At 39.8% G+C, this 116,738-nt stretch overlaps 11 protein-coding genes and 1 pseudogene across 11 annotated transcripts; all 12 read left to right on the top strand.

Annotated features, from left to right (window-relative positions):
• Nucleotides 1-3,466: 3,466 nt before the first annotated feature.
• On the top strand, nt 3,467-5,124 carry LOC136668961 (odorant receptor 131-2-like). Its single transcript, XM_066646732.1, has 2 exons — nt 3,467-4,420; nt 5,107-5,124. Exons 1-2 carry the CDS (start codon nt 3,467-3,469, stop codon nt 5,122-5,124), a joined length of 972 nt encoding a protein of 323 aa, XP_066502829.1.
• Nucleotides 5,125-6,812: 1,688 nt separating this feature from the next.
• Nucleotides 6,813-7,784, top strand: LOC136668033 (odorant receptor 131-2-like). The gene has a single exon (XM_066645279.1). It carries the CDS (start codon nt 6,813-6,815, stop codon nt 7,782-7,784), a length of 972 nt encoding a protein of 323 aa, XP_066501376.1.
• Nucleotides 7,785-27,339: 19,555 nt separating this feature from the next.
• LOC136668032 (odorant receptor 131-2-like) lies at nt 27,340-28,308 on the top strand. The gene has a single exon (XM_066645278.1). The coding sequence runs from the start codon at nt 27,340-27,342 to the stop codon at nt 28,306-28,308; it is 969 nt and encodes a 322-aa protein (XP_066501375.1).
• An 8,616-nt stretch (nt 28,309-36,924) lies between these two features.
• On the top strand, nt 36,925-43,991 carry LOC136668031 (uncharacterized). Its single transcript, XM_066645277.1, has 2 exons — nt 36,925-38,025; nt 43,045-43,991. The coding sequence occupies exons 1-2, from the start codon at nt 37,029-37,031 to the stop codon at nt 43,989-43,991; spliced, it is 1,944 nt and encodes a 647-aa protein (XP_066501374.1). The 5' UTR covers nt 36,925-37,028.
• Nucleotides 43,992-58,742: 14,751 nt separating this feature from the next.
• On the top strand, nt 58,743-59,714 carry LOC136668030 (odorant receptor 131-2-like; annotated as a pseudogene).
• A 4,034-nt stretch (nt 59,715-63,748) lies between these two features.
• On the top strand, nt 63,749-64,717 carry LOC136668029 (odorant receptor 131-2-like). Its single transcript, XM_066645276.1, has one exon. The coding sequence runs from the start codon at nt 63,749-63,751 to the stop codon at nt 64,715-64,717; it is 969 nt and encodes a 322-aa protein (XP_066501373.1).
• A 5,994-nt stretch (nt 64,718-70,711) lies between these two features.
• LOC136667911 (odorant receptor 131-2-like) lies at nt 70,712-71,686 on the top strand. The gene has a single exon (XM_066645074.1). It carries the CDS (start codon nt 70,721-70,723, stop codon nt 71,684-71,686), a length of 966 nt encoding a protein of 321 aa, XP_066501171.1. The 5' UTR covers nt 70,712-70,720.
• Nucleotides 71,687-76,328: 4,642 nt separating this feature from the next.
• On the top strand, nt 76,329-77,291 carry LOC136668976 (odorant receptor 131-2-like). Its single transcript, XM_066646756.1, has one exon. It carries the CDS (start codon nt 76,329-76,331, stop codon nt 77,289-77,291), a length of 963 nt encoding a protein of 320 aa, XP_066502853.1.
• Nucleotides 77,292-88,887: 11,596 nt separating this feature from the next.
• LOC136668028 (odorant receptor 131-2-like) lies at nt 88,888-89,853 on the top strand. Its single transcript, XM_066645275.1, has one exon. It carries the CDS (start codon nt 88,888-88,890, stop codon nt 89,851-89,853), a length of 966 nt encoding a protein of 321 aa, XP_066501372.1.
• Nucleotides 89,854-94,106: 4,253 nt separating this feature from the next.
• On the top strand, nt 94,107-95,069 carry LOC136668027 (odorant receptor 131-2-like). Its single transcript, XM_066645273.1, has one exon. It carries the CDS (start codon nt 94,107-94,109, stop codon nt 95,067-95,069), a length of 963 nt encoding a protein of 320 aa, XP_066501370.1.
• A 3,247-nt stretch (nt 95,070-98,316) lies between these two features.
• Nucleotides 98,317-99,279, top strand: LOC136668026 (odorant receptor 131-2-like). Its single transcript, XM_066645272.1, has one exon. It carries the CDS (start codon nt 98,317-98,319, stop codon nt 99,277-99,279), a length of 963 nt encoding a protein of 320 aa, XP_066501369.1.
• An 8,745-nt stretch (nt 99,280-108,024) lies between these two features.
• LOC136668025 (odorant receptor 131-2-like) lies at nt 108,025-108,987 on the top strand. The gene has a single exon (XM_066645271.1). The coding sequence runs from the start codon at nt 108,025-108,027 to the stop codon at nt 108,985-108,987; it is 963 nt and encodes a 320-aa protein (XP_066501368.1).
• Nucleotides 108,988-116,738: the final 7,751 nt, after the last annotated feature.

Raw genomic sequence — 116,738 nt, 5'->3', positions numbered from 1 at the left:
AATAACTGTAACTTTTCTGTTTTTGTTACTCAATCTCCTTTAAAGGCATCCCAACCACCTACGTTCACACACTCACACACACACATACAGACACAGAGAAAAAGAAAGGGCAAAGAGAAAGAAAGGGCCCAGGGTCATACATCTTACTCAACTCCACTCCTCTTTGAAACATTAAACTTCCAGTTTTTCAAAATGACAAAGTAGTGGTCAGAAGTGTCAGTCAAAAGTTAATTTAATACTTGTGTGTTAAAAGTTATGTAGAGACAGTTGTTTTGGTAGAACAGGCTTAGTGAATGACACAGGGGACCATTTAAAAACACACTAAAGCATCACCATCGAGTCATTAATTATTCAAAGCTTGTCTTGTGAATTTTCATGACACGTGTCATTATGAAGGAGATAAACAAGTGTACTCTGTGGAAATGAGGATGACGGTGCAAAGGGCTTTGGTGCCATGGAGCGCTTTTAAAAGTAAATAAAACTTTAATTGGTAGCATTAATTAGCTGACTACACCATTACTCAGTGTTGTATGAGATTTCTTGTAAACACCAGTAATCCCATTTCTAGTTGATTTAAGTATTGCATCCAGTTTTATGTATTCTGCTTGTGTCAGTGTTTTATAATGTTTCTGCAAATAAACTCTAAGTTTGTGCTCAGATATTCCCAAGTTCATGTCCACAGAGTCTGAAAACATTGTTAATATCCCAAAAGAGATGTTGTTTTCACATCTGTGACAGCATTAAACACATGATAGACAGAGTACACATAAATGATTCATAAATGCAGTAATGAAGGCACCAGGGAGCAGGCTGGGAGAGACTGTTGAAGCACCTGTGCCCCTGAGCTTTTTCTGTTTATCTGAACTTTGTTGTTTCATGACTGACTGTAAGGATTCTGTCTGAGGCCTACTGCATGAGCTGAAAGTAACAAGAAACATGCAGTTCCCTGTCAACAAAAAACAAATCACAATTCATGATCAGTATTTTCTGAGCTAACTCTAAACAATGACACCAGTAAAATTAAAAATAAATGGAGCATTTTATTAGAGCATTTCAGTAGACATGAAAGAAAAAATATCATCTAAATGAATTTCAAGTGTTTATTTCTTTTAATTTGATGATTATAACGGACAACTAATGAAAACCCCAAATTCAGTATCTCAGAAAATTAGAATATTGTGAAAAGGTTCAATATTGAAGACACCTGGTGCCACACTAATCAGCTCATAATTAACTCAAAAAACCTGCAAAGGCCTTTAAATGTTCTCTCAGTCTAGTTCTGTAGGCTACACAATTATGGAGAAGACTGCTGACTTGACAGTTGTCCAAAAGATGACCATTGACACCTTACACAAGCAGGGCAAGACACAAAGGTCATTGCTAAAGAGGCTGGCTGTTCACAGAGCTCTGTGTCCAAGCACATTAATAGAGAGGCAAAGGGAAGGAAAAGATGTGGTAGAAAAAAGTGTACAAGCAATAGGGATAACCGCACCCTGGAGATTGTGATTGTGAAACAAAACCCATTCAAAAATGTGGGGCAGTTTCACAAAGACTGGACTGCAGCCAGAGTCAGTGCTTCAAGAACCACCACGCACAGATGTATGCAAGACATGGGTTTCAGCTGTCGCATTGCTTGTGTCAAGCCACTCTTGAACAGGAGACAGCATCAGAAGCGTCTCACCTGGACTAAAGACAAAAAGGACTGGACTGCTGCTGAGTGGTCCAAAGTTATGTTCTCTGATGAATGTAAATTTTGCATTTTCTTTGGAAATCAAGGTCCCAGTTTCTGGGAGGAGAGAAACAGAGTCCACATTGCTTTAGGTGAAAAGTAAAGTTTCCACAGTCAGTTATGGTTTGGGGTGCCATGTCATCTGCTGGTGTTAGTCCACTGTGTTTTCTGAGGTGCAAGGTCTATGCAGCCGTCTACCAGGAAGTTTTAGAGCATCTCATGCTTCCTGCTGCTGACCAACTTTTTGGAGATGCAGCTTTCATTTTCCAACAGGACTTGGCACCTGCACACAGTGCCAAAGCCACCAGCACCTGGTTTAAGGACCATGGTATCCCTGTTCTTAATTGGCCAGCAAACACGCCTGACCTTAACCCCATAGAAAATCTATGGGGTATTGTGAAGAGGAAGATGCAATACGCCAGACCCAACAATGCAAAAGAGCTGAAGGCCACTATCAAAGCAACCTGGGCTCTCATATAACACCTGAGCAGTGCTACAGACTGATCAACTCCATGCCACTCCTCATTGATGTAGTAATTCGGGCAAAAGGAGCCCCAACCAAGTACTGAGTGCTGTACATCCTCATACTTTTCATGTTCATACTTTTCAGTTGGCCAACATTTCTAATTTTTTTTTTTTTATTGGTCTTAAGTAATATTCTAATTTTCTGAGATACTGAATTTGGGGTTTTCATTAGTTGTCAGTTATCATCAAATTAAAAGAAATAAACACGTGAAACACAAACACAGCATAAACAGATGTGTCAAAGGCCTTTGATATATCAATAAAATGGGCTAGAAAATTGTTTGTTTTCTGGTTGTTTACAACTAGAGAAAACAGGCACAGCAGACAACTTTACTAAGAGGATTTGGAGATTATGATGATCTAGGCGGTAATATATTTATTAAAAATATTGTAAAAACTACCACTGTTATGCAGGGGAAACACGGGAGCAGTCCTCCCAGAATCTACTATGCCATTAAAATCAAATCATAGGTTTATAAGAAAATTGCTACCAAGAGTTATTTGCATTTATATCTATTAGGCTGTGGGCACTGTTTAAAACAATTAAAATGCATATTGGAATTACTGGCACAGGTACATTTTAAAGTCCAGTTGTGTTCTCTAAAGGTACGTTACATTCTCTCCTCAAGGCAGAGAGGTGAGTATGTGTAATCTTTCATTACAGAACTGTGAAAAACATTAGAACATAATCAAAGCCCTAAAGATGAAACTGGGCATATGAAATCAACAAAATATTTAAATCTACAATGATAACAGAATAAAGTACAGTTATGTTCACTAATTTAAGGTACTGAATATGTATCCACTACAGTGACAGCAAAAGGTACAACCAAATTGTACATGCACTTGTCTTACACGTGTCATTCCCAAAAGAGGAAATACATGACCCACCCTATTGAGGCTACATAAGTCCAGAAGTTGTACCACTTCTTTTGGTATGGTGGAGGACCAGAGGCTCAGCACATGGAAGCTTAAAAGTCTATGGAATCAATTCAACCTAAAGCACAGGTTTGTGCCTTTATTCTTTCAGCCTCTCTGTCCATTTCTGGCCATTGGAATGCAGTTCTATTTTGTTACCATTTGAGCATTTACAGAAAACCTTGTATATGGAAAATGTACAGAAAAAAAATAAAATGTAATTTTTTTCAATGAATACTTGCTTTAAGGATTAGGAAAGTGATACAATAATTTGTTTGTTTTTGTCTGCAGCACATGGCAGGGGTCAACGCCACGGATGGCACACAGCAGTTCTCTTATGAGCAAGTTTACAAAGTGGACTTTGATGCTGCCACTGGGTCTAAGATTGCAGTAGTCGTGGCACTGAGTCTTTTCTTTGTCTATATAAACTCCATCATGCTTTTTGCTCTGAGGAGCAAGTCCATATTCCAAGAGACACCTCGATACATTCTGTTTGCTCATATGCTGTTTAATGACTCTGTTCTGCTGCTATTCACTACAGTGTTGTATGCCATGTCACTTGCTCTTCTTAATGTAGCTAAGGCCATCTGTTCATTGTTAGTGCTAATTTCCACCTGTACTTTCCAGAATGCTCCACTCACTCTGGCTGTGATGTCGCTAGAGCGCTACGTGGCCATTTGCTTCCCTCTGAGGCACACCACCATTGTCACCCAGAAAAACACAGCCATTGCCATAGGAATAATTTGGACCCTCAGCTGCCTGAACTTTGTGATAGACAGAATTTATGAGATTATCATTGATCCCAACCACCTAGTCAAGATCATATTTTGCACAAGGCAGAAGCTCTTTGTGGCCAAGTGGCAAGCCGACAAGGATCAAGGGTTTGAGATTCTTTTATTTGTGTCTGTGACTGTGATCATCATCTTCACCTACATCAGAATTACAATCGCAGCCAAGTCTGTGTCCTCCAATAAAGAATCAGCTAATAAAGCCCACAGGACTGTGCTGCTGCACCTCATTCAGCTGGGACTTTGTCTCACCTCTTTTCTATATGGCACCATAGAAAGGATGCTTTATGTGATGACTGGTACTGATAGCACCCTCTTTATCCACCTGAGGTATCTGAACTTCCTTATTCTTGTGATATTGCCTCGCTGTCTGAGCCCTCTCATCTATGGGCTGAGGGACGATGCTATACGGCATTTATTTAAATATTATTTCTGCTATGCAATAAGCAAAGTCAAACCTGTTAACAGTGTACCTTGATCAATGGGGTAAAAGCAAAATTAATACCCAAAGAAACAGATGCAAGCTGGTGGCTTAAAGCACTGATGTTTATTCAAATGTGTAGCAAAAGGAGGTACATATGACAACAGTACCATTACAGGATATAAAAAAAAGAAAATTAAATATTAATTCAGATGTGCCTGTATTGGCAATACATGCCATTATAAAATATAAATTATGATGGAACACCGTTATTTCAAATGATTCCATTGTGGCGGAGAGTGCAATGTACCATATTGGCCCAGAATCAGCTACAGATGTTGAGAAAACTTGAGTGCTATGGTGGTACTATCATGCTGAAAGAGACCATTCCTAGGTTAGGTTTATCACCATATGATAACGCTGATCTGTCAAAACATTCCTCAAAGCATAAGAAAGCCACTGAACACACTGTAGGAGTCATTTCATTCAGTCCTGTACTTTTTCCTTTTGTACATGTCACATAGACACTCATACAGCTGAGGGGAAAATAGTGAAGCATGACTCATATGAACATATCAGTTATTTTTCACTGAATGCTCAAATGCCTGTTCTTCCTAGTAATGAGGGGGTTTATTCACTGTTTCTGTGTAGAATTGGACCAGTGATGTCCTGCACTTACATTAGTCACTGTTCCTCTGGGATTTTTTTTCTCACAAACATCACAGTCACTAAATGTTAATTAATTAAGTAATTAATTAATTCATTAATATTATATTATTTTTTAAACCAATGATTCTCCTTCCCATGGATACAAAAATACACATCACTTTACTCATTGTTCCCATGTAGATCCAAACTTTTAGCTGTGAGTTTAACTGAGCCAGCTTGCCATTTTATATATTAAATGGGAGCATTTGCACTGTATCTCCACTCATTCATTCTTGTTTTTTTTTCATTTGTATAAACATATGCTTAAGTAGATTGTATAGATTGTATTATCAGAACTAAATACATAAAAAGTGCACTGTATTATAGTCCCAAAACTAGAACACACTGCAAATAGATTTTTTAACTGAAGATAAAATAAAACACCATAATACTGTCACTGTAATGTCTCACATATGGCAAATTTGAAAATAAGTTTTAGACCATCAGTTTCTTTACTGTCCAGTTGAAAGTCCATTTCTGGAAAATGTAAAACATTTTATAAAATATAATAAAAAAGAAACTGTGATGTGTTTATTCTATTGCAATTTTATTTAACAGACAAAATAAATATTTAAATATATATTTTTAAATATAAACAAATCTGGAATTTGATTCCTGCAACACTCCCCAGAAAAATGATTAGACTGGGGAAAAGAAGAGTAAAAAAGTGTTCAGTTTACACTGTTTTCAAACAATATGTTAAAAACATATTGAAAAATACGTTTTATTCTGGGGCATACTTAACACGGCAGTGACACAAAAGTGGGAGTGACATGTTAGTGAATTTTGCAGCAATGTATCCTGAGTTTTTGTACACTTCTCTGTGTGATTATAATAGACCACCACACACAAAAAAATGTTCATGTAACGTCTATTAAACTAAGCACCATTTTCACGAATGAGCTGACGTCCTCACACTAATCTTTACCTCTGACAGGGTCAATGTCCTGTCCCACTCAACTGTTAATTTTAATACTAGACCTAGCAAGAATTTGATGCTGTTATTCTACTGTATAGTCTACTTTGTAATTTACTGTATAATCTCAGACAAATTAAAGCATGACTATTAGAATTCCATTAATATTCACAGGCCTGGAGTCCAAGAGCTACAAGAGGTCTCACTCTCTGGGTTGGTAGGATGGCACCCCCTTCTTCTACCCTATGACATAAGCAAAATTCTAGCCAGCACATGATGCTTGATGTTTCAGATATGAGCTATTGATATTTCCCTTGAGCATACCTTGTGTTGTTTTTATAGTTTTTACTAAAAAAAAGAAAATATTCTTTGGTGAAAAACTTTTTTTTATATATATATATAATTATAATAAATATTATTATTTTTAAATATTTTTCTGTAACAACTTTGATGCTACGGACATTTTAAAACTTCTAAATTTACAGAACATATAACAATTTTGTTATATCCATATGGTCACCTTGAAATTCATCAACTCCCATTTGAGTACTGCCTAATTAGTGTGATGTCAAGGACTGTTATATAATCCAGTGGATAAGGATTCTACTGCTTCACTCTGAACCAGTAAGCAACAGGGTCATTGTTTTATAAATGCTCATTGATAAAGTTTATATTCTTGGATTTTACCTTTTTTTGCTGTCCTGGTGTACTGGTTATTACTGCCTCAAACTGGAAATTTGTACTGCATTTATTTATATATACTTATACCAATCTGTCACTGTGTACATTATAATTTTTATGCTGCATATGGCACTTTTGAATGGAAGCACTCTTGGTATTTTGACAATACAGCAACAACTCAGTGATTCAGTGTTGAATGAGTTGCAGAAACTGAAGCTTGTTGTGCCAATTTTAATGTCTCTGTTCTTTGTGTATGTAAATAGTGTCATGTTTTGTGTTCTCAGGAGTAAGAGGATTTTTAAAGAAACTCCACGCTACATTCTCTTTGGCCACATGCTTTTCAATGACTCAGTTCAACTTATTGTCTCTTCTATGTTATATACTTTTGCCTTGGCTTTTCTCAAGGTTGTCACAGCTGCCTGTGCTTTTATCATTTTTGTTTCAAGTGCAACATTCCGTAACACTCCTTTAAACTTGGCTGTAATGTCACTAGAGCGTTATGTGGCCATATGTTTCCCGCTAAGACACACAGAAATAGCCACTCAGAAAAGGACTTATCTTGCAATTGTATTAATGTGGTGTATTAGTTCCATTAACCCCATGATTGACTTGTTCTTTGCAGCAATAATGGATCCTAACTTTTTAACCATGAATGGTTTTTGCTCCAGGGACAAGTTATTCATTAAATCATGGCAACTCGATATGTTTAATGCATTGAATGTGCTTTACTTTGTGTCAGTGACAGTGATCATCATCTTCACTTACATCAGCATTATGATCACCGCCAGGTCAGTGTCCTCCAGTAAAGACTCAGCTAGGAAAGCCTACAGGACTGTGCTGCTGCATTTATTTCAACTGGGACTGTCTCTCACCTCTTTTTTATATGTGAATATAGAAAGAGCACTTTATATCTTTAGTGGTAGTGACAGCTCTCTGTACACCAACCTGCGATATCTGAACTTTGTCTTTGTCCTTATTCTGCCTCGCAGCCTGAGCCCTCTCATCTATGGGCTGAGAGATGATGCTGTTAGGCCCTTGTACAAATTTTATTTTTTCTGTGGTAGTAGCAAAATAATGCCTGTTGTCAATGTGCCTTGACATTATGGCAGGAGTTTAGCCGCTGCATACGTGTATATGTAAATAAATAATTTTAATAAATTCACACAAAACTATGGCTTGTTAATTATCCAGTTAATTATGCAACACTTCATTTTTGGCAATGACTGAGGTGTATAAATTTTTCTGGACTTTTCTAATTTCAGGATATTTTTGTAATTTTTGTTTAAATTGTAGATTCCCAATTTTTTTTTTTGGAACATAATATTGCATTCCAATAAACAAAGAACGCAGTGGATTGTAAATTATTTTTCACCTATAAAGAAAACATACAATAGTCCATTATTTGATTTTTTGAAGTTTGGGACAAAAAGTTTTTTTAACACTTTGTAATTTTCCCATTATTACAAAAGCTACACCATGGACATTTAAGCACAGAAGACACCAAGTGTCTTCAAGCTATTCAAGAGTCATTTGTGTCATTTTCTCTCATTCTTCCTGCAAAAAATCTTGAGGTTTGCAACAGTACAGGATCTTTGTTGTGGCAATTTTTGCACCAAATATTGTCTGTTGGGGATAGGCAAGGACAACAGATTATCACCAAATGGTGCATTGGTGCATTCAACATGTGTGATCTGCTTATGTGTAAAGACATAATTAATTTCAAAACATGAACTGGGACTTTATAAAAGGTATGCTACCAACAATGTCTTTTTTTCCTAGGAACTCATGGTTATTTGTGAATAACGGCCTGCTCTCTAGATCTGTCTGCTATTGAAAATGCTTGGAGCATCATTAAGAAAATCTATTAGGACAAGATAAGAGAGCTTTATTTATATAGCACATTTAAAAGGCAGCAAGTGTAACCCAACATGCTTCACAATAAAAAGTGAATCATTCACTCATTCATTCATTCTTTGTCACCGCTTATCCAGTTCAGGGTCGCAGTGGGTTCCAGAGCAGTGGCGGATGCTGGTCTTTCAAGGAGGGGAAGCTCAATTTCGGCCTACATCCTAAAATGTGTCGGTGTATTTATACGTAAATTATACCCTCCGTGCTTTTCAAGAAAATGATCTGTGACCCTGTCGTACCAACAAGGCGTCTTTTCCAGGGACTTGACTAGTGTCCTCTCAATGGCCAGCAGAGCTAGGCTGCTTAAACGGCCTTGGCACATGTGAAGTGTGTCCGCCTGTGGGTGCTTTGTGATGGTGGAGGGGCTCAGCAGCACACGTTGGACAGAAACTGCGAAGTTTGATTGACTTGTTCTTTGCAGCAATAATGGACCCTAACTTTTTAACCATAAATGTTTTTTGCTCCAGGGACAGGCTTTTCATGAAATCATGGCAACTCGGTTTGTTTAATGCATTGAATATGTTTTACTTTGTGTCAGTGACACTGATCATCATCTTCACTTATATCAGCATTATGATCACCGCTAGGTCTGTGTCCTCCAGTAAAGACTCAGCCAGGAAAGCCTACAGGACTGTGCTGCTGCATTTATTTCAACTGGGACTGTCTTTCACCTCTTTTTTATTTTTGAACATAGAAAGAGAACTTTATATATTGACTTGTAGTTATAGCTCTCTGTATAATAACCTGCGATATCTGAACTTTCTTTTTGCCTGATCCTGCCTCGGTGCCTGAGCCCTCTCATTTATGGGCTGAGAGATGATGCTGTTAGACTCTTATTCAAACTTCATTTTTTCTGTGGTAGTTGCAAAATAAAGCCTTTGGTCAATGAGTCTTGACATGCAGGACTAAACTACAACCATAATATGTCTATATGAAATCATGCTTTAAATTTGATTGCATACATTGTAATTTATGCTCAAAGACATTAAAATGACATTGTATAATAATCACAGATTAAGAAATTTACCATACAGACAATTGTACACACGACAAAAACAGAAGTGTGTTAACATCAAACTGTAATGTGTATTTCTGCTGAATTTTAAATCACCATTTAAAAACAAAAATTGGAATTGGCCTTGCATAGAAATAAGAAAATAAATAAAAGCAGCAATAAAAATAAGAGGAACGTCACAGATGTTTTAAATATATACAATAGCTATGAAGGAGGTTGTAAATTTAGCTGAAATGCAGACTTCTGAAACAGTGATGTGTAAAGACACTGGGCTTATGGCATATTTAATATTTAATTTTTGAGGGTGCAAATTGGGGATGGTTTGAAATCTAATATTTCCAGAACAAAGCTCATAATTGCATTGCTTTTATCATAAAAATTTAAGTTCATATGTTAAAAAAAATTCACACAACGCACAATTATGTTAAGGGTAAAGGTTAATTTCAAAATTTCAATAGCATTTAACAGCCTGACTAAGGCTCATTAAGCTTTTCACAGTTTTGCCATTGCAATCTCACTTCTGCCTCAGTTCCTAACTGCTCTGGCTGCACTCTGTCATCTGCCTGAATAATATAAAAAAGAATTCAAATTCATTTGCATTTCATAATGTCAAGACAACAATCTGATATATTTGTATTACAATATTAAGATATTTTTACATATATTTACATTTTAAAGCTGAAAAAACATTGTAATATCTTGCTCAGACTATACAGGAGCACTTTGTATTCATAGCCAGTAGTCCACCTGCTTCTCTGCATACGTTCTTATCACTTTCTTATTTCACCCTGTTCTTCAAATGGTCAGGACCATCACAGAGCAGGTATGATTTGGGTGGTGGTACAAGTGAATCAACCGCAGTTGCTGTTGTGTTCACTCACTGTCCACCCTGTTAGACACACATATATTTTTTGTCCATTTTGGAAATGTAAATTTAAAGAGAGCAGCTCATCTTTTGCCGTACAGTTTTGGTCATCCTCAAGTCCATCAGTGAACACAGGATGCCACCGACAGGATGCTGTTGGTTGGACATTTTGAATTGGTGAACTACTCAGTCCAGCACTGACACTGATGACTGCTGTGTCATGGTAGAACAACAGAGATATTACCTTGCAAGAGCAAATAGGGTTGAAAATATAAAAGAAGATCAAAAGACTTCTTTTGGAGAGAAATACCAAATTTCCAGCAAGGTCTGGCTTCTAGAAACTCAAAACTCTGCACTGAAGACACAGACTGAAGGCTTAATAAAGGGTAAGCCCCAGCTGTTTTCAATTGGGCTGATTAACATGGTTCCTGAGATGTGGTCACCCCCTGTTGGTAGGAGGCCCACGGCCCGGGCGGCCCCTTACAGGACCCCCCCCTCAGAGGGATGGCTCCGGAAGTACCCAGACCAGCTGCCCAATTGCACTGAAAGATCTGAATGAGATCTGGATCCAGAATACGATTCGCAGGGACCCAAGAACGTTCCTTGGGACCATATCCTTCCCATTCAACCAGGTATTGGACTCGACCATGTACTCTGCAGGAGTCCAATATCTTGTTGACCGTATAGGCCAGGGAGCCATTCACCATGCGTGGAGGAGGTGGCACGGTACATGAAGGTCCCGTGATGTAGAGATAGGGTTTTAAGTGGGAGACATGGAAGGTAGGGTTGATTCTAAGAGAAGACAGCAATTGCAACATATAAGAGACCAGATTAATACACCGAACCACTTTGAATGGTCCGATGTATCAAGGTGCCAGTTTCTTGTTAGGAACCCTGAGCGGTAAATCTTTGATTGCCAACAGCACACGCGGACCCGGAAGAAAGTAAGGTCCCAGTCTCCGTCTATGATCCGCCACAATCTTACGTGCCCTACATTGCTTAAGCAAAGTGGCATGGGCCCGTCGCCAGGCTGTCCTGCAGTGATGTACCATCTGGGTGGCTGACGGGGCTGTGGTGTTGAGGACTTGATTGGGAAATAAGGGAGGTGGATAAGCAAACTGGCACTCGAATGGGGACATACCCAGAGATGAGTTTCAGAGAGTGTTGTGGGCATATTCTGCCCACAATAAGTGATCTGCCCAAGAGGCAGGGTTAGTGGACGTTAAACACCGCAGGGTTCATTCCAGGTCCTGTTTAACCCTTTCAGTTTCACCATTAGATTGAGGATGATACCCAGATGACAAGCTAACAGAAGCCCCCAGAGAAGAGCAGAAGGCTTTCCAGAACTGACAGGAAAATTGGGGACCCCTATCTGACACTAGGTCCTCAGGTACCCCATGGTAACGTACTGTAGTGGAGTATGGACCGAATAAAGAGATGAAAAATCAAATGAAGAAATAAAGAAATGAAAAGTTTTGAATTAAAAACTTTTCCACCCTAACAAAGAATTTTGTCTGTGACAGAATCCACATTCCACAGACCGCGGGGGTGCAAAGACCCTGCAGTCCCCCCCACACACACGCACACACATAAGGTCTACATCAAAAGACGGACCAGGACACCTGGCCCCCGGCCCCCTTCCTCTCTTCTGAAATTTAGAGATAACAAACTTTTACGATGCTTCTAAGAAACAGGAACCTCAAACAAAGGGGGAAGTTATAATCCCGTTTTATGACGAAGTGGCACCTCAATGTCTCTCGTTATCTCCCACGGGAATCAGCAGATGGTTAGAAGGGGACCAACAGCAACCCCAGGTGGACGTTTGCGAAATCACGTCTCGCCTAAGGCCGTCTAAATACATAATGGACATTATGAAATTTTAATAAGTATGTTTATGCAATATGTATGAATGTCACTCTCTGTGTCCTACGATGAACGTCCACCTTCTAATGAAATGATGTGTATTACTGTTTCAATCATGAAAGGAAGTTTCTGTCTCTGATTAGAAAAACGAATTAATATCTTCTAACTTAATATTGTAAATGGGACGTAAACACGATGTACCCAAGATAAAATCTTCTATAAATGTTTGATATTAATAATACAGGACACTCATTGTGATATGTTACTAACATGTATAAGGAATTTCGATACGCGAAATTTCTACCTTTTCTGTTTGAATCTCTGGTCCAAACCTTCCCCCTCTTTTCTCTTTCGGGAGGCGAGTCACGTGAGCCTCGGACTCGCATCCAATCAAAAGAAGGACACCTCCCAATAGGGCGTGGCTGCGCGGCCTTTGAAAAGACAATGTCGTCTCAGCTCGACACGTTTTTTTTCTTCTTGAAACTCGCTCTCTTCCTCTAAAGCTCAGCTCTTTCTTTCTGAAACCCTCGCTCTTAACTTCCGCTCTTACGTTCATTTTCTCTAAGCTCTCTCTCTGACTCTTAACTTCGTTTCCGCTCTGAATGCCTGCACGCGTTCTCTTTGTTTTATCTCTTCAAGCTCCAACCTCTCCAAGCGAGAAGTTTTCTCCTCCTCACGACGACGAACAAAAGACTTTTGAAGAAATCTCACTAAAGCTCCCAGGAGACGTCTTGAGTTAGCTAGTGTGAGAAAGTCTACGAGTAGGTCAAATGATTTGAATACCTTCTTTTCTTTTAATTGTGTTTTTGTTTTATCGCCCATCGAAGTTTGATCTCACGAGTGATCAAAGCAGGTGAAACTTATTCGTGGCCAGAATAAGATATCACCCTTTTAGATTAGTTGATAGTGGATATATTAGCGTTATAAGCTGACTTCTAAGGGCACTTCTTCTGGAGAATCGAGCGACGAGCTAACACTCTGAAGAAGCCACTCCACTCCGGGGAGAAACCAGCCACGCCTGCAATTCTCCGAAAAGGGGAACTCTCGATCGATGCCGCCCCACCTGAGGCCGAGAGTGCCTGACTCAACTGGGAGGGAATCTCCTTCACAAGCGGGCCTGTCTTTCACGACGCGGGAAAGATGAAAAACAACCCCTAGAGCACGGAGGTTAAAACAGCAGGACGCGACGGCTCGGTAAGCCAGCTAAATTATCACATTCTCCAGAAGCTGATGCCTAATTAAGTCCCTTTATAAATTTATACGTAATCAAGCCTCAATTAGCAACATTTTAGTCACAAGTCATAGTTCCTAGCTTATCTTTAAAGTCGAATCGGTTTCCCCTGGGTTGATGCCGTGAGATTACAAGATTATGCTATGTTAATTAAATATCCTCTTTCCTTTTGTTAATAAAACTTTCATTATTTGAAATCACAGTGTATACAGTCTGTTCATTAAATTTCTGAAAATCCTGAAGATCTCACTTAGCTTGACTATTAATTATTCTCAAACTAATTATTAATGTTTTAGTTGCTTAAGCCAATTATAAACTTTAATTTCTATCATTAGTTAAATATTAGTAACTATAAGAGTTTGAATAAGGTCAACGCTATAAGACAATATATAAATATATATTTCAAATATATATTTACATATTTATCACGGTGTATGATCAAAAAAAAAAACATACACTACAGTACCACATGTTGAAGAATCAGCTGGGCCATTTCACGGGCTGAGGGGAGTTTAAGCAGAGGGATAAATTGGGCTGCTTTGGAAAAATTGATCCATGACAACTAATATAACGGTGTACCCCCTAGAATAACGTAGACCCTTTATGAGGTCCAGGGATTAGTGGGACCAGGGACGATGTGGGATAGGAAGAGGATGGAGCAATCCTGATGGTTTGACCCTGGGTTCCTTATTGCGAGCACGTGTCGCATTCTGCTACAAACTGCCAGATGCCTCTTGCCATGTTGGGTCACCAAAATTGTCTTTGCAGGAATTCTAAGGTGCGTGTGCTTCCCGGATGTCCTGAGACAGGGCTGGTATGTCCCCAAAGCATAACTTGACCTAAGACTGCAGAGGGTACATATAGTTTGCTTGCAGGACCTCCACCTAGATCAGGTTCATTTTGTAGGGTTTTTTTTTTCAATCACTCCAATCTCCCAACATAGTGGCACAAATGATGCATTCAGGAGGGAGAATAGGAGTGTGAGGCAAAACAGAGGGTTCTTCCCACTGTCTTGAGAGAGCATCTGGTTTGACATTCTTAGAACCTGTACGGTAGGACAGGGTGAAGTCAAAACGATTAAAAAACTAAGCCCACCGAGCTTGCCTGGGATTCAGATGTTTGGCCCCTTGGAGATATGAAAGGTTATGGTCAGTCCAGACTAGAAACGGATGTTTGGCCCCCCCCAGCCAGTGTCTCCACTCTTCAAGTGCCATTTTGACAGCCAAAACTTGTCTCCTATATCATAATTTTTTTGTGGGGCTTAGAAAGTGAGAAAAGAAGGCGCAGGGGTGGAGTTTGTTGTATGAACCCGAGCGTTGTGACAAGATAGCACACACCTGTGTCAGAGGCATCAACTTCCAGTACAAAGGGTAGCTTATGATCCGGAAGACGCAAGACTGGGGCAGTTATTAGTCTGTGCTTAATCTCCTCAAATGCTTTCTGGGCTTCATCAGTCCATCTAAAAGGGACCTGTTCTCTTACGAGTCAAAGCCGTAAGAGCAGTGGCCACTGAACCAATGTTCCTGACGAACCAACGGTAGAAGTTAGCGAATCCCAGAAAGCGTTGGACTAAATGGAGAGTAGTAGGGCGAGGCCACTCAGCCACTGCTTTCAATTTGGCTGGATCCATAGCTAAACTACCTTTGGATACTATAAAACCCAAGAAGTGAAGAGTTTTACAAAAAGTTGGTTCTCCAAGAGTAGTTGCAGAATATGGCAGACATGAATAACATGCTCCTTCAAGGTCTTTCTGAAAATGAGTATGTCATCCATGTAAACAAAAGCATATAGGCCAATGGTCTCGTGCAGGACCTCATGAATGAGACATTGGAAAACTGCAGAAGCATTCATCAAGCCAAATGACATCACTAGATACTCATAGTGGCCAGTAGGAGTGATGAAAGCTGTCTTCCACTCATCCCCCTGCCAAATCCGCACTAAATTATAAGCGCTCCTGAGGTCCAATTTAGTGAACACTGCAGCCTGCTGTAGGGTTTCAAAGGCAGTGTTCATCAATGGCAAGGGGTAGGTGGTCCTTGACAGTGATTTTATTGAGTCCCCTATATTCTATGCACGGGTGCATGCCCCCATCATTCTTCCCTATGAAAAAGAATCCTGTACCAGCAGGAGATGTGGAAGGACGAATGAAGCCTTGTGCCAGAGACTCCTGAATATATATTTTTTATAGCCTCTTTCTCTGCGCCAGACAAGGACAAGAGACATCCTCTTGGAGGGGTAGCACCAGGTACTAATTCAATGGTGCAGTCGAAATTCCGATGGTAAGACCTCTGTTTTTTGTTTACTGAAGACCTCAGAGGTCATGATAGACAGACAGTAGGCACCTTATTTAAGCCAATCAGAACATCTATGGAAGTACTGATTTTCTAGGGTACCTGGGCGTAGACAGGATGACTGACAGTGGAGTCCCCAGTGTCGCATGGATTTGGAGAGCCAGTCAATTTGGGGATTGTGTCTCTGCAGCCAAGAGAACCCTAAAATGGTGGGCAACTCAGGAGATATCAAGATATTCTCTCTGTGTGGCCCACTTTGAGTATAACCGGTTTAGTTCACTGGGTTACGGCTCCTGAGCGGAGAGGGAGGCTGTCTACGGCTGAGACCGGTAGAGGCGTGGTAAGAGACTCAATAGGGAGGGCTAATTTTTGAGCCATAGTTGTGTCTGTTATGGAATTTTTTTTCTAATCTACGTGTAACCAGGAAGGAAGATTGATAGATCAATTGCTCAAAGAATTCTTTGGGGAGAAGAGAGGAATAAGACACACAGTCAAAGATTCTCTCTTATCTCATAAGTTTATTGAACATCAATGTTTCTCATACCTTTAACCCAAACATTCCCTTATTGGTTCCTCATTATCTCCAACTCTATAATTGCCAGGGAGAAATGGTGAGAATGTCCTTCAGTTTCTTTTAATCTGCTCAGGCCTTTTTCCCCACAGGTCACCGTAACAACACAATGCAATAAGTCCCTTCACAATTCAAGCACTAAGGCCTACATAATTTAGTAAGAATCAACCAAGATTAATCAAACCCCATATATTATGTTACTCACTAGTGTTAATCTGCATTTTTCCATTACATTCCTCCCTTTTATGATTTAAAATCTTTAATCATAATATTGCTAAAAGAAAATGCAAAAGATAAAGCTTAGCTAGTCTATGGTTGATGTTAAGTCTAGGCATCATAACTCATGCATTAAAAAAACATTAAATGATTACATGTCAAATGATTATATCAACTTACAAAATCATAAAATCAAATTGAAATCAGCATTAATAAATGAAAAGTGAATAAATAAAAAATGAATAAAATGAATCAATGAATTAATTAATTAATGAAAATAAATGAAATGAAAAAAAAAATTACTCCTCATCAGATGAGGCATGGAGTGGCTGGGGCATTTCAAGAGGCATCTCATACAGTGGATTTTTCTATGCTGCAGGGTCAAGCTCCATGTACACATCTGCACTCACCATACTGAACTGCATACCAACAGCTCGTTCAATAATTTTGATGATTAGGCTTCTGGCACAGGGAATAATACAACATCAAATTAGTGCAAATACTAATAGAGAAATAATTGCCGTGACAGCCAGTTTCAGCCCCAATGCACCCCATTTGCCAAAATAGGAATCAAACCATGCCATCCAGTCATTATTTATACCTGAAAATTCATACAACGTCTCAGTAAAAGTTGTTAACTCCTTCATTGCCTCAGTGAATGACCCGTTTGCTGCTGTGTGATTAGGAATGAAAGTGCAGCAGCGATCACCAAACATATGACATACACCTCCCTTTTCAGCTAAAATCATATCTAGGGCAATTCGGTTCTGATATGTCATTTGTGAAGTGTAATGCAACTGTTCCCCCAGAATTTTCAGTGTGTCACAAGTCATATTAGCCAGACGCTGTTGATTATACCATATGAAATTTATCCAATCCACATTTTTGTTCATCGTTACCCATATGAAATTAGACTCAAACCTTGCTGCTATAGGGTTCCATGCTTTAAATTAATCGGGGACCCCACATGGAATGCCTATTGCATCTAAGTAGATCAACCACCCCCCAAGAAATCTCTCTTCGCCCTGTGAATCCCCTTTTTAGGCGGAAGGTCAGACAATTTGGATCCAGGAAAAATAAGTGTTGACTGCCAACATGATCAGAGTACATGTACCTGTCCAGTTTGAAGGAAGGGTCGATCTAAGACGACCTTCGTTAACACAACACCAAAACATGTCAGCCCTTGGTCTCCGTTGGGTCACCAGGAGCGTGGGGGATAGAGAGTATACATGTTCTGAAATGTAGTTATGTCCTAAATAAGACACTTGTTGTTGGACAAATTGAAGTTTTTTCTGACTGACTTTGTGTCCCCTCTCAGGTAACAACTTTAAGAAGGAGTTAAGCCATGTGGGACATTCATAATGTATAAATGAATAGTTGAACGTTTCGGAGCCAGCTGCTAGAGCACAATCTCTTGGACACAAAGCCTTCCAGTGCTTATGCCTGTTATCCCTTATCACCACCCAATCTCCTGGTTTCAGAGAGTGTAGCTTCCCCTCCAATGGTTTAGGCGAAGCTGCTGCTGCCTGTGAGTGAACAGAACGCAAAATTGTTAGTCATTTCTTACAATAAGACAACATGTGATCTTCCAAAAGTCCCATGTCATCCACGTGACCTGGTGGATCCAAACCCCATCTCGGTGGCCTGCCAAACAAAATTTCAAAAGGTGTTAAACCAGTTTGGTTCTGACTCGCATCCGCATATACATCAAAACCAGTGGTAATGCCTGCACCCAATTGAGCCCTGTTTCTACACAACATTTCTAAAGCTTGTTTTTGATTGTTGCATTTTCTCTCTTGACTGCTCCTGCACTCTGTGGATGATATGCACAGTGTAATTTCACATCAATGCCCAATTTCTCTTCTAGCTGAGTGAGTGCTGTGCTGATAAAAGCTGGTCCATTGTCACTCCCAATGCATCTAGGAATACCCCAACAAGGAATAATGTGCTGAATCAAAACTTTGGCCATTGCCTGAGCGTCTTGTTTGCTGGTAGGGAAGCATTCAACCCATTTAGAAAACACATCCACTACCACCAGACAATACCTTTTCCCGTCGCACTGGTTGAGTTCAATGAAATCCATCTGCAAATGTTCAAATGGCTCTTTGGGTGGAGGATGTGCCCCTGGTGTTATTTTAATACCTTGAGCTTAATTGTAATGGGCGCCTGAGACATTTTTCAAAAAATCTTTGCAAAATTAGTGAACCCTTTTGTGTACCAGATTCGCTGTACTGCAGATACCATAGCCCCTTTGGATGCATGATCTCTCCCATGAGACAATTTTGCAAAATAGGGAAAATAAGCAGAGGGTAGGCAAGGCCGCCCATTTAAAGCTTGCCACATTCTGTCCTTGAAAACACAGCCTGCTTTGCGCCAAGCAGAATGCTCTGCCTCTGAGGCCTGCGAGGTTAGTTCTGTGTGTGAGAGTGTGAGAGGGAGGGGCTCTGGAACACAGGATTCCTGGAAAAGTTGAAAACATTAGGTCATTACCAGCTGCTTTTTTTGCTGCTTCATCTGCAAAAGCATTTCCTCGTGCCACTTCTGAAGAGTCTGGCATTTAATCACAGCAACAGCTTTTGGTAACAGGAGTGCTTTTAATAATGCTGCCACCAATGTGTGATGTGCAATGTGTTTCCCTGTGGATGTCAGAAAATTTCTGTAGGACCATATCATTCCAAAATCAAACACACAGGAATATGCATATTTGGAGTCAGTCAAAATATTTACAGTCTTACCATCAGCCAGTTTGCATGCTTCTGTGAGAGCCACCAATTCTGCTGATAGAGAACTTGAAAGGATCGCGAGACGCAGATCCGTCCACATACAAATTGAGATCAGCGTTATGAATTGGAACATTTACATTTATGCATTTGGCAGACACTTTTATCCAAAGCGACTTACAAAAGAGGATCTAACATTCGAACTACAGCACAAATTATACAACATACCTTACATTAAGTGCAATATGCCAGGAAGTAATAAGTGCATTAAAGAAAGACATTCAGTGCAAAATATACTCTCGGAAGAGCTGGGTTTTCAATGATTTCTTGAATGCAGAGAGGGTTTCTGTTGCTCTGATAGTGCTTGGAAGCTCGTTCCACCAGCGTGCTACCAGAGATGAGAATAGCCTCAACTGACCTGTATGGGGGGTTGGTCGTGTTAGTTGGTGCTCCTTTGAGGAACGGAGAGGGCGGGAGCTAACGTATGGTTTTAAGAGTCTATTGAGGTAGATGGGAGCAGAATCAGTGAATACTCTGAAGGCCATCATTAGTGATTTAAATTTGATGCAAGCAGCTAAGGGTAGCCAATGCAGCTCAACTAATAGGGGCGTGACATGTGCTCTTTTTTGGTTGGTTGAAGACCAGGCGTGCTGCAGCATTCTGGATCATCTGTAGCGGTCTCACAGCACAGGCCGGAAGACCTGTCAGGAGGGCGTTGCAATAGTCTAGACAGGAGATTACTAACGTCTGAACGAGGAGCTGTGTTGTATGTTGAGTTAGGTATGGCCTAATCTTCCTTATGTTGAATAGGGAAAAGCGGCACGATCGAGCTATAGCGGTAACATGATCTGCGAAGGTCAGCTGGTATGATTGGGCCTAGAGAGGTGGTGTACAAGGCAAAGAGGAGGGGTCCCAGCACTGAGCCTTGGGGCACACCTGTGGTGAGGTGGTGTCGCGCTGATGTTTGTCCAAGCCATGACACACTGAAGGATCATCCAGTGAGATAAGACTCAAACCAGGAGAGTGCATTGTTCTTGAAGCCCATGTCAGTGAGTTTGTTTAGTAAGATGTGGTGGTTGACCGTATCAAATGCTGAGCAGAATGAGAACTGAGGACTGACCTGTTGCTTTGGCATCTTTAAGAGCTTCCATTACTGACAGAAGTGCAGTTTCCATCGAGTGGGCTCTCTTGAAGCCGGATTGGTTCGAGTCAAGAAGGTTATGTTGGGAGAGGAATTTTGTTGCCTGCTTAAAGACAGCTCTTTCAATGATTTTAGACAGAAAGGGGAGGAGAGAGACTGGTCGGTAGTTCTCTACTATAGAAGGAGCAAGAGAAGGTTTTTTGAGTAGAGGTCTTACTTGAGCTTGCTTGAAGGTGTTTGGAAATGTTCCAGAGGTTAGTGAAGAATTGATTACATGAGTGGCTGCGGACACAATGGACGGGGCTATGGTTTGCAGTAGGGTGGTAGGAATGGGATCCAGTGGACAGGATGTGGGACGGCCACCTCTAAGAAGATCTGATACCTCGTCTTCTGTGAGAGGAGTGAAAGAAGGGAAGGAAGCAGTAGGTTTAGGAGGATTCGAAGGGGGAGTCGGAGGCTGTGTGCTGATTGCAGCTACTTTGCTGGTGAAGAAGTCAGCAAATACATCAGCGGTGAGGTTGGTTGTAGGGAGTGGCGGTGGAGGGTTCAGCAGAGACTTGAAGGTTGAAAACAGCTTCTGGGTGTCAGTAGCGTTGTTGATTTTGTCTTAGTAGAATTTCTTTTTTGCAATGGTGACATTTGTTGAGAAGGCTGAGAGCAGGGATTGTAGTTGTGTCAGGTGTGATGGGTCTTTAGTTTTTCACCATCTCCTCTCAGCAGCTCTGAGGTTAGTGCGCATTGATCGAAGGGCGTCAGTAGGCCACGGGTGGGGCTGCATGGGTCTTGCGGGTCTGGTAGTCAGAGGGCACAGGCAATCTAAGCAGGAGCTCAGTGTTGTGCAGAGTGACTCTGTGGCGTCATTGACCTCAAGAGATGAGAAGGTGCTGGGGGGTGGGAAAGCAGAAGTCACAAGGGCAGAGAAGTGGGTGGGAGAAAGGTTGCGGAGATTGCGCCGGAAGGGGACAGAGGGAGCGGACGCAGTGGGTTGCTGAGGGAGACAAGCATTGAGCTGAATAAAGTAATTGTCAGAGAGATGTAGAGGAGTAACATTTACAGAGTTAATTAGGCAGTGTTTGGTGAGAATGAGATCAAGTGCATTACCTGCTTTGTGAGTTGAGGGGGTGCATACCTGCTGTAGCTCAAAGGAGTGGGTCAGAGAGAAGAAGTCAGCAGCAGCTGGAGTGTCAAGGTGGATGTTCATGTCACCGAGAATGAGCATGGGACAGTCATGTTCAGGGATGGATGAAAACAGGGTGTCTAGTTCTTCTAGGAAATCACCCAGTTGCCCTGGGGGACGGTATACAACGACCACATACATTTTTACTGGTGCAGTCATCAGGATGGAGGAGCTGTATGAGACTGATGATTCGAATTGGGTATATTTCCATGTGTTGGAAATCAACAGCCCCGTACCACCACCTCGTTTACCAGGCCGTGGGGTGTGTGAGAATCTGTAGTTGATGGAGAGAGCAGTTGGGGTAGCGCTGTTTTCCGGTTTGATCCAAGTCTCAGTGAGGGCTAGGATGTCTAGTGAAAGATGGTTTGCATAGGCGGAGATGAAGTCTGCTTTGTTTACTGCAGACTGACAGTTCCATAGACCTATTGAGAAGGAATTGGTTATGGGTGTGGATGTGTGATATAGAGAGCGAAGGTTATCAAGGTTTCGTTTCCGTCTGTGGAAGTAGAAGCGCCTGCGAGTTCCAGAGAGAGGAGAGATGGGGTAGGGACACATTGTGGAAAGAGGAAGATTAGGCTTAGTTTGTTTGTTTGGTGGCCTCGTTTGGGGGACACGATTGGGAGACACATTATGTCTTTACCCCAGAATGTCTTCACACCAGAAAGGCTGACGCTTCAAAGGGATCATTCTTTTTTGTAATGGAGATCTCACACAGCTGTCCTGTGTTGGTGATTGATTGTCCCAGCTGAGACCACCCACTGACAGTTTGGTAGACAACAAAAGGCCTGAGGGAGTGGTCACAGCTGAAACTCCCTCGAGCTGATTGTTTCCCTAATTGAATCAGTAGTGGTACTTAACAGAATGGGTTTCGGTTGATACTTGCAGTCAGGTGACTGAAGCCACAGCACAGGAAGTCCACCAAGAGTTGGTAAATAAATACAGAATGCAAAAGCATGCACTTACTGAGGTTCTTCTGTGTCTGCAGTTCCTCTGCAGACATCAGTTAAATCAGGCCTGGGAGAACACACCTGTGAAATGGCTGCTAAACAGTCATGAGGTTTTCCATCATCTGATGTAGGGAGTAAAGTCGCTGGATTTAAAGTTGTATAACGCTGAATAGTGACATTGGGTGAATCGAGCAGCATAACATGATACCGCAACCATCTCACTGCCGACATATGAGATGTTTTCTGCTCCAACAAAATCATTGAAACTGCATGTGGAACCAACAACGTCAGAGGGTTGTAACACAAGATCTCGGGAAGCTAAAACTGCTCTCTCTGCTGCTGCTACTGCACGCATACACTTAGGCAACCCTTGTGCTACAGCATCAAGTTTGCTAGAGAAATATGCCACTGGGCGCTTAAGACCTCCATGCTATTGCAGCAACACAGAAGTCATGAAACCATTTTTCTCGTCCACTGTTTGAAAGAAAGGTTTGTTAGGATCTGGTAAAACCAAAGTAGGTGTTTGTGTTAAAGCAGTTTTCAAATCTGTGAAAGCAAAATCAGCTTCAGGAGTCTATTCAAATTTGTCATGAGTGGATAATCCTTTCCCATGATTTAGAGCAGATAATGGTGCCTCTCGCTCTGCATAATTTAGATAACACTGTGTACAGTAGGATGTCATACCCAGAAACCTCATCAGCTGCCTTTTAGTCACAGGTTTTGGAATTTGGCAAACTGCCTGCACACGTGAGGAGGACAGTGATTTTCCCCCTGCAGATATGTCATGTCCTAAATAAGACACTTGTTGTTGGACAAATTAAAGTTTTTTTCTGACTGACTTTGTGTCCCCTCTCAGCTAAGACACACAACAGTGCTATTGTGTCTTCTTTGCATGTTTTTGCACTAGGGGAAGAAACCAACAAATCATCAACATATTGTACAAGTGCATTTCCCCCCGGGAAAACAAAATCTTCCAAATCAGCCTTAAGGGCTGCATTAATAATGGTTGGAGACTCCGCGTAGGGCGGCACGGTGGCGCAGCAGGTAGTGTCGCAGTCACACAGCTCTAGGGGCCTGGAGGTTGTGGGTTCGATTCCCGCTCCGGGTGACTGTCTGTGAGGAGTTGGTGTGTTCTCCCCGTGTCCGCGTGGGTTTTCTCCGGGTGCTCCGGTTTCCTCCCACAGTCCAAAAACACACGTTGCAGGTGGATTGGCGACTCAAAAAGTGTCCATAGGTGTGAGTGAATGTGTGTGAGTCTGTGTTGCCCTGTGAAGGACTGGCGTCCCCTCCAGGGTGTATTCCCGCCTTGCGCCCAATGATTCCAGGTAGGCTCTGGACCCCCCGCGACCCTAAATTGGATAAGCGGTTACAGATAATGGAGATGGAGATGGAGACTCCGCGTACCCCTGGGGCAGGTGTGTCCATGTCCACAATTTACCCTTAAATGAAAAAGCAAACCAGTACTGGCTTTCCGGATGAACCGGAATGCTAAAAAAAGCATTTGCTAGATCAATTACAGAAAAATGAGTACTATTTGCAGATACCTGTGATAGGATTGTGTGTGGATTTGGAACCTCTGGCGCGAGTCAAACACCGGGGTGATACCCTCTACAGTGTCGTGTTTTAGAGGATACTGACATTTTTTTTGGTCAGTAATTGCCTTTTGGAGTGACCACGACTGGTTGGGCAGACTTTATTAATCCGACGTCATATTTATTTTTTGCCCATAGACACTCAGGAATCATTGTCAACTCCCCAGTAGGAACTGAAACCCCTACACAGCTCTGGCCTGTGTGCGTCTGCGGATCGACGAGCTGAACAGTGTGAAAAAGAGAGACCATAGCTCTGTATGGGATTCGGAAAACCCCTGTTCCCCTACTTCTCTGTACCCCACCATCAGTATTTTCCCAATTTCCCAAAAGGGTACATCTATACAACCATGGACCCAAATCCACCCACTCATCCTCACAGGGCTTTGTCAGTGAAACATGGGCTATAGTGCACTCAATTCAGCACTTTTTTCAATTACTGAATCAAACAAATGCCTCTGTGAGTGTGAGAGAAAGACCTGTGCCGCAGAACGTCCATTTTCCCAGTAAATTTAATTCAAAGTCAGTTTCTCATTTAAAACCCACATGTCCCATTTTGATTCAAACTCACTATCAGGGCCTTCATGCACATAAGCTGTAGAGCGAAGGTCCTCTGCTAACATCACATCGATGTTTGTTAGGCAGTCAGTGGATATTGGAAATTTAGCTTGTACAGTGGATAGTAAATCATGAGCTAATATTAAATTAGCTAGTTTCCACTCAATTATACAAAGGCTGGCCACATGCCTGCTTTACCACTGCATAATCCACTGAGTCCTCCGCACAAACCTCGATGCCATTAGAGGATGTCTTTAAAGAAATTTTCAATTTACACATTAAATCCCTTCCCAAGAGATTAATTGGACACACTTCTGAAAACAAAAATGCATTTGAGAAAGACAGTCTGTGTTTGGACTGTGGGAGGAAACCGGAGAACCCGGAGAAAACCATGCGGACACGGGGAGTAAAGCGAATCAAAGAAATCTTAAAAAAAAAACAAGGTATCTAGTGGTATCTATTATGAATTTGAATAGAATAAAATAGGATAACATTAATTAAAATGAGGTAATAAGAATGATTAGAAGGATAAACATTATGAAAGAATTAAACTAAATTAGATCAGAGCAACCAAATGGTCAGTTATTTGAAATGACAAAAGGCAGTTGGGTATAGACAATAGCAGAAATATCATTTGGTAAATAGAAAACTTTACCGACACCAGACAAAACAAAGCAATTAATACAATTAATACTCTAAAAAATGTTAAAAGCCTGGGCAAATGAAAAAGGTTTTAACGTTTGTCTAAAAAATTTCTAATGTAGCAGAATATTCTATGTAAAAAGGAAGGTTGTTCCAAAGCAGGGCTTTCACTAGAGATGAATGATTAGAGGGACTAAGCTTTAACCAGGGGGGCTTGGGGTAATTGTCACACTGCAGCAAATATTTTTGACGAGGTAGAGATTACACAAAGCAAGGAGCTCCTGCCTTTACATAGAACATTTAATACCCATCTACAGGGAGAAAACCAAAACTGTGTTATGAACAACTAATAAATCGTTATATACAGGTATCTTAAAAATATACAGTCTTAATGTCAGGAAAGAACCATAACATCAACTCAGTCTGCCCTAAATACTGCAGTGTTTAATGAATGAACATTTTTACTGGCTTTTTCAGCAGGCTTCCTTTACATTCATGAATAATCAAGTTTCCTCTGCTAGCATAATGCTATCTCAACTAGTGCATCAGTGGCTTTTCAATTAGGTTAAATTAAGGATTGTAACAGACATTCAGTTAACCTTTTTTACTTTATTTTTGTCTTGAAATGACACTCGATGTCAAGATACTCACTATACCCCCTACACTACCCATACACCATATGCGTAGGATGGCCAACTTTCTGAAACCAAAATGCAGATGCCGGGGGACCAGTTTGCACTTGTAAATCCTTTTTTGATTGTAGTAAATCAGATAAAACATTTTTGTTGTCAGACATTTATTAAGCCAACTGCCATCTGGATGGTCAGTGCCTGTCAGTAGCCTTTTTTAAAAATGGCAAAGCAGAAATCTGTTCATGTATTTTGCAAATACTGTATTACCAGTTTAAAATAACTATTATTTTTAAATCATTCATTAATTACAATAAAGGGTGGCACGGTGGCGAAGCAGGTAGTGTTGCTGTCACACAGCTCCAGGAACCAGGGGTTGGGGGTTTGAATCCCACTCCGGATGACTGTTTGTGATGAGTTTGGGGTGTCCTCCCTGTGTCCCCATGGATTAGCTACACAAAAAAGTGTCCATAGGTGTGAGGGTGTCAGTGAATGTTCCATGTTCCAGAGTTTAAGTGCTGCAACTTAAAATGCTCTAGCTGGTTGCCATCCCATGTAGAGCCTTATAAACCAACAATAAAATCAATCCAGAACTTCACTGGCAACTAATGCAGAGAAGACAGTACAGGTGTAATGTTATCCCTCTTCTTCATAACAAGGGTAGAAACCAAGGTTTTTGAGTAGATGGAGTCTTGTATCAAGGAAGAATGTGTAAAATTATATAATCGTTTGCATAAAAGGTGTTTGTAACTTAAATAACTGCAGTGGAACATTTTACAACATCCAAAACTAATCAGCAAAATGAAGAGGGTGAAAAAAAATGTAAATCAATCATTAAACTGAAACTGAAAAATGTAGATAATATTGGCTATGGCAATGAAATAGTTTTACAACAGGTCCAGAGTCCCTGGGTTGGGGATTTGAGCCGTCTTTGCTCTTTTAATGTTTTGGTGGGTTCTGTATCCCACTGGTGTGTGATCACCTTCATATTCATCATCTCTCATTCTGGTACTGGCTTAGTTTGATGTCATGGACTGTTATAAAATCCAGTGCATCAGGGTTCTTCTGGTTCACTCTGAACTGAGAGAGAACAGTGCCATTATTTTGTACAAACTAATATTTAGAAATACACGTGATCTGTAATAAGATTTTCAGTTCTTTTTTTGTATTGTTGTGTAACAACTGTTGGTAACTTTAGGTGCCTCAGTCTGTACTGATACATATACATGTATTGAAATATCAGCATAGACATTATCATAATTCATACTAATATAAATATTTATGCAGCTTATGGCACTTTTTAATGGAAGCGCAGTTGAAGTTTGGATAATACAGCAACAACTAGATGACTTGCGGAATGAGGGGCCAATACTCAAGCTTGCTGTAGCAATGTTTATGACTCTGTTCTTTTTGTATGTAAATGGGGTCATGTTTTATGTTCTCAGGAGTAAGAGGACTTTTAAAGAGACTTCACGCTACATTCTCTTTGGCCACATGCTTCTTAATGACTCAGTTCAACTTCTTGTTTCTCCTTTGTTGTATTATTTTGCCTTCGCTTTTCTCAAGGTTGTCACAGCTGCCTGTGCTTTTATAATTTTTGTTTCAAGTGCAACATTCCGTAACACTCCTTTAAACTTGGCTGTAATGTCACTAGAGCGTTATGTGGCCATATGTTTCCCGCTAAGACACACAGAAATAGCCACTCAGAAAAGGACTTATCTTGCAATTGTATTAATGTGGTGTATTAGTTCTATTAACCCCATGATTGACTTGTTCTTTGCAGCAATAATGGACCCTAACTTTTTAACCATAAATGTATTTTGCTCCAGGGACAGGCTTTTCATGAAATCATGGCAACTCGGTTTGTTTAATGCACTGAATATGTTTTACTTTGTGTCAGTGACACTGATCATCATCTACACTTACATCAACATTATGATCACTTCTAGGTCTGTGTCCTCCAGTAAAGATTCAGCTAGGAAAGCCTACAGGACTGTGCTGCTGCATTTATTTCAACTGGGACTGTCTCTCACCTCTTTTTTATTTACGAACATAGAAAGAGAACTTTATATATTGACTGGTAGTTTTAGCTCTCTGTATATTAACCTGCTATATCTGAACTTTCTTTTTGTCCTGATCCTGCCTCGCTGCCTGAGCCCTCTCATCTATGGGCTGAGAGATGATGCTGTTAGACCCTTGTTCAAATTGTATTTTTTCGGTGGTAGTAGCAAAATAAAGCCTTTGGTCAATGAGTCTTGACATGCAGGACTAAACTACAACCATAATATGTATATAAAATCATGCTTTTAATTTGATTGCATACATTGTAATTTATGCTCAAAGACATTAAAATGATATTGCATAATAATCACAAATTAAGAAATATGTTTTTACCATACAGGCATTTGTACATATAACAAAAACAGAAGTGTGTTAACATCAAACAAAAGCAAACTGTAATATGTATTTCTGCTGAATTTTAAATCACCATTAAAAAACACAAAACACCATTGGAATTGGCCTTGCATACAAATAAGAAAATAAATAAAACCAGCAATAAAAATAAGAGGAACGTCACAGATGTTTTAAATATATACAATAGTTATGAAGGAGGTTGTAAATTTAGCTGAAATGCAGACATCTGAAAGAGTGGTGTGTAAAGACACTGGGCTTATGGCATATTTAATATTTAATTTTTGAGGGGGCAAATTGGGGATGGTTTGAAATCTAATATTTGACCTGTTTCCAGAACAAAGCTGATAATCACATTGCTTTTATCATAAAAATTAAAGTTCATATGTTAAAAAAATTCACACAACACACAATTATGTTAAGGGTAAAGATTAATTTCAAAATTTCAATAGCATATTTAACAGTCTAACTAAGGCTCATTAAGCTTTTCACAGTTTTGCCATTGCAATCTCACTTCTGCCTCAGTTCCTAACTGCTTTGGCTGCACCCTCTCATCTGCCTGAATAAAATAAAAAATAATTCAAATTTATTTTCATTTCATAATGTCAAGACAACAATCTGATATATTTGTATTACAATATTAAGATATTTTTACATATATTTACATTTTAAAGCTGAAAAAACATTCTAATATCTTGCTCAGACCATACAGGAGCACTTTGTATTTATAGCCAGTAGTCCACCTGTTTCTCTGCATACGTTCTTATCACTTTCTTATTTCACCCAGTTCTTCAAATGGTCAGGACCATCACAGAGCAGGTATGATTTGGGTGGTGGTACAGCAAATCAAAAACAGCAGTTGCTGTTGTGTTCACTCACTGTCCACCCTGTTAGACACATACATTTTTTTGTCCATTTTGGAAATGTAAATTTAAAGAGAGCAACTCATCTTTTGCAGTACAGTTTGTTTTGGTCATCCTCAAGTCCATCAGTGAACACAGGATGCCACCCACAGAATGCTGCTGGTTGGACATTTTGAATTGGTGGACTACTCAGTCCAGCACTGACACCGATGACTTTAAAAACACTAACAGTTCTGCTGTGTCTGAGTAACTCATGGTAGAACAACAGAGATATTACCTTGCGAGAGCAAATACCTGATGCTGCAGTAAATGATGGAACTTTCAGGTCGTTCTTGTTGGCAAGTCACGAACAAATTGCATTCATGTGATCTTAACACTTTACAATATCGTTTGGAAGTTAATAGGTAACTATGCAGGGACTAAGCAAGAAGTAATGATTGGTGCTGCATTAATATTTAAAATCACTCCTATTAACAACCAAGGAGTACTGATTAATTACTCAGTAGATAGTGAACTCGATATGTTTAATGCTTTGAATGTGCTTTGTGTCAGTGACACTGATCATCATCTTCATTTAAATCAGCATTATGATCACCGCTAGGTCTTCAAGCTATTCAAGAGTAATTTTTGTGTCATTTTGTCCCATTCTTCCTTTCTACCTTTGTTGGGGCAATTTCTGCACCAAATATTGTCTGTTAGGGATAGGCAAGGACAGCAGATTATCACCAAATGGTGCATTGGTGCATTCAGCATGTGTGATCTGCTTGTGTAAAGACATCATTAATTTCAAAACATGAACTGGGACTTTATACAGATATGCCCTACCAACAATGTCTTTTTTTCCTAGGAACTCATGGTTATTTGTTAATAACGGCCTGCTAAATAAGATCGGTGCAACCAAATGGTCAGTTATTTGAGTGGCAAAAGGCAGTTGGGTGTAGACACTAGCAGATATAAGATCATTTGGTTAAATGGAAAACTTTAAGGAGACCAGACGAAACAGAGCAATTAATACAACTAATATGTAAAGGGACAGCTATCCAGATACAGAGTGGTTGACTGATTGTGAAGAATTCAAAAGCATATCGATTAACTTAAATATGTATTGGGGCTTGTGACTACCAGGGAACCAAAAGGAGGATAACAGATGAAAAAGAAAAGGAGAGAAAAATAGTTTGTTTGTTTTTTTTAGAAAAAAGTACAGGAGAAAGCAAATCAGCGAGACAAAAGTCCCAACAGGAAAATGCTCTCCAGACTCCTGGAGGATAGAAAGAAAAAGGGCTTGTGAGTAGAATTAAATCCAAGGGTTGAAAATACAAAAGAAGATCAAAAGACTCCTTTTGGAGAGAAATACCAAATTGCCGGCAAGGTCTGGCTACAAACTCAAAAGTCTGCAATGAAGAGAGACTGAAGGCTTAATAAAGGGTTGCACCCGATTGCACCGAAAGGTCCGAATGAGATCTGGATCCAGAATATGATTCGCAGGGACCCAAGAACGTTTTTCGGGACCATATCCTTCCCAGTCAACTAGGTATTGGACTCGACCATGTACTCTGCGGGAGTCCAATATCTTGTTGACCGTATAGGCCAGAGAGCCATTCACCATGCGTGGAGGAGGTGGCACAGTACATGAAGGTCCTGTGATGCAGAGATAGGGTTTTAAGTGGGAGACATTGAATGTAGGGTTGATTCTAAGGGAAGACAGCAATTACAACATACCAGACTAATACACCGAACCACTTTGATTGGTCCGATGTATCGAGGTGCCAGTTTCTTGTTAGGAACCCTGAGCGGTAAATCTTTGGTTGCCAACAGCACACGCTGACCCAGATAAAAGGAAGGTCCCAGTCTCCATCTATGATCCGCCACAATCTTACGTGCCCTACATTGCTTAAACAAAGTGGCATGAGCCCATCGCCAGGCTGTCCTGCAGCGATGTACCATCTGGGTGGCTGACAGGGCTGTGGTTGAGGACTGGATCGGGAAATAAGGGAGGTGGATAACTAAACTGGCACTCGAATGGGGAAATATCCAGAGATGAGTTCCAGAAAGTGTTGTGGGCATATTCTGCCCACAATAAGTGATCTGCCCAAGATGCAGGGTTAGTGGATCTTAAACACCGCAGGGTTCGTTCCAGGTCCTCGTTAACCCTTTCAGTTTGACCGTTAGATTGAGGATGATACCTAGGTGACAAGCTAACAGAAGCCCCCAGAGAAGAGCAGGAGGCTTTCCAGAACTGACATCAATCCTGATGATTTGACCCTGGGTTCCTTATTGCGAGCATGTGTCGCATTCTGCTACAAACTGCCGGATGCCTCTTGCCATGTTGGGTCACCAAAATCATCTTTGTAGGAATTCCAAGGTGCGTGTGCTTCCTGGATATCCTGAGACAGGGCTGGTATGTCCCCAAAGCATAACTTGACCTCAGATTGCAGAGGGTACTTATAGTTTGCTTGCAGGACCTCCACCTGGATCAGGTTCATTTTGTAGGGCAGTTTCTATCACTCCTTCAATCTCGCAACGTAGTAGCACAAATGATGTGTTCAGGAGGGAGAATAGGAGTGTGAGGCAAAACAAAGGATTCTTCCCACTGTCTTGAGAGGGCATCTGGTTTGACTTTCTTAGAACCTGGACGGTAGGACAAGGTGAAGTCAAAACAGGGCTTAGACAGTGAGAAAAGGCGATGCAGGGGTGAAGTTTGTTTGAACCCGAGCGTTGTGACAAGACAGCACCCACCCCTGTGTCAGAGGCATCAACTTCCACTACAAAGGGGAGGTTAGGATCCGGAAGACGCAAGACTGGGGCAGTTATTAGTCTGTGCTTAATCTCCTCAAGTTTTTCTGGGCTTCATCAGTCCATCTAAAAGGGACCTGTTCTCTTACGAGTCAAAGCCGTAAGAGCAGTGGCCACTGAACCAATGTTTCTGACGAACCAACGGTAGAAGTTAGCGAATCCCAGAAAGCGTTGGACCAAATGGAGAGTAGTAGGGTGAGGCTACTCAGCCACTGCTTTCAATTTGGCTGGATCCATAGCTAAACTACCCTTGGACACTATAAAACCCAAGAAGTGTACCACCGGTACTTGAAATTCAGTTTTACAAAAAGATGGTTTGCCAAGAGTAATTGCAGAATATGGTGGACATGAATAACATGCTCCTTTAAGGTCTTTCTGAAAAGGAGTATGTCATCCAGGTAAACAAAAGCATATAGGCCAATGGTCTCGTGCAGGACCTCATGAATGAGACATTGGAAAACTGCGGGAGCATTCATCAAGCCAAATGGCATCACTAGATACTCAGTGGCCAGGAGGAGTGATGAAAGCCGTCATCCAGTCATCCCCCTGCCGAATCCGCACTAAATTATAAGCGCTCCTGAGGTCCAATTTAGTGAACACTGCAGCCTGCTGTAGGGTTTCAAAGGCAGTGTTCATCAATGGCAAGGGATAGTGGTACTTGACAGTGATTTTATTGAGTCCTCTATAGTCTATGCACGGTGGCAGGCCCCCATCCTTCTTCCCTATGAAAATGAATCCTGTACCAGCAGGAGATGTGGAAGGAAGGATGAAGCCTTGTGCCAGAGACTCCTGAATATATTTTTTCATAGCCTCTTTCTCTGCGCCAGACAAGGAAAAGAGACGTCTTCTTGGAGGGGTAGTACCAGGTTCTACTTCAATGGTGCAGTCGAAATTCCGATGGTGGTAAGACCTCTGTTTTTTGTTTACTGAAGACCTCAGAGGTCATGATAGACAGTAGGCACCTTACTTAAGCCAGTCGGAACATCTATGGAAGTACTGATTTTCTAGGGTACCTGGGCATAGACAGGATGACTGACAGTGGGGTCTCCAATGTCAGGTGGATTTGGAGAGCCAGTCAATTTGGGGATTGTGTCTCTGCAGCCAAGAGAACCCTAAAATGATGGGCAACTCAAGAGCTCTTGTCAAAATATTCTCTGTGTGGTGGCCCACTTTGAGTATAACTGGTTTAGTTCGCTGGGTTACGGCTCCTGAGCGGAGAGGGAGGCTGTCTATGGCTGAGACCGGTAGAGGCATGCTAAGAGACTCAATAGAGAGACCTAAGTTTTGAGCCATAGTTGTGTCCATGAAGTTACTTGCCGCACCTGAGTCAACAAATGCTGTAACACGTTGTTCAGTGAAGGATTTTCCCCATAATATGGACACAGTCAGAATAAGCCACTTGAATAAGGGCCAAGAATTGAACCTACCCTAGAGCCCCCTGCCTGGTGTAGGTCTGATCTTTTAATGGCCTGACTGAACACTTATTCAATTTATGGTCATTACCCCCACAATACATACAAAGACCCAGACAACGTCAGGTCGTGGCTTCCTGGGGTGTAAGGTGGGTATGACCCAGTTGCATGGGTTCACTCTCCTCCACTCTGGGAGGGGATTTGGTACGAGATGGGTAATCTGGAGGCACAAGTTGACTCCTTTTACTTGCTCGACGACGATCCTGCAGGTGATTGTCAAGTCTCAGATCGAGTTGATAAAATTCCTCCAATGAGGCAGGAGGTTCATGGACTGCCATACGGTCCTTAAGCTCTTCACAAAGGCTTTATTGTTATACTGCCATGAGAGCCTTTGAATCCCACCCACTCTCTGTGGCAAGAGCATGAAAGGTGATATTAAAATCTGCTATTGAGCGGTTAACCTTGACATACACTAAAGAGAGCAGTGGCAGCCTCACTGGACAATACAGGACTATCAGAAGTATGTCCCATAGCTTTAGAAAAATTTCCTGACGTGGCACAGTCGGGTGAATTAGCCTCCCAAAGGGCTGTAGCCCAGGATAAAGCACGGTCAGAGAGCAGGGAGATCATGTAGGCCACCCTGGCAGCTTCTGAAGAAAACTGGTTGGGAGCTTGCTGAAAGGCCAGAGAGCATTGGAGCAAAAAACCCCGACATCCTCTCAGATCACCTGCATATCTATTAGGGGCTGGGAGTGTAACCTCAAAGGTGGAAGCAGGAAGAGGCTGCACTGGTGTAGCAGAAGATGCAGTATGAACCTGAGGTAGGGAAGTGAGTTGTTGCACAGCGACAGTTCCTGCATGCATTTTTCCAGCTCCCCTAAAGCTTCTTCATGTTTGCCCAGGCATGCCCCTTGAGCTGAAATAGCCTGCTGCAGAACAGCTCTATCTGCTGGGTTCATTGTGGCAGAGTCTTGCTGTAAAGGTACAGCTATCCGGTACAGATATTTGACTGATTGTGAAGAACCCAAAAGCAAATAGATTAACTTAAATATGTATTGGGGCTTGCGACTACCAGTGAAGCAAAAGAGAAGGATAGCAGATGTAAAAGAAAAGGAGACAAGAGAGAAAAATTATTTATTTATTTATTTATTTTATTATTTTATTTTTTTGAAAAAGTACAGGAGAAAGCAAATCAGCAAGACAAAAAGTCCCAACAAAAAAATGCTATCCAGACTCCTGGAGGATAGAAAGAAAGGGCTTGTGAGTAGAATTAACTCCAATGGTTGAAAATACAAAAATATCAAAAGGCTTCTTTTGGAGAGAAATACCAAATTACCAGAAAGGTCTGGTTTCTACAAACTCATAACTCTGCACTGAAAACACAGACTGAAGGCTTAATAAAGAGTAAGCCCCAGCTGTTGTCAATCGGGCTGATTAACACAGTTCCTGTGATGTGGTCGCCCCCTGTTGGTGGGAGGCCCATGGCACGGGCAGCCCCTTACATAATACTCTATGAAATGTTAAAAGCCTGGGCAAATGAAAAAGATTTTAACGTTTGTCTAAAAAATTTCTAATGTGGCAGAAAATTCTATGTAAAAAGGAAGGTTGTTCCAAAGCAGGGCTTTCACTAGAGATGAATGATTAGAGGGACTAAGCTTTAACCAAGGGGGCTTGGGGTAATTGCCACACAGCAGCATATATTTTTGACGAGGTACAGATTAAACAAAGCAAGGAGCACCTGCCTTTATATAGAACATTTAATACCCATCTACAGGGTGAAAACCAAAGCTGAGTTATGAACAACTACTAACTTGTTATATACAGGTATCTTAAAAATGTACAGTCATAACATCAGGAAAGAACCTAAACATCAATTCAGTCTGCCCTAAATACTGCAGTGTTTAATGAATGAACATTTTTACTGGCTTTTTCAGCAGGCTTCCTTTACTTTCATCAATAATCAGGTTTGCTCTGCTAGCATAATGCTATTTCAACTAGTGCATTAGTGGCTTTTCAATTAGGTTAAATTAAAGATTGTAACAGGCATTCAGTTAACCTTATTTTCTTTATTTTTGTCTTGAAATGACACTCGATGTCAAGATACTCACTACACCCCCTACACTACCCATACACCGTGTGCGTATGTAACAGAGTTAAAATATATGTTTTACAACCTAAAAAATTACACAAAGCTATTATTATTAAAGTGATCTTTTTTGGTATAAGGCAGCTGTATTTTGACGTCTCTTCTCCTTCATAAAACTCCTCCCCCTTCCCTGCCTCTCCCCTTTTTACTCATGTGTAATATGGAGAGGTAGGTTTCAGGTTTACTCCATAATTTATCTTTTGTAATCCTATGTTTCTAGATTATTTTAAATCACCAAATTATTTTATATACTTCATGTGTCCATTATTAATCATTATGTTGAGATATTTTCTGATGATGGTGTGTCTTATAACAAATATGCCCATTTTCATATTGCTATTGTCACACCGTATGCTCTATGCTAAGAGTCTAATTCTGATCTCTTACGGTTTTTTTTATATTCATGTAAAATCACAGAGGAGATACGAGGAGAGAAGAGATACACACTGCCTGTCTAATACTAAAAGGCTGTTTATTTCTGTTGTCCGGTATGGGGAATTTAATATGAACTCTGATAGACTCTTATGTATTCACTTTAGCAAATATATATGCTCATGCTATTATAGTGAAGTTCAGTAGAGTGACGTCATGACTGTACCCACCCTATCCAGAAATCTTAGCAATTGTTAAGTTAATACGTTTTAAGTTAATCATGTATTGCATTATCGTTAATCGGTAATTGATTCATTAATGTGATATACATTCTGAGGTGCATTTCTTTCTCTCGCCGCGCGCCCCTTTTTACTCATGTGTAATATGGAGAGAGGAGATACGAGGAGAGAAGAGATACACACTGCCTGTCTAATACTAAAAGGCTGTTTATTTCTGTTGTCAGAATAAATCCTCAACGGGAAAAAAACACAATGCAAAGTCTCTGTTTATCCGTAACCACCGGTTACATTTGGTGCCATGACCGTCCTGGATTTTGAGGATCATCGCTTGCTTGATCGCCGCGGGTTGCTATCGTCCTGCTCGCGCTGCTCGGTCCGGGTGTGATACGAACTGTCTTCCCTGCTCCGCTGTCAGCGCACATGATCCTGCGCTCACGCAGATGAAATCTCCGGTTTTCTGAGGGAAAGTATTTACTCAATTGGTCACGTTATCTGCTAATATCCTTTAAAAAAATAATAATAATATATATATTTATTTATATTTTCCTATATGTGACAAGACTTAAGGTTTCTAAACAGACAGGGAAAGTAAGAAAGGAATACATGTTATATGTAATTAAGCTTCATTCGAGTTGATGTTAATTACATTTATGCTGATGGTGACTGTCAAGTGTTAATTTTTATTTGCCTATAGATATATTTGTCTAATTTTTTTTATACATTCATTGTGTAAGATCACAGTATGTCGGGGACTAATAGCACTGATGTTAAAGAACAAAGTCCTTTTTTTCACAATGTGACATTTGCAATAGGGAGGGGTCAATCAGTCACAGGTTATGGGAGAGGCAGACCTGCAGCATCTTCCTTTATAGTAAATCAGGATGACACAGTTTATCAGTTAGTGTCAGATTGTCATAAAGGCCCAGCAGCAGTTTCTACACCCATTAGCCATGAAGTTTCTCAGCCCCGATCCCAAATAATAAGCACAGATGTTTTAAGTAGTGTCATGGCTGACTTAGCGAAGCAGATAAGTGACAGCATCACTGCCAGTATCCAAACCATGCACCAACACACAGATTCCCATCCCCGGTCTCAGAGCCAGCAGTCACAATCTTTCATTGATGCTTCTAAGCTGAACATAACAGTCCAATCAGACATAAAGCCACCTCCCTTCTTTCGTGGTGATGGAACAGATAACCTTTCTGTCCATGAGTGGGAGGACATGATGATGAACTATCTTCGCAGAGTAAATTATGCGAAAGATGAGATTGGTGAGTTTATCATTAGCCGACTGACAGGTAAAGCCAAAGACATGGTGAAAGTCTCCTTACGTAGCAATACACTGCTAAACTCCAGCAGTCCAACTTCTATATTTGATATTCTAAAACGGCACTTCAGTGAGCTAACATACTCCAATATGCCTATGAGAGATTTCTATAATACTATCCCTATGGCTGGTGAAAGCGTGATGGAATACTGGATTCGTATCAATAAAGCAATAGATGTGGCGGATGAGTGTTTGAAGAGGAGGGGTAAGAGCGTGGAGGACCCAAGCGCTGAAGTTGTGATGATGTTTATATCTCATTGCCCAGACCCGAACCTTGCTTTATCTCTCTCTTTCAAGTCTGCTGAAAAATGGACTGCAGCTGAGGTCCAAGAGAGGCTGGATGACCACCAGAGGGACATACGGAAAGGAACAGCCCATGCCCCACGGGTGTCATTTACAGCAAGTAGGCCAGGTCTGGCAACAGTCACCCAATCCCTTATCAAACAGGATGAGTCACAACAACCTGTTTATGATGCTTGTTGTTCACAGCCATGCAACACTTCTCAGATGCAACCAATTCCTCCTTCTGATCGAAATACGCCAGAACCAGGGCTCAAACAGGTAGTTAGTATGCTAGTATGCTAATTATGCTAGTGACAGTGTCTACCCATCATTTCACTCAAGTCCCAGAGATTCCACGGATACAGATATGCCTGATCAGACTCATGATCATCTCACTTCTAGATTCGGGAGAGTTATAAAGCCAGTATGCAAATTAATAGAATCCATGGTCCAGTTAGAAAGTTTGTTTGGGGCTCATGAAATAAAGCATACAGTGGTTCATGTCTAAGCCAAATATAGTTGAAGTCTTTTTCATTCTGAAATTTTGTCTCGGTGTAGCCAGAGGGTGCATAGGTGTAATAGGCACCTTATATATCTGTATGTATGTTCCCCATTAGCCTTTAATTAGGTAGCTTTCGAGTTGATAAACACACAGGTTTTACAGCAGGTGTGATGCTAGCTGAAGAGATTATTATTTTTTTTCACTTTCTCTCTTTTTTTCCCATCCTTTTATTACATGACTTTGTTCCTTTATAATTATATTACGGTTTAGGGAGTTTGTGTAATTTTTGGGGGGTGGGCGTAACAGAGTTAAAATATATGTATTACAACCTAAAAAATTACACAAAGCTATTATTATTAAAGTGGTCTTTTTTGGTATAGGGCAGCTGTATTTTGACGTATCTTCTCCTTCATAAAACTCCTCCCCCTTCCCTGCCTCTCCCCTTTTTACTCATGTGTAATATGGAGAGTGTCACGCCTACATCTCAGGACTCAAATTCCCAGAATGCACCTGTCAGTCACATGATTACCCGCCGGTCTCCCTCACCAGAATTCTAATTACTCACACCTGTTTGTCTCCCTATTTATACCCCATTCAGTGAACTGTTCCCTGCCGAGTATTGCTTTGGTTCTCCCATGCATACAACGCATTCCCTTGTATTTTGTCTGACGGTTTCTTGTTGCCTACTTCCTGCCTGTGTTCCCGATTTACGTCTCCTGCCTTATCCCTTTTGGTACTGTTTGTATTCTTTGGTTTTCGAACTCTGCCTGTTTTTGACTACGGTTTTTGCCCATCCTCTGAGGTACTGTTTGCTCCTGTTTTTGAACTTTGCCTGCCTTGTGATTACTCTTTTGGATAATGACATTAAAAGGACTATTAACTGTGTTCCGCGACTGTCAGCTTTCTGTTATGTCATGACAGAATACTCGGCCTCCATGCAGACAGCGGACACAGATGCCGTTAGAACGGCTATAACTAGTCAGGGCCAGATGCTAGGTCAACACCAGCAAATGTTGGCTAGTGTGACTCAATATGTTGATTCTCTCGCTCAACAACAACAGAGTCAACAGCTCCAGCTGAAACAAGTGTTGGAGAGTGTGAACGCCCTTATAGCTCGTATTCCTGCTCCTAGCCCTAATCCCAGTCCTCCTATAGTGTCTGTCAGTTTGAATTCTCTTTATCCTGTCAGTAAACCGGAGATTTTTGAAGGTGATCCGGCTAAATGTAGCGGGTTTTTATTGCAATGTTCTATATTTTTTGAGAATTCTCCTCCCAGTAACGACCAGGCAAAAATCGCTTTTTTGGTCTCCCGTCTGTCTGGTAAAGCACTTGAGTGGGCCACCGCTACTTGGGACAATATAGTCAATAACACATATCCCGAATTTGTCACTACTTTCCGTGAAGTCTTTGACCATGCTACGGAGGGACGTTCTTGTGGTGAGATCCTTCTCACACTTAAGCAAGGAGCTCGAACGGCTGCCGCTTATGCGTTAGAGTTTCGGACTATTGCTGCTGGGAGTGGTTGGAATGAACCTGCACTCATTAATGTTTTTCGGAATGGTCTTAATCCAGAAATACTCACGGAACTAGCTTGTCGAGATGACAGATTAACATTGGATCAGTTAATTTCTTTATCCATCCGCCTAGACCAACTCCTGCAGAAACGTCCCCGGACACAGTGTAAAAGACAAGACGTTGTCAAGCGTCAATCCGTTCCTGGTTTTCCTTTCCGCCCGGTACAAAGTCAAGCTCCCAGTCCTAGTCCTCCTTCGGATCCTATGCAATGCGATACTATGCGGCTTTCTCAAGAGGAACGCCTTCGTCGTCTCCACGGTGGACTATGCTTATACAGTGGAGGATCTGATCATATTCGTCGTGATTGTACACGCTGTCCTCCGCGAGTCCGGACTCAAAACCTGGAGAGGACTTCACATGCTAACTTAGTGAGTGTACCCACAAAAGGGTTAATATCAAAATCCTTTCTCATACCTGTCAAAGTGTACTGCCAAGGAACTTCTCTTGTCGTTCCAGCGCTAATAGATTCTGGAGCCGAAGGAAACTTCATTCAACAATCCCTCGTTACCCGGCTGGGAATTAAGACAAAACAGTTGTGCAAACAGATCCAAGTCCGAGCTTTTGATGGCCTTCCCGTTGGAGGAGATTTCATGTCACATGAGACAGTTCCTGTTTGGTTCCAAACAAGTTTCCTGCATCACGAGTGGCTTTCGTTCCTGGTATTACCCAAGGCGGATTTTCAGATTATCTTGGGACTACCATGGTTAGATATTCATAACCCAGCGATCTCATGGAGCCAACGCGAAATCACATCCTGGTCACCCTTCTGTCAAACAAACTGTTTAGCCCTTAAACACATTTCTATCCATTCCACTTCCGTGGAGAGTCCAGAGTCAACTATGTCAGTAAAACTTCCTCCCGTATATTCCCAATACTTAGAAGTCTTCAGTAAAACCAAAGCTACTAAACTACCCCCGCATAGGCCGTATGACTGTGCGATAGAACTTGTAGAAGGTGCTACCTTACCTAAATCATGTATTTACCCTTTGAATTTGGAAGAGGAGAGAGTCATGAAGGAGTATGTCGAAGAAGCTCTAACACAGGGGTTTATACGTCCATCAAAGTCTCCAATATCTTCGGGGTTCTTCTTTGTCAAAAAGAAGGATGGTGGATTAAGACCTTGTATAGACTATCGTGCCCTGAACGATATAACTAAAAAATTTGTATATCCTCTACCCCTTATTCCGGTTGCATTAGAGCAACTTAGAGGTGCTACCATATTCTCCAAGTTGGACCTTCGTAGTGCTTACAATCTTGTTCGAATTAAGGAGGGTGACGAGTGGAAAACTGCTTTTAGTACTACCAAGGGACATTATGAGTATTTAGTGATGAGCTATGGGCTGGCAAAGGCTCCATCTGTGTTCCAGGAGTTTATCAATGACATTTTCAGGGATATGTTGGGAAAATTTGTAATTGCATACATTGATGACATTTTGATTTACTCTCCAGATGTTAAAACACACATAAAACAGGTCAGTCCGGTGCTTCAGCGTTTAAGGGAGAATAACCTTTATGTAAAAGGAGAAAAATGTGAATTCCACCAACAAACCATTTCATTCTTGGGATATGTTATCAGTGTATCTGGTATAGTCATGGACGACCAGAAAGTTGAGGCGGTCGTGAACTGGCCAGTCCCAACTAACGTTAAAGAGCTTCAACGCTTTTTAGGATCTGCGAATTTCTACAGACGGTTTATTAGGAACTTTAGTTCTATTGCAGCCCCACTTACTGCCTTACTGAAGGGTAGTCCCCATCGTTTGTGTTGGTCTGCTCAGGCCCAAGGTGCTTTTGAACGTCTCAAGACAGCTTTCACTACTGCTCCCATATTAAAACATCCGAACCCCGAACTCCCCTTCATGGTTGAGGTCGACGCATCGGAAACGGGTGTAGGGGCGGTACTATCTCAACGTAGTGGGGAACTTCCTAAGTTACACCCTATTGCCTTTTTTTCACATAAATTATCACCTGCTGAACAAAACTATGGCATCGGAGATAGAGAACTTTTAGCGGTAAAATTAGCTTTAGAGGAATGGAGACACTGGCTAGAAGGTTCTCTACATCCTTTCACAGTTCTAACTGACCACAAGAATCTGGAATATCTTCGTACTGCAAAACGTATGAATTCTCGGCAAGCCAGGTGGTCGCTGTTTTTCTCTCGGTTCCGGTTTTCCATCACGTTTCAGCCAGGTAATCGTAACCTTAAAGCTGATGCGCTCTCTCGTTTTAATCAGAATGAATTAGGGGAAAAAGGTGAAGAATCAACTGAGTTTATACTACCTTCCTCCGTTTCGGTGGCAGCTATCAGATGGGAATTAGACGAACTGATTGCACAGGAAAATAGGTCAAAAGGAGTATCTGAAGCTTGTCCTGAAGGCAAAACATATGTACCGCCTGTATTTCGTAATAAGCTGATTACCTGGGCCCATTCGTCACTGTCATCAGGTCATCCCGGAGAGAGACGCACTACACAGCTTATTCTAGCACGTTATTGGTGGGAGTCATTAAGAGCGGATGTACATGAATTTGTAGCATCTTGTTCAGTCTGTGCTCAGTCGAAGACACCTAAAACTCTTCCGGCAAGTAAATTAATGCCTCTACCTGTTCCAGAACGTCCCTGGTCGCACTTAGCGCTTGATTTTGTCACGGACCTACCTCTATCGGAGGGATGTACTACAGTCCTCACAGTCATTGATCGGTTCTCTAGAGGAGTTAAGTTCATACCATTTCCTTCATTACCCACGGCCCTGGAGACAGCGAGAGCTATATATACACACATATTCCGTCATTATGGAATTCCCGAAGATATTTTATCCGATCGAGGTCCCCAGTTTACTTCACATGTCTGGAAAGCTTTCTTTGAACATTTAGGGGTAAATGTTAGTCTCACCTCTGGATATCATCCCCAGAGCAATGGCCAGTGTGAACGGGTTAATCAAGAGCTGGGAAAGTTCTTACGAATTTATTGTCATGAGAATCCACAAGACTGGTCCCAGTACTTGGTGTGGGCAGAAATAGCACAAAACTCTTTGGTTAACTCGACTACAGGTCTCACCCCCTTTCAGTGTATATTAGGTTATCAACCCCCGTTGGCACCCTGGACTGCAGCAACATCTGGGATTCCATCAGTCGACTCGTGGATGAGACGCAGTGAGGAGGTGTGGGAAGAAACTAATCTACACATCACAGAGGCCCTTTCCCGATATAAGGAACAGGCTGATAAGCACAGATCGAATTCTCCGTTATTCCAGATTGGAGAAAGGGTGTGGTTGGCTACAAAGGATATCAGGTTTGAGGGGAGGTGCAGGAAGCTCCTGCCCAAGTACATTGGTCCTTTTTGTATTTCTGGTAAAATTAATGAAGTTACTTATAAGTTGGAGTTACCTGCACAATACCGTATTGCTAATTCCTTTCATGTGTCTCTCCTCAAACCTGTGGTTCCAGGCCCTTTGAATGAGTTGCAGCCCGACGACGTTCCGCCCCCGGCAGTGGACTTTGGGGACTCTTCCACATATGCTGTGCGAGAGGTGCTGGATTCACTTAGACGTGGAGGAACTCTTCAGTATCTTATTGATTGGGAAGGGTACGGTCCAGAGGAGCGTTCATGGGTACCAGCAAAGGACATCTACGATCCGGGTCTCGTGTTGGCGTTTCACTCTCGCCATCCTGAGAAGCCGGCTCCCCATCCCAGAGGTCGCCCGAGAGGATCAGTCTCCAATCCCGCTCCATCCCTTTCTATGTCTCGATCCAGAAACCCACGTCAATCTCAGCCCTCCGCATGTGCAGACGTCCCTAGCTCCGGTAACTCTGTTCCCCTGGGTGGTCGTCGTCGTGGCTGTCCTCGTTCCAGGCTTCCTCCGGTGCCTTCGGCGGGCGGGGGGGGGGGGTACTGTCACGCCTACATCTCAGGACTCAAATTCCCAGAATGCATCTGTCAGTCACATGACTACCCGCCGGTCTCCCTCACCAGAATTCTAATTACTCACACCTGTTTGTCTCCCTATTTATACCCCATTCAGTGAACTGTTCCCTGCCGAGTATTGCTTTGGTTCTCCCATGCATACAACGCGTTCCCTTGTATTTTGTCTGACGGTTTCTTGTTGCCTACTTCCTGCCTGTGTTCCCGATTTACGTCTCCTGCCTTGTCCCTTTTGGTACTGTTTGTATTCTTTGGTTTTCGAACTCTGCCTGTTTTTGAGTACGGTTTTTGCCCATCCTCTGAGGTACTGTTTGCTCCTGTTTTTGAACTTTGCCTGCCTTGTGATTACTCTTTTGGATAACGACATTAAAAGGACTATTAACTGTGTTCCGCGACTGTCAGCTTTCTGTTATGTCATGACAGAGAGGTAGGTTTCAGGCTTACTCCATAATTTATCTTTTGTAATCCTATGTTTCTAGATTATTTTAAGTCAACAAATTATTTTATATACTTCATGTGTCCATTGTTAATCATTATGTTGAGATATTTTCTGATGATGGTATGTCTTATGACAAATATGCCCATTTTCATATTGCTATTGTCACACCGTATGCTCTATGCTAAGAGTAATTCTGATCTCTTACGGTTTTTTTATATTCATGTAAAATCACAGAGGAGATACGAGGAGAGAAGAGATACACACTGCCTGTCTAATACTAAAAGGCTGTTTATTTCTGTTGTCAGGTATGGGGAATTTAATATGAACTCTGATAGACTCTTATGTATTCACTTTAGAGTAGAGTGACGTCATGACTGTACCCACCCTATCCAGAAATCTTAGCAATTGTTAAGTTAATACGTTTTAAGTTAATCATTTATTGCATTATCGTTAATCTGTAATTGATTCATTAATGTGATATACATTCTGAGGTGCATTTCTTTCTCTTGCCGCGCGCCCCTTTTTACTCATGTGTAATATGGAGAGAGGAGATACGAGGAGAGAAGAGATACACACTGCCTGTCTAATACTAAAAGGCTGTTTATTTCTGTTGTCAGAATAAATCCTCAACGGGAAAAAAACACAACGCAAAGTCTCTGTTTATCCGTAACCACCGGTTACAAGTAGGATGGCCAACATTCTGAAATCAAAATGTCGACACCGGGGGACCAGTTTGCACTTGTAAATCCTTATTTGATTGTAGTAAATCAGATAAAACATTTTTGTTGTCAGATATTTATTAAGCTAACTGCCATCTGGACTGTCATTGCCTGTCAGTAGCCTTTTTTATCAATGACAAAGCAGAATCTGTTCATGTTTTTTCGCAAATACTGCATTACCAGTTTAAAATAACTATTATTTTTAAATCATTAATTACAATAAAGTTTGGCACGGTGGCGCAGCAGCTAGTGTTGTTGTCACACAGCTCCAGGGACCTGAGTTTGGGGGTTTGAATCCCGCTCCGGATGACTGTCTGTGATGAGTTTAGTGTGTCCTTCCTGTGTCCGCATGGATTAGCTACACAACTGTCCATAGGTGTGAGGGTGTGAGTGTATGTTGCCTGTGAAGGACTGGCTCCCCTTCCAGGGTGTGTTCCTGCCTTGTGCTCAGTGATTCCGGGTAGGCCCCCCTAAAACAGGTCTAAAAACGTCCATGTTCCAGAGTTTAGTTGCTGCAACTTAAAATGCTCTAGCTGTTTGCCATCCCATGTAGAGCCTTATAAATCAACAATAAAATCAATCCAGATCTTCACTGGCAACCAATGGAGAGAAGAGGGTACAGGTGTAATGCTAACCCTCTTCTTCATAACAAGGGTAGAAACCAAGGTTTTTTGAGTAGATGGAGTCTTGTATCAAAGAAGAAAATTATATTATCGTTTGCCTAAAAGGTGTTTGTAACTTTAATAACTGCAGTGGAACATTTTACAACATCCAAAACTAATCAGCAAAATGAAGAGGGTGAAAAAAAATGTAAATCAATCATTAAACTGAAACTCATATATTGAGCTGTACTTAATATTTAAAAAAATGTAGATAATATTGGAAATTGATAATATTGAAAATGAAATAGTTTCACAACAGGTAGTGTCACTGTCACACAGCTCCAGAGTCCCTGGGTTGGGGATTTGAGTCCTGCTTTGCTCTTTTAATATTTTGGTGGGTTCTGTATCCCGATCACCTTCATATTCATCATCTCTCATTCTGGTACTGCCTTAGTATGATGTCATGGACTGTTATAAAATCCAGTGCCTCAGGGTTCTTCTGGTTCACTCTGAACTGAGAGAGAACAACGCCATTATTTTGTACAAACTAATATTTAGAAATACACATGATCTGTAATAAGATTTTCAGTTCTTTATTTGTATTGTTGTGTAACAACTGTTGGTAACCTTAGGTGCCTCAGTCTGTACTGATACATATACATGTATTGAAATATCAGCATAGACATTTTCATAATTCATACTAATGTAAACATTTATGCAGCTTATGGCAATTTTTAATGGAAGCACAGTTCAAGTTTGGATTATACAGCAACAACTAGAAGACTTGCGGAATGAGGGGCCAATACTGAAGCTTGCTTTTGCGATGTTTATGACTCTGTTCTTTTTGTATGTAAATGGTGTCATGTTTTATGTTCTCAGGAGTAAGAGGACTTTTAAAGAGACTTCACGCTACATCCTCTTTGGCCACATGCTTCTTAATGACTCAGTTCAACTTCTTGTTTCTTCATTGGTGTATTATTTTTCCTTCGCTTTTCTCAAGGTTGTCACAGCTGCCTGTGCTTTTATAATTTTTGTTTCAAGTGCAACATTCCGTAACACTCCTTTAAACTTGGCTGTAATGTCACTAGAGCGTTATGTGGCCATATGTTTCCCGCTAAGACACACAGAAATAGCCAGTCAGAAAAGGACTTATCTTGCAATTGTATTAATGTGGTGTATTTGTTCTATTAACCCCATGATTGACTTGTTCTTTGCAGCGATAATGGACCCTAACCTTTTAACCATGAATGTTTTTTGCTCCAGGGACATGTTTTTCATTAAATCATGGCAACTCGATATGTTTAATACACTGAATATATTTTACTTTGTGTCAGTGACACTGATCATCTTCTTCACCTACATCAACATTATGATCACCGCCAGGTCAGTGTCCTCCAGTAAAGACTCAGCTAGGAAAGCTTACAGGACTGTGCTGTTGCATTTATTTCAACTGGGACTGTCTCTCACCTCTTTTTTATTTAAGAACATAGAGCACTTTATATATTGACTGGTAGTTATAGCTCTCTGTATATTAACCTGCGATATCTGAACTTTCTTTTTGTCCTGATCCTGCCTCGCTGCCTGAGCCCTCTCATCTATGGGCTGAGAGATGATGCTGTTAGACCCTTGTTCAAATTGTATTTTTTCTGTGGTAGTAGTAAAATAAAGCCTTTGGTTAATTAGTCTTGACATTGTAATGAACCGCGTGGATGGTCGGATGCTCTCGTGGAGGGAGCTATAACCGGTCGACACCTAGTTGCTCAGCTCTAGAAAAACACAGGGAACCTTCAGTGTGATGCGAGAGAGACCATTTATTGGGCTTAGGAGCACCCACACACCCCACAGTCAGTACAATCCAGAATAGCTGCAGAAGATAAAGCAAAAAAGGCTACAACCCAGTGCTAACCAAAAACAGCTTGCTTCAATTGTTCGCGTTTTTTCTCAACTTCCCCCTCCCCCAACATTGCAGTGCGCAAGCAATTAAACCAAAGTCTCTTAAAGTGACCGTTACAACATGCAGGACTAAATTACAACCATAATATGTATATGAAATCATGCTTTTAATTTGATTGCATACATTGTAATTTATGCTCAAAGACATTAAAATGACATTGCATAATAATCACAAATTAAGAAATATGTTTTTACCATACAGGCATTTGTACATATAACAAAAACAGAAGTGTGTTAACATCAAACAAAAGCAAACTGTAATATGTATTTCTGCTGAATTTTAAATCACCATTAAAAAACACAAAACACCATTGGAATTGGCCTTGCATACAAATAAGAAAATAAATAAAAGCAGCAATAAAAATAAGAGTAACGTCACAGATGTTTTAAATATATACAATAGCTATGAAGGAGGTAGTAAATGTAGCTGAAATGCAGACACCTGAAAGAGTGGTATGTAAAGACACTGGGCTTTTGGCATATTTAATATTTAATTTTTGAGGGGGCAAATTGCGGATGGTTTGAAATCTAATATTTGACCTGTTTCCAGAACAAAGCTGATAATCGCATTGCTTTTATCATAAAAATTAAAGTTCATATGTTAAAAATATTCACACAACACACAATTATGTTTTCACAGTTTTGCCATTGCAATCTCACTTCTGCCTCAGTTCCTAACTGCTCTGGCTGCACTCTCTCATCTGCCTGAATAAAATAAAAAAGAATTCAAATTCATTTGCATTTCATAATGTCAAGACAACAATCTGATATATTCGTATTACAATATTAAAATCTATTTTTACATATATTTACATTTTAAAGCTGATAAAACATTCTAATGTCTTGCTCAGACCATACAGGAGCACTTTGTATTTATAGCCAGTAGTCCACCTGTTTCTCTGCATACGTTCTTATCACTTTCTTATTTCACCCAGTTCTTCAATGGTCAGGACCACCAGAGCAGGTATGATCTGGGTGGTGGTACAAGTGAATCAACCACAACAGTTGCTGCTGTGTTCACTCACTGTCCATCCTGTTAGACACATGTACAGTTTTTGTTCACTTTGGAAAAGTCAAAGAGAGCAGCTCATCTGTTGCTGTACAGTTTGTTTTGGTCATCCTCAAGTCCATCAATGAACACAGGATGCTGTTGGTTGGACATTTTGAATTGGTGGACTACACTCAGTCAAGCACTGACACTGATGACTTTAAAAACACTAACAGTTCTGCTGTGTCTGAGTAACTCACGGTAGAACACCAGATATATTACCTTTCAAGATCAAATACCTGATGCTGCAGTAAATGATGGGACTTTCAGGTCGTTCTTGTTGGCAAGTCACAAACAAATTGCATTCATGTTATCTTAACACTTTACAATACAGTTTGGAAGTTAATAGGTAACTTTGCAGGGACTAAGCAGGAAGTAATGATTAGTGCTGCATTAATATCTAAGTCACTCATATTAACAGCCAAGGAGTACTGATTAATTACTCAGTAGATATTAGTGAACTCGATATGTTTAATGCTTTGAATGTGAGTTACTTACATCAGCATTATGATCACAGCCAGGTCTTCAAGCTATTCAAGAGTCATTTTTGTGTCATTTTCTCCCACTCTTCCTGCAAAAAATCTTGAGGTTTGCAACAGTACAGGATCTTTGTTGTGGCAATTTTTGGCACCAAATATTGTCTGTTGGGGATAGGCAAGGACAACAGATTCTTATCATCAAATGGTGCATCAGTGCATTCAGAATGTGTGATCTGCTTATGTGCAAAGACATCATTAATTTCAAAGCATGAACTGGGACTTCATACAGATATATGCTACCAACAATGTCTTTTTTTCCTAGGAACTCATGGTTATTTGTGAATAATGGCCTGCTCTCTAGATCTGTCTGCTATTGAAAATGCTTGGAGCATCATTAATAAAATCTATCAAGACAAGTGTCACGCCCTTGTCCTGTCGTGTCTGTTAAATGACTCTTAAATGAAAGATTCTCCCGTTCTGCTCCCGAGGCTTACCCCCTCAGGAAATCTTTGGGAGGGGGTTGAGGGTAGGGGCACATCTCCGGGGGATCTACGGTTGAAGAAGTCCCTCAAGGGACCCGCAATAACTCCAGCACATGCCTGGCGAGCAGCACAAGCCCCTGCCTCCGTGGACATCGTCACAGGGCTCCCTGCCTCCGTGGATATCGTCGCAGGGCTCCCCCTTCCTCTGTGGACGTCTCCACTCCTGTCCCCGCGAAGGCGGCGAACCCAGCCGCTCCTGTCCCCACGAAGGCGGCCACCCAGGCTGCTACTGCTCCTGAGAAGGTGGCATCCGCCACTCCTGCTCCTGTGAAGGCAGTGTCCCCCGCCACTTCTGTTCCGACGAAGGCGCCGTCCCCCGCCGCTTCTGCACCCGTGACTGTGGCCCCGGCCGCTTCAGGTTGTGTCCGTACGTCGGCCCCAAGGACTTCGGGCCTGATCCCCAGAACGGTGCCCAGGCTGGTCCCTCAGACTTCCCCACAGAATTTTGCCAGTCCTGAGCATCCTCCAGTTGTTTTTGTTCCCCTGTCTGTCCCTGTCCTGGTTCCGGTCTCTGTCCTTGTTCCTGTGTCTGCCTTTGTCTCTGTCCCAGTCCCTGTCACCATGTTTGTGTCTGTCCCCGTAAACGTCCTGTCCCAGTTCCCCTGCCTCAAGTCCAGTCCCCTGTCCATTCCCAGTATCGATCCTCAGTCCCATTACCTGTCCGGTCTCCAGTCCAGTCTATGTTCCAGTCCAGTGTCTCGCCCCCTGTTTCCAGTAGAGTCCAGTCCCTGTTTTAGTCCCCTGTCTCTGCTCCCATTTTGTCCCAAGTCCAGCCTCATGTCTCTGCTCCTGTTCTGCCTCAGTCCCTGTCAAATGTTCAAGACCAGTCCAATGTCAAGTACCCTGTCCTGTCACATGCCCCTGTCCAATCTTCCATCTCTGGTTCTGTCCTGTCCTCAGTCTTGTCTCCCTTGCCTACATCTGTTCTGTCTCAGTCCCCGTGCAGTGTTCAAGCCCAGTCTCCTGTCTCATATCCTGCCCTCTCTCAAGTTCAGTCCCAGTACCCCGTCCTGTCTCCATTCCAGTCCCCAGTCTGTAATCATGTCCAGTCCCCGTGTCCACCCAGTGTCCAGTCAAATATCCTGTCCCACGTCCTGTCTCCTGTTCAGTATCTTGTCCAGTTTCCTGTATCTCGTCCTATCGTGTCCCCAGTTCCTGTGTCTGTTCCCATCTTGTCCTGTCTCCTGATGGTTCGTTGTCTTGTCTTGGTCTGTCTTGTTTTCCGTGCTCTCTCCTCCTGGGGGGTCTAGGTGTACGCCACTCGGGAGTTGTGCATCTGTCACGCCCTTGTCTGGTCGTGTCTGTTTTCCCCGCCATGCGCATGTTTTTTTTGTCCATGTCTCCACCCATGTCCCGCCTTTCTTCCTCCCCCTCGTTATCTGTTCCTGGTGTGTCTTGTCTGTGTTATGTATTTAAGTCCCCTTGTCTCACTTCCTCTGGTCAGTCATTTGTATCGTTTCAATTCCCAAGTCATGTTGTGTTGCTTCCAGTGTTGCTGTGTCGTGTTACTCAGTCCTTTCTGTTTGTCAGAGCAGAGCCCCGCCCCCACCTCGGATACTCAGATCACATGTCTGTTATGCTAATTCCTGCATACAAACCCATCATCAGGCGATCAAAACCTGTCCTGAAAGAGATGAAAATCTGGCCATCAGAAGCAATCTCTACTCTTCAGGACTGTTTCAAGTGCACTGACTGGGACATGTTCAGAGAGGCTGCAACTTACAGCAACAAAATCTACATGGAGGAGTACGCATCATCAGTGACCAGCTACATAGAGAAGGGCATCGATGATGTGACCATCTCCAAGACCATCACCATCCGCTCCAACCAGAAGCCGTGGATGAATGCAGAGGTGCGTGCGCTGCTGAAGGCTAGAGACGTTGCTTTCAAATCAGACGATAAGGCGGCCCTGAGAACAGCGAGGGCCAAACTCTCCAGAGCTATCAGAGAGGCAAAGCGCGCACACGGCCAGATCATTCACAGCCACTTCCAGAGCAGTAGAGACACTCGGCGCATGTGGCAGGGCATCCAAAGCATCACCAGCTACAAGACTACACCACCTGCTTGTGACGGAGATGCTTCCCTACCAGACGTGCTGAACCATTTCTACGCACGGTTTGAGGCACAGAACAATGTAACAGCGAGAAAGTCCACCCCTTCTCCCAGCGACCAGGTGCTGTCTTTTACTGCAGCCGACGTGAGGAAAACTCTATGCAGATTCGACCCGCGGAAAGCTGCTGGACCAGACAACATTCCTGGCAGTGTGCTCAGAGAATGTGCAGACCAGCTTGCTGATGTCTTCACTGATATCTTCAACATCTCTGTGAGCAGCGCCGTTGTTCCAACATGCTTCAAGAACACCACCATCATCCCGGTGCCTAAGAATTATTCTGTGTCCTGCCTCAATGACTATCGTCCCATTGCACTCACACCGATCATCACAAAGTGCTTCGAGAGGCTCGTCATGAGGCACATCAAAACCCTACTTCCCCCCACACTGGACCCTCTACAGTTCGCGTATCGTCCTAACAGTTCAACGGACGATGCCATATCCACCATGCTCCACCTGGCACTCACCCACCTGGACAAGAAAGACACATATGCCCGAATGCTGTTCATCCATCATTCCTCAGCACCTGATCGGGAAGCTGAATATACTGGGCCTTAACACTTCTCTCTGCAACTGGATCCTGGACTTCCTGACTGGGAGACCTCAGTCAGTCCGGATCGGTAGGAACACCTCCAGCACCATCACACTGAACACTGGAGCCCCCCAGGGCTGTGTGATCAGTCCTCTGCTGTTCACATTGCTGACCCATTACTGTGCAGCGAAGCACAGCTCAAATCATATCATCAAGTTGGCTGATGACATGACTGTGGTGGGTCTCATCAGTAAGAACGACGAGTCAGCATACAGAGAGGAGGTGCAGCGACTAACGGACTGGTGTGAAGTCAACAATCTGTCTCTGAACGTGGACAAAACCAAAGAGATGGTTGTAGACTTCAGAAAAACAAGGGGTGAGCACTCGCCGCTGAACATCGACAACTCTGCTGTGGAGATTGTCAGGAATACCAAATTCCTTGGTGTTCACCTAGCGGATGATCTCACCTGGTCCACTAACACCAGTAACATCAAAAAGAAAGCCCAGCAATGCCTCTACTTTCTGCGAAGGCTGAAGAAGGCTCATCTCCCCCCTCCAATTCTCACCACTTTCTACAGAGGAGTCATCGAGAGCATCATGACCAGCTGCATCACTGTCTGGTTTGGAAACTGCACTGTGGCAGATCGCAAGTCCCTCCAGCGGATCGTGAGGACAGCTGAGAAGATTACCGGTGTGTCTCTTCCCTCCATTACAGACATTTACACCACTCGCTGCACCCGCAAAGCACTCAGCATTGTGGGAGATCACACACACTCCTGAACCTACTGTCGTCTGAAAAAAGGTATCAAAGCATTCGAGCCTTCATATCCAGACTCCGTAACAGCTTCTTCCCACATGCCATCAGACTCCTAAACACCTAGAGACTGAGACTGGACTAAAGAAGTGCACCCACACACACACACACACACACACACACTTCTTCACGCAAACACTGGTCTGTTAGACTGAAAATGAGTGAACTGTTTACACATATCCTGTTTATGTCATGGTTACATTCAGTTACTGTTTACAGCACAAATACACTTTAAATTGCAGTGTCTCTCTCCCTCAACCCCTCCGTATTTATGGTCTTGCATTGTCTTGTATTGCATTGTATTGTATTGTACTGTATGGACATTGTTTTGTATTTTCTTAGCCATATCTTTTGCACTTTAATGTGTATGCACTCTTTTATGTTTGCACTAGCTTTGCACTAGTTGCACTTTAATGTTGTGTATTGTTTTATGTTCTATGTCTTTTGCACTTTAATGTGTATGCACTGTTTTATGTTTGCACTAGCTTTGCACTAGTTGCACTTTAATGCTGTTTTTTTGTCTCATGTAGCACCTTGGTCCTGGAGGAACGCTATTTCATTTCACTATGTACTGTAAACACTGTATACTGCTGAAATGACTAACTTCTTGAACTGTCTCTTCTTGAACTGACACAGTTGTTTCCTGTGTCATGTTATTAAGTATGTCGTGTTAGCTCTAGCCCTCTGTGTTTAGTTTCAGATTTAGCACCTTGTTTATGTTTAGCTTTAGCTATCTGTTTATTTAGCTTTCTAGGTCTCTGTGCAGTGTCTCTGTCTTTAATCTCCCTGTCTTTCCCATTTGCTATAGTTCTCCGTTTTAGGTTTAGTCTGTCTAGCTCTTTGTATTTTAGTTTAGACTGCTTAGCTCCCTTTGTCTGTCTCTGTTAGCTCCCTGTTTGTTGCCTTTGTTAAAGTCTCTTTGTTTTGTTATTTTGGTTAAATAAATAACTGTTTTAGCAAGTGCGTCTGCCTTCGTGATCCACCCTGCAATCTTGACAATAAGAGAGCTTTATTTATACAGCACATTTAAAAGGCAGCAAGTGTCAACGAACATGCTTCATTGAAAAGGCGAATCAAAGAAATGTTAAAAAACAAGGTATCTAGTGGTATCTATTATAAATTTGAATAGAATAAAATAGGATAACATTAATTAAAATGAGGCAATAAGAATGATTAGAAGGATTAACACTATGAAACGTATTAAACTAAATTAGATCAGAGCAACCAAATGGCCAGTTATTTAAAACGACAAAAGGCAGTTGAGTATAGACAATAGCAGAAATAAGATCATTTGGTAAATGGAAAACTTTAGGGACACCAGATGAAACAGAGCAATGAATACTCTATGAAATGTTAAAAGCCTGGGCAAATGAAAAAGGTTTTAACATTTGTCTAAAAAATTTCTAATGTGGCAGAATATTCTATGTAAAAAGGAAGGTTGTTCCAAAGCAGGGCTTTCACTAGAGATGGATGATTAGAGGGACTAAGCTTTAACCAGGGGGGCTTGGGGTAATTGCCACACAGCAGCAAATATTTTTGACGAGGTAGAGATTAAACAAAGCAAGGAGCTCCTGCCTTTACATAGAACATTTAATACCCATCTAAAGGGAGAAAACCAAAACTGAGTTATGAACAACTACTAACTTGTTGTAGCGGAGTAACAGTGTTTGAGCTGGTTATGCTTAATGGTGATTATAACTTATAATAATTATTATTATTACTGACTTAAATGACAAAAATATTAACAATTAATTAGAGAGGGAAATACTATCACCTCTATGTGAGTTCTTCAGGATTTTCAGACTCTCAAGGAACAAACTCCACACACTATTATTTCAAATAATGGAAACACTTTATTTAAAGGAAAGATAATAGGTTGATAAACATAGTACAATCATCAAAATCTCACGGAATCAACGCAGGTGAAACCGGTTCGAATTTAGTAATTGGCTAGGCTATATGACTTGTGAATGAGGTGTTGCTAGATGATTTAATTAGGGTATAATTTTACCAAGATATTTAATTCGTTCTCAGCTCTGAAAATTAGGAATTTAGCTTACTTTTTTCTTCTTTTGGTTATGATCACAGCCGACGTGTCCAGCACATTTTCGCTCTGTTCTTCCAGTGTTTGACTTGTCATGGCTGAAGTTAGGCTGTCTAGCGGAGAAAGTCCCTCCAGGATGAGTCTCAACTCAACTCAACTCAACTTTATTTATAGAGCACTTTAAAAAACACCAACAGTTAAAACAAAGTGCTGTACAAAAGATGTTTATAAAACAAACTAAAACAAAATAAAATAACCAATAATGAAAAATAAATAACTTAAATAAAAACAACACTAATAAAATTAATAAAAGAAAACAAACGTCTCATGCTGAGTTGAAAGCCAAGGAATAAAAATGAGTTTTAAGATAAGTTTTAAAAACCGAAAGTGAAGAAGCCTGCCTAATCTGTAATGGTAGGCTATTCCACAGTTTCGGCGCAGCAATTGGAAAGGCTCTATCTCCTCTGAGCTTACGTTTTGACCTCGGCACCTCCGGGAGCAGCTGATCAGCTGACCTGAGGCACCGAGCAGAGACGTGGGGGTGTAGCAGCTCAGTGAGGTAAGGTGGGGCGAGTCCATTTAAAGATTTGAAAACAAATAAAAGAATCTTAAAATGTACTCTAAAATGCACAGGCAACCAGTGGAGAGAGGCCAGAATGGGAGTGATATGTTCCCTCTTATGTGATCCCGTTAAGAGTCGGGCAGCAGCATTTTGCACCAATTGGAGACGTCTGAGGGAGGACTGGCTGACTCCAAAATACAGTGCATTGCAGTAATCCAATCGGGATGTGATGAAGGCATGGATTACTGTTTGAAAGTGCTCGTAAGAGAGAAATGGCTTCACCTTTGCCAGCTGCCTCAGGTGGAAAAAGCTGGACCTAACTACTGTGCCTATTTGGCGGTCCAATTTAAAATCACTGTCCATCTTAAAACCCAAATTTAAGATAGTTGGCTTCACATACAAAGTCAAGGGGCCCAAATCAACTGGAGGGGCTTCACAGGGACCACTGGGACCAAACACCATCACTTTCAGCCACTTTCAGCGTCCTTTAGACTGTGTGACATCAGTCAGGGATTCCCTTCACAGAGAGCTGCTGGCCTGGCTGGATTTCTCCTTCCAGGTGGACGGGACGTCAAAATAAAAGTTTGCTGTTTTCCTCCAATCTTCAGAAGCTGGTTTACGAATTAATTAGCTTATTTTACGATTTTTTTCTCTGTCACAGCAGTGTCCTTTATTCTGGCCAAAATAAGTTTCACCTGCTTAGATCAGTCGTAAAATTAAACTTGGATTGGGCTACAAACACGAACACAGATAAAACAAAGAAAATATTACTGACAATTACTCAATGTTTTACTCTTTAGTTTCTGTATTGCACTGCTAACTGACACAAGGTGTCCCTTGGAAGTTGCGTGAAGTCCTAAGAGTCTTTGGAGAGTCGGCTTGTTGGCGTAGAGAGAAGACAAAAGAGCGGAAAGAGCGTACGAGAGCCGTACGAGAAGAGGTCCAGAAGAGTGGGGGAAAAAAATCAAGAAGCAGAAGTGTCTGCAAGAGCAGAGCGACTCCTTTTTCAGATGTGTGAGAGGTCTCTTTTCTCTGATTGGATCCTGGGTCTGAAGTTCACGTGACTCAGACCCGGGGTGCGAAAAGTGATTTTGCAAATGTCCACTTGGGGGCACTGTTGGTCCATGCTGTTTGTCTGGTTTGACCTCGCGTTGGAGGTCACCATTGGCAGTTCTGGGGCCATCTGTTGATTTTGGATAAGATAAGGGGTGCCATCTCGACGCTGATGGCAATAAAACTGGGGTTCTTTAATCCTGGTCTCCAAGGCTCTGACTGATCTTTTAGGCTTAATGGAGTCATAAACTTGGTTTTCTTTTTCTTTACATTCCTGAAGACGACGGGGGTCACTGAAAAGTGTTTTGCTTAGACTTTGTTGTCAGACATAGGTATGTGCGTGAGTTTGTGTGTGTGTGGAGGGGGGGGTTGGTGCAGAGTATTTCAACACACACACACTCTGTGGAATGTAGGTTCTGTCCCAAAACTTATCATCAGAGTGGAGAGTCAAGGTTTTAATTTTTCATTTCTTGATCTGGTCCATACTCCACTACACTTGTTATATACAGGTATCTGAAAAATATACAGCCATAACGTCAGGAAAGAACCTAAACATCAATTCAGTCTGCCCTAAATTCTGCAGTGTTTAATGAATGAACATTTTTACTGGCTTTTCCTCTGCTAGCATAATGCTATCTCAACTAGTGCATCAGTGGCTTTTCAATTTGGTTAAATTAAAGATTGTAACAGGCATTCAGTTAACCTTATTTTCTTTATTTTTGTCTTGAAATGACAAGATTCTCACTACACCCCCTCCCTGCATACACCGTGTGCGTACGATGGCCAACTTTCTGAAATCAAAATGCAGACGCCGGGGGACCAGTTTGCATTTGTAAATCCTTTTTTGATTGTAGTAAATCAGATAAAACATTTTTGTTGTCAGACATTTATTAAGCCAACTGCCATTTGGACTGTCAGTGCCTGTCAATAGCCTTTTTTATCAATGGCAAAGCAGAATCTGTTCGTGTATTTCGCAAATGCTGTATTACCAGTTTAAAATAACTATTATTTTTAAATTATTCATTAATTACAATAAAGTGTGGCACGGTGGCGCAGCAGGTAGTGTTGCTGTCACACAGCTCCAGGAACCTGGGGTTGGGGGTTTGAATCTGATGACTGTCTGTGAAGAGTTTGGTGTGTCCTCCCTGTGTCCCATGGATTAGCTACACAAAAAAGTGTCCATAGGTGTGAGGGTGTGAGTGAATGTGTGAGTGTATGTCACCCTGTGAAGGACTGGCTCCCCCTCCAGGGTGTGTTCCTGCCTTGTGCCAAGTGATTCCGGGTAGGCCCCCCTCAAACAGGTCTAAAAACGTCCATGTTCCAGAGTTTAGGTGCTGCAACTTAAAATGCTCTAGCTGGTTGCCATCCCATGTAGAGCCTTATAAATCAACAATAAAATCAATCCAGAACTTCACTGGTAACCAATGCAGAGAAGAGGGTACAGGTGTAGTGTTATCCCTCTTCTTCATAACAAGGGTAGAAACCAAGGTTTTGAGTAGATGGAGTCTTGTATCAAGGAAGAATGTGTAAAAATATATAATCGTTTACACACAGTCACACAGCTCCAGACACCCTGGGTTGGGAATTTGAGTCCTGCTTTGCTCTTTTAATGTTCTGGTGGGTTCTGTATCACACAGGTGTGTGATCTCCTTAATATTCATCATCTCTCATTCTGGTACTGCCTTAGTATGATGTCATGGACTGTTATAAAATCCAGTGCATCAGGGTTCTTCTGGTTCATTCTGAACTGAGAGAGAACAGTGCCATTATTTTGTACAAACTAATATTTAGAAATACACGTGATCTGTAATAAGATTTTCAGTTCTTTTTTTGTATTGTTGTGTAACAACTGTTGGTAACGTTAGGTGCCTCAGTCTGTACTGATACATATACATGTCTTGAAATATCAGCATAGACATTTTCATAATTCATACTAATATAAATATTTATGCAGCTTATGGCCATTTTTAATGGAAGCACAGTTGAAGTTTGGATTATACAGCAACAACTAAATGACTTTGTGCTGAATGAGGGGCCAATACTGAAGCTTGCTGTTGCGATGTTTATGACTCTGTTCTTTTTGTATGTAAATGGTGTCATGTTCTATGTTCTCAGGAGTAAGAGGACTTTTAAAGAGACTTCACGCTACATTCTCTTTGGCCACATGCTTCTTAATGACTCAGTTCAACTTCTTGTTTCTTCATTGTTGTATTATTTTGCCTTGGCTTTTCTCAAGGTTGTCACAGCTGCCTGTGCTTTTATCATTTTTGTTTCAAGTGCAACATTCCGTAACACTCCTTTAAACTTGGCTGTAATGTCACTAGAGCGTTATGTGGCCATATGTTTCCCGCTAAGACACACAGAAATAGCCAGTCAGAAAAGGACTTATCTTGCAATTGTATTAATGTGGTGTATTAGTTCTATTAACTTTTTGATTGACTTTATCTTTGCAGCGATAATGGACCCTAACCTTTTAACCATGAATGTTTTTTGCTCAAGGGACATGCTTTTCATGAAATCATGGCAACTCGATATGTTTAATACACTGAATATATTTTACTTTGTGTCAGTGACACTGATCATCATCTTCACTTACATCAGCATTATGATCACTTCTAGGTCTGTGTCCTCCAGTAAAGATTCAGCTAGGAAAGCCTACAGGACTGTGCTGCTGCATTTCTTTCAACTGGGACTGTCTCTCACCTCTTTTTTATTTGTGAACATAGAATGAGCACTTTATATATTGACTGGTAGTTATAGCTCTCTGTATATTAACCTGCGATATCTGAACTTTCTTTTTGTTCTGATCCTGCCTCGCTGCCTGAGCCCTCTCATCTATGGGCTGAGAGATGATGCTGTTAGACCCTTGTTCAAATTGTATTTTTTCTGTGGTAGTAGTAAAATAAAGCCTTTGGTCAATGAGTCTTGACATGCAGGACTAAACTACAACCATAATATGTCTATATGAAATCATGCTTTTAATTTGATTGGATACATTGTAATTTATGCTCAAAGACATTAAAATGACATTGTATAATAATCACAAATTAAGAAATATGTTTTTACCATACAGGCAATTGTACACACAACAAAAACAGAAGTGTGTTAACATCAAAACAAAACCAAACTGTAATGTGTATTTCTGCTGAATTTTAAATCACATTAAAAAACACAAAACACCATTGGAATTGGCCTTGCATACAAATAAGAAAATAAATAAAAGCAGCAATAAAAATAAGAGGAACGTCACAGTTGTTTTAAATATATACAATAGCTATGAAGGAGGTAGTAAATTTAGCTGAAATGCAGACATCTGAAAGAGTGGTGTGTAAAGACACTGGGCTTATGGCATATTTAATATTTAATTTTTGAGGGGGCAAATTGGGGATGGTTTGAAATCTAATATTTGACCTGTTTCCAGAACTAAGCTCATAATTGCATTACTTTTATCATAAAAATTTCATGTGTTAAAAAAATTCACACAACACACAATTATGTTAAGGGTAAAGATTAATTTCAAAATGTCAATAGCATATTTAACAGCCTGACTAAGGCTCATTAAGGTTTTCACAGTTTTGCCATTGCAATCTCACTTCTGCCTCAGTTCCTAACTGCTCTGGCTGCACTCTCTCATCTGCCTGAATAAAATAAAAAAGAATTCAAATTCATTTGCATTTCATAAGGTCAAGACAACAATCTGATATATTCGTATTACAATCTTAAAATATATTTTTACTTATATTTACATTTTAAAGCTGATAAAACATTCTAATGTCTTGCTCAGACCATACAGGAGCACTTTGTATTTATAGCCAGTAGTCCACCTGTTTCTCTGCATACGTTCTTATCACTTTCTTATTTCACCCAGTTCTTCAATGGTCAGGACCACCAGAGCAGGTATGATTTGGGTGGTGGTACAAGTGAATCAACCACAACAGTTGCTGTTGTGTTCACTCACTGTCCATCCTGTTAGACACATGTACATTTTTTGTCCACTTTGGAAATGTAAAATCAAGGAGAACAGCTCATCTGTTGCTGTACAGTTTGTTTTGGTCATCCTCAAATCCATCAATGAACACAGGATGCCACCCACAAGATGCTGCTGGTTGGACATTTTGAATTGGTGGACTACTCTCAGGCCAGAACTGACACTGATGACTTTAAAAACACTAACAGTTCTGCTGTGTCTGAGTAACTCACGGTAGAACACCAGATATATTACCTTTCAAGAGCAAATACCTGATGCTGCAGTAAATGATGGGACTTTCAGGTCGTTCTTGTTGGCAAGTCACAAACAAATTGCATTCATGTTATCTTAACACTTTACAATACAGTTTGGAAGTTAATAGGTAACTATGCAGGGACTAAGCAGGAAGTAATGATTAATGCTGCATTAATATCTAAATCACTCATATTAACAACTAAGGAGTACTGATTAATTACTCAGTAGATAATAGTGAACTTGATATGTTTAATGCTTTGAATGTGAGTTACTTACATCAGCTTTATGATCACAGCCAGGTCTTCAAGCTATTCAAGAGTCATTTTTGTGTAATTTTCTCCCATTCTTCCTGCAAAAAAATCTTGAGGTTTGCAACAGTACAGGACCTTTGTTGTGGCAATTTTTCCACCAAATATTGTCTGTTGGGGATAGGCAAGGACAACAGATTATCACCAAATGGTGCATTGGTGCATTCAGAATGTGTGATCTGCTTATGTGTAAAGACATCATTAATTTCAAAACATGAACTGGGACTTTATAAAGATATATGCTACCAACAATGTCTTTTTTCCTAGGAACTCATGGTTATTTATGAATAACAGCCTGCTAAATGAGATCAGAGCAACCAGATGGTCAGTTATTTGCAATGACAAAAGGCAGTTGGGTATAGACAATAGCAAACATAAGATCATTTGGTTAAATTGAAAACTTTAGGGACACCAGACGAAACAGAGCAATTAATACAATGAATACTCTATGAAATGTTAAAAGCCTGGGCAAATGAGGTTTTAACGTTTGTCTAAAAAATTTCTAATGTAGCAGAATATTCTATGTAAAGAGGAAGGTTGTTCCAAAGTAGGGCTTTCACTAGAGATGAATGATTAGAGGGACTAAGCTTTAACCAGGGGGGCTTGGGGTAATTGCCACACAGAAGCAAATATTTTTGACGAGGTAGAGATTACACAAAGCAAGGAGCTCCTGCCTTTACATAAAAAATGTACTACACATCTAAATGGAGAAAACTACTAACTTGTTATATACAGTTATCTGAAAAATATACAGTCATAACGTCAGGAAAGAACCTAAACCTTAATTCAGTCTGCCCTAAATACTGCAGTGTTTAATGAATGAACATTTTTACTGGCTTTTTCGGCAGGCTTCCTTTATGTTCATCAATAGTCAGGTTTCCTCTGCTAGCATAATGCTATCTCAACTAGTGCATCAGTGGCATTTCAATTTGGTTAAATTAAAGATCGTAACAGGCATTCAGTTAACCTTATTTTCTTTATTTTTGTCTTGAAATGACACTCGCTGTCAAGATTCTCACTACACCCCCTCCCTGCATACACCGTGTGCGTAGGATGGCCAAATTTCTGAAATCAAAATGCAGACACTGGGGGACCAGTATGCACTTGTAAATTGTTTTTTGATTGTAGTAAATCAGATAAAACATTTTTGTTGTCAGATATTTATTAAGCCAACTGCCATCTGGACTGTCAGTGATTGTCAGTAGACTTTTTTAACAATGGAAAAGCAGAATCTGTTCATGTATTTCACAAATACTGTAATACCAGTTTAAAATAACTATTATTTTTAAATCATTCATTAATTACAATAAAGTGTGGCACGGTGGCGCAGCAGGTAGTGTTGCTGTCACACAGCTCCAGGGACCTGGGGTTGGGGGTTTGAATCCCACTCCGGATGACTGTCTGTGGTGAGTTTGGTGTGTCCTCCCTGTGTCCCCATGGATTAGCTACACAAAAAGTGTCCATAGGTGTGAGGGTGTGAGTGAATGTGTGAGTGTATGTTGCCCTGTGAAGGACTGGCTCCCCCTCCAGGGTGTGTTTCTGCCTTGTGCCAAGTGATTCTGGGTAGGCCCCCCTAAAACAGGTCTAATGACGTCCATGTTCCAGAGTTTAGGTGCTGCAACTTAAAATGCTCTAGCTGGTTGCCACCCCATGTAGAGCCTTATAAATCAACAATAAAATCAATCCAGAATTTCACTGGCAACCAATGCAGAGAAGAGAGTACAGGTGTAATGTTATCCCTCTTCTTCATAACAAGGGTAGAAACCAAGGTTTTGAGTAGATGGAGTTTTGTATCAAGGAAGAATGTGTAAAATTATATAATTGTTTGCCTAAAAGGTGTTTGTAACTTTAATAACTGCAGTGGAACATTTTACAACATCCAAAACTAATCAGCAAAATGAAGAGGGTGAAAAAAATGTAAATCAATCATTAAACTGAAACTCATATATTGAGCTGTACTTAATATTTGAAAAAATGTAGATAATATTGGCTATGAAAATGAAATAGTTTCACAACAGGAAGTGTCACAGTCACACAGCTCCAGAGTCCCTGGGTTGGGGATTTGAGTCCTGCTTTGCTCTTTTAATATTTTGGTGGGTTCTGTATCACACAGGTGTGTGATCTCCTTAATATTCATCATCTCTCATTCTGGTACTGCCTTAGTATGATGTCATGGACTGTTATAAAATCCAGTGCATCAGGGTTCTTCTGGTTCATTCTGAACTGAGAGAGAACAACGCCATTATTTTGTACAAACTAATATTTAGAAATACACATGATCTGTAATAAGATTTTCAGTTCTTCTTTTGTATTGTTGCGTAATAACTGTTGGTAACGTTAGGTGCCTCAGTCTGTACTGATACATATACATGTATTGAAATATCAGCATAGACTTTATCATAATTCATACTAATATAAATATTTATGCAGCTTATGGCAATTTTTAATGGAAGCACAGTTGAAGTTTGGATTATACAGCAACAACTAGATGACTTGCGGAATGAGGGGCCAATACTGAAGCTTGCTGTAGCAATGTTTATGACTCTGTTCTTTTTGTATGTAAATAGTGTCATGTTCTATGTTCTCAGGAGTAAGAGGACTTTTAAAGAGACTTCACGCTACATTCTCTTTGGCCACATGCTTCTTAATGACTCAGTTCAACTTCTTGTTTCTTCATTGTTGTATTATTTTACCTTGGCTTTTCTCAAGGTTGTCACAGCTGCCTGTGCTTTTATAATTTATGTTTCAAGTGCAACATTCCGTAACACTCCTTTAAACTTGGCTGTAATGTCACTAGAGCGTTATGTGGCCATATGTTTCCCGCTAAGACACACAGAAATAGCCAGTCAGAAAAGGACTTATCTTGCAATTGTATTAATGTGGTGTATTAGTTCTATTAACCCCATGATTGACTTGTTCTTTGCGGCGATAATGGACCCTAACTTTTTGAACATGAATTTATTTTGCTCCAGGGACAAGTTATTCATTAAATCATGGCAACTCGAAATGTTTAATGCTTTTAATATATTTTACTTTGTGTCAGTGACACTGATCATCATCTTCACTTACATCAGCATTATGATCACCGCCAGGTCAGTGTCCTCCAGTAAAGACTCAGCCAGGAAAGCCTACAGGACTGTGCTGCTGCATTTATTTCAACTGGGACTGTCTCTCACCTCTTTTTTATTTGTGAACATAGATAGAGCACTTTATATATTGACTGGTAGTTATAGCTCTCTGTATAATAACCTGCGATATCTGAACTTTCTTTTTGTCCTGATCCTGCCTCGCTGCTTGAGCCCTCTCATCTATGGGCTGAGAGATGATGCTGTTAGACCCTTGTTCAAATTGTATTTTTTCTGTGGTAGTAGCAAAATAAAGCCTTTGGTCAATGCGTCTTGACATGCAGGACTAAACTACAACCATAAAATGTCTATATGAAATCATGCTTTTAATTTGATTGGATACATTGTAATTTATGCTCAAAGACATTAAAATGACATTGCATAATAATCACAGATTAAGAAATATGTTTTTACCATACAGGCATTTGTACACATGACAAAAACAGAAGAGTGTTAACATCAAACAAAAGCAAACTGTAATATGTATTTCTGCTGAATTTTAAATCACCATTAAAAAAAACACCATTGGAATTGGCCTTACATACAAATAAGAAAATAAATAAAAGCAGCAATAAAAATAAGAGGAACTTCACAGATAGTTTAACTATATACAATAGCTATAGAATGGCAACAACCCAGTATTCATTTCTGAAGGAGGTTGAAAATTTAGCTGAAATGCAGACATCTGAAAGAGTGGTGTGTAAAGACACTGGGCTTTTGGCATATTTAATATTTAATTTTTGAGGGGCAAATTGGGGACGGTTTGAAATCTAATATTTGACCTGTTTCCAGAACAAAGCTGATAATTGCATTGCTTTTCTCATAAAATTTTACATGTTATATAAAAAGTTAAAATAAAATAAAAAGTTCATATGTTAAAAAAATTCACACAACGCACAATTATGTTAAGGGTAAACGTTAATTTCAAAATTTCAATAGCATATTTAACAGCCTGACTAAGGCTCATTAAGGTTTTCACAGTTTTGCCATTGCAATCTCACTTCTGCCTCAGTTCCTAACTGCTCTGGCTGCACTCTCTCATCTGCCTGAATAAAATAAAAAAGAATTCAAATTCATTTGCATTTCATAAGGTCAAGACAACAATCTGATATATTCGTATTACAATCTTAAAAGATATTTTTACTTATATTTACATTTTAAAGCTGATAAAACATTCTAATGTCTTGCTCAGACCATACAGGAACACTTTGTATTTATAGCCATTAGTCCACCTGTTTCTCTGCATACGTTCTTATCACTTTCTTATTTCACCCAGTTCTTTAATGGTCAGGACCACCACAGAGCAGGTATGATTTGGGTGGTGGTACAAGTGAATCAACCACAACAGTTGCTGTTGTGTTCACTCACTGTCCATCCTGTTAGACACATGTACATTTTTTGTCCACTTTGGAAATGTAAAATCAAGGAGAACAGCTCATCTGTTGCTGTACATTTTGTTTTGGTCATCCTCAAGTCCATCAATGAACACAGGATGCCACCCACAAGATGCTGCTGGTTGGACATTTTGAATTGGTGGACTACTCTCAGGCCAGAACTGACACTGATGACTTTAAAAACACTAACAGTTCTGCTGTGTCTGAGTAACTCACGGTAGAACACCAGATATATTACCTTTCAAGAGCAAATACCTGATGCTGCAGTAAATGATGGGACTTTCAGGTCGTTCTTGTTGGCAAGTCACAAACAAATTGCATTCATGTTATCTTAACACTTTACAATACAGTTTGGAAGTTAATAGGTAACTATGCAGGGACTAAGCAGGAAGTAATGATTAGTGCTGCATTAATATCTAAATCACTCATATTAACAACTAAGGAGTACTGATTAATTACTCAGTAGATAATAGTGAACTTGATATGTTTAATGCTTTGAATGTGAGTTACTTTTAGTCAGTGACACTGATCATCTTCTTCACTTACATCAGCATTATGATCACAGCCAGGTCTTCAAGCTATTCAAGAGTCATTTTGTGTCATTTTCTCCCATTCTTCCTGCAAAAAATCTTGAGGTTTGCAACAGTACAGGATCTTTGTTGTGGCATTTTTTTGCACCAAATATTGTCTGTTGGGGATAGGCAAGGACAACACATCCTTATCATCAAATGGTGCATCTGTGCATTCAGCATGTGTGGTCTGCTTATGTGTAATGACATCATTAATTTCAAAGCATGAACTGGGACTTTATACAGATATATGCTACCAACAATGTCTTTTTTCCTAGGAACTCATGGTTATTTGTGAGACTTTGTCAGTCTCTGTTATCTCCCTGTGTGTCGCCTTTCTGTTAAAGTCTCTTTGTTTTGTTAATTTGGTTAAATAAATATAACTGTTTTAGCAAGTGCGTCCGCCTCCGTGATCCACCCCGCCATCTTGACATTGAGAGAGCTTTATTTATATAGCACATTTAAAAGGCAGCAAGTGTCAACGAACATGCTTCGTTGAAAAGGTGAATCAAAAAAGGTGAATCAAAGAAATGTAAAAAAAAAACAAGGTATCTAGTGGTATCTATTATAAATTTGAATAGAATAAAATAGGATAACATTAATTAAAATGAGGCAATAAGAATGATTAGAAGGATTAACACTATGCAAGTATTAAACTAAATTAGATCAGAGCAACCAAATGGCCAGTTATCTGAAATGACAAAAGGCAGTTGGGTATAGACAATAGCAGAAATAAGATCATTTGGTAAATGGAAAACTTTAGGGACACCAGATGAAAGAGAGCAATTAATACAATTAATACTCTAAGAAATGTTAAAAGTCTGGGCAAATGAAAAAGGTTTTAACGTTTGTCTAAAAAATTTCTAATGTGGCAGAATATTCTATGTAAAAAGGAAGGTTATTCCAAAGCAGGGCTTTCACTAGAGATGAATGATTAGAGGGACTAAGCTTTAACCAGGGGGGCTTGGGGTAATTGCCAAACAGCAGCAAATATTTTTGACGAGGTAGACATTTAACAAAGCAAGGAGCTCCTGCCTTTACATAAAAAATGTACTACCCATCTAAAGGGAGAAAACCAAAACTGAGTTATGAACAACTACTAACTTGTTATATACAGTTATCTGAAAAATATACAGTCATAACGTCAGGAAAGAACCTAAACCTCAATTCAGTCTGCCCTAAATACCGCAGTGTTTAATGAATGAACATTTTTACTGGCTTTTCAGAAGGCTTCCTTTATGTTCATCAATAATCAGGTTTCCTCTGCTAGCATAATGCTATCTCAACTAGTGCATCAGTGGCATTTCAATTTGGTTAAATTAAAGATCGTTACAGGCATTCAGTTAACCTTATTTTCTTTATTTTTGTCTTGAAATGACACTCGCTGTCAAGATTCTCACTACACCCCCTCCCTGCATACACCATGTGCGTAGGATGGCCAAATTTCTGAAATCAAAATGCAGACGCCGGGGGACCAGTATGCACTTGTAAATTGTTTTTTGATTGTAGTAAATCAGATAAAACATTTTTGTTGTCAGACATTTATTAAGCCAACTGCCATCTGGACTGTCAGTACCTGTCAGTAGACTTTTTTAACAATGGCAAAGCAGAATCTGTTCATGTTTTTCGCAAATACTGTAATACCAGTTTAAAATAACTATTATTTTTAAATCATTCATTAATTACAATAAAGTGTGGCACAGTGGCGCAGCAGGTAGTGTTGCTATCACACAGCTCCAGGAACCTGGGGTTGGGGGTTTGAATCCCACTCTGGATGACTGTCTGTGATGAGTTTGGTATGTCCTCCCTGTGTCCCCATGGATTAGCTACACAAAAAAGTCTCCATAGGTGTGAGGGTGTGAGTGAATGTGTGAGTATATGTCACCCTGTGAAGGACTGGCTCCCCCTCCAGGGTGTGTTCCTGCCTTGTGCCAAGTGATTCCGGGTAGGCCCCCCTGAAACAGGTCTAAAAACGTCCATGTTCCAGAGTTTAGTTGCTGCAACTTAAAATGCTCTAGCTGGTTGCCATCCCATATAGACCCTTATAAACCAACAATAAAATCAATCCAGATCTTCACTGGCAACCAATGCAGAGAAGAGGGTACAGGTGTAATGTTATCCCTCTTCTTCATAACAAGGGTAGAAACCTAGGTTTTGAGTAGATGGAGTCTTGTATCAAGGAAGAATGTGTAAAATTATATAATTGTTTGCCTAAAAGGTGATTGTAACTTTAATAACTGCAGTGGAACATTTTACAACATCCAAAACTAATCAGCAAAATGAAGAGGGTGAATGTATGTATGTGAATGATGTAAATCAATCATTAAACTGAAACTCAAATTTTGAGCTGTACTTAACAGTTGAATAAATATGGCCACAAAATACGAATCATGCATCTATAATAAACATTCAATTTTGAGAATAAGTATTGTTTCCACAGCACTGATATTCACAGAAAGACTATCTTTGGCTTATTTTTTAAGTTTTAATTTAAGTAATAATTATACAAAGATAAAGGCTGAAAATGTTAATAAAAATTAATATATAAAATTATTGCAATGCAATAACTTCATTTTGCTAACAATATTATTTATTAAGACAATACAGATTAGGTATTAGGTATAATATAGATTAGCTTCATTTAAAAAAATATTTCATTTTAAAAGTTTTATGAACTGTAAACAACAAAATGTATTGCATATTTTCGTCTCAGAAAGTTAAATGACAAAGAGATAATAAAGCTATTCTTATTCCACCAATGCCCTGTGGGCAGTGGTATTGAGGGGGTCGCTGCCCTCTCTGCCTCTTGCTGAAAGAGAGTTTGCATGCTCAAGCTGGAAATAGTGTCTCTCCCCCATTCTTTCTTGTTGTTAGCTGAGAGCAAAGCATGCACGTGATTTCTATAAGACATATGAAGCCAGCCACAGCCTATTTTCCACCTGCATCAAATTTTTAATCACAGAAAATGCCAAGTGCCCTGATCTGCCACAACAGCCAATGTTGGCCTGCACTGGCCATATTGTGCTGGTGTTTTGCAGGGGAAAGTGGGGGCCATAGTCAAGCTCATTGTATATAGATAGCAAGGTCTAATTTGTGCCATTTTGGGACTTGTGGCCATGGAAAATGTGGTTTTGGCCAAGATTTGTGTGCAATTTGGCTGGCCCAAATAAGGTGGAGTTGAGACAGCCAAACTTAGCCTGAATGAAAGGCCAAATATGGGTCAAATTTTCATTGTTATCAGGATGCACTCTTGGACTACTAGCCTAGGATAACCAGTGGTGGACAGTAACAAAGCAAATGTAATTTTTTTCTGTACTTAAGTAGTTTTTTTGTGTATCTGTACTTTAATGAAGTATTTCCATTTTGGGCATTCCACTACATTTCAAAGTCAAATATCTTACTTTTTACTCCATAACATTATGAAAATCTTCCATTCCTTTTGGTTTATGTGTGGGTAAAATTGTAACATGTTTGAACAAATCTCCCGGCTCTGCACAGCTCTCTGCGCAGCACCATTGCCAGGAGACAGATGGATATAGTCCAACAAGCAAACCTCAGGTTTCTCCACCTAAATCCAAGTAATAAAGCAGACTTTTTAATTTTAACTGTGGTGCATATTTGATACTGTAAGTAATCACTTCAAGTTCTTAGAACTTTTTAATTCACAAAATGATTTGTACCGTTTAGTTAGAGTCAGCAGTGATTACTATTCATTCATTTTAAATTGTTTATGGATCTGTAGCTGTTATTAATCATTCAAAACCGAGGGTGAGAATCAGTTGCAGGTTTATTTAACAGTGTTTAACAATTTACAGTGTTAATTAACAACACTTGAAGCGAGGTCAAAATCAGAATATTCTAAAACCTGAAAAACTGTAAAGCGAGGCAAATAAGTCCAAAAAACAAAAGCAGTCAGACATGCTGTTTGTGTACTTTGTCCTCCATTGAGGATAACTGAGGAATATTTTGTGTACATATTATGTAACCAACTGTTTAACAAGTTGTAAATAACACAGATTACTGTACATTTAATTGTATTAAACTGGTCTAATAGAAGTGCATGATCCAACCTAGAGGCGTGTCATAATATCTAATTTTGGGAACACACTGGCAAAACCATCCATTTAAAACAACAGTACAATACAGTACTTTTATTCACTGCTTGGCTGGCATAGGAGAGTGCTGTCATTGTGTGCTGGACTTAACAAGATTTATGAAAGTAAATAATTTTAAATGTTTCTGAACATTGTTAGTAACCTGAATTGTTAAAATTTATTCTACGCTGTATTAAGGTGTAAGGCCTTATTAAAACAGCTTATGGCAGTTTTTAATGGAAGCGCTGCTGAGGTTTTGTTCATACATGAACAAATGTATGATATTGTGCTGAATGAAAAAACAATAATAAGATGTATCGTTGTAATGCTCATGTCTGTATTGTTTGTTTATATAAATGGTATAATGCTGTATTGTCTTAGGAGTAAGCGTGTTTTTATAGAGACTCCACGCTACATTCTGTTTGTCCACATGCTTCTCAATGACTCAGTTCTGCTAGTTGTCTCCTCCATCACATATTGTTTTGCCATGGCTGTCCTTAAGGTAGTGACAGCTGGCTGTGCTTTTGTTATTTTTCTTTCTTGTACCACATTTCTTAACACACCTTTAATCTTGGCTGTGATGTCACTAGAACGCTATGTGGCCATACAGTTTCCTCTAAGGCATGGAAAAATAGCCACTAAGAAAAGAACGTACCTTGCTATTTTATTAATCTGGTGTATTTGTTCTATAAATGTTATGTTTGACTTAATTTTTCGAGCAATAATGGACCCTAACATATTAACCTCACAGGTTTTTTGCTCAAGGGAGAAGCTCTTCATAAAACCATGGCAACTGGATGTATTCTATGGCTTCAACATTTTTTTATTTCTGTCAGTGACACTGATCATTATCTTCACTTACATCAGTATTATGATCGCAGCCAGGTCTGTGTCCTCAAAAAAAGAATCTGCTACGAAAGCCTACAGGACTGTGCTGCTGCACTTCATTCAGCTTTGCCTGTGCCTTTGTGCATTTCTTTATAATATCCTAGAGCGTGCAGTTGCCATGCTGGGCAACAGTACTCTCTTTCTGGATCTGCGCTATGTTATGTTTCTCTTTGTTCTGATCCTGCCTCGCTGCCTAAGCCCACTCATCTATGGGTTAAGAGACGAGGCTGTGCGACCATTGTTCACATACTACTTATGCTATGGAAAAGGAAAGATCAAGCCTGTTGTCAGTGCTCATTAAATTACAGCCATTTGATTGCATATTTTAGAAATTATTTGATTTCAATTATATGTCAGAATATGTATGCATAAGTGTTTTAATTGATAAATACAAAACAAGCAAAAGTTAAAAAAAAAAAAAAAGTAAAAGTTCCTTAAATGTGGATTTGGTTTAACTCAGTAACAGCTTTTTCTAATCCTTACCTATTCCTTGCTTGAGTCATTTACTTTGCTTACAGCTTAACACTGGAACTCTGGTTTACAATTTTGTTACAAACAAAAGCAGTAGTATGTTGAGGATAGTAAACTGCATGTTATGTTTGAAAAGAGTAATTGCTGTAACGGTGCACTAAAGTGTAAATCATGATTACAGTGACATTGGAATACCTGTGACAGGTTAGATCTCCGAGAAATCTGATGAAGATGTAAATATACATTTGTTACAATATGTTGTTTGATGTATGCCAATTAATTAATTAATTCGTGATTCATTGAGTGATTCATAGCTGGAATCACTGGGAGCAAGGCAGTGACACACTCTCAGTGGGCATCAGTCCTTCGCAGGGCAACACACACTTTCCAATCCACCCCTATGGACACATTTAAGTAGCCAATTCACCTACCAATGTGTGTGGAAATCCACACAGACACAGGGAGAACACATCAAATGTCTTACAGAGAGTCACCCACAATCCAAGACCTGGATTATATTATATTTTGTATTTTTACTGTTTTTGCCCATGTCAAATAAAAAAGGTCAGAAAGGAGGGAAAAATCTCAGATTCTCTTTTTTTATTGCACACACACACACACACACTATTACAGCTGACCTACACATGTCCAATTTTTAACTTTCCTGTTAAATATATCACAGGACAATCAAATCCCATCACCATGTGCACTGGTGTGATAAGACACGGAACATAAGAGCAGACCCATAAATTAAAAAGAAAGACAATTTAACAGGATCTTAAATAGGGAAACATGGTAAAGATGATATGTGAACCTAATAACTCGTTTTCTCTCAGTAGCATTATTGCTAACAAAAGCTATTATGAAATTAAAGCCAGTGCGGAAATTAATTCAGTAATTTTACAACTGAAATGAAAATAATAATTATAAAACAATGATTAAAACTAGAAAATATATAAGGTTCACTGCAATACATAGGAAAACAGAATTGAATCACAGGGAACTGTCCTGGCCGGTACTTTATGCCAAAACAGGTATTTCCCCAAACCAATGGTGACCAACCACATTCATCAAATGTGGTTGTATTCATCAAATATGTCACTGGATTGTGTACAGCAGTAAGAGTGGAGCATCGCTTGGCGATGTGAGAAACATCTTGAATATAGCTATGATAATAGCTGAGAAATCTCAGAACCTCACAGATGGTTTATGGCATCTTGTGCCCCAGGGACCTCAGCTTCAAGATCTTTTGGGTGGACTTTCATCCCCTTTGCAGATACAAGGTGGCCCACATAACTCACTTTCTGGTGGGACAGGAATATGCCATATGCTGTATACTGAAGTAGCCTAGTATTTCAGTATTTTATGTAATCTATAACAGAAAGACTGAAATTACAAATACCATTCAATATATTTTAACAACATTTATTGCTTTAAATGCTGAACTGAATTGATTATTTATACAATTTAAAATAAATAAATAAAATTACAAGGGCTACATAAAAAACAGAATAGTTTTGAAAACAGTGCATCATAAAGTGCTTAATTATAGAAAAAGTATATAAAACCTGAAGTATTCTTGTTAACTCAGTTTCAGATACTAACAGTTTATTTCCCTCTTGTATTCCTTTCTCACACTTTCTCTAGTTTAGTGAGAGATGTGAGGTCTTGGCTGTACTGACAGGACTTTAAAGCTGGGTTAAAATGGTGTCAGGGAGTGATATTTGTTTATAATAATAATCATTGTGGAAAAAGATGCTTCAGTTGTATGTAGAGCCAAATATAGTCGAGATTTACATTGCTACATTCTCCAGTCATGGGAACACTCGGTCTGAGACAATTTGGAGCCAGAACTTGGCAGAGTAATTTCCTCACAAATGTTCTTTCAGGGACACACCTCCTTGAACATCAATCAGTTACATTTGGAAAGGTCCAGCATTTGCCTATTTAAATAGCTGTGTGGCTTCCTTTAAGAATCCTATGACATCGGTGATAAGGAAAGGTTTCTGAATGAACAGGACGAGGTGCTGTCCAAGTCTGAAGTTGTCAAAAGGTTTGTTGAAATTTACAGTGAGCTTGTTAACAAAGATTCAACTCTTTCACGCTGAACCTGCTCCTGCATTGTTGGAAAGTGTGCACAGTCTCCTGGTAGGTCTTCCTTGAAGTGTAGATTTGTGCCCTCTACTTTCTAGTAACTAGCTGCTAATTATGATTTAAATAGCTTAGTACTCTATACCTTTCTGTAACTAACTGCTAAGTAAGGTATAAGTCTGTGCAGGCTGTAAACTGAGTGCTTCTAAAAAGGGAAGCATGAGCCCTGAGTACTGAGCATGACAACTTGGTATATATATTGAGTAGTAAAAAAAAATTTGTTTACAATCCAGATTGTTTTCAACTGACATACTTTCAAGTATTCACATTTTTTTTATATATTTTTCATCAGATTAAAAGAAATAAATTAGAAAAAAACTTGACATATATCAGTCTGTTTAATGAATGAGTATAATATGCAAGTTTCACTTTTTGAATGGAATTACTGAAATAAATCAACTTTTTCATGATATTCAAATTTTATGACCAGCACCTGTATATAGAACCCTAAACACTTGAAGAACCACTATTATTTATTTTATTTTTAAATATGCATATATCTTTAATTCAAGTGATTTTATTCTTTTTCTGCTGATTATATATGATTACAATATGAATCATTTCAGTCACAACTCTCATATTTTCCTATAATTTTATAAAATGTTTCCCACTATGAAAGCCAGACCAAAGTAATCTGGAACCATTGTAGTTCAGACTACGGTCATTTAAACCAACATGGTTCAAACTACTGTGGTACTAACAAGTATGACAGTTTTGGGAAATGGTTGGAATTCAGATGTTGGTTAATGAAGCATTGTTAGTTCAATTCAGGGCTCTGTTTTTGTATGGGAAACACACCCCTGGGCTATTAGAGCTCTTTTATTTTTTAATTAGCCAGTTTTAATTAGCGTCACAGTCTCAGAACATATGAGACATGTTGGTTTGGTAGTGCTATTAATGTTTCTGCAATCATGAGTCAAGACAGACAGCATTAAGTTGAATTAGCTGCATTGTGCATGTGTGTTTATTCTTAATGGGGTCTAAATGTTATATGCGTAGCTCAGTAAATGTGTAGAATGTCAAGATAATGTAAAATGGGTCTATAAATTTGTAATTGGATATAAAGGACTATATGTATATCATTATTTCTTTTCATTTTTACATTATTGGAGATAGTATTTTAATAGTTATAATTACATATGTTGGTGGAAACATAAAATGGAATACCACAGATTGAGCGTTTATTTGTCGTCTAATATGTGTATATCAACCTATTATATTTGATATTTTATTTAACATTAAAAAATAAAATAAAATATTCACTCTTAAAATCATTAAAGTGTCAGTTTAGAAATAAATTCACGCTGGTTTCAATTAAGATGTAAACTATTGTCTTGTTTCTTCACTGATCCACAGAGTCACTGAGACTCTGTTCAGCTTGTGTATCACTTGCTGCTGGCTCAGGTATCCCCTAGGTCTGGTAGCGGTAACGGCGCGGTGATTAGACCACTTAATAAGCCCAAACACATAAAAAAATACAAGGACGTTGAACTAAACACAGTTGGACCAATGGATCATTGTTGGCCCTATGGTGTGACCCAGTGAAACCACGGTTCAGTGGCTCTTGTTTCTGAACAGTATTGGTATTACCGACAGAATGGAGACAGACATATCTCACAAAAACGAGATACTTATCTCATAATTATATTATAATTATAAAATAGAATGATCTCAAAATTACGACATGTTGCCTCATAATTACAAGATACAATCTCACAATAAAGAGATGCTTATCTCATAACCACCACATACTGAGTATTTTTTTTCGTGTGTGGCAGAAATACCCTTCCGTACTGACCTGCTATGGAGACATATCTTCATTACGCTGAGATACTTTTGAGGTTAGAGTCTTTGGCTGAGCTTGTTATTGCTAATTACTTTTCCACTGTTTTCTGCGGAGATTTTAACGATCACCTTTTTTTCTCGATCATGAAAAAGCTATGCATTTTCCATCAAATCACATGAGTTGTTGTACAAGGAACTTGCATTATAACTTGTTATTTCATAGTTTCCCATAGCTACATGACCCAAACCCAGAGGTCTATCATTTCCCACCCTGAGACCACATTTAAATGATGTCATGAACCATTTAAAAGACAGTATATGAGAGGACTACTGATTTTAGCTCTGCTCTGTTAAGGGAGGGTGTGTTGGTTTTTTCCACTGAACAGTGCAGATTTCTGTATGTTTGTCATGTTATCTTTTATTTCTTTAAGTATTGTATAATTATTTAATTATTCAAATTTTTATTGTAATTTCTGTTCTAATATCTAGTGTTATCTGTGAATTTTATGTAAGTTTCTAACACAGACTAACAGCTTATGGCAGTTTCTAATGACAGTGTGGATGATTTTTTTATACATCAACAAGTTTTTAATCTTGTGCTGAATGAGAGACCATTAACAAAATGTATCATTGCAATGTTTATGTCTGTGTTGTTTGCTTATGTAAATGGTGTCATGCTCTGTGCTCTCAGGAGTAAGCGTGTTTTCAAAGAGAATCCACGTTATATTCTCTTTGCCCACATGCTCCTCAATGACACCATTCAGCTTATTTTTTCTGCTATGCTTTATTGTTTTGCACTGGCTTTCCTTAAGATTGTCACATCTTTTTGTGCATTTATAATATTTGTTTCAGGTACAACATTTCTTAACACACCTTTAATCTTGGCAGTGATGTCATTAGAGCGCTATGTGGCCATATGTTTCCCTCTAAGGCATGCTGAATTAGCAACTCAAAAAATAACTTATTTTGCAATTGTATTAATCTGGTGTATTTGCTCCATAAACTTTATGTTTGACATGTTTTTTGGAGCAATAATGGACCCTAACTTTTTTACCTCACACATATTTTGCACAAGGGAGAGGCTCTTCATAAAGCCATGGCAACTGGATGTTTACCATGGCTTCAACATGTGTTATTTTGTGTCAGTGACACTTATAATTATCTTCACCTACATCAGCATTATGATCGCAGCCAGATCTGTGTCCTATAACAAAGAATCTGCTACGAAAGCCTACAGGACTGTGCTGCTGCACTTCATTCAGCTTTGCCTGTGCCTTTGTGCATTTCTTTATAGCATCATAGAGCGTGCAGTTGCCATGCTGGGCAACAGTACTCTCTTTCTGGATCTGCGCTACGTGATATTTCTGTTTGTCCTGATCCTGCCACGCTGCCTAAGCCCACTAATCTATGGGTTAAGAGACGAGGCTGTGCGGCCATTGTTTTTACACTACTTCCGTTATGGTACTGGCAAAGTTAAGCCAACTGTAAATGTACACTGAATCATGGGCATTTACTTACACATGTATCAATAACCATGTGACATTTAGAGTTAATTAAGAAACTGTTTATCTTTTGATAAATTGAGCAGTTACATCATGTTTGGTTGCATGTATAAATTGTGGTGCAGACCAAATTATTCTTAAATATTGATTGATTAATTGATTGATTGGTTATTTTTCTGTAATTGCTTCACCCTTTGCAGGGTCACACTTGCTTGGGAGCCTACTTGGAATCACTGCAAAGTAACATTACAGCATGAATGTGTTGCCAGTCCAAAGTAGACAAAAAACCATTCAGCCCATGAATAATCACATTTTTGGAACCAGTTCATGTTTTCATATTACATAAAGTCTTTATATTATACTTAATCATTAAAAATATTTTCCATTACAGAATGCTGGACAGTAATGCACAATATCATTTCAAAACAAGAGTGCTTTGAACAGATCAGGACTTTACACCTGGTGAACATACGTATATACACCAAGTGTTCCATATTGCTGTTTTCCACCTATGAAACATCTCTAGACTATGCTTTAATTTAATTTAACAATCCATAGAAATGGCCCTGTGAAGGACTGACACCCCCTCCAGTGTGTGTTTCTGCCTTGCCGTGACCTACCGTGACCCTGAATTGGATAAGTGGTTACAGACAAGGAAGGAATTAATGAATGTTTTCACTGACTATGATTGTATGCTGTAAATATAAATAAATGTTGAATTTAGCAGCATAGACCTGTTAATGAACACTACAAAGAGCTGGAGGGAGTGTGGGTCTGAAGCATGTTTATAAGACAATCAAGAGAAGGAATAAGAAAGGTGTTAAATAATTATCAAAATCTGAATACGTTGTGACACTGTGTTCAAAGTTAAATCAGAGGAGTTGTGACATGTTCAGTGGGTTTTGAACATGTAACAACCTGTGTTGCAGGTTCCTAGATAAATTAAAATCTGTAAATGAATATGTTGGGGACAACTACTGTGATTACACTGCATCAGTCAATACATGATTTGACCAAATCATTGACTAATATTTCTATGGAGTTTTTTCATTCTTTCTTTCATTGCCTGTAACCACTTATCCAATTCAGGGTCAGAATGGGTCTGGAGCCTACCTGGAATCACTGAGCACAATGTGGGAACACACAAGTTTCCTTCACAGGGCACTACACACTCACACATTAACTTACACACTCACACATATGGACACTTCAGAACAGCTAATCCACCTACCATTGGGTGATTTTTGGACTGTGAGATCACCTGGAAGAAACCTGGACAGACATGGAGAGAACACACCAAACCCCTCACAGAGAGTGATGTCACGCCTACATCTCAGGACTCAAATTCCCAGAATGCACCTGTCAGTCACATGACTACCCGCCGGTCTCCCTCACCAGAATTCTAATTACACACACCTGTTTGTCTCCCTATATATACCTCACTCTGAGAACTGTTCCCTGCCGAGTATTGCTTTGGTTCTCCCATGCATACAACGCGTTCCATTGTATTTTGTCTGACGGTCTCCTGTTGCCTACTTCCTGCCTGTATTCCCGATTTACGTCTCCTGTCTTGTCCCTGTTGGTATTGTTTGCATTCTCTGGTTTTCGAACTCAGCCTGTTTTTGACTACGGTTTTTGTCCATCCTCTGAGGTACTGTTTGCTCCTGTTTTTGAACTTTGCCTGCCTTGTGATTACTCTTTTGGATAACGACATTAAAGAGACTGTTTACTGTGTTCCGCGACTGTCAGCTTTCTGTTATGTCATGACAGAATACTCGGCCAACATGCAGACAGCGGACACAGATGCCGTCAGAACGGCTATAACTAGTCAGGGCCAGATGCTAGGTCAACACCAGCAAATGTTGGCTAGCGTGACTCAATCTGTTGATTCTCTCGCTCAACAACAACAGAGTCAACAGCTCCAGCTGAAACAAGTGTTGGAGAGTGTTAACGCCCTTATAGCTCGTATTCCTGCTCCTAGCCCTAGTCCCAGTCCTCCTGTAGCGTCTGTCAGTTTGAATTCTCGTTATCCTGTCAGTAAACCGGAGATTTTTGAAGGTGATCCGGCTAAATGTAGCGGGTTTTTATTGCAATGTTCTATATTTTTTGAGAATTCCCCTCCCAGTAACGACCAGGCAAAAATCGCTTTTTTGGTCTCCCGTCTGTCTGGTAAAGCACTTGAGTGGGCCATCGCTATTTGGAACAATATAGTCAGTAACACGTATCCCGAATTTGTCACTACTTTCCGGGAAGTATTTGACCATGCTACGGAGGGACGTTCTAGTGGTGAGATCCTTCTCACCCTTAAGCAAGGAGCCCGAACAGCTGCCGCTTATGCGTTAGAGTTTCGGACTATTGCTGCTGGTAGTGGTTGGAATGAACCTGCACTCATTAATGTTTTTCGGAATGGTCTAAATCCAGAAATACTCACGGAACTGGCTTGTCGAGATGACGGATTGACATTAGATCAGTTAATTTCTTTATCCATCCGCCTGGACCAACTCCTACAAAAACGTCCCCGGCCACCGTGTAAAAGACAAGAAGTTGTCAAGCGTCAATCCGCTACTGGTTTTCCTTTTCGCCCGGTACAAGGTCAAGCTCCCTGTCCTAATCCTCCTTCGGATCCTATGCAATGCGATACTATGCGACTTTCTCATGAAGAGCGCCTTCGTCGTCTCCACGGTGGACTATGCTTATACTGTGGAGGATCTGATCATATTCGTCGTGATTGTACACGCTTACCTCCGGGAGTCCGGACTCAAAACCTGGAGAGGAATTTTCATGCTAACTTGGTGAGTGTACCCACAAAAGGGTTAATATCAAAATCCTTTCTCATACCTGTCAAAGTGTACTGCCAAGGAACTTCTCTTGTCGTTTCAGCGCTAATAGATTCTGGAGCCGAAGGAAACTTCATTCAACAATCCCTCGTTACCCGGCTGGGAATTAAGACAAAACAGTTGTGCAAACAGATCCAAGTCCGAGCTTTTGATGGCCTTCCCGTTGGAGGAGATTTCATCTCACAAGAGACAGTTCCTGTTTGGTTCCAAACAAGTTTTCTGCATCACGAGTGGCTTTCGTTCTTGGTATTACCCAAGGCGGATTTTCAGATTATCTTGGGACTACCATGGTTAGAAATTCATAACCCCGCTATCTCATGGAGCCAATGCGAAATCACATCCTGGTCATCCTTATGTCACACAAACTGTTTAGCCCTTAAAAACATTTCTATCCATTCCACTTCCGTGGAGAGTCCAGATTCAACCATGTCAGTAAAAATTCCTCCCGTTTATTCCCAATACTTAGAAGTCTTCAGTAAAACAAAAGCTACTAAACTACCCCCGCATAGGCCGTATGACTGTGCGATAGAACTTGTAGAAGGTGCTACCTTACCTAAATCACGTATTTATCCTTTGAATTTGGAAGAAGAAAGAGTCATGGAAGAGTATGTCAAAGAAGCTCTAACACAGGGGTTTATACGTCCATCAAAGTCTCCAATATCTTCGGGTTTCTTCTTTGTCAAAAAGAAGGATGGTGGATTAAGACCTTGTATAGACTATCGTGCTCTGAACGATATAACTAAGAAATTTGTATATCCTCTACCCCTTATTCCAGTTGCATTAGAGCAACTTAGAGGTGCTACCATCTTCTCCAAGTTGGACCTTCGTAGTGCCTACAATCTAGTGCGAATTAAGGAGGGGGACGAGTGGAAAACTGCTTTTAGTACTACCAAGGGACATTATGAGTATCTAGTGATGAGCTATGGGTTGGCAAACGCTCCATCTGTGTTCCAGGAGTTTATCAATGACATTTTCAGGGATATGTTGGGAAAATTTGTAATTGCGTACATTGATGACATTTTGATTTACTCTCCAGATGTTAAAACTCACATAAAACAGGTCAGTCAAGTGCTTCAGCGTTTAAGGGAGAATAACCTTTTTGTCAAAGGAGAAACATGTGAATTCCATCAACAAACCATTTCATTCTTGGGATATGTTATCAGTGTGTCTGGTATAGTCATGGACGACCAGAAGGTTGAGGCGGTCGTAAACTGGCCAGTCCCAACTAACGTGAAAGAGCTTCAACGCTTTTTAGGGTTTGCGAATTTCTACAGACGGTTTATTAGGAATTTTAGTTCTATTGCAGCCCCACTTACTGCTTTACTGAAGGGTAGTCCTCATCGTTTGTGTTGGTCTGCTCAGGCCCAAGGTGCTTTTGAACGTCTCAAGACAGCCTTCACTACCGCTCCCATATTAAAACATCCTAACCCTGAACTCCCCTTTGTGGTTGAGGTAGACGCTTCAGAGACGGGTGTAGGGGCGGTACTATCTCAACGTAGTGGGGAACTTCCTAAGTTACACCCCATTGCTTTTTTTTCGCATAAATTATCACCTGCTGAACGAAATTATGGTATCGGAGATAGAGAACTTTTAGCGGTAAAGTTAGCTTTAGAGGAATGGAGACACTGGCTAGAAGGTTCTCTACATCCTTTCACAGTCCTAACTGACCACAAGAATCTGGAATATATTCGTACTGCAAAACGTATGAACTCTCGGCAAGCTAGGTGGTCGCTGTTTTTCTCCCGGTTCCGGTTTTCCATCACGTTTCAGCCAGGTAATCGTAACCTTAAAGCAGATGCGCTCTCTCGTTTTAATCAGAATGAATTAGGGGAGAAAGGTGAAGAATCAACTAAGTTTATACTACCTTCCTCCGTTTCGGTGGCAGCTATCAGATGGGAATTAGACGAACTGATTGCACAGGAAAATCGGTCAAAAGGAGTATCTGAAGCTTGTCCGGAAGGCAAAACTTATGTACCGCCAGAATTTCGTAATAGGCTGATTACCTGGGCCCATTCGTCACTGTCATCAGGTCATCCCGGAGAGAGACGCACTACACAGCTTATTCTAGCGCGTTATTGGTGGGGGTCATTAAGAGCGGATGTACATGAATTTGTAGCATCTTGTTCAGTTTGTGCTCAGGCAAAGACACCTAAAACCCTTCCGGCAGGTAAATTTATGCCTCTACCTGTTCCAGAACGTCCCTGGTCGCATTTGGCGCTGGATTTTGTCACTGACCTACCTCTATCGGAGGGATTTACTACAGTCCTCACAGTCATTGATCGGTTCTCTAGAGGAGTTAAGTTCATACCATTTCCTTCATTACCCACGGCCCTGGATACAGCTAAAGCTTTATATACACATATATTCCGTCATTTTGGAATCCCTGAAGACATTTTATCTGACCGAGGTCCTCAGTTTACGTCACATGTCTGGAAAGCTTTCTTTGAACATCTAGGGGTAAATGTTAGTCTCACCTCTGGATATCATCCCCAGAGTAATGGCCAGTGTGAACGGGTTAATCAGGAGCTGGGAAAGTTTTTACGAATGTATTGTCATGAGAATCCACAAGACTGGGTCCAGTACTTGGTGTGGGCAGAAATAGCCCAAAACTCCTTGGTTAACTCGACTACAGGTCTCACCCCATTTCAGTGTATATTAGGTTATCAACCCCCGTTGGCACCCTGGACTGCAGCAACATCTGGAATTCCATCAGTCGACTCGTGGATGAGACGCAGTGAGGAGGTGTGGGAGGAAACTAATCTTCACATCACAGAGGCCCTTTCCCGATATAAGGAACAAGCTGATAGGAACAGATCAAATTCCCCGTTATTCCAGATTGGAGAAAGAGTATGGTTGGCTACAAAGGATATCAGGTTTGAGGGGAGGTGCAGGAAGCTCCTTCCCAAGTACATTGGTCCTTTTCGTATTTCTGATAAAATTAATGAAGTTACTTATAAGTTGGAATTACCTGCACAATACCGTATTGCTAATTCCTTTCATGTGTCTCTCCTCAAGCCTGTGGTCCCAGGCCCTTTGAATGAGTTGCAGCCCGACGACGTTCCGCCCCCGGCATTGGACGTTGGGGACTCTTCCACATATGCTGTGCGAGAGGTGCTGGATTCTCGTAGACGTGGAGGAACTCTTCAATATCTTAATGATTGGGAAGGGTACGGTCCTGAGGAGCGTTCATGGGTACCAGCAAAGGACATCTATGATCCGGGTCTCGTGTTGGCGTTTCACTCTCGTCATCCTGAGAAGCCGGCTCCCCGTCCCAGAGGTCGCCCGAGAGGATCAGTATCTAATCCCACTCCGTCCCTTCCTATGTCTCGATCCAGAAACCCACGTCAATCTCAGTCCTCCGCATGTGCAGAAGTCCATAGCTCCGGTGACTCTGTTCCGCTGGGTGGTCGTCGTCGTGGTCGTCCTCGTTCCAGGCCTCCTCCGGTGTCTTCGGGGGGGGGTACTGTCACGCCTACATCTCAGGACTCAAATTCCCAGAATGCACCTGTCAGTCACATGACTACCCACCGGTCTCCCTCACCAGAATTCTAATTAGACACACCTGTTTGTCTCCCTATATATACCTCACTCTGAGAACTGTTCCCTGCCGAGTATTGCTTTGGTTCTCCCATGCATACAACGCGTTCCATTGTATTTTGTCTGACGGTCTCCTGTTGCCTACTTCCTGCCTGTATTCCCGATTTACGTCTCCTGTCTTGTCCCTGTTGGTATTGTTTGCATTCTCTGGTTTTCGAACTCAGCCTGTTTTTGACTACTGTTTTTGTCCATCCTCTGAGGTACTGTTTGCTCCTGTTTTTGAACTTTGCCTGCCTTGTGATTACTCTTTTGGATAACGACATTAAAGAGACTGTTTACTGTGTTCCGCGACTGTCAGCTTTCTGTTATGTCATGGCAAGTGAACTGAGGTGGGGATTGAGACCACAACCCCAGAAATAATGTGCATTTTAATGAGCAGTTAGTTCATTTGTTAAAATTAGGTTGCTAAAATAAATATAGATAAATAAATACAGTTTTTGCAAAAGGTAAATATTTTTCATGTTTTATGAAAAAGCCTTGTAACTGTAATTTCCAGATAAATTACTTTTGTTAATGAGTCTTGCTCTTGCTTTTCATGTTTAAATTCTGAGGAACTACTGTTCTTACCGGAAAAGTCTTAACATCAAAGCACCTGCCAGATCTAAAGGCAGGGGCCTGAGATAGTGATAGCTTTTATTAGCACACAGGGCAATTGTGAGAAAGGACCAGTTCAAGGTCTGAGACCTGAAGCCTGAGATTGTATTTGGTAAAACTTGGCTGGAAAATAATGAAAGCATTGTTAAAAATATAACAAATAATGTACACTGAGCAACCTAAAAAAATGTAGTCTGGAAACAATGGGGTGTGATGTATTTGGGAGGACAGGGAGAAGCCAGGTGTTAGTCAAGTGAGAATGTGAAAAACAGAAACATAATTGATGGGAAGAAAAAGGAGTATGTATAGATAAGAACATTTAAGAACCACACAAACTTTCATTTGAACCTAGTGTCTATTAAACAATGTGTCAGGAATCACGGATGGCAGACTGACAGAGGCAGATGCACACGCTAAAACACAGTTACTTTTATTTACAAAACAAAATAACAATACAGAGACAGACTAAAATCTAGACAGAAATATTTAAACAAAGAAAGACTGAGACAGAGAGACAATACAAGGAGTGATCTAAACAGATACAGACCAACCTGGATTGAGATGACTAAACAGACGTAGAAAGACAGACCAAAACTAGATAGAGCTGAACAGAACTAAACATGAAAGAGCTAAACAGATACCTGGACAAGGAGAACTAAACAGACAACCTAGACAGAAAGCTAAAGCAGACACAGTGCTAAACGGAAAAAAGACACAAACAGACATGAGACACAGGCAAGACAGACAGACCAAAGAGTAAACCAATGAAAGAGGAAACAAAATGAGAAACAGCAGAGACAGACAGATTAATCCTAAACACAAAGAGCTAAAGCAAACAGGACAGACAGATTAGAGAGCTTAACAACACTGCATGGGAAATGAAATAAGAAACAACAAGACTAGTAAGTAAAACAACAACATAACACAATGGAGACAGACAGACTGGACTGAGTGACATAACAAAGCAACAAAATGCAACACAAATGACCGACAAGAGGAAGTGAGACATGGGGACTTAAATTCATAACACAGAAAAGACACACCTGGAACAGATAATGAGGGGGATGAAGAAACGTGAGACATGGGCAGAGACATGGACAATAACAAACAGGGGAAAACAGACACCAGGACGAGGGCGTGACACAATGCCTGAAGAGTTAACTGGAAGCAGAAGTCCTTATATGTGCATGAGGGAAAAATTTACCTTTTGATTGTAATGGGATCCAACTCAGGAATGTGTGAAAAAGGTAGGGTAATATTCTTTTCACTCCTGAATACTGTATAAGTGTGAGAGCTTCACAAATGCTTTTTTGTACGTCTTCCTAGATCTACCCAGGTTAATATGTCTATACCTTAACCTGCTTTCATGCATGCTTTTTGGTATCTCTTTTTAGACTTACCCAGTTGGGTGTAATTATAATTTAACCTGTTTAAATAAAGAATGGAACCTGTTCTCTTTTAACCTTAAACCTGTGTCTGTGAATTTTTTGTGAAAGTTATTGATTTTTTTAAAGAAATTGTGATTTTTAACAAGGCACAGACAAAGATAAGTCAGGCTTTAAAGGAGAAAGCTTTTTTGACCTCACAGCGCAAACAAAACTGTATTGTAGAGCAGAGCAAAACAAACTATGTCTAAAAAGCATGTCAACAACTTTATTCACAACAACATAGTTCCATGAGCCACATTCACTCTGAGAAGAAGGAATGATCTGTTACATCTAGTTTACTGTAACATCAAACATAATAAATCCAAACAATTTTGCTATAAAGTCAATTAATCACAGTACACATGGCAATACGTGGGCTATCCAGAGCACAGTACATGCCATGGGCCTGGCTATGGTGGCTGAATGAGTGCTTTGGCTGGACCTCTGCACCAGCTTTACTCAGTGCCCACCACCTGTACCTCCACCTTTCCAGGTTGGCCAGCTCAGAAATAGAAGGGGTGGATAAGTTATGTAGTGGAGTATGGATCGAATAAAGAAATGAAAAGTTCTGAATGAAAGACTCTCCACTCTGAATAAGGATTTCTTGGGAAAGAAACCCCTTTTTCCACAAAATTGTGTGTGTGCGTACAGACTCTGCACCCCTCCCCACACACACACACAAACTCACGCACATCAAAGGCTGACCAGGACGCTTGCCCATGACCCCCTCCTCTTCTCCACGAACGGAAAGATAACAAGCCAGTTTATGACGCTTTTAGGCAAAAAGAAGATCAAACAAAGTGGTGAAGACTAGGATTAACAACCGAGTTTTATGACTAGCAGCGTCAAGATGGCACTGATTATCGTCTGCAAATCACACAGATGGAACACAGAATTGACTTGGCACTGAACTCCTGAAAACCGATCCGAACAGGACGAATAGCATGGACCAACAGCGACCCCAAGTGGACAGTTGCGAAATCATGTTTCGCCCTGCGGCCGTCTAAATACATAACGGACTTAATCGAGTATTTATAAATTTGTTTATGCAATATGTATGAATGTTACTCTCTGTGTCCTCAGGTGAATGTCTACCAACTAATGAAGTGATGTGTATTACTGTTTCAATCATGAAGGAAATTTTCTGTCTCTGATTAGGAAAACGAATTAGTTTCTAACTTCTAGCATAATATTGTAGTGGGATGTAATTGTAAAATACCCAAGATATATATACGTAGATGTTTGATATTAATAATCCACTCATTGTGCTGTACCACAAGTATGTATAAGTAATTTTTACGTTATCCAGTTTTCATGTGTATACGTGAATCTTTTCTCTCTCTCTGAAACGTGAAACAAGTCACGTGAGCCTCAGACCCAGGATCCAATCAAAGGAAGGATACCTCCCAAATGGGCGTGACTGCGCCACATCTGAAAAGAGAGTGCCTGACTCTGTTCACCCTCTCTTCGCTTCCGCTCTTCCCCGCCTTCTTCTTCTGCTACGCTCTTCTGAGACCCTCTTCTCTTGTCCGCTACGCTCCTCACATCGCTCTCTTCACTTCAAGTGTGACGCTCTTCCTTCTTCCTTACGCTGACGAAACTACTCTTCAACAGAACTTTATGGAGGACCTCACTCAACTTCCAAGGGACGCCTTGTGCTAGTTAGCAGTGTGATTAAGAAACTACAAAGTTTGTTCATGTGTTCATGTTTTATCGCCCAATCCAAGTTTGATCTCACAACTGATCAAAGCAGGTGAAACTTATTCGTGGCCAGAGTAAGAGACACCGCCGAGATAGAGGAAAATCGTATAATAAGTATAGGCTTATTTGTTCGATTTTTTGTTCTGGAAACTGCAAGGACCAGCAAGCTTATTTTCAAGACTTCCATATGGATGGAACGTCCCATTCAGGACAGTGAGCCAGAGGAAATCCCTTCATCTGATTTACCACACTCTGAACACGCCCGAGGCGGCCTGACTCGAGAGTGACTAAGTCTATGCTGACCCAGCCTGAAAAGCTCCCACGTAAGAACTGCGGGAACTAAGTGAGACTCCACTCTCCCATAACCTCAAAGCGCCTCTGTACCCATCGAGTGGTTGAGATCGACAGAAAAGTAAGCTAAAACTATGCACTTCCAGAGTTGAAAATTGAATTAAATCTCTTGATAAATTGATACATTAATTAAATCTCATTTAGCAGCACATTAGTCAAGTCCTATCTTTAAATTCGAACTAGTTTGACCTGCGTTGATCCAGTGAGAATTTCTAAGGCCGTGCTATGTCTAGTAAATAGTCTCTTTTCTTTTAATAAAATATTTCCATTATTTGAAATAACAGTGTGTGGAGTCTGTTCATTAAAAGTCTGAAAATCCTGAGGAACTCACGTAGCAATGACAGTATTCACTCTCTAACTACTTGTTAATGTTTTTGTCATTTAAGTCAATCATAACAATAACAATTATTATCATTAGTCAAAACGTCATTAATCAGAACGAGTTTGAATAAGGTCAAACGCTACAAATACAATATATAAATATATATATTATATATATATATATTTATATATAAACACTACAGTTATTATTCTGACACTTTAGCAATGAGCTCCAAATTTAAGATATTGGGGCACATAAGTGTTTGTCACCCCTCTAAGGACTTGCCATCCTCCATCAAATGAATGAGGCTGTGCACTTCCACTTGTCTGCACTTGGTCATGGCCATTCTAAATGCCCAGTGACACACTCTATGCTCAGTCTGAAACCTGACTCACACCTCTGCCCAGTGGTGCAGTAAGCTGAGCACTTTCACATACCAAAACAAAAAGCACAAATGAAAATAAATACCTCTTTTTCATATCATCTACACTCTACCCACTAAGGCTGAAGTGCAAAGCATTGCATCATAGCCTACACCAACTCTCTCTTGACTCTTGATATGAAATACCTAATAAGAGGCGTGTCATATTCTTTCATTCAGGCACCTGCATAGCTCTTTAAAAGGTTAGGACAGTACAGTCCTAATGCTCCGTGCTGGGCTGGCATTCAAGAGCATTTTTTGTTTTACATGTAACATCACAGATCAAATACAGTAAATAACAGGATATAACTATATGATTGAATTATTTTTATAACTATAGCTTATGGCAGTTTCAAATGGAAGCTCTGTTGAGATTTTGTTCATACATCAGCAAATGTACTATGTTGTTCTGAATGAGGGGCCAATAACAAAACTAGTTGTTGCAATGTTAATGTCTCTGTTTTTTGTGTATGTGAATAGTGTCATGTTCTATGCACTCAGGAGTAAGCGTTTTTTTAAAGACATGCCCCGCTACATTCTCTTTGCCCACATGCTCCTCAATGACTCCATTCAGCTTGTGTCCACTTCTATGCTTTATTGTTTATCCATGATTTCCTTCCAGTTATTCAGACCTGCCTGTGGTATAATGGTTCTTGTTTCAAGTACAGCTTTTCGTAACACACCTTTAATCTTAGCTGTGATGTCATTAGAGCGTTACGTGGCCATATGTTTTCCACTAAGACATGCAGAAATAGTCACACATAAAAGAACATTTCTTTCCATTCCAATAATCTGGTGCATTTGCTCTGCAAACATTATTGTAGACCTCATTTATGGAGTATTGATGGACTCTAACTTTGTAAAATCACAGGTTTTTTGCACAAGGGAAAGACTCTTCATTAAACCATGGCAACTTGATTTATTCTATGGCACTGACATAGTTTTATTTGTGTCAGTGACACTGGTCATTGTCTTCACCTACATCCGCATTATGGCCACAGCCAGGTCTGTGTCTTCCAGTAAAGAGTCTGCTAAGAAAGCCTACAGGACTGTGCTGCTGCACTTAATTCAGCTTTGCCTCTGCCTTACTACGTTTCTCTACAACATCATAGAGCGTGCTGCAGCCATGATGGGCAACAGCATTCTGTTTATGGATGTGCGCTATGTGGCTTTTCTGTTTATCCTGGTTCTGCCACGATGCCTGAGTCCACTTGTCTATGGGCTGAGAGATGAGGCCCTGCGACCCTTTTTCATATATTACTTCCACTGTGGCAAAGGCAAAATTAAGCCAGCTGTCAATGTACAGTGAATTACAGTAAAGTAGTTACAAATGTAGATACACACGAAAAGGTTAGGTCCAATAATTATTAAGTAAATAAATGTGGAAATATATGTAGCTGTTCTTAACTCTTATGCTCTGACAAAAATGAGTTAAACTCAGTAATTTCCTTCAGAACCATTTGCCTCAATAATATGTGATGACTAATGATTGATGATAAATGATTGTTTGTCACAGGCAATGCTTTTGTTTTTCAATGAATGCTGGTTGCTTTTCTAATTTCAGTGATCAGGATAGACTCTACAAAGCACATTATATATACCTTGTAAAATTTTTATTTCAGAGCAATGCTTCTGCACATTATAATATACAGACAGTTTATTTGTTTGTATTTAGTGAAAATAATTGAAAATAAATATGGCATTTTGGCATTCATAAATCTTTTTCATTTAAAAAGCTTGTCTCAAAAATGGTCATACTTTAATATATTACCTGTTAGGATGTGTTGATATATTTTCACATGATGTTCAATTATTAAGCTGCATTAAAAACAACTGAAAAGAGGAAGAAAAGGCTTTTGAGGTGGTTTATATCCTAATTAAGGATAATGGGAAACAAACATTACATTTTATACACTGGGCACATGCTTGTTCCTCCACATGCCTCCAAATAATATGCCAAATTTTAAAATAATAAAAAAGATATATTTTTTATGATAGCACACATTGAATGTCTTTTTTCTTACATTGGCAGTTGTGGGAGTGATTAGGATCAAAACCAGAAGCATTGCTTAGAATTTACTACATACAAGAGATAAGACTAAGTGTAGTCAAAAATTTGTAAATAAGTACACAGCAAATTCACCAACATTAAATCTACATAGGTTAGTGTTAAATTAACAATTTTAGTGTAATACTTTAACATTCTCAGTGTTAACACTAATAGTGTTGATTTAAAACTGGAGAATTTGCTGTGTACATACATGAAATCTTGACAACACAGAAGCCATATTACTGTGTGAGTTAGCACACATCGTAAATAGCACATAGAACAAGTGTAACACACCAGTACAGGACAAGAACATGCCAGGACAAGAAAGTACCTATCCCCTGGGGCAGAATGTTCTCCTTGTCTGGTCCTGAACCAAAAGCCATGCAGGAGTGCATTTAAGAGGCGCTCACCCTAGGTTTCATTCGACCCTCCACTTCTCCGGCAGGGGTTAGGGTTTTCTTTGTGGGGAAAAAGGATGGGGTGGTTGCATCCCTGCATTAACTACACGGGTCTCAATAAAATAATGGTCAAAAACCGCTACTCACTGCCCCTCATGTCAACAGCTTTTAAGGCACTCAAGCAGGCTTAGGTATTCACCAAGCTGGATTTGCGCAGTTGCCTACAACCACATCCAGGTCCAACAAGGAAATGAATGGAAGACACCATTCATCACCAAGTCCAGCCACTATGAATATATGGTTATGCCATTTGGGCTCATGTACAATCCCGCTATCTCCCAATACTTCATAAAATAGGAGGTGCTGCACGCTATGTGTTTGTCTACTTGGATGGCATTCTACAAACCAGATTCCAAAAAAGTTGGGACACTAAACAAATTGTGAATAAAAACTGAATGCAATGATGTGGAGATGGCAAATGTCAATATTTTATTCGTAATAGAACATAGATGGCAGATCAAAAGTTTAATCTGAGTAAATGTAACATTTTAAAGGAAAAATATGTTGATTCAAAATTTCACAATGTCAACAAATCCCAAAAAAGTTGGAACAAGTAGCAATAAGTGGCTGGAAAATAGAGATTGACAATTAACACTAATTAGGTCAATTGACAACATGATTGGGTATAAAAAGAGCTTCTCAGATTGTCAGTGTCTCTCTGAAGCCAAAATGGTAAGAGGATCACTAATTCCACCATTGTTCCGCAGAAAGATAGTGCAGCAATACCAGAATGCTGTTACCCAGCATAAAATAGCAAAGACTTTTAAGTTATCATCATCAACCTGCATAACATCATCAAAAGATTCAGAGAATCTGGAAAATTTGCTGTGCGTAAGGGTCAAGACCGTAAAACTCTACTGGATGCTCGTGATCTCCGGGTCTTTAAACGTCACTGCACCTCAAACAGGAATGCCACTGTCAAGGAAATAACATAATGGGCTCAGGAATACTTCCAGAAAGCATTGTCAGTGAACACAATCCACCATGCCATCCGCCGTTGCCAGCTGAAACTCTACAGTGCATAGAGGAAGCCATTTCTAAGCGAGCTCCACAAGCTCAGACGTTTCCACTGGGCCAGGGGTCTTTTAAAAATGGAGTGTGGCAAAATGGAAGACTGTTCTGTGGTCAGATGGGTCACAATTTGAAGTTCTTTATGAAACACTGGGACGCCATGTCATCTGGACCAGAGAGGACAAGGATAACCCAAGTTGTTATCAACGCTCTGTTCAGAAGCCTGCATCACTGATGGTATGGGGTTGCATGAGGGCTTGTGGCATGGGCAGCTTGCATGTCTGGAAAGGCACCATTAATGCAGAGAACTATGTTCAGGTTCTAGAACAACATATGCTCCCATCTAGACGCCATCTCTTTCAGGGAATACCCTGCATTTTTCAACAAGATAATGCCAGACCACATTCTGCAGCAATCACAACATCATGGCTACGTAGGAGAAGGATCCAGGTACTGAAATGGCCAGCCTGCAGTCCAGATCTTTCAACTTTAGAGAACATTTGGTGCATCATAAAGAGAAAGGTGCGACAAAGAAGGCCCAAGACGATTGAACCGTTAGAGGCCTGTATTAGACATGAATGGGAGAGCATTCCTATTTCTAAACTTGAGAAACTGGTCTCCTCTGTCCCCAGACGTCTGTTGAGTGTTGTAAGAAGAAGGGGGGATGCCACACAGTGGTAAAAAATGGCCTTGTCCCAACTTTTTGGGGATTTGTTGATGCCATGAAATTTTGAAACAACGTATTTTTCCCTTAAAATGATACGTTCTCTCAGTTTAAACTTTTGATCTGTGATTTGTGTTCTATTCTGAATAAAATATTAGATGTTGGCACCTCCACATCGTTGCATTCAGTTTTTATTCACAATTTGTTTAGTGTCCCAACTTTTTTGGAATCCGGTTTGTAATTCACAGCTTTACCTTAGATGAACATGTAGTCCATGTCAGCCGTGTTCTCCATCTCTATGTCAAACTAGAAAAGTCCTTTTTCCATGCCAAGTCAGTCACTTTCCTTGGCTTTGTCATTTCCAAGGGGCATATAAGCATGGACCCTGCTAAGATCAAGTCAACATCTGATTGGCCAACCACCACATCCATCCAGCTAATCTTCTGGGTTTTGCCAACGTTTTTGGGAGCTTTGTCAGGAAATATAATACAGTTGCTGCTTCTCTTATTGCTCGCATAAGAAAGCAAGCAGGGTGGTGTCCTTGAACGCCTGAAACCCAGAAGTTCTTCAAGAAACTCAAGCACCTCCTGACCTCATGCCCAGTCCTGCAGCTCCGTGACTGAATTTTGTTTGTTGTGGAATTTGATGCATCTGATGTGGGTAGGTTCTGTGTCCATTTCTTAATTCAAGCACAGGCTCTGCAATAGGGATCCACATCATCTTTCACAGGTCACGCAGATGTAAATCACACCCTGCTATTTCTTAGGAGGCACTTTTTAGTGGCCTAAAATTAATCACAATGTCCAGGGTGTTGCAGCACAAAGTGACTACAAGAAAACCAACTGTTCAAATTTATTTTCATAACTGTTCAAATTTAAATATACAGGTCCATTTTCATTTTGATTGGATTGCTCAAAGAGTAATGTACTACCTAAACAGGTTAATTAGAGATAACTGCTAAGCCTTTGTACTGCAGTGTTTAATAAATAGATCATTTAAGAAGGTGTCAGCAAATTAATAAGAATTCTTATTTGTGTTTGTCTGTGTTTGAGAAGAAAGAGCAGGTCATCTCTAAGGACATCATATGACTCTCTGCCTCCCTGATGCTATGATGTCAGTGTAAATGATAAAAGTCACAGTACACAGTATCTCTATTCAGAGCTTGTAGGAATCACAAGACGCCTGATCTTTTTTAACATGTGAAAAGAGACTAGTTTTGATTGTTTTTATTGGATATACACACAACTGACTTCACACTGAAAGTGATTTTAAATTATACACTTAACACTTTATACTGTAACTCTGTCTATGATTTTAAAATAATCACGTCACAAAATTGTAGTAAGTATTGTGCTATTCTTTGTATCTGAAATCAGTCAATGGCAGGCACTAATGACAGTGCAAATGCTTTTATTTCTATTTTAAGTAAACCACAAATGGAAGGTACGGTTATAACAAAGCTTGTGGTAGTAATACTGTTGATTGTGTTTTCCATATATGTGAATTGTATTATGTTGTTCGCTCTTAGGAGTAAACCTGTTTTCAATGTATCTCCACGCTATATTCTCTTTGCCCACATGCTTTATAATGACTCAATTCATCTTAGTCTTACTACTTTGATGTATGCCCTGGCCCTGGCGTTCATCAAGCTGGCTAAATCTGTGTGTTCATTGATTATGTATCTTTCTGCTACAACATTTTCCAACGCACCTTTAAACCTGGCTGTGATGTCACTGGAGCGTTATGTGGCCATATGCTATCCTCTAAGACATGCTGAAATAGCCACCCAGAAAAGGACTTACATTGCCATTGTTTTAATTTGGTTTTTTGGCTCTGTATGCATATTGACTGACATCATTGTTGCTGCTGTGGAGGACCCTAACTTTTTGTACATGCAGATGTTTTGTTCTCATGAGCAGATTTTGATAAAACCGTGGCAGGTTAGTTTGTTCAATGCGTTTAATGTGTTGTACTTTGTGACAGTGACCATGATCATTGTCTTCACCTACATCAGGATTTTAATCACAGCCAGATCTGTATCCTCTAAAAAGGACTCAGCTAAGAAAGCCCACAGGACTGTTCTGCTGCACCTCATTCAGCTGGGTCTGTGTCTCTCCTCTTTCGTATATGGGTCTATAGAGAGAGCTCTTTATACATTGACTAGTAATAATATAGTTCTCTTTACAAACCTGCGATATATGAACTTTCTTATCATTCTGATCCTGCCCCGTTGCCTCAGCCCTCTCATCTATGGGCTTAGAGATGATGCTGTAAGTCCACTATTCAAATACTATTTTTGTTTTGGCACTAGGAGGACAGTTCACAAAGGAGAAAACATCTGACAAGTAATAGAAACTTTTTCTTCTTACACCTGCAGAGAACAACATCTAAAAACATGCATTTGAACCAAATGTTCTCTGCTGCATGAGCCCTCCAATCTTGGGCCTTAGAGGCAAGGTTATATAACATTTGTTTATAAATTGCCATATTTGATATAAATATGTTATGCTTTCCAAGTATTGTATACAACAAATATAATATTATTAATTTTTCTCAATTTTGGTTCTAACAGCACCTTTGTGTAAGCACTTCTTTGGAGTATTTTGACTAAAAATAGGTTTTAGTTTAGAATATTAGTCCCCAATCGTATTTCAGAAGACCATATACACTTAAAATTGTAAAGTACTTTGCTTAACAATTTTATTCGTTTAACAGAGAACATGTTAAATAACAAAGCAGGTGGATAAGTTCTGGTCATCAGACCACAACCTTTAAATAAGTACAATGAAAGCAATAGAATTGTTATGATAACTAAAGCAGATAAATGTGCAATTGTTCAAGAAAATGCAAGGTCTTGGAAAACTAATATTAAAGTAGCAGTCAAAATGTATGAACTTAGAACAGAAATATAATTTTAAAATATTTTTCAGGGCTGCTGTTGTGTTAATGGTGTTAACCCACTTGACACTTATATTTACTTACTATATTAGGGTACAGTACTTGTTACACTTACAAATGATAAACTTTTTCTGCAAATCAAGTAGCAAATTGTGTTTTAACTGTAATGTCAGATGCTTATATTATTGCTTAGTTTTTTTATTAAATTTATTGTACAAAAAGAGCACCCATGCAAAACTTCAAAGCTGTGTCTCAATGTTGCATAATTACCAAAGTAAATGTTTTTTTCTCAAACAGAAGGCTTTCAAGAATGTAACTATAAATCAGCGTTGGAGTATCAAAAGCAGATAAACATTGCTACTAAATGTGATACAATGATACAGCACCACATTAGGAATGCTTTATAGTGACTTGTGCTACCATAGGTTAATCTAAAAATAACATTGCCTTTGAGGGCTCAATACAATCAGACTGAACATTATAAAGGTAAAAAACAGACAAGGGGAACTGTGGTCTATGTGAGCAACAGAAAGGATTTTTATGGCATTTCAGTGTAATTCCAGAGATGTATGTCCAAGGCTGTAAAATTATTTGTTGTGAGCAATAAACAGTAAAAAGAGGGCAGCCAGAGGAGCACTGCTTTAAGGCTACTGGTAGTAGGTTAATCTAGTTATACTAACAACAGACGGTAGATGACACATGGGCATAGTGTCATGATCTCATCTCTTTACAAGCACATCATTTGATGTTTTAAGTACACTCTTAAAAATAGTGATGCTACAAAACTGCTAGAGAAGAACCACTTTTGGTTCTATAAATAACCATTTTTGCTAATACATTTAAATGGGTAAAAAACCTTAAAGGAGCCATATGTAATACTGACAGCAAGCATTTAAAATCTGAACTATAATACCATTTCAAAACAGTGTAGAGAGCTGTCTGCCTTTTCCCCAGACATGAAGCTCGAACAGCTTGCCAGTTTGAGGACAACTGGACAAAAAAACAAGAGACGAGTTTAAGAACATAAGTTTAAGGACCATAGCAGCTAAAAAGAATGTACCATAATCAACATATTTATATGTTATAGCACTATAGTTTTGAAACTTTTTGAAGCAATTGTTATTTCACTTTATCCGTTTAAAACACACAATCCAATGGTATGTGATATCACTAAACATTCACCTACTTAAGTGGAGGGCAAAAATATAAAGAGCCACTGCCATTTTCCCTGAACTTACAGGAATGTAATGTCTAAACCACATTACATTCAATAAAGAAGCCTCCAAATCCAAAATTGACTTACCGCATGAAATATATATGCCATTCTATTTCATCAAAGGTATTCTGAGCGCCCAGTGCTAAAATGACAGCTGCAGAATCAATTTTATGTGCAGCTGACATCACATATAAAAGCAGCCGTACATTACAAAAAGAGAATCTGCTCAAAATGAACCCTGTTTGGTCAGCGTGAATGATTTCTGTTGTATTTAACTAATCTGATGGCCAGTATCTTGGATAAAACCTTTTGGTCAAAATTAAGCAGGGCAATAGATCTGTAAGAGGCAGGATCTGTATTTTCTTTACCCTCTTTTAATAAGAGACAAATACTAGCCTCAAACAAAGAATCAGGGAGCTTCCCATTTTAAGTGAACCTTTAAGCATTCTCAATGTAACAGGGCAGAGTTGAGAATAAAAAGCATTATAAAAATTCATAGCCAAAGCCATCTGGTCCAGCTGCTTTATTAGAATTAAAACCCTGAATAGCTTCCATCAATTCGGCTTGAGAAATTGGGGAATCCAGTGCATTTTTAGCGGACTCAGGGAGCTTTGGCAAGACCAGATCTTTAAAGAAACAATCCAAATCAGATTCTGTAGCTGTGAATTTGATTGAATACATGTCTGATTAGAATTGCCTAAAGCGATCATTAATCTCTTCCTGATCTGTAATCAACTTTCCTGATTTTGAGTGTATTCTGTGAATTGCTTGTTTAGCACAACCACTGCAGAGCTGTCTTGAAAGGAGCTTCTCAGGCTTGTCGCCAAGCTCAAACAGTCTCTGTTTTATTTTAAGTAGATGTTCTACTCTCTGGCTAAGAATAGAATTGTATTCATATTTGAGCTGTAAAATCTTATTACAATCTGAAAGCAAAAGAGATCTATAGCTCTGTTCTAAAAGTGTGAGAGTATTCTCAATTTCAATAAGCTTATGCATCTCCTTTTTCTTAAAGGGCTCATTTTGATTGGATTGTGCAGAGATAACCGCTAAGCCTTTGTACTGCAGTGTTTAACAAATAGGTCACTTAAAAGGTGTCAGCAAATTAATAAGAATTGCTATTTGTGTTTGTCTGTGTTTCAGAAAAAAGAGCAGGTCATCTCTAAGGACATCATCTGACACTGTGCCTCCCTGATGCTGTGATGTCAGTGTAAATATAAAAAAGTCACAGTACACAGAATCTCTATTCAGAGCTTGGAGGAATCACAAGACGCCTGATCTTTTTTAGGATGTGAAAAGACACCAGTGTTGATTGTTTTTTATTGGTTATACACACAACTGACTTCAAACTGAAAGTGATTTTAAATTATACACTTAACACTTTATACTGTAACTCTCTGTGATTTCAAAAGAACAACTTCACAACAGTGTAGTAAGTATTGTGCTATAGTGTTGTTCTTTGTATCTGAAATCAGTCAATGGCAGGCACTAATGGCAGCGCAAATGCTTTTATTTCTATTTTAAGTAAACCACAAATGGAAGGTGGGACTATAACAAAGCTTGTGGTAGTAACACTGTTCATTGTGTTTTCCATATATGTGAACTGTATTATGTTGTTCGCTCTTAGGAGTAAACCTGTTTTCAAAGTATCTCCACGCTATATTCTCTTTGCCCACATGCTTTATAATGACTCAATTCATCTTAGTCTTGCTACTTTGTTGTATGTCCTTGTCCTAGCGTTCATCAAGCTGGCTAAAGCTGTGTGTTCATTGATTATGTTTCTTTCTACTACGACATTTCTCAATGCACCTTTAAACCTGGCTCTAATGTCACTGGAGCGTTATGTTGCCATATGCTATCCTCTAAGACATGCTGAAATAGCCACGCAGGAAAAGACATATATTGCCATTGTTTTAATTTGGTTTTTAGGCTCTGTATGCATATTGAGTGACATCATTTTGGCTGCTGTGGAGGACCCTAACTTTTTCTACTTACAGATGTTTTGTTCTCGTGAGCAGATTTTTATAAAACCGTGGCAGCTTCTTGTGTACATTGCGTATAATGTGTTGTACTTTGTGTCAGTGACCGTGATCATTGTCTTCACCTACATCAGGATTTTAATCACAGCCAGATCTGTGTCCTCTAAAAAAGACTCAGCTAAGAAAGCCCACAGGACTGTGCTGCTGCACCTCATTCAGCTGGGTCTGTGTCTCTCCTCTTTTATATATGGGTCTATAGAGAGAGCCCTTTATACATTGACTAGTAATAATATAGTTCTCTTTACAAACCTGCGATATCTGAACTTTCTTATCGTTCTGATCCTGCCCCGTTGCCTCAGCCCTCTCATCTATGGGCTTAGAGATGAAGCTGTAAGTCCACTATTCAAATACTATGTTTGTTTTGGCACTAGGAGGACAGCTCACAAAGGAGAAAACATCTGACAAGTAATAGAGACTTTTTCTTCTTACACCTGCAGAGAACAACATCTAAAAACACGCATTTGAACCAAACTTTCTCTGCTGCATGAGCCCTCCAATCTTGGGCCTTAGAGGCAAGGTTATATAATACTTGTTAATAGATTATTACTTTTGATATAAATATGTTATGCTTTCCAAGTATTGTATACAACAAATATAATTTTATTATTTTTTCTCCCTTTTGGTTCTCACAGCACCTTTGTGTAAGCACTTCTTTGGAGTATTTTGACTAAAAACAGGTTTGAGTTTAGAATAATAGTCCCCAATCGTATTTCAGAAGACCATATACACTAAAATTGTAAAGTACTTTGCTTAACAATTTTATTCGTTTAACAGAGAACATGTTAAATAACAAAGCAGGTGGATAAGTTCTGGTCAAAGATTAGACTAAATAAGTCTAGAATTATTACCACTGACATCAGACCACAACCTTTAAATAAGTACAATGAAAGCAATAGAATTGTTATGATAATTAAGGCAGATAAATTTGCAATTGTTCAAGAAATTGCAAGGTCTTGGAAAACTGATATTAAAGTAGCAGTCGAAATGTATGAACTTAGAACAGAAATATAACTTTAAAATATTTTTAAGGACTGCTGTTGTGTTAATGGTGTTAACCCACCTGACACCCACCTTACACTTACAAATGATAAACTTTTTCTGCAAATCAAGTAGCAAATTGTGTTTTAAATGTAATGTCAGATGCTTATATTATTGCTTTTTTTTAAATTAAATTTATTGAACAAAAAGAGGATCTGTAATTTCTTTCCCCTCTTTTGATAAGAGACAAATATTAGCTTCATATAAAGAATCAGGGAGATTCCCGTTTTTAACCAAATCTTTAAGCATTCTCAAAACAGGGCAGAGCTGAGAATAGAAAGCATTGTAAAATTCACAGCCAAAGCCATCTGCTTTACCAGAATTGAAACCCTTACTAGCTTCCATCACTTTGGCTTGAAAAAATTGGGAATCCAGTGCATATTTTGTGGACTCAGAGAGCTTCAGCAAGACCAAATAATTAAAGAAACAATCCAAATCAGATTTGGTTGAATACATGTCTGATTAGAATTGCCTAAAGAGATCATTCATCTTCTCAGTCTTCAAGCTCAAACAGTCTCTTTTTTAATTTAAGTAGAAGTTGCACTCTCTGGCTAAGAATAGAATTGTATTCATATTTGAGCTGTAAAATCTTATTATAATCTGAAAGCAAAAGAGATCTATAGCTCTGTTCTAAAAGTGTGAGAGTATTCTCAATTTCAATAAGCCTAGTATGAATCTTTTTTTTCTTCAAGAATTCAAAGGGCAGAATACAGCCTCAAATAGGAACTTTAAAGGTTTCACAAAGAGTGTAATCAGAGACATCAGTGAGTCATTAAATTCTGTAAATTCCACAAATTTCTGATTCAAACACTCTATGAATATAATATCTGCTAGTAAATTGGGATTAAAACGCCAGTAGTATGTTTGTTTTGGAAGAATACTACCAAAATGAAGTGTGAGAGAGTATGATCAGATATTAAAATATTATGATATTTAACACTACTGACCTTGGGAATCAGCTCTGAGGACACAAGAAAATAGTCAATCCGAGTATAAGACTATGTACATGTGAATAATATCAATAGTTCTTGTCCATTGGATGATGCAGCCTCAAAATATCTACCATACTTCCAATTCTTAGTAAATTATTAAGAATTTGAACTGAAATCAAGGTGGGTGGTATCTAAGTAGAGGGCCTGTCCAGATATGGGTCCAAATAACAATTGAAATCACCCCCCATTATAATGTTATCAGCAGGTGCAACAGCAATCAAGTCAAATATGTTACAAAAGATTCCTGGGTCCTCTGAAATTGGGCTATAAACATTAATCAGCATAACAGGGAAAGAATGAATGCGTCCTGACACAATGATATAACAGCGTTGAGGATCAGCAACCATCACCTCAACATGGAATGGGACACACTTTCTGAACATTATAGCAACACCCCTGGCTTTAAGGGGAAAAGAGGTCTGAAACACCTGGGATATCTTCTGAAAAGGAGCAATATGTGTTTCTTAAAGAAGAATAATATCTGCTTTCAATTATTTCTGCTTTTCAATTATTTTAGGGACATTGTGTCCCTGAAACTGAAAGGAGCCATGACATCTCCACAGCTGCATTATCTTTTCTTTGACTTGGAAATGATGTATGCGAGCAATGAATGAATAGGACTTAGCACCCTCCGGTGCGAGAGGATGAAGTGACCTGTGCACACGATCGACCATCAGTGGCAGGTTGAAATTGTATTCCTTGGACAGCAACTCCGTAATGAATACTGTTGGACGCGCTCCCTCTGCGCCCTCGGGAATTCCAACTATCTGTCCCGATCTACTTTCCAGGTCATCCAGTTTAAGTTGCAGAGCTTTGTTGTTTCTATTTCTTTAACCGCTGACTTCAGTGAGTTGATTCATGTATCATGATCCGACACAGCTTCAGCCAACGTACCAAGAGATTCCTTGAACTCTTTTACCTCTGAATGGACAGCAGACAAAGTTTGCTCCTTGTTGTTTACTCAAGACCCCATTGGATTGAAATTTCAAAATTTTTTGCCCAAGTCGGTGTAAATTTGCCACTCGCTTCATCCGATGCAACCATACCACGTGGTGGAGAACCAGATGGTCCTGGATTTTGTGTCTCAGTGTCCTTCAAAGTTTTAGCAGATTTTGGAGGCATTTTAACATCCAATGACCTTGTCCAAACAGAAAATGGTGCTGGGTGTTATTGAAAGTCACTGAAGTAACAAATCTACCACATTAATTACAGAAAATCCATCTTGTGCTCCCACGGGCCTCCCAAATGTGGCTTTTTGGGTATGATAGAATACAATATTAGCTCTGTTCACTTGACCATTACATAGCTCCAAGACTGATTGTAGACCTGAGCACACAGTAGACTGTAAAAACATTGGACAGAGGGCAGGATGACAGGCAGGACCTCAGAGGGCGGGATCACCTGAGTTCCATTCTGGACTAGCCAATTCTCAAAGAGAATATACTGCTTTAGCAATGCTGTGAGAGGCAACAGTGTTTTAGCTTTGACTGATTCCTTAATCTATGATCACACACCCTGGACATTTTATGACTAAGTACAGTAAATATCCTACAGATTGCTCCTTTAAGATAGAGTGAAGGATTTTTAAACCTTCAAAAGTTTCTTCATAATCATATCTCTTAAATAAAAATTGTTCTTTATGGACCCAAAAGTGGTTAATCACTCAAAGAACGTTTTTGTAGAACCTTTTATTTTTAAGAGTTTATAGTTCTAAAAATAGAAGGAACAATTAAATGGAATAGAAAAGTTTCAAACATGCAGACCTGGATCAGATGAGCAAACCAATGTGAATCCTATGAAAGGGGAATGTCATCCTTTAAAACCTAAAAGCAAATTTCTTTCTATAAATAATTAGCAAAGATTTTTCAATTCATATTACTACATTTTATTTAAAATCATTTAGTTATGTTTACAATAATGGGGACAACTCTGTTTTTCCCAGGAAGAGGGAACATGTTGTTGATGTTAGTGCCCATGGCATGGGTAGCTTGCACATCTGTGAAGGCACCATTAATGCTGAAAGGTACATACAGGTTTTGGAGTAACATGCTGCCAAAATATGACAACAGAGACCTGGATTGTTGAGCAACTGAAGTTGTATATCAACCAACAATGGGAAAGCATTCTACCCACAAAGCTTCAACAGTTAGTTAGTTCTCGAAAGCTTATTGAGTGTTGTTAAAAGGAAAGGTGATGTAAGACAGGGACTGAGTACTGGGACTGAACTGGACTAGGCAGGGGAACAGGAACCAAGATATTAACAGGAACAGACAAGAAAATTGTGACAGGGACTGGGACAGAAACTAATGCAGACACAGGCAATGGGACATAGACAGAGACAGGGACCAAAACTGGAACAGACAAGGGTACAAAAACAAACACTGGAGTTTGCCCAGGATTGGTAAGAATCTGAGGAACAGACTGAGAAAACAGCCTGGGCATATCCGGGGCACCAGCCCCTGGGACGTCAACGCTGACTCACGGATATGACCAGAAGCTGCAGGAACAAGTCACAGGAACAAAAGCGGCGGGAGTCACCTTCACCCGATCAGGATGGCGGATGCTGTCATAAGGAGAACAGGGGCATGTGGATGCTGCCTTCACAGGAACAGGTGCGGCGGATGCTGCCTTCATGGGAACAGGAGCGGCGGTTGTTGCCTTCATGGGAACAGAAGCGGCGGTTGTTGCCTTCACGGGAACAAGGGGGGCGGATGCCCTTATCTGGGGAACAGGGGCATGCGGATGCTACCTTTACGGGAACAGGAGCAGTGGATGCCACTATCACAGGAACAGGAGTGGCAGATGCCACCATCATGTGAACAGAAGTGTTGGGAATCACTGCCTTCATGGGAACAGGAGCAGCCTGGTTCACTGCCTTCACTATATCAGGAGCTGCTGATGCTGCAATCACTGGGAAAGGAGCAGTGGGCGCTGCCATCACTGGAGCGGCCACAACAGCAGCAAGCAGTCCTGCAGTGATGTCCATTGAAGCAGGAGGCCCTGCAACGTCGTCCTTGGAGGTAGGAGTGCCCTGCAACGACGTCCACTGTGGCAGGGGATCTTGCATTGATGTCCATGGAGGCAGGGGACACTACAATGATGTCTACAGATGCAGGGACTCGGGCACGTGCTGGAGCTGACTGAGAGGCATGTGCTGGACCTGCTGACAGTTCTGTTGGTTCCACAGGTGCATCATACATGAGAAAGTCCCAGAAGTCTTTTGACCTAGGATCCTCACGGTATGTACCCTTGTTAGCCTTACCTCTAGTGTACCGAGGTTCAAGGGTAGCTGAGCCAACCTTCAAAACCCCCTAAAAATTTTCCCCATCCTTCAAGGGAAGATCCTCCAGTGAGGGGGAGCCTTGAGCACACTGCCCTCTTTGACTCTTATGCTGTCGGGATGAGGAGGATGGTTGTGTCTCTAGCACATAATCGACCGGTTTGACAGGACTGATGCTAAAAGGAGTATGTCTGGTAGCACACCTGGCCCATGGGTTCCTTGCTACTTTCATTGTTTAGGTCTGGTGTTCTGTTAAGGGTGCAGGGAGGACGAGATGGCGAACACACAGGGAAGGAAAACTTTATTAACAAAACAAAAACAAAACCATAACAAAACAAACACAAGCAAACTAGATAAAACTAAACAGGATTGGACAAGGACAGACTAGGCTCAGGATAGACAGGAACCAGCAGGAGACAGCTGTTAACCGGTGTAGACATAGGTACACATAGACATGGAAACATGCACATCCACACACAACACCAGGCAAACAAGCACTGAGAACAAGGGGTATATATACACTGACTACAAAAACAAGGAACACCTGTGAACTGGTGTAGACATGGGTACACATAGATATGGAAACACACACATCCACACACAATACCAGACAAACAAGCACTGAGAACAATGGGTATATATACACTGACTACAAACAAGGAAAACCTGTGAAGGATGACAAGAAGGCAGGACTGATGCGTGGCTAGAGACTACAATCAAAACAAAAACAGAGCCAAATTCGGTACCCAAATTTGGTACTCTACCCAAATTCAGTAGAGGACTGTGATTGGACTATGACTCTGAGAGCAGTGCTGTATTTGGGCCACAACTGAAAAGGAATCACTATCCAATTCTGACACAAATTCAGCATTTTATTCTTTAAATGGAAATCACTTTAAATTACAGACCGCTAATTACTGGGTAAGTATAGAGTAAGTAAGTATCAGTAAGCTGTTAAGGGGTAAGTAAAGGGTATGATAGTAGAAATATGTGGATATTACTGGGTACCTTACAAACATTTGACAAATAAGGAAGAAGAGCAGAAGATAAACATCATTTCATCATTAGTCAGCTATGTACATATAATGCCTCATTACATTCAGGACTACAGTCAAAATAAAAGCTGCATTCCTTATTTATACAAAAAAATACAGTAATAGTCACTTGCATAAACTGTCATACTTTTAATTCAATTTTGTAATCTATAATTATGCTGAGAAGTACAATGGATTCAGAAAATATTATTTGTAAAATGTTTGTAAGATACCAGTAATAAGCACATATTTCTAGTTTCATATCCTTTACTTAGTACTTATTTTATCTTACAGCTTACTTAACAGGTACTTACTCTACACTTACCCAGTAATTAGCAGGCTGTATTTAAAGTGTTACCAATATTTGTTTTTCATTGTGGCACGTTTTCCACATGTCTGTATTTAAAAGTAATCTCTTGTGTGTTGCATTTCAATTAGATGTTTATTTTTTAAGTATCTCACAATGGAAAGCAATACAGTTGTTTACTTGTAATGGTCACTTTAAGAGACTTTAATTGCTTGCGCACTGCAATGTAGGGGGGAGGGGGAGTTAAGAGAAACACAAAAAGAAGCACTGCGTTGTAGCCTCTTTTGCTTTGCCTTATGCAGATATCTGGATTGTACTGAATGGCATGGTGCGTGGGTGCTCCTAAGCCCAATAAATGGTCTCCCTCACATGACACTGGATGTCTCCTGTGTATATCTACTTGAACACTTAAGCAACTAAATATAGACCGTTCATAACTCCCTCCATGGGAGCATCCGACCATCCATGCTGTTCATTACACACTGATTATATTTCAAGGTGATTGTATTCAATTCTAATTCGGCATGTAATTTTGTATGATTAAAATTTCAATCATAAAGTGTACTTTTTGTTGGTTGCACTTAAACCAATACAACCCCACACCGATAGAAAACCACTTTTCACCAATATCAATATCCAACTACAAGTTGTGCTAATTGGGCTAAATTTAGCAGGCACTACTACTGGCCCTCGTTAATCAAAAACCTGATTATAACACTCTTGTCAACAAAGTTTCAGTTCCACCAACACAAAGTGTAACTCTAGCCATTACCACAGCACAGCAGATACAGAAAAGCACTAAGCACTTGATACTAGAATCGATATCTAATGCTAAAAATTTTCCTAATCAGACTAAAATTTGCAGCTGCAAACCTTTGTTTACTGCTCAGTAACTATCAAAACTTGATTTTGTCAAAAAAAACTGATCACAAGCTAACACACCAAGAAAGTACAACAACATTATTACATTCATTCATTCATTCATTCATTATCTGTAACCACTTTTCCAGTTCAGGGTCGCGTTGGGTCCAGAGCCTACCTGGAATCACTGGGCGCAAGGCAGGAACACACTTTGGAGGGGGCACCAGTCCTTCACAGGGAGACACACACTCACACATTCACATCTATAGACACTTTTGAGTCACCAATCCACCTATCAATGTGTGTTTTTAGACCGTGGGAGGAAACCGAAACACCCAGAGGAAACCCACGGGAGAACACATCAAACTCCTCACAGACAGTCACCCTCAACTTCCAGGTCCCTGGAGCTGTGTGACTGCAACACTACCTGCTGCACCACTAAGGCCCCCATGTTATTACAAATAAATCATAATATGACAAGGCATCTGTCCTGTGACCTCATGTCTTTCTCCTTGTTTCCATCGACAAACTCTGTCATAATGTCTGTACCAGAAAAACCATGCTAAATTCTTCTCTGTGAGGTGTGCACTGTAAAGCATTAGGTACTTCTCATGAGAGTTATCTGCTTTGTGATTTTGAAGTTGCATAATCCATCTTTTGGCGAAGCTGCCCTGGAGAACATAGACAGATGCACTATTTTGCCTATTACAGGTCAGAGAAGCATGACAATCATTTTGAAACTCTGTATTACTACCCAGTGACTACCTGCCCACTACTACCTAGTGATCATTTATTACTACCCAGTGTTCCTTTAAATTTATGTTTTTTGTGTGTGTTTTTTTGTGCATATAATCATATAGTTGTTTAATAACTGAAAATAAGCATAATTTGCATTTGTTCTGGTGAATTTAGGATCAGTTGGTGCAAAAAGAATGTTTTGTATTTTGTACAAAGCAAAATGTGTAATACAATGCAGATTCAAGTCTTAAATATTCAGTTGAAGTTAAAAGAACACCAGATATTTCTGTGAAATTCTTCCAAGTTGGAATTAATTTGTTGAAATTTGGAGTAATTACCTGATCTCTACTCTAGGATGAACAATTGTATAACATTTTAAACAGGCTATTTAGAGATGTCCCATAAGCCTTTGTACTGCATTGTAATAAACAGATCAATGTGATTTGTGTTGTGTGTCTGTTTGTGAGAAAGAAATAGAAATAAAAGGAGCAGGTTATCTCTGATGACGTCATCTGACACTGCCTCCTTGATGCCATGATGTCAGTGTAAGTTATAAAAGTCATAGTAACCAGTATCTCTATTCAGAATTAGAATGGATCAAAAGATGCTTGATCTTTATTGACTTCACACTGAAATTGCTTTTAAATTATACACTTAGCACTATATACTGTAACTCAGACAATGGCTGATCTTCTTTAGCTCATGGAAAATATAAGAATTGATGATTGTTTTTATTGGCTATACACAAAAGTGTTGCCTTCACATTAAAGTGCTTTTAAATTATACACTTAGCACTTTATACTGTAACTCTTATTTTAAAAGATCCACTTCACAATATTGTAGTAAGTATTATTTTATACAGTGTTGACCTTTGTATCTGAAAATCAATGAAAATCAATGGCAGGCACTAATGACAGCGCAAATGCTTTTATTTCTATTTTCTTTAAACTAGACACGGAAGGGGGGGCTATAACAAAGCTTGTGGTAGTAATACTGTTGATTGTGTTTTCCATATATGTGAACTGTAATATGCTGTTTGCTCTTAGGAGTAAACCTGTTTTCAAAGTATCTCCACGCTATATTCTCTTTGCCCACATGCTTTATAATGACTCAGTTCATCTTAGTCTTACTACACTTATATATGCCCTGGCCTTTGCGTTCATCAAGCCGGCTAAAGCTGTGTGTTCATTGATTATGTTTCTGTCTGTTACAACATTTTTGAATGCACCTTTAAACCTGGCTGTGATGTCACTGGAGCGTTATGTGGCCATATGCTATCCTCTAAGACATGCTGAAATAGCCACCCAGAAAAGGACATATATTGCCATTGTTTTAATTTGGTTTTTTGGCTCTGTAAACATTTTGAGTGACATACTTTTTGCAGCTGTGGAGGACCCTAACTTCTTCTACATGCAGATGCTTTGTTCTCGTGAGCAGATTTTGATAAAACTGTGGCAGCTTGATGTGTACAATGGGTGTAATGTGTTGTACTTTGTGGCAGTGACACTGATCATTGTCTTCACCTACATCAGGATTTTAATCATAGCCAGATCTGTGTCCTCTAAAAAAGACTCAGCTAAGAAAGCCCACAGGACTGTGCTGCTGCACCTCATTCAGCTGGGTCTGTGTCTCTCCTCTTTCGTATATGGGTCTATAGAAAGAGCACTTTATACATTGACTAGTAATAATATTGTACTCTTTACACACCTGCGATATCTGAACTTTCTTATCATTCTGATCCTGCCCCGTTGCCTCAGCCCTCTCATCTATGGGCTTAGAGATGATGCTGTAAGTCCACTATTCAAATACTATTTTTGTTTTGGCACTAGGAGGACAGCTCACAAAGGAGAAAACATCTGACAAGTAATAGAGACTTTTTCTTCTTACACCTGCAGAGAACAACATCTAAAAACACGCATTTGAACCAAATTTTCTCTGCTGCATGGGCCCTCCAATCTTGGGCCTTAGAGGCAATGTTATATAACACTTGTTTATAGATTATTATATTTGATATAAATATGTTATGCTTTCCAAGTATTGTATACAACAAATATAATGTCATTCATTTTTCTCCCTTTTGGTTCCCACAGCACCTTTGTGTAAGCACTTATTTGGAGTATTTTGATGAAAAATAGGTTTGAGTTTATAATAGTCCTCAATTGTATTTCAGAAGACCATATACACTTAAAATTGTAAAGTACATTGCTTAACAATTTTATTCGTTTAACAGAGAACATGTTAAATAACAAAGCAGGTGGAATTTTTGCGACTGAATTATTGCCACTGACATCAGACCACAACCTTTAAATAAGTACAATGAAAGCAATAGAATGATAATTAATGCAGATAAATGTGCAATTAAATGCAGATAAATGTGATAAAAATGCAAGGTCTTGGAAAACTGATATTAAAGTAGCAGTCAAAATGTATAAACTTGGATCAAACAGACATATAACTTTAAAATATTGTTCAGGACCGCTGTTGTGTTAATGGTGTTAACCCACCTGACACTTATACTTAATTACTATGTTATGGTACAGTACTTGTTACACTTACAAATTATAAACTTTTACTGCAAATTATGTAGCAAATTTTGTTTTAACTGTAATGTCAGGTGCTTACATTATTGCTTAGCTTTTTTATTAAAATTTATTGAACAAAAAGAGCACCCATGCAAAAATTCTAAGCTGTGTCTCAATGTTGCATAATTACCAAAGTAAATTTTTTCTTCTCAATGTCAGGAATCACTGATGGCAGACTGACGGATGTGGATGCACACGCTAAAACACAGTTACTTTTACAACACAAAATAGCAATAAAGAGACAGACTAAGAAAACTAGACAGAAATACTTAAACATAGAAAGTCTGTGATAAAGACAATACAAGGAATGATCTAAACAGATACAGACAAAGCTGGATTGAGATAACTAAACAGACATGGAGAACTAGAAACAGACCGAAATTAGATAGAGCTGAACAGAAATAAACATGAAAGAGCTAAACAGATACTTGGACAAGGAGTACTAAACAGACAACCTAGACAGAAAGCTAAAGTGGACAGCTAAATTCAAACACAGATAAACAGAATAAACTTGGACACAGTGCTAAACAGAAAAGATACAAACATACATGAATCACAGGCAAGACAGACCGAAGGGCAAACCAATGACAGGAAGACAGAGACAGACAGACTAATCCTAAACAGGACAGAGACTAGAGGGCTAAGCAACATGACCTGGGAAATGAAACAAGAAACAACATGACTAGAAAGTAAAATGACAACATGAAACTATGGAGACAGACCGGACTGTGCGAAATAACAAGACAACAATGGAAGCAAAACAATACAAATGACCAATAATTAGGAAGTGACACAAGAAGACTTAAATACACTACATAGACGAGGGACACCTGAGACTGATAAAGAGGATAATAAGACATAATAAGAACAAACAGAGCCATGTGCTAAGAGAGCACATGGCGGGGAAAACAGACACGACAGGACGAGGGCGTGACACTCAAACAGAAGGCTTTCAAGAATGTAACTATACATCAGTGTTGGATTATCAAAAGCAGATAAACATTGCTACTAGATGTGATACAATGATACAGCACCACATTAGGAATGCTTTATACAGTGACTTGTGCTACCATAGGCTAATCTAAAAATAACATTGTCTTTGAGGGCTCAATACAATCAGACTGAAAATTATAAAGGTATAAAACAGACAAGGGGAACTGTGGTCTATGTGAGCAACAGAAATAATTTTTTACAGTATTTCAGTGTAATTCCAGAGATGTATGTCGAAGGCTGTAAAACTATTTGTTGGGAGCAATAAACAGTAAAAAGTGGGCAGCCAGAGGAGCACTGCTTTAAGGCTACTGGTAGTAGATTAATCTAGTTATACTAACAACAGACGGTAGATGACACATGGACATAGTGTCATGATCTCATCTCTTTACAAGCACATAATTTGATGTTTTAAGTACACTCTTAAAAATAGTGATGCTACAAAACTGCTAGAGAAGAACCACTTTTGGTTCTATAAATAACCATTTTTGCTAATACATTTAAATGGGTAAAGAACCTTAAAGGAGCCATATGTAATACTGACAGCAAGCATTTAAAAACTGAACTATACTACAGTTTCAAATCAGTGGAGAGAACTGTTTGCCTTCTCCCCAGACATGAAGCTCGAACAGCTTACCAGTTTGAGGACAACTGAACGAACAAACAAGAGACGAGTTTAAGAACATAAGTTTAAGGACCATAACAGCTAAAAAGAATGTACCATAATCAACATATTTATATGTTATAGCGCTATAGTTTTGAAAATTTTTGAAGAAACTTTTATTCCACTTTATCCATTTAAAACACACAAACCAATTGTATGTGATGTCACTAAACATTCACCTACATAAGTGGAGGGCAAAAATATAAAGAGCCATCCTCATTTTCCCTGAACTTACAGGAATGTAATGTCTAAACCATTACACAAGAAGTCTCCAAATCCAAATTGACTTACAGCATGAAATATATATGCCATTATATTTCATCAAAGGTGTTCTGAGCACCCAGTGCTAAAATGACAGCTGCAGAATCACTTTTATGTGTAGCTGACATCACATTTAAAAGCAGCCCTACATTACAAAAAGAGAATCTGCTCAAAATGAAACCTGTTTGGTCAGTGTGAATGATTTCTGATGTATTTAACTAATCTGATGGCCAGTATCTTGGATAAAACCTTTTGGTCAAATTTAAGCAGGGCAATAGATCTGTAAGAGGCAGGATCTGTATTTTCTTTACCCTCTTTTAATAAGAGACAAATATTAGCCTCATATAAAGAATCAGAGAGCTTCCCATTTTTTACCGAATCCTTAAGCATTCTCAATATAACAGAGCAGAGTTGAGAATAAAAAGCATTATAACATTCATAGCCAAAGCCATCTGGTCCAGCTGCTTCACCAGAATTAAAACCCTGAATAGGTTCCATCACTTCGGCTTGAGAAATTGGGGAATCCAGTGCATTTTTAGTGAACTCAGAGAGCTTCGGCAAGACCAAATCTTTAAAGAAACAATCCAAATCAGATTCTGTAGCTGTGAATTTGGTTAAATACATGTCTGATTAGAATTGCCTAAAGCGATCATTAATCTCTTCCTGATCTGTAATCAACTTTCCTGATTTTGAGTGTATTCTGTGAAATGCTTTTTTAGCACAACCACCGTGGAGCTGTCTTGAAAGGAGCTTCCCAGGCTTGTCCCCAAGCTCAAACAGTCTCTGTTTTAATTTAAGTAGAAGTTGCACTCTCTGGCTAAGAATAGAATTGTATTCATATTTGAGCTGTAAAATCTTATTATAATCTGAAAGCAAAAGAGATCTATAGCTCTGTTCTAAAAGTGTGAGAGTATTCTCAATTTCAATAAGCCTAGTATGAATCTTTTTTTTCTTCAAGAATTCAAAGGGCAGAATACAGCCTCGAATAGGAACTTTAAAGGTTTCACAAAGAGTGTAATCAGAGACATCAGTGAGTCATTAAATTCTGTAAATTCCACAAATTTCTGATTCAAACACTCTATGAATATAATATCTGCTAGTAAATTGGGATTAAAACGCCAGTAGTATGTTTGTTTTGGAAGAATACTACCAAGCTGAACTGTGAGAGGGCTATGATCAGATATTAAAATATTATGATATTTAACACTAATGACCTTGGGAATCAGTTCTGAGGACATAAGAAAATAGTCAATCCGAATATAAGACTATGTATACGTGAATAATATCAATAGTCCTTGTCCATTGGATGATGCAGCCTCAAAATGTCTACCATATTTCCAATTCTTAGTAAATTATTAAGAATTTGAACTGAAATCAAGGTGGGTGGTATCTTAGTAGAGGGCCTGTCCAGAAATGGGTCCAAATAACAATTGAAATTACTCTCCATTATAATGTTATCAGCAGGTGCAACAGCAATTAAGTCAAAAATGTTACAAAAGATTCCTGGGTCCTCTGAAATTGGGCCATAAACATTAATCAGCATAACAGGGAAAGAATGAATGTGTCCTGACACAATGATATAACAGCGTTGTGGATCAGCAACCATCACCTCAACATGGGATGGGACACACTTTCTGAACATTATTGCAACACCCATGGCTTTAAGGGAAAAAGAGGCCTGAAACACCTGGGATATCTTCTGAATAGGAGCAATATGTGTTTCTTGAGGACAAATAATCTGCTAATATCTGCTTTCAATTATTTTTGCTTTTCAATTATTTCAGGGACCATGACATCTCCACAGCTGCATTATCTATACTTTGACTTGGAAAAGATGCATGCGAGCAATGAATGGATGGGACTTAGCACCCTCCGGTGCGAGAGGATGAAGTGACCTGTGCACATGATCGACCATCAGCGGCAGGTTGAAACTGTTTTACTTGGGCAGCAACTCCGTAATGAATACTGTTGGCCGCGCTCCTTCTGCGCCCTCGGGAATTCCAACTATCTGTTCCGATCTGCTTTCCAGGTCATCCAGTTTAAGTTGCAGAGCTGTGTTGTTTCTACTTCTTTAACCGCTGACTCCAGTGAGTCGATTCATATATCATGATCAGACACAGCTTCAGCCAACGTACCAAGAGATTCCATGAACTCGTTTACCTCTGAATGGACTGCAGACAATGTTTGCTCCATGTTGTTCAGTAAATATTTTTAAGACCTCATTGGATTGAAATTTCAGAATACAGAAAAAATGGAATAAAACAAGCTTAGCCTGGAGCTCCCAACTAAAGTGTCTGATAAAATACAATATTAACTCTGTTAACTTGGTGGACTGTAAAATCATTGGATAGAGGGCAGGATGACAGGCAGGACCTCAGAAGGCGGGATCACCTGAGTTCCATTCTGGACTGGCCAATTCTCAAAGAGAATATACTGCTTTAGCAATGCTGTGAGAGGCAGCTGTGTTTTAACTTTGACTGTTTCCTTAATCTATGATCACACCCCCTGGACATTTTATGACTAAGTACAGTAAGTATCCTACAGATTGCTCCTTTAAGATAGAGTGATGGATTTTTAAACCTTCAAAAGTTTCTTCATACTCATATATCTCTTAAATAAAAATTGTTCTTTATGGAACCAAAAGTGGTTAATCACTCAAAGAACGTTTTTGTAGCACCTTTTATTTTTTAAGAGTTTATAGTTCTAAAAATAGAAGAAACAATTAAATGGAACAGAAAAGTTTAAAACATGCAGACCTGGATCAGATGAGCAAACCAATGTGAATCCTATGAAAGGGTCATCTTTTAAAAACTAAAAACAAATTTCTTTCTATAATTAATAAGCAAAGATTTTTCAATTCATATTACTACATTTTGTTTAAAAATATTTGTACAATGATGGGGGCAAATCTGTTTTCCCAGACAAGGGTACAAAAACAAACATTGGAGTTTGCCCAGGATTGGTAAGAATCTGAGGAACAGTCTGAGAAAACAGCCTGGGCATATCCGGGGCACCAGCCCCTGGAACGTCGAGGCTGACTCACGAACATGACCAGAAGCTGCAGGAGTCACAGTCACAGGAACAAAAGCAGCAGGAGTCGCCTTCATCAGATCAGGATGGCGGATGCTGTCATAAGGAGAACAGGGGCATGTGGATGCCGCCTTCACAGAAAGAGGAGTGGCTGATGCTGCCTTCACGGTGTTGTTAACTCTTGCTGTGTTGTGAAGATAGGTGATGGAAAAGAATCTCCGCAGACACGGTTAAAAGTGTAAATACATCTTTATTTACCAAAACAGTGTCTTACGGGTTCTTAAGGATCCCGTGAGAGTAGTGTTCAATTGAGCGCTCCGATCATCTCTCCCCGCTGGCTCGGATCCTTTCGTCTATATTGTTCTCTCCTTTCCAAATAAGGCAAACATAGAGAATAGTTTACATTTGCATGCACTTAAGGGAGGGTGTAAAATTAATAGTGTCCTGCCTCACTGACAGCTTATCCTAAACATCCCTCTCTGTAGCGCATATACATATGTTCAGCCATATGCTCTAAAAAACACACTGAACATTTCTTAATACTGTCTTATGAGGCCGTCTGATAAATATACCTCATAATTTCCTCCCTTCGAGACTGTTAAAGTCTCGTAAAAATGTAAGCAACCCATATATATAAATGTCATAACTAATAAGTGATACCTTCCTACACACAATTTTAACATCACTTGCATTATGATGTAACAAAATTTCATGGAGTGTGAGGGCGAAAAAACCTGCCCGGCAGCAATCTTTCTTGAAAATCCTTCAAACATTTTAGACAGGAAAAATTCCCTCAACGATCCCTCTCTGCCCAGGCAATCACAAAAAAATTGTACTCCAATCCAATTAAATTTATTCTATATGTGTAGGGAGTTGACTTAAGTAAATGTATATAAAAATCTCAGAAAATAAAATCAAACCAATGTCCAAATTCAGGCTGGTCGACCCATCGGACCTTCCAGTGGACCTGTCCCTACCTGACACACCCCTTGGCCCTAACATCGATAAAACAAACAAAAACTCTGAGATTTCAATACACTTACACAGATTACATTTCATCAGTCTATAAATCTTCATAATAAACAGTTGTTACAATTTTTAATATCACTCATATAATGGTTTATCACTATCAAAGATTACTAATAATAAACAATTCAATAGAGACATATGACATAATATTGTCTTTTCAGCAATTTTGTCTTCTGATGTGATGTTGATGACATATTGAGCTTCAGCAAGTCTTCACCATTCTGTTTCAAAGTCCTTCTGTTTTATTGTCCTCTTTTGAGTTTTTGGATCCCTGTAGCATTTCAGGAATCTCGAACAACCATCCTCCCTTACAGTGATCTTCCCCCCTTTTTCTTTCTGGAAGAAAGAAACAACAGCCAGTATCTTTTGCAAAAATGACAGATGCAAATAAACATCAAATAAAACTTTAATAATAGTAACATTAATGGATTAATATGTTTTATAAGCTACAGTGTATACTTCATACTTGATTACTAAATAATAAACCTAACAAAATAAAAGATAATATCATAAGTGAATGGAAAAATATATAATAGTGGATATTCAAAATGGATATCTTTCTACCAGGTTGTTTTCCAACATGTCCTCCTCATGTTTGTCTGAGTCGGTTCTACTTAATAATGGCATCTGTACTTGATTTCCAGGCATTACAACTCCAACCCATTTCAAAATCATAGCTTTCGCACAAGTTAACAACAGTGTACAAAAACAAAACATTATACACACTGCTAAAAGAGCTGCTCCAAAAACTTGAGCCAACATTGCTCCTAGTGGTCCTAATTTCTCCAATAACCAAGCATTCACAGACCATCCAGCTCCTTTTGATGGACCAAACACCTCCCTTATATGCTTCAATGCTTCTATAACACTAGTCATATTATCAGAATTATCCGGAATCAAAGTATAACAGGCATCCCCTGTCAGATTCAAAGCTACACATAAACCCCCTTGCTTAGCTAAAATGTAATCCAGAGCCATGTCATGTTTCAACAAAGTTAATCTGTGACTTTTTTGAGTATTTGACAAAAACTGAAACCCTCTTATTGTTTCATTAG

The sequence above is a fragment of the Hoplias malabaricus genome, chromosome 15 (assembly GCF_029633855.1).
Source record: "Hoplias malabaricus isolate fHopMal1 chromosome 15, fHopMal1.hap1, whole genome shotgun sequence".
Lineage (NCBI taxonomy): Eukaryota > Metazoa > Chordata > Actinopteri > Characiformes > Erythrinidae > Hoplias > Hoplias malabaricus.
Note: the sequence above shows the minus strand (reverse complement) of the source record. Positions and strands in the feature narration are given on the sequence as shown.

Bases quoted from the DNA above. Each gene is read 5' to 3' on its own strand.
- LOC136668027 (XM_066645273.1), top strand. From the start codon at position 94,107: ATGGCAGGCACTAATGACAGTGCAAATGCTTTTATTTCTATTTTAAGT.
- LOC136668961 (XM_066646732.1), top strand. From the start codon at position 3,467: ATGGCAGGGGTCAACGCCACGGATGGCACACAGCAGTTCTCTTATGAG.
- LOC136668976 (XM_066646756.1), top strand. From the start codon at position 76,329: ATGGCAGTTTCTAATGACAGTGTGGATGATTTTTTTATACATCAACAA.
- LOC136667911 (XM_066645074.1), top strand. From the start codon at position 70,721: ATGGCAGTTTTTAATGGAAGCGCTGCTGAGGTTTTGTTCATACATGAA.
- LOC136668031 (XM_066645277.1), top strand. From the start codon at position 37,029: ATGTCGGGGACTAATAGCACTGATGTTAAAGAACAAAGTCCTTTTTTT. The intron at 38,026-43,044 runs GTCTGGCAACAG...AGTGTATATTAG, and splicing joins ATTTACAGCAAGTAGGCCAG to GTTATCAACCCCCGTTGGCA.
- LOC136668028 (XM_066645275.1), top strand. From the start codon at position 88,888: ATGGCAGTTTCAAATGGAAGCTCTGTTGAGATTTTGTTCATACATCAG.
- LOC136668032 (XM_066645278.1), top strand. From the start codon at position 27,340: ATGGCACTTTTTAATGGAAGCGCAGTTGAAGTTTGGATAATACAGCAA.
- LOC136668026 (XM_066645272.1), top strand. From the start codon at position 98,317: ATGGCAGGCACTAATGGCAGCGCAAATGCTTTTATTTCTATTTTAAGT.
- LOC136668033 (XM_066645279.1), top strand. From the start codon at position 6,813: ATGGCACTTTTGAATGGAAGCACTCTTGGTATTTTGACAATACAGCAA.
- LOC136668025 (XM_066645271.1), top strand. From the start codon at position 108,025: ATGGCAGGCACTAATGACAGCGCAAATGCTTTTATTTCTATTTTCTTT.
- LOC136668029 (XM_066645276.1), top strand. From the start codon at position 63,749: ATGGCAATTTTTAATGGAAGCACAGTTGAAGTTTGGATTATACAGCAA.